The sequence below is a fragment of the Coregonus clupeaformis genome, chromosome 6 (genome assembly GCF_020615455.1).
Source record: "Coregonus clupeaformis isolate EN_2021a chromosome 6, ASM2061545v1, whole genome shotgun sequence".
Lineage (NCBI taxonomy): Eukaryota > Metazoa > Chordata > Actinopteri > Salmoniformes > Salmonidae > Coregonus > Coregonus clupeaformis.
This window is the reverse complement of record NC_059197.1, coordinates 10,941,043-11,083,678: the sequence shown is the minus strand read 5'-3', so window position 1 is coordinate 11,083,678 and position 142,636 is coordinate 10,941,043. Positions and strand designations below refer to the sequence as shown.

The 142,636-nt window shown below is 42.3% G+C and overlaps 1 protein-coding gene across 7 annotated transcripts; it reads right to left on the bottom strand.

Annotated features, from left to right (window-relative positions):
- Window positions 1-42,514: 42,514 nt before the first annotated feature.
- LOC121567306 (segment polarity protein dishevelled homolog DVL-3-like) lies at window positions 42,515-115,556 on the bottom strand. 7 transcript variants are annotated; one of them, XM_045218305.1, is made up of 15 exons: window positions 115,042-115,556; window positions 73,741-73,810; window positions 57,419-57,564; window positions 56,373-56,527; window positions 50,110-50,254; window positions 48,554-48,644; window positions 48,366-48,435; window positions 47,674-47,813; window positions 46,941-47,017; window positions 46,726-46,793; window positions 46,375-46,524; window positions 45,647-45,778; window positions 45,375-45,557; window positions 45,038-45,238; window positions 42,515-43,398 (listed from the first exon to the last, which is right to left on the bottom strand). In XM_045218305.1, the coding sequence occupies exons 1-15, from the start codon at window positions 115,200-115,202 to the stop codon at window positions 43,004-43,006; spliced, it is 2,184 nt and encodes a 727-aa protein (XP_045074240.1). In that variant the 5' UTR covers window positions 115,203-115,556; the 3' UTR covers window positions 42,515-43,003. The 7 variants fall into 7 exon arrangements, with proteins under 7 accessions (XP_045074240.1, XP_045074245.1, XP_045074259.1 ...); XM_045218310.1 differs by having other exon boundaries at window positions 45,390-45,557; XM_045218324.1 differs by having other exon boundaries at window positions 46,447-46,524.
- Window positions 115,557-142,636: the final 27,080 nt, after the last annotated feature.

Below are 142,636 nucleotides of genomic sequence, written 5' to 3'. Positions count from 1 at the left end.
CTGCAGCTGGTCATAATTCTGCCCACTATACTATGATGTTTGAATATTATATTATGAAGCCTACTGGTCATAGTTAAAGATGTAATATGCAGAAATCGCTCCGCCATTTCCTGGTTATTACAATTCTAATAGTTTGCCTAATTTCAGTTTGTGACAAAACAAGCAGTCATTGTGTAGAGAATCATTGTACCATCTAAACCACTGTGAAATATGTTTTCCGTAACCAAAAATATTGTATTTTTAGCTGTTTTTGAAAGTGGTGTACAAAACCGAAATGTAAGAATGGGAAGCATAGAAATAGTGCACATAGAACAGATCTACTGCTTCTTACTCTAAAACTCACATTTCTATATGAATTTGGTCAGGTCGCCCTAAAAGTTACATATTGCTGCTTTAAGACCTCAGCATAACCTGGTAATGACCACCTGACTACAGCTTATTTCCTACATTCTTAGAAAAAAGTGTTCCAAAAGGGTTCTTCGGCTGTCCCCATAGGAGAACCCTTTTTGGTTCCAGAGAGAACCCTTTTGGGTTCCATGTAGAACCCTCTGTGGAAAGGGTCCTACATAGAACCCAAAAGGGTTCTTCAAATGGTTCTCCTATGGGGACAACCGAATAACCCTTTTAGGTTCTATATAGCACCTTTTGTTCTAAAAACTATTGCGGAGGATAAAGTTGGAAATAGAAAACATTGTTCATTACATTTCTATTTCTTTACATAGTCACCACTTAAAGTTAATCTGCAACATAATCTTACATTTAAAATAGATTAAGCAATGGTTAAAACATATCTAAATCACAACTCTTCGCACATCTGCATACAGTAATTGTTTCATAATTCACCCACAGACATTACATGCATAGAAAGACTGGGACACAGTATATACATGTGGTCCTCTGTAGCTCAGCTGGTAGAGCACGGCGCTTGTAACGCCAAGGTAGTGGGTTCGATCCCCGGGACCACCCATACACAAAAAAAATTACGCACGCATGACTGTAAGTCGATTTGGATAAAAGCGTCTGCTAAATGGCATATTATATATAAAGGCCCCTTGTTTTATTTGATTAATGTGAGTGGTGTGCTTAGTGCCCTCTAAGCTCATCACTAAGCTAAGGATCCTGGGACTAAACACCTCCCTCTGCAACTGGATCCTGGACTTCCTGACGGGCCGCCCCCAGGTGGTAAGGGTAGGTAACAACACATCTGCCACACTGATCCTCAACACGGGGGCCCCTCAGGGGTGCGTGCTCAGTCCCCTCCTGTACTCTCTGTTCACCCATGACTGCATGGCCAGGCACGACTCCAACACCATCATTAAGTTTGCCGACGACACAACAGTGGTAGGCCTGATCACCGACAACGATGAGACAGCCTATAGGGAGGAGGTCAGAGATCTGGCCGTGTGGTGCCAGGACAACAACCTCTCCCTCAACGTGACCAAGACAAAGGAGATGATTGTGGACTACAGGAAAAAAAGAGGACTGAGCACGCCCCCATTCTCATCGACGGGGCTGTAGTGGAACAGGTTGAGAGCTTCAAGTTCCTTGGTGTCCACATCACCAACGAACTATCATGGTCCAAACACACCAAGACAGTCGTGAAGAGGGCACGACAAAGCCTATTCCCCCTCAGGAGACTAAAAGATTTGGCATGGGTCCTCAGATCCTCAAAAATTCTACAGCTGCACCATCGAGAGCATCCTGACTGGTTGCATCACCGCCTGGTATGGCAACTGCTTGGCCTCTGACCGCAAGGCACTACAGAGGGTAGTGCGTACGGCCCAGTACATCACTGGGGCAAAGCTTCCTGCCATCCAGGACCTCTATACCAGGCGGTGTCAGAGGAAGGCCCTCAAAATTGTCAAAGACTCCAGCCACCCTAGTCATAGACTGTTCTCTCTGCTACCGCACGGCCAAGCGGTACCGGAGTGCCAAGTCTAGGTCCAAAAGACTTCTCAACAGCTTCTACCCCCAAGCCATAAGACTCCTGAACAGCTAATCATGGCTACCCGGACTATTTGCACTGCCCCCCACCCCCATCCTTTTTACGCTGCTGCTACTCTGTTAAGTATTTATGCATAGTCACTTTAACTCTACCCACATGTACATATTACCTCAACTACCTCAACTAGCCGGTGCCCCCGCACATTGACTCTGCAACGGTACCCCCCTGTATATATAGCCTCCCTACTGTCACTTTATTTTACTTCTGCTCTTTTTTTCTCAACACTTTTTTTGTTGTTGTTTTATTCTTACTTTTTTTTGTTTAAAATAAATGCACTGTTGGTTAAGGGCTGTAAGTAAGCATTTCACTGTAATGTCTGCACCTGTTGTATTCGGCGCATGTGACCAATACAATTTGATTTGATTTGATTTGATCAAGGACCTCTGAGCACAGAAGGCGATCTGGAGCATAGTGGCACTCTTGAAGAGTGGTGTGATGGGCCAGATCTGCAGTGAAGAGAATCAGCACATTTCAATTTAAGATTTTAAAGGAATACTAGAAAAGGACATTCCTGAAGACACTTTGTGGACTCAGCTGGCTAAAAGTATTTCCATGGTACTAGTTGAAGAATTTTGTGGCAGTTATAACTTCAAAAAATTGCAACTTGCTCATATACAGTGGGGGAAAAAAGTATTTATTCAGCCACCAATTGTGCAAGTTCTCCCACTTAAAAAGATGAGAGAGGCCTGTAATTTTCATCATAGGTACACGTCAACTATGACAGACAAAATGAGAAAAGAAAATCCAGAAAATCACATTGTAGGATTTTTAATGAATTTATTTGCAAATTATGGTGGAAAATAAGTATATTTACAATATGTTTTTTGTTGTTGTTTTTTTTTCTTTGGGGTGGGTTAAGGGGGGGTAGAAGGATTACTTTATCCTATCCCAGGTATTCCTTAAAGAAAATGTTGATGTAAGTAAGTAAGTAAGTAGCCAAGGCTTGTGGTTTTCTTTCTGTTTAATACTCCGATCTTCAATGTGTATTGATTCCTACTAACCAGCTTTGTACTAGCTATGTTGATGTAAGTAAGTAATTAAGTAAGTTAGTAAGTAAGTAGCCAAGGCTTGTAGTTTTCTTTCTGTTTAATACTCCGATCTTCAATGTGTATTGATTCCTACTAACCAGCTTTGTACTAGCTATGTTGATGTAATTAAGTAAGTTAGTAAGTAAGTAGCCAAGGCTTGTAGTTTTCTTTCTGGTTTATACTCTGATCTCAATGTGTATTGATTCCTACTAACCAGCTTTGTACCAGCTATGTTGATGTAAGTAAGTAAGTAAGTAAGTAAGTAGCCAAGGCTTGTAGTTTTCTTTCTGTTTGATACTCTGATCTTCAAAGTGTATTGATTCCTACTAACCAGCTTTGTACTAGCTATGTTGATGTAAGTAAGTAGGTAGCCAAGGGTTGTAGTTTTCTTTCTGTTTGATACGCTGATCTGCAATGTGTATTGATTCCCACTAACCAGCTTTGTACTAGCTATGTTGATGTAAGTAAGTAAGTAAGTAGCCAAGACTTGTGCAAGCCGGAACAGCTCATAGGGCAGGAGCCTATCTCCTGTTTCTGTAGTGTGAAGCAGCTTGATGTAAAACTACACCCCCTGGACAGGACGCTAGTCATCTCCTTAATTCTGAGTGCCAAACAGAGAGGCATCAGGTCCCATTTTTACAGTCTTTTTTTATGACTCGGCCGGGGATTGAACTCACAACCTTCCAACCACAAGCTATGCTGATAATCATTAACTTTTTTTCTCTGCATCAGGTCTCACTGAGACTGGATTCCCCAAAAGACATGCTATTCAGCTGCCCATGATTGCCTGATCTTACACTCTTAGAAAAAAAGGTGGTATCTAGAACCTAAAAGGGTTCATCGGCTGTCCCATAGGAGAACCCTTTGAAGTACCATTTTTGGTTCCAGGTGGTCGGGTGGTTATAAGTTCTGTTCCTATCCAATAACAATGACAAAGGGTCCTATCTTGTCAGCCTTGTCAGCAGGTGGCCAAGGACAACACCCACGCCATAGGCCTCTCAGTTCTTCCAACTCACGAGTTCTTGCTCTGAGGACACACACACACACAAACACACACACACACACTCATCACTGTTAAACACACACACACACACACACTCATCACTGTTAAACACACACACACCACAAAAATCCTCTCTCTTAGGCTGAACATTTGAAGACAGAGAACCCGACTCAGAGCCAATGCAACAGTGACAGTAGCCTGGAGGTGACCTCGCCCAACTCATCAGGACCAATCAGAAGATCAGAACTACTAGATTGAACCTACTTCATTTATTGCATAAAATGTCTGCACACAATGTTTTGGGGCTCTCTTCAGATAATAATAATAATAATATGCCATTTAGCAGACGCTTTTATCCAAAGCGACTTACAGTCATGCTGTGCATACATTTTTGTGTATGGGTGGTCCCGGGGATCCCGAACCCACTACCTTGGCGTTACAAGCACCATGCTCTACCAGCTGAGCTACAGAAAGTGGATACTCATGGATGCGCATTGCAATTGTAAAAATGTCAACACAATTGGAGACACCACGTCATTTTTTGGAGACATGTTATTGACAGTAAACTATTGTAGATGCGACTGCTAACTAAATAAAACATTTTAGCTGGCTAGCTAATCATCTTAGCTAAATGTGGGGGCAAACAATTCAGTTATTTACCGTTAATTTGAGGGATTGGGGTGAAATAAATCGAGTTACATAGTGATACTTTTACGATATACTGTATTGACAATATCGCAATATTTTAGCGCTAGTTGGCTGTACCTGCACCAAAACACCATTATTGTTCCTTCATAGCTTGTTCTCAATCTTTTCACATTGGGAGCCAATTAGTTTTCAGCACTTTTATTTCCATGACTGATCAAAACTCGTTCTCATGGCTTTCTGATCCCTCTGCAACAGACATATGGTAGCGCAATAAAATCACAGTATCGAATCGCAATACGTATAGAATCATGAGACTCGCAATGCTGATGCATATATCTTATCGTGAGGTTCCTGGCAATTCCCAGCCCAAGTTCATTTGCCACAACAAATCTCTTCGCTAGCAAACGCTTAATATTTTGGTAAGTGATGCAAATGAGTGAACTATGTAGGGCCAGGATGTAAAATATATGTAGCTGCAGCAATTTCTCTTATCTGATATGGTAAGTAATGGGGCTTAATTTATAGCTCCCTAAGAGTTTGACGAACGGGTCCGTGAACGCGATTCCAGATATATTTACCTCTGAATAAACTGCCTTTATTACACCATATCCACATCCAGTAAACTTGTGATTATCAACACTAACCTCATCGTTGTGGCAGCGGACAGCTAGCCTGTATCCCTCGTCATCCAGTTGAGTGAGTGGCAATGTCTTTTTCGTTCAGTACCAATTTTTGGAAAATCCTCGGGTGTAGGACTTTCCGCCTTTAGTAGAAACCTGTTGAATTATTAAATTTGGTCTGGGAGGTCCTTTAATTGTATTTTTCGTGCTTTCCAGGTAGGACTATTTTGGGTTCCATGTAGAACCCTTTCCACAGAGGGTTCTACGTGGAACCCAAAAGTGTTCTACCTGGAACCAAAAAGGGTTCTACCGAGAACCAAAAAGAGTTCTCCTATCGGGACAGTCGAATAACCCTTTTTGAAACCTTGTTTCTAAGAGTGTAGTGTATATTAAGTAGATCCAATTGAAATAGCATCGCTTCTAATAATATGTTTGTAAATTCCTTGTGTCCTGATTCAACAGACACCTCCCTTGGTGAGTCATGTTAAGTTTCTCCCATTTCTCTCTTGCTCTTTCTCCCTGTCACTCACTCAAACTGACACACGTGTGCAGTTGCAGAGAAGAGGAAGATATTTGGGAATTACACCCATTTCTAACAGTGGGGAAAAAAAGTATTTAGTCAGCCACCAATTGTGCAAGTTCTCCCACATAAAAAGATGAGAGAGGCCTGTAATTTTCATCATAGGTACACGTCAACTATGACAGACAAATTGAGGAAAAAAAATCCAGAAAATCACATTGTAGGATTTTTAATGAATTTATTTGCAAATTATGGTGGAAAATAAGTATTTGGTCACCTACAAACAAGCAAGATTTCTGGCTCTCACAGACCTGTAACTTCTCCTTTAAGAGGCTCCTCTGTCCTCCACTCGTTACCTGTATTATTGGCACCTGTTTGAACTTGTTATCAGTATAAAAGACACCTGTCCACAACCTCAAACAGTCACACTCCAAACTCCACTATGGCCAAGACCAAAGAGCTGTCAAAGGACACCAGAAACAAAATTGTAGACCTGCACCAGGCTGGGAAGACTGAATCTGCAATAGGTAAGCAGCTTGGTTTGAAGAAATCAAGCATTTCAAGGTCCTGGAGTGGCTTAGCCAGTCTCCAGATCTCAACCCCATAGAAAATCTTTGGAGGGAGTTGAAAGTCCGTGTTGCCCAGCGACAGCCCCAAAACATCACTGCTCTAGAGGAGATCTGCATGGAGGAATGGGCCAAAATACCAGCAACAGTGTGTGAAGACTTACAGAAAACGTTTGACCTGTGTCATTGCCAACAAAGGGTATATAACAAAGTATTGAGAAACCCGTCCTCTCTTCTGCCGCATCCTTTTTGGCTTTCGCTTTTACGTTTTCCCAGCATGCCTTCACCCGATTTGGTTCCCTTTTCTCTTTAATCCGTGTCGATCCATTAAATCTGTCACGTAAAATGGCCCAGGTGTCTTCCTTCTTTTTGACAGTCGTGTTGTCTGTCTTTTTATCCTCCAGTACGTTACTAAATTCCTCCATCAGCTCCGACAATAGGTTTTTTTCATAAGCGGAGAAATGTGAACTTCTTTGACGTGCCATGATCAGGTGGCTAGCGGACAAATAATTAACGGCTAAATAACGTTAAGTAATGACAATAAATTATATTTTATGCTCGCTAGCTTGGTTTATAAACTAGCTAGCTACAGTAGCTAAAGTTAACTAACAAATTCGTTTTCTGTCTAGTACTGGTAAAAACGGATTTTATTTCAAATCAACCAACCCATGAGAACCTTTCATGATGGAGTTGCAGTAGTTCTAATGTTACATTGTTATTATTTTATCAAGGAACAGCAACTTTGTGGCCTCATTTGTCAAGTAGGCTAGCTACTTCGTATCAACTCACGAAATACCTCATATATTGGTGTAACATGTCACTAATCATAGTTTAAAAACATTAATCATAGATGTACTGACCAGATTTAAAATTAAGTGGTGCAACACATCTCTGCTTAACTATAAACCTAGATTTACAAAACCTAGATTAGCTCTAATCCTAGATTAATTTAAACCATTTTGGTGCAACCCACCCTAAAACCGTTAATCATAGATTTACTGATCCAGATTTAAAATTAAGTGGTGCAACACATCTCTGCTTAATTATAAACCTAGATTTACAAAACCTAGATTAACTGTAATCCTAGATTAATTTAAACCATGTTTGTGCAACCCACCCTTAATCTCTATCCAACAATTTCACCAAGCTTCTCAATACATAGAACCCCCATAATGCTCTGTGGCACAATCCCAATACAACACACTAAATTTGTTCTCTGATCCTAATTCTATGATTGGATGGACAACATGTCAGTTCATACTGCAAAAGCTTTGATTCGTTGGAGGACGTCTTCCAGAAGTGGTCATAATTACCATGTATGTGTGAAGTGCAGGCAATAAAAATGATTTGAAATTCAACATTGTATCTTGATTGTGTGTGTGTAGGAAAGGGAGGGGCTGGGATGGTAGAGAAGGCTAAAATATACAAGCAAAATTGAAATTAGGATAACACAAAAAAATAACCCAAGGATTAGATAAATTACCCAGGTGCTGGGTCAATCCCCCATTCCAATGTGCTGGGTTTATGTCACAACAATATAGTTTAATTTACCCAGCAATTGGGTCAAGCGTTCAACCCAAGGCGCTGGGTTAGAAGCACAACCCAAACCCACTGGGTTGAATTAACCCAATGCTGGGTTTTCCCAATATTGACCCAGCGCTGGCTTGACGAAATGACCCAAATTGGGTTATTTTTAACCCAGCATTTTTTAGAGTAACAATAACTCATTTTAGAAAAATATGAATTGCCATATTAGGCATAATTCAATTTCTACCTTTTTAAGATGCAAAAAATTGGCTAATGTAAATCATTCTGTAGTTGTCCCTTTAAACATCCTAAGGTCAACATCCCCATAGCGTTCACATTTCTCCAATGTAAATGTTGTAGCTACATAAAAAGATTAATAAACCATTTATTTGGGAAATATCCAGTCTTTGCTATTTTCTTCATTACCATGCTGATGTTTTCAAGTTGTATTGGATTTCTTTTTTGATAGTACCCGCAAAACACCAGTCTCAACGTCAACAGTGAAGAGGTGACTCCGGGATGCTGACCTTCTAGGCAGAGTTGCAAAGAAAAAAACATATCTCAGACTGCCCATCTTAATCTTATATTTTTATTGGCCAGTCTGAGATATGGCTTTTTCTTTGCAACTTGAGGGAGATTTTTTAGTGGACTATGAGATAAAACTGAGTTAATCACGAACATATAGTTAGAATTTTTTGTTGCTAGGCAGGAACTTAATTGGGTCATTTCACTGTGTGGGAAGTGGGAATCTGACCTAGGGTCGAATTGCTCGCTCTTATTTAAATTAATGGCTGTCCTACCTTATCAGAGACTGAAACCAGACTGTGGCCTTTTGCCCCTCTCCTCAAACAAATTGGAGGGAGAGCTGGGGTTGAACAGAGTTTAAACTAAACATGAGTGTTTTTGCATGATAAGGGATTGATTGATTGTATTACTATTGATTCTGAATTGAATGAAAGTTGAATTTAGCCTCCATCATAGACAAAGGAAGTGGGCGGAGCGATAAAGAGCGGGAAACTGAAGAAGGAGGGATTTTGAGCTAGAAGAGATGTGAATGGGACTATATAGCTGGGGGAGAGAGAGAGAGAAAATGGGGCTACTCTGCAGACCAGCACGGGCTTTGTTGAATTGAAATAAAGTCAAATCTTGATTCTTCAAAAACTCTGGAAGAACTTTGATTTTTAATAAAGTATAGTGACTAATTTCCACAACATAATTGGCGACCACAAAGGGACCTGTTAATAGAGATCTTTGAGTGCTTTGCCATCGGAAGAGGTTTTGACGAATCACACAGATACCGTGGCCACTGTTAAACAAAGGTAAGCAGCGTTCTTACTATTAGCATAGAACTGTGTGGTTCGATCAAGCTGAATCTGAGGGTGGGTTATGTAAAGGGGTCTCTCCAGCATTAAGGACTAAATTTAGTTTTTGTTGTAATGAGAAATAAGCATGCATGTAATGTTATTGTATATAAGTGTAAATAACTTAAATCCTACGGATACCGCTTTGGAGAGCTAAAATTAGCACCCCAGAGGGCTGAATGGGTAGGTGGCTAGCTCTACGGTTACCGCTCTAGTGTGTTTATCATTGTTAGAGGCTGCTCGGGGGTAGGTGGCTAGCCAAGAGTCCACTACGGTTACCGCTCTAGCGTGTTTATCATTGTTAGAGGCTGCTCGGGGGTAGGTGGCTAGCCAAGAGTCCACTACGGTTACCGCTCTAACGTGTTTATCATTGTTAGAGGCTGCTCAGGGGTAGGTGACGCATCAGCCTGTGGGGGTGATGCACTAATCAGACAGCGACTCGGGTAAAAAAGTAGGTCATCTGAGTAGGTGACACCATAAAATGGAAGTCGCGCCGGTCATCTCAGGTAGGTGGACGGTTGTGAACAGCCACCAGGGCTTCAAAGTATAGAGAAATCATTAGATTGAGTAGGTCTGCTCATCTCGTACGGGGGAATGGTTTGCTTGAGCGGCTGTGGTTCATTCACTTGTGATTAAGTTGTATGTTTCATCTGTCTCATTCAGGCTGCTCATAATAACTGTGATAGGGTTAACATTCCAAATTGGGGCCCGTTGGTAGAATAAAATATTATTGTAGGTTACACAAATAGTGATTAAGCGTGTTTGACAACAACATGGTATAAATGTGGAAAATGAGTCGCACTCTGAGGTTTGGATGATGAGATAAAGAGGTGTGTATGATAATGTTATATAGGTTTGGATAATAAGCTTTTTATATAATGATATCTTGGGGGGTGTACAACACTGCCTGTCATAGAATAGTGTAAGATCAGTGAATAGTGACCAGTCTATAGGATTCTGGGAGGATTCTATGACTGAGGGGAGGGGTCTAGGTAGTTAAATTTGTTGTTCCGCTGGGACTAGATTATGGTAAACTAACTTGTGGCAAAGAATCATTAGAAATACAAATGGTTTGGTTGATATGAATATATTAAAATATGATTAATGTTATGTGCGGGTAATTGATTACTAGAGATTGGATAAAAGTGGAATAATATATGTGCTGGCTTGCGCGCCCAAACACGTAGACGTACGTGGGGGGTGGGAGACAGTACATAGATCATGTGATAGAAATAAGATTAAGCATTATAATAACTATCTATCATTTCGGAGCAGAGGTGATGTAGTAAAGGAATTTTAGTATATTAGGGGGGAAAAACATAATCCATTTGATTAAATTCGTTAGATCTGTTTCCAAATCAATGAATTGACTCGTTGACTGCTAAGTAATTCCCTTTGAGCTTGTGAGATCTTTGTCCGGTAAAGCTATTTTCTGATAAGTGTGGTATGTGTCAGATACTAAAACTACAGACCAAGTAAATCCTCCTTTATTCCAATCTAGATTTTCTGATTATAGTTCAACTATGGTTATGGGTTGGGTAGATTGATAAAACAGTCAGTGTTGATTTTGTGATGTAAGACTGGGATTTAGTAGTTTGCGGGGTTCGAATTGAACGACTCACTTATTCAACAGGAATAGTGGGGGGAGTATAATAGTAATTTTTTGTTTTGCCAAATGAGTTGATAGTTTAAAAACTACTGAGAATAAAATTATAATGTGGACTATTGAATTGAATATGGATATGAATTAAATGTATGCTTGTCAACAATAGCAAGTATTTGTTTTATTAATTAGAGCCTAATCAGAAAGGACAGTTACATAAATGTAATAGTGGACTGGCAATTGCGATAGAGCTGTGGCCATGATTTGAATTGATAACAAAGGAAAGTAATTTAATAGGGAAGTTAGAATTTCAACTGTGAATTGTTTGGGTAGACTGAGAGGAAAGTAATGTATTTTAGTAATATGAATGCAAATATACTATTAGTCATTGGTGGTTTGGGAATAGACTTTACTAATGCCATGTTTTAGTTCGCGGGTAAAAGAGAGTCGTACTTGCTTGACTATCGAGCTGTAAGAGACAGTTGAAGCAGAAGTCCGAATAGTTGAATGGAAAACATTTATTTGACAAATTCTAATTGTTATTACTTTATTCTATAGTTTGCGTAACACCAGTGAGGTATGCAAATAGTTAATTAATTCTAGACCAATAATTTGTTTTCGTTACGTGGACCAGTGGAGTGTAGGTAGTTTTAACTATTATGCTGATGGGATAGCACCAACTTTATGGAGGTTCTAGATTTGTTAAACAACAAGTTTGTTTTTTAAACTAAATTAATGCAATAGGCTACAATTATAACATCATAAGAAAAAGGCACAATCTAATGCGAAACAGTTATTACATATGTCATTGATCCAGTAATGATACAAGGATAAGAAGAATATTAAAAGAAAGGTAGGGTTAAAATCTTATTTTTGGAAGGAAGAAGAGTATGAAGAATAATACCACTAACTGAGGGATATAAAAACGTTTAGCTGAGAAAGCTAACATAAATAATTTACCTTGCACCCTAATATAGACACTGAACGACACAGGGAGACCAAGAACACAGGAAGTAGAGATGGCAGGAACACCAGTAGCAATCATGAAGAAAATGTTCCCAGAGAATAGTAAAGAGATTGGTAAAATCTCTGATAAATGGGAAAAAAGGACCAGGAAAATAGCAACTAAATGGCCAAAGGAGGAACCGTTTGATGTAACAGTGTGTGAGGAAATGGATACCCTAATAAAGAACTATAAAACAGGAGAGAAAGGGGAGAAAATAAAGAAATAGAGAGAGAAAGAGAGAGACATTTTGAAAATGTTTTGGGAAGAAGGAAAGATAGTATATGAGAGGGACATTCAGGGAAGACTGAGACAGATGCAGCTGGAAGGACTGACAAGAGAAGACAGAGAGAAAACACAAGCCCCAGTGATCGCTCCGGCGTTGCCAGAAAGGGTGCCATGGCACCTGTGATCCAGGGAGGGAAAAAACCACCGCCTCAACAGCAGGGCTGAAGAGGTCCTGCCATACTAATAATAAATATGTGCACACAACAATCCCCTGGGCAGTGGTAAAACAAGAATAATGGTGACAACCACAGCATCAGACACACCAGAATGGTGGACCAAGAAGACCAGGTGTCTGCTGGAGGTAAAATCAATCAGGACATACAAGAAGGAGTTGTCCCACTAAAGCCGTGGTGGCCTAGGCAACCATAACAGGGTAATTGGCAAGGAAATGGGCCCAGCTTAGCTGAATGGCAGCAGTCTCAGACACAGGCGTCACAGGGCCCAGTGAACCCGTGGGGAGGACCAAATCATGAGTACTAGGGATGCCCAGAGAATCCTAAAGGGGAGGGTCAGCTAGTGGCAGTAACTATGCAGGCTGATGAAGAACCTACGTTGCAGGTTCAGGGGAAAAATAGAGGCACACCAATGATGATAGATACTGGAGCAACTTACTCATGTGTAAGTCCAAATTATGCCTCTTACCTCCCCATATCAGGCAAATATGCACAGACAGTAGAATTTTCATGACAAACGCAGTTAATACATATGACAGTTCAGGAAGGAGTATGTCCACAGAAGATGATGGACCAAACCATCATCACATTAGTAAACTGGTTTGGTGGAGGGGGGCAACAGGGCATGTGGTAAAGTGCAACCACCGAGGCAAGAGAGCGCATATTTGAGTTTATGAAGTCACAGAAAAGCCTAGGGGTTTAAATCTCATGAGACTTTATTTTGTTTTATGTGCACTGGATTGTGAAATTCACCGGGGAAGGGAGCAGTAACTGGTGATGTTCTTGAGGGTTTTCTGAGTGGGGGGATCAGGAGATGTGGACTGGTAAATTCAATAGAGCGGAAGAAATTTAAATGTAAATTGTTTGGACTGGTTAAGAGGTATCAAAATGGTGTAGTGTTTAAACAGTTTATGACTTTGCTGATGTTTGCCAATGGTGTGTTAGAGGAAGTTGACTCAGCTTGTGGAAGCATCTTGAAAGCATTACTATAGGGGCACCCTAAAACAGAGGAAGTCTGTTATGTGGCATCCTGGGATTGGTTCATGGGGAAACCACCCATATCATGTTACAGATTATAAATACTATGGTTGGGGAAAAGGACGAGGAGGGAAAAAACATATTAGAGATTGGGTTGGTTGTCCTCCGGATTTTCTGCAGAAATCTGTAAATTGGCGCTGAAATCTTCGATGTAATAAACTATTATAATCAAGGACAGTGTCAGCGGATTTCTTGTCATCACAGCATCTCAGCATCGTTATCTCGATACCACAGAATGGCGACGAGGACCTTTGGGACGTGTTGCGTCTCTCCAGCGTTCCATTCATGAGCTACGAAGTGACTCCCGCTCAAGACGCCGGCACATAAGGTGAGATTTCTTACAATTTTGGGCGCTGGTCGGTTCGGTTGCTTATGTGGGTGTATGCGCTGAGGAGATGTACCGTTTGAAAGACTTATGTGTGCACTTTGCTGTTATTTGCTGTGGGATAAGAGTCCGTTCTAAATTTCTAAATTTGTTTGCGCTGGAAACAACGCAAACAGGGGGGAGTGTCTATAGGAATTGATAATACTGGACACAGGGATATTTTGCTTGAATAAAATTAAAAAAGAATACAATGAAGGAATAAGGCCAGGAACTAAGGAAAAATGTATACTAATTAGAACGTCGTTGATCTATGGAAAGCCCTCAAACGAGGCGATCATTAGGATGGGCCGAAAATCCTGAAAACTCACTAGGTAGATTTTTGAGGTCAGTTCCGGGAACTGGGGGTTGTGGTAGATACATTTGGTTGCAAGTTACCCCTCGACTTGACGAGGTATATGTTCGAAGTAACTTCTCATTGAATATCTGCAAACTCGAGGTAGCATAAATTTAGGAACTATGAGAAATAAGGAACGACGGTAGCATGCTTTAGAGGACCGTAGGAACGTATGCATTCCTCTTGAATTGTGTGTGTGTGTGGGGGAGAAAAAATAATAATAAAATAAAGACGTCTCTGTTGTGTTTAAACTGTGTGTCGACTCATGTTAGGATAAGATTTATGTTAGAGATATATACATATATATGTTTTGGTTGAGAACAGGGGTTTTAGTTTTTTGTTAGGAAATATGTAAGTTAATGTTAAAATCTTATGAGTCTCCGTTGGTGAGAACGTTAATAATTGTTAACTATATATGAGCCCCCTGGAAGGACGTTAAGGTTAAAATCTTATGAGTCTCTATAAAAAGAGAACGTTTAATAACTGTTAGAAGATTATGAGCCTACAGGGAGGAGTTTCAAGAGTGTATAGAGTTGTTTTGTAATGGATAAGAAAATAACTATAAATCTGCAGATTAGGATAAGTGAAGTTAAGAAACTTCAAAGTAGGATTTGTGTTCTATGTTTTGTGTTGGTTTGTGAGTTCTGTTACGTGTTACTGTTTGTCTGTGTTGGGGAAATAACGGAGGGACAGCTGGTCTGTCTACTTTCTGTTGGTTAGCTTGGAGAGAGCTGCTTGGGAGCTCCTCTCACTCTGAAATCGCATTGGTGAATGAACTGCGCATGTGTGGGATTTTGTGAGTTTAGAGTTACGTAGAGCAAATATGCCACTCCCCTGCCTGCACTGAGCTGCTGTGACATGCAGACAGAGAAGGAGGGGGAGACTTACACACAAAGTATTCTGTTTGTTAAATCGGCTGTTGCTTAACGATGACACTATTTGATTGAGATCTATTGAATTGATAAATGAGAGATATGTTGACAGATTAAAAATAAATAAAATAAAATGTTATTGAGCTATTTATAATATTCCTGAGTTAAGCTGTTTGCTTATTTCTTAGCGCGAGTGTGAACATAAGTATGACTAAAAGGGTATTGCATGGTTGCAATAACCCAGTGAGTGCATAAAATACTAAATTCCTGTCTGTTCCTTTGTTCTCCTGTGATATGAGAGACGATAAGGAGGAGAAAGAGAGAGAGAGAAGGTGCTGACAAGTGCGTCACGCGACAGTGTGGGCTGCAACGGATCCAGTCAAATTAAGGCCAGTACTGTGCTGTTTACAAAACTTACCTTCCCATACAGGATATTTTGTGTGCCTAGCATATTTCATGTTGTGACAATTTGACAGGGACTTGGCAACAGACTGATCAATTGATGTAATTAAGAATTGCATATTGGAGTTTTTTGTGCATGAGTTGGTTTGATTAGAGTTGTGTTGGAAATCCAGCGCTGACATTATTCTGTAAAATTAAGGTAATTGGGTGCTTATTAAGCAATTGGTTTGTGGGTGCTGTAGTGTTGCTGGATTAGGTTGGTAAATTAATTGGTAAATTAATAAAAAATAAATAGATATTTTGATAAAATTAATTAATTAATTAATTGATTGATTAATTAATTAATTAATTAATTTGGGGAAGAAGAAAAAAAGGGAGGGAAACATAAGCTACATAGTCTAAAATAATAAAATAATTCACAATAAAGGAATATAAAAGAGTTGTTTCAATGGGGAAAAAGGACATCAAAACTATGAAAGTAATTACTCCTGTTGATGTAGTAGAAAATAGTAATCCTCTAGTTAATGGTATTGCAAGGTTATCTGGAAAATGGAATAAACATTGGCCTGACATTGAACAACCATGGCTAGTGGAAGGGACTCTTAACCCTGACGTCATCAACATAATGAAAGTGCTTGAATAATAGAGAGAGGAAAAGCAGAAAAGACCATAAAGATGAATCCAAAACTCAAAAAGTAAGAAGAAAACGAGATGTCTGGAAACTAAGGGTGGAGTGAGGTTCAGGAGGATGGAACTTGAAGATGAGGATGATGATGATCAGAGTGATTCAGAAGAGATCATGGGTGGATATGACCCTGTGATCAGATGGAGGTTGGCAAGAGAGGAAAGAAGGGGTGATGGAAGTTGGGAGATGAAAGATACAAGAGATTCGATCTCTGATGAAAGTGAAGATGGGGAAGATTTGGAGATTAAAGGTGCTTCATGTTCAAGAGGATTTTATTCTACAATGATTAGCACAGAATAAATAGAAAGAGATATAGATCATGTAGCCCATCAAGTGGATCTGTACAGGAAAAAGGAACACAACCAGAAAGAACAGGACCAAGAAACTCTCAGAAAACTCAATGAAATACAACTGGTGGAGAATAAGAAGGAGAAGAAACAAGCTTTGGTTATGGAGAATCAGTGTGCACCAAATTAACAATCACTGCCACAGCTTCAACTGAACCAGGTCAAATGCAATTGTACCAGCAACCAAAAGCGGTACCAGTTGTTTCATATCCATAGATAGCCAGTTTCTGGACAGACACAGAATTGGAGAGGAAGAGGACGAGAAGGCTTAGAAAGAGGAAGAGGAGGAAGATTTAAGCCATACTTCCAGCAATCTTCAGAAGTGTGTTATGATTGTGGACAGGTTGGTGACTTTGCTGTGAGTGTAATGGGCAAGGAGGAAACACCAGAGGGAATTTCAGAGGAAGATACAGGGGCAAGTCAAGATCATCTGGAGGACAGGTGAACCCTTATAGGGGCCTGGAGCAAGGATTCTAGGGGTGCCGAGAAGATCCGAAAGGGGGGTGTCAGCTGGTAGCATCAGGACCGGAAAAAGATTCAACAATTGAGGTGAAAATAAACAACCGACCATTGGAAGTGATGGTGGAAAGCGGAGCTGCTTTTATCTGTGTTGGGCCTGAAGATGTTACACATCTCACTATGTCCAATCAACTAATTAGGAAAGGGATTTGAGGGAGTGAAACAGCTGATTCCTCTTACGGAACCAATTGAGCTCTGCTATAAAAATCTGAAAATTACAATACCCATACTGGTATCAGAACATACACCTATTGCATTGTTGGGAAGAGATGCATTGTGTAAATTGAACTGTACAATAAAATGTACACCAGACGGCTGTCTGGTAGAAGTGCCAAAGGAAAAGGTTTACCAATTGTTGATGATGACAGAGATGGATTCTTCTACAGTGTTCTGGATTGGAAATCTCAGTGAAGATGTTTTGAAGCAGGCTAAGATATGGGAGAAATTTATTGTGGCAAATATGCCAGATGCGAGGCTTCCGGAATATCCATTTCATTGTACACTCAAGTATTTCAAGAATGCTGCCCAATCGAACTCAGAGGAATGGTTGAGTCATCAACCAAAGAAAGTTCAACTCAGCTCATGTTGCATAATTTTAGGACCACAAGGAGCAGCTATGAAGATAAACACAGACAATTATCTGGATAAAGAATTGGAGATTGAGAAGAGTGTGCCACATGTGACCTTGTTGGTTTCTGAAGGCTATGAGCAGAAGCAAATAGGAGAAATTATGACAGAAGCAGAGAAAGCTGTTTTCGTACCGATGAAAGAGAATTTGGCGATTTGGAGGAGTGAAAATCAGCGATTTCTCAAAATCATGATTTTGGCTCAAGGACAAGGAGAGCCACAAGCTGTATGGATGACACATGAATCTATTTGCAGTGTGAAGATGAATTCAGACCCTATGAAAGAGGAGATGTTGCAACAAGTTCCAGAATGTTTGTGGTCTCAACACAGTACCGATATTGGACTTGTGAAATCAGCCCAACCGGTGACAGTTGAACTTCGACCAGGAGCCAGACCACCTTGGAAGAATCAGTATCCATTGAAAGATGAAGCAATCCAAGGGATTGAACCACAAATTGAAGGACTTTCAAAAGCAGGTGTTTTGAAGACAATAAAAACAATCCTCAGAGTAGCAATCCTTTGTTGTCTTTGGAGAAACCATGAGGGGTTGATAGTAGCGCCTCTAGACCTATTAGGTCTGATGATTCAGGAAGCACATGGGTTAGCTCATGTTGCAAGGGGGGAGGTTAGGAGAAAGATCACAAAGGGGTATGGTTTTTGGGCACCATATTTGCTTGAACAGGTTGATTATGTCATAGGCAGGTGCACAATCTGTCTGAAAAATAATGTTCGCAGGGGTGTGACTGTTCTTCCTGATTACATTCCTACACCGAGAGGTCCTATGCGTGAGTTGCTTATCGACTTTGTTGATATGATAAAACCAGTTGATGGGAAAAGATACATGTTGGTGGTTGTAGATAGATTTTCACGATGGCCGGAGGCCTGTCCAACCAAGCGAAAAGATACTCAATCGGTTGCCAATTTCTTGTGTAAAGAAGTCATAAGCAGGTGGGGATTACCCGATCGAATATCCTCAGATAATGGGAAGGAATTTGTGGATAAATCAGTGAAATTGATGTTGCAAAAATTGGGAATTAAGCAACGTCTTGGAGCAGTTTATCACCCACAAAGTCAAGGGATTTGTGAAAAAATGAACAGTGTCTTGAAAAATCGCATTGTAAAAATTTGTCAGCATACGGGTCTAAACTGGATAGCGGCGCTTCCTTTAGCATTAATGGTGTGTCGCTCAAGTGAGTTGCGTGATCTACGTATGACATGAACTGGTAACAGGAAGAAGGATGCCTACGCCTTGTTTGCGAATAAGCGGAAAGGGTCCAAGCTTGGCTCTTTTGGAAGATGAAATGAGAGTGTACGTTACATATATGGCCAATTTTCATAAAAAGTTGTCCACATATGTTTCTGAAAAGAAAAGAAGAGGTGCAGGAGAAGCTTGATGAGAAAAAAAGGAGTACAGTGCAACCTGGGGACAAGGTGTTCGTGAAGGTATTTAGAAGGAAGTGGTATAACGAATGTCGTGAAGGACCATTTGAAGTTGTTCGTAGTACTGGAACAGCTGTCCAGGTTAAAGGGTCTCCAACGTGGTATCATTTGTCACATTGTGTTAAAGCGCCTGGAGAAGAGGTGCCACGCGCAGAGAGACAGGATGTTGAAGGCTCAAGAGAGCAGGATGGAGATATGGGAGAACAGACAGAATGAGAGATGCATGACAATATCCAGAGTGAAAACCCAGAAGGAGAGATTGTCCATGTTGTGGACAACGTTGATGATAATGTTTACACTTCTGATGATGCCAGAGATGAGTCTGCAATGGATGGAAAGGAAAGGAGATTTGGGGAAATTGATTTTCAATACGTCCCAGAAACAACAGGGAATATTTCAGTGGAATGTGAAGCAGCGGAGATCACCAAGGGCAACTCTGTTACAGGAGAAGCTGGTGATTCGGTTAGACAAAGTAGGCCCAGACCAGTTAGGAGGAAAGTCAGACCAAAACGTTACGAAAACTAGGGTTGAAGTAACTCTAGGACAGTCAGCTCAGCTTCCATGTAAGTGCACGAGAGAGAACAGTGGTGAAGGGAAATTTAGAGTTCAGGAGAAGTATATTACAGTAGCCACTCCAACAGTAAATAATACACAGAGGACATCTGTCACTTTCCCACTGGAAATAATTAAGAGTGTTAATACATCAGCTAAAGCAACTATTTTAACAGTAACTTTGAAAGAGATTAATGTTACGAAGGCAATAACAAATTTAGGAAATGTGACACAGACACCAATAACAACTTTTCTGAAACTAAAGGATGTAGTAAGAGTGACTCAGAAGTTTAGGATAAGGATGGAGAGTGCTGTGAATGGTAGTAAGGATAGTGTTGAAATAGGAGAGCAGATGGTAGTAGAGAATGATGTAGATTCATCTGAAATAGTGCAGAATACTATCCTGGAGGTACAGGATGAGTTCTTTGATTTTGATGGAAGACAAGAAGAAGATATATCTGATCAATACCGCTCGTTAGGGAAGAGAGAAACTAAATGGAAGGCATATGGATTTGATTCTTCTGTTTTGCAAATTAAAGATGGATGGGCAGGTAGGAATCTATGGTTCCAGCAGTTAACTCATTCTGTAAGATCAGTGAGGAATCTTGAGGGTCCATGTCTGTTGAGAATTACAGCACCAGGCACATGGGGTTCAATCTTAGAGTCGGTGGCTCAACCTCTATCAAGTACATGTCAATCTTATGCTTTGTCATGGCTGTTGTATCAGCAACAATCATTAACAGATATAATAATGTTGTTGTCTAAGCATTTGTTTAGGCCTAGGTTTAAGTGTTCTTGGTTAAATGAATTACCCTATGTGAATTTGTTAGATGGGAAGGAAAATCAGTTTCCTGAAGCATTTGAGGTGAAACCCGTGAGGGCTAAAAGCTGTTTTTGTTCAAATAAAACATATGATGGAAAGGGTATGTTTATGGGAATATCAGATTGTGATGATTATATGATGACTTTGGGTAACCATGAACGTAAGGTTAGCAATGAGAAATATAATGTAACTTTTTATGTTCCAGTTAGTAAGAAGAGCAGGACTTTGATGGTGAAAGATCAGCTTTTGCCTGGTAATGTGACTATTGGGAATTTTAGAGATATTTGGTGGGTTTGTGGAATATAAAGCATATATATTCTTACCCTATGGATGGACAGGATGTTGTTACATGTTGACGTTGAAGCTTCCATATGAGGTTTTTACCATTAAAAGAGGGGAAGCACCGGACACAGATAAATCTGATTCTAGGTTTGGAAATAGGGTGAAAAGAGACATGGCGAAATTTCACAGTCTGGAAGCCTACCATTGGAGGATAAGTCTAGGAGAGAAGTGGGGACTTGGACTTTTTCCATGGTATGGTGTAACATTTTTGGCAGATCACATTGATAATATTACCTATACTTTGCAGGGTTTTGCAAATGAAACGATAAGAGGGTTTAACCTTCTGTCAAATACTCAAAGAAGTCACAGACTGACGCTGTTGAAACATGACATGGCTCTTGACTATATTTTAGCAAAACAAGGTGGATTATGTTTGGCTATGAACTTGACGGGTGATGATTGTTATACTTTGATTCCCGATAGTTCCGATAATATCACTAGTGTTATAGATGCATTGAAGAATATAAGGGATGCGTTTGGTAGATCTGAAGGAGCTGGATGGTCAGCGAAGGCTTGGTTGCAAGATCAGTTAGGCCCAGTGGGAGCAGTGATAGTTCAGATTTTAGTGGCAGCTCTTATAGCGCTGTGTGTAATGTTTTGCTTTTGTACTTTGTTATTGACTTTTGCGAAGGCTATGATATTGAGATGGGTTGGAGTTGTGATGCCTGGAGACAACACTCAGATGCAGTTGTTAACTGTTACTGATCTAGATGGAGATGAACAAGTGGGACTGGATGGAGTATTGATGGATAGATATCCATTTTGAATATCCGATCATTTTTCACATGTTGTTACGTATTATTGTGATATTTAGTATTTTGTGATTAATCAAAGGGGGGAAATGGAATGTGATTCATTTTATATATCATTTTTATATTATTGTTGATATTGATGTTTTAATTTGCATGTGTTGTTTTGCAATATATACTGTTTGGTGTTTTCTTTTCTTCCAGAAGCATATGGGGGAATGTGTAGAGGGGATTCAAATACTCAAACATGGACAATATGAATGGACTGGAGGAAGTGGAACAAGGAAGGTGTGGAAATGTTCAGATTCCATCATCAACGTTTCATTGAAAGTCGACACTGCTGAGGAGATGCAGTGTAGTGGACTGCATGTGTAATACATAATGTGCATGTGTAATACATAATTTGTGTCATATTCTTTCTGTATTAATTTTTGAAAAATGATGGTTTCTGTTGTGGGGATCTCAGATGTTTTTGTTTATTTCGTGGATGCTTAGGGATATTGGGTCTAGGCAGGGACAGAGAGAATACACTGGAGGGTCCGATGGGTCGACCAGCCTGAATGTGGACATTTTTTATTGTATTTTGTTTTCTGAGGCTTTCATGTGTATTCAATTGTATCATAGTTTAAAATGCATTGATAAAGATTCATGAATTGATCTGGAGTACTTAGGTGGTCGCCTGGGGCAGAGGGGCCGTGAGAGAATTTTACTGTCTTGATTGATTGATGGATATTTGGAAAGAAAGCTGCCAGACAGGTTTTTCGCTCTCACACTCCATTAAGATTTGTTCATATTTCATAGAAATGTATGTGTTTACTCTCCATAAAATTTGGTTTATTGCTAAAGTTACTCAATAAGATAAATTGTTATTTGTCATAATCCTATTATTTTTGTTTTCGAGACTTAATTAGTCTCGAAGAGGGGAAATATGTAGTGTATAAACAGTTTATGACTTTGCTGATGTTTGCCAATGGTGTGTTAGAGGAAGTTGACTCAGCTTGTGGAAGCATCTGGAAAGCATTACTATAGGGGCACCCTAAAACAGAGGAAGTCTGGTATGTGGCGTCCTGGAATTTGTTTATGGGGAAACCACCCATATCATTTTACAGATTATAAATACTATGGTTGGGACAAAGGATGAGGAGGAAACAACATATTAGAGATTGGGTCAGTTGTTCTCCAGATGTCTGCAGGAGTCTGTAAATTGGCGCTGAAATCTTCGATGTAATAAACTATTATGATCAAGGACAGTGTCAGCGGATTTCTTGTCCTCACAGCATAATTAGCATCGTTATTTAGATACTACAATGGAAACTAACAAAATGTGTACTTTTTCTTCCAGGAAAAAGGGGGGAGTGATTTTCTCTTTTCTTTGAAATATTCTTGAGACTATAAATAAGGGCCATTTTTGTTTGTTGTTTTACTATGTGGTTTTCAACTAACCACAAACAACCCACTAAGTATGAAATGTTAGCTGTATAGGATTTTTTATTTTTTTTATTTTATTTTACTTTTCACGGGATAGAAGTGATATATCTTAAAGGGGCAAACACATATAATTTGAGGTTTTATGTACTGAGTGAGTTTTAAGTAAATACATGTGATTTCTTTTGAAAAGAGCTGTACTAAGGACTTACTGAACACTTGGGATACAAAAATTATGAAATGTTTTGACGGTTGTTAATGATTAGTCTACTATAGAATGAAACACTTCTTTGAACGGTTTGAATGACCTCTTGCCTTTGTCCTGACTTTCTAGTGTGATTTGATCACCCACACTGGAAAACCGAGTGACATAGGATGATGAGTTTAAGGTAATTTATTATACCGAGTTAAGGGTAATTTATAATACTGATAATTATGAAGAAGTTTATGATTTGGCAATAATCCTATATATCATTCCAAACAGGACAAGGATGAAAAGAGAGTGTTAGTCCTGAATGAGGGGTATTCCTTGAATAGTGTTATGGGATACAATTAAGTAAAGATATGCTCAAAGGTTGTCATTTTACTTTCATTTATTATTTTGGTTTAACAGGCAATGTTGTGTTACGGATACAGGTATCCTGTGTGTGTTTTTGTGTTTTTCCTCTCCTTCTGCCCTAATCACAGGTGTCCTTTATGTTCCTGATTGGTGGTTGTTGGGGTGTCCCACCTGTCCGACATCCATTTGGCTGCTGATTGCTGAGGTGGACCAATCAGTGGACATTCCTCTGTATTGCACCACCTGTTTCTGGTTTTTCACTTACACCTCCCATTGTTTTAAAAGCCAGTCAGTTGTGTTTGTTGGGAGAGACTATTTCCGTATGTGAGTATGGATACTGTGGTGTCCTGTGTATTCACTCATTTGCTGGTTACTCTGTTTGGTAACTTTGTTGTGTGTTTCTGGGAAAAGGGGGATTTAAGCAAGTTGCCCTTGGGCATACATTACCCGTAGGAAGAAGATTGTCTAAAAACACAAGTTAGACCTGAGCGGACCACACACTGTAATTTTTGTATGATTAGCAGTAGCTTAGCGGTTCTTGAGGCAGGCAAGATCAGTTTAGGTTTTTTTTACACTATTGTTTCATTTCTTGGGTCCTGCTCAGCCCTTTTCCCAAACCTTTACCGTGTGTTAAAAATAAACATCTTGTGTTTGACGGTATTTTATGGTTATCGGTGTATTTTTGTTCTCACTGTTTCTATGTCATGATACTAATTTGCATGAATTATGTTACGGGTCTCTGTTCCATCCACCCTAGACTTTTAAAGCCACGAGGTTCGTAACATAACGTGGGGGCTCGTCTGGGATAATTCTCATTGATACCCATGCTACTCATGCAAATTAGTTTAGTGTCTGGTTCAGTGTTGAGCTTAGCAGCTGTAACTAACTGGTTTTGTGTTCAGTCTTCGTCGGCTCGTGTTGCTAGTTTAAGATGGCTACTTTTGAGTTGGATGCATTTTTGGAAAACCCTACGTGGGAGGTTTTTCAGAATTGCCATAGAGTGGATCTACAGGCTTTGGCTGACCACTTTTCTGTACCCATACCAAGGGTTTTAGTGAAAGCAGAAGTTAGGAAAGCAGTGTTAGAGATATTATTGAACGAGCGAGTGCTTGAGTTACCGCCGCCTGAGCCTGCTGCTCCTGTAGGGGATGTGGCTGCTGCTCCTGTAAGCCCGTCGGTGTCTGAGGACGAGGCCAAGGCTCCAGCCACATTGCCCCATTTTGACCCACTCTCCCCACTGTCCGACAGTGATGCCAGGATGGATGTCCGCTCGACACGGCTCCAAATGGAGGCGGAAGAGCGGGCACAAATCAGGCAAGACAAGCTAGAGACACGTAAGATGGAACTAGAGACGCGTAGACTTGATCAAGAACTGGAGATGCGTAGACTTGATCAGGAACTGGATACGCGTAAGATGGAACTGGAGATGCGTAAAATGGAACTGGAGGCAGAAACAGCGAGGTTAGTCTCTGCTCATACTATGCCTGCTAGTGAGCCGTCCTCACCAGTTGTGTCGTCTGCTACTTTTGATATTAGTAGACAGATCACCTTGGTACCTGTGTTTAGGGAGTCAGAGGTTGATTCCTATTTCAGTGTTTTTGAGCGTATAGCAGTAGCATTGAAATGGCCCGAAGAGGTATGGTGCCTGTTACTTCAGTGTAAATTAACAGGTAAAGCCCAAGAGGTTCTGTCAGCGCTACCTCTTGAAGACAGCTTGAATTATGACGTGGTCAAAGCTACTGTTCTTCGTGCCTATGAGCTGGTTCCTGAGGCATATCGACAGAGATTTAGGTCTCATAAAAAGTATTCTACTATGTGAAGTTTGCTAGAGACAAAGGAAATCTGTTTGACAAATGGCACACTGCTAGTAAGGTAACTGATTTTAACTCTCTACGGGAGTTAATCTTGTTAGAAGAGTTAAAAAATTGCTTACCCGAACGCATTGTAGTTTATCTGAACAAACAGAAAGTATCCTCACTGTCGGAAGCATCTGTATTGGCAGACGAGTTTGTGTTGATGCATAAGTGCGTGTTTTCGGCTCGTACGGAGAGCAGGGCCGCAGAGTTGCTAACTTTTAGTCCTAGTCGACCAGCAGTACATCCAGCACGCCCAAAAGATGTGCGTCACTGTTTCCATTGTCATAAGGTGGGACATATGGTTAATGATTGCTTTCTGCTAAAACGCAAACAGGGGATGCCTCAGCACGCCAGGCCGCCAACGGGTGTTGGGCTAATTCGTACGGTTGTAAGGCCGGAATCAAAACAGATGCCTCATAGTGAATGTGGTTTGAAAGTCCCAGTCCCAGATCACAGTTATGAACCGTTCATTTTTGAGGGGTTTGTTTCCATATCAGATGACGAAGCGTCTCAGCGTCCAGTTAGAATCCTCAGAGATACTGGTGCGGCGCAGTCGTTCATACTATCTGATGTGTTGCCCTTGTCTGATAATACATATTGTGGTTCCAGTGTGTTAGTACAAGGAATTGAAATGGGATTTGTCCCAGTGCCATTGCACTTTGTGAACGTACACTCTGAGTTAGTCAGTGGATTGTTCCGAGTTGGAGTACGTCCTATGTTGCCACTAAAAGGTGTGACATTTATAATGGGCAACGATATTGCTGGAGGAAAGGTGATACCCGTATTGGAGGTAATGGATTAAAGGGACCAGTCTCTCTCCGAGGAGCTGGCACAGGGTTATCCAGATGTGTTCACCGCTTGTGCTGTCACACGTGGGTGACGTGATAGATTTGTCGAACACGATTCTATTCAGAGAGTGTGACCCAGAGGATAGCTTGGGTGCTACCTCTGGTAAGCTGGTGCAGTCTGACCAACAGCCCAGGGAAAGGAAGAAGTATGTGGAACTTGTTGCTGAGGCAATACAGTTACCAGTCACTCGTGAGCAGCTGATCGCTAACCAGAAGGTTGACATTAGCCTGGCTAAATGTTTTTCTAGTGTTGTCTCAGAGGAGGAGCTAAAGAAGAAAAACATGGCATACTTCATTGATGGTAATCTCCTCATGCGTAAATGGACATCCCATGTTGACGCTGGCGGAGATTGGAATGCTGTTTACCAAATAGTGGTTCCTACAGCCTTTCGACAAAATGTTTTATCCCTCGCTCATGATCACCAGTGGTCCGGACATGTGAGAGTCACCAAGACTTATGATTGGGTTTTGCGACATTTCTTTTGGCCTGGTTTAAAACAAGATGTGGCTCAGTTCTGTCGGACTTGCCACACCTGTCAAGTAACTGGGAAACCGAACCAGGTTATTCCCCCCGCGCCTCTTTGTCCCATACCGGCCATAGGTGAACCATTCGAACATGTGATGGTTGATTGTGTTGGACCATTACCAAAGACAAAATCTTTAAACTGCAGCACTAGCTATTTGAAAACCTGAGAAATGTGCGTCCATTACAATTCATCTGGTTTTATACTGAACAGAAATATAAACGCAACACGTAAAGTGTCGGTCCCAAAGTGTTGGTCATGAGCTGACATAAAAGATTCCAGAAATGTTCCATACGCACAAAAAGCTTGTTTCTCTCAAATGTTGTGCACAAATTTGTTTACATCCCCATTAGTGAGCATTTCTCCTTTGCCAAGATAATCCATCCACCTGACAGGTGTGGCATATCAAGAAGCTGATTAAACAGCATGATCATTACACAGGTGCACCTTGTGCTGGGGACAATAAGAGGCCACTTTAAAATGTGCAGTTTTGTCACATAACACAGATGTCTCAAGTTTTGAGGGAGCGTGGAATTGGCATGCTGACTGCAGGAATGTCCACCAGAACTGTTGCCAGATAATTTAATGTTAATTTCTCTACTATAAGTCGCCTCCAACGTCGTTTTCGTGAATTTCGCAGTATAATACATCCAACCGGCCTCTCAACCGCAGCCTGCTGGCCCATCCGAGCAACCGGTCAGTTGGCCAGTATGAAAAAATAAATAATGTATGCACTCACTAACTGTAAGTCGCTCTGGATAAGAGCGTCTGCTAAATGACTAAAATGTAAACATGGGAAACTGTTGAGCGTAAAAAACCCAGAAGCGTTACAGTTCTTGACTCTCTCAAACCGGTGCGCCTGGCACCTACTACCATACCCTGTTCAAAGGCACTTACATATTTTGTCCTGCCCATTCACCCTCTGAATGGCACATATATACACAATCCATGTCTGAATTGTCTCAAGGCTTAAAAATCCTTCTTTAGCCAGTCTCCCCTTCATCTACAATTATTAAAGTGGATTTAACAAATGACAATAAGTGACATCACCTGGATTCACCTGGTCAGTGTAGCCCTATTCACACAGGACTAGTATTACTTTACACAACGGGTGGGTCTAATCCTGAATGTTGATTAGTTAAAACCACATTCCAGCCAGTGTCTATTCCAAAAGTTACCACCGGCTAAATCTATGACTTTAAAATGCCTATTTACTCTGTTCCATCTGACTGCCTAATCCAGTCTCATCACCCAGGCCAAGCAATTTATAAACTTGATCTAGACATTATCTCACATTTCTTTTAGACTAACAGCAGAGATTTGTATAAACCTTACTGTCTGTCTCTCTGAATTTTGCAACATTGTTTCAATATTCAAATTCGATCTCCAGCTGTCCCATAGTAATGAACGTGACAGACAGGCAAGCAGCATTTCTCAGCCAGTCTAAATCATGAATCAGCTGGCATCATTTTTATGGATATATATACAAAGAAATGTCAACTGAAAAAAGGTAAAACTAAACGTGCAGCTAGTTTGCAGTCTTTCCAGCTTCAGTTTGAAGTGATTGTGATAGCTGTGTTGTTGGCTAGCTCCTCTGAACAACAGTGTCCTGACGAGTGAGCACATTTTCTATGCCAGGTGAAATCGCGCCTCATTAGCTCATTGTTATGGATGTATCCAAATAAATGTCACAAGAAAACAGCTTATGCAAATGCAAATGCGGCTACTTTGCTGTTATTCTGGCTGCACTTTTTGACGTAACTAAGTTAGCCATAGTTGGCTAGCTAGCAAGCAAGGGATAAGAACCTTACCAGCCATAATGGCAATAGAACATTTAGATACAGAACAAAAAGACTAAACGACTGGGTTGCGTCTCTGGCAACCGAACCGATAGAACGAACGACCAGCCGGCTTGGGTAGCAACCCTAAATTTGTGTCGGGACTATATCTTGTGGAAGGATTAAATAGTATGAATAAATTCATCAAAATAACGTTTTTAGTGAAAATATGTCAATTATTATTTCATTAATAATGGTCAATTTTAAATGAGAAAAAATAACAGGGCTACACTGATTACTCGAGCTTGGTTCCCAAGTTTCTTATTACGTGATAATGCCCGAGAAGCCGGTGTTTGGAGGATATATTGGCACGGGTGTTGTTAACGTGCCAATATATCCTACAAACACCTGCTTCGAGGGCATTATCACTTTTATTCAACAGGTTACCAACATACTCAAATAATGATTGACATATTTTCATTAAAAAGTTATTTGGATGAATTTGTTCATACTATTTCATCCTTCCTCAAGATATAGTCCCGACACAAATCTAGGGTTGCTACACAATCCGGCTGGTAGTTTTATCGGTTCGGTTGCCAGTCTTTTTGTTCTATATCTATGGACACGACCCAGTCGTTATGGCTGGTAATGTTCTTATCCCTTGCTTGCTAGCTAGCCAACTACGGCTAACTTACAGTCATGTCAAAATGTGCAGCCACAATAACAGCAAAGTAGCCGCATTTGCATTTGTTTAAGCTGTTTTCTTGTGACATGTATTTGGATACATCCATAACAATGAGCTAATGAGGCACGATTTTGCCTGGTATAGAAAATGTGCTCACTCATCAGGACACTGTTTTCAGAGGAGCTAGCCAACAACACAGCTAACACAATCACTTCAAACTGACGCTGGAAAGACTGCAAACTAGCTGCACTTCGTTTAGTTTTACCTTTTTTCAATTGACATTTCCTTGTATTTATCCATACAAATGATGCCAGCTGATTCATGATTTCCACTGGCTGAGAAACGCTGCTTGCCTGTCTGTCTCCTCCCGACCCCCGACACATTCATTACAATGGGACAGCTGGAGATCGAATTTGAATGTTGAAACAATGTTGCAAAATTCAGAGAGACAGACAGCAAGGTTTATACAAATCTCTGCTGTTGAAAACTAAATGTTAGTCTAAAGGAAATGTGAGATAATGTCTAGATGCTTCTTATAGTGGAGATCAAGTTTATAAATTGCTTGGCCAGGGTGATGTGATGAGACAGTGGATTGGGCAGTCAGATGGAACAGAGTGAATAGGCATTTTAACGTCATAGCTTTAGCCGGTGGTAACTTGTGGAATAGACACAGGTTGGAATGCTGTTTTAACCAATCAGCATTCAGGATTAGACCCACCTGTTGTATAAACCATACCAAACCATCTTTGGTATAGTGTCGCCATAATATTTGAATTGAGGACGTGTGATCATAATCCTTATGATATTTTAGCGATACGCAGTACGTCCTAAATGCCCCCCCAGCCTTCAGATGTGAGCTAAAACAGTGCACTTGCACTTGAGATGCATTTGAAGGCTATGGATGAGGAAGTTAACCTATCATTTCCAAATGTTTAGGTCAGTTGTATGCCGTTTTGCCATATATTAACAGCAAGGGTTACATTAAATAGGTGCAATATTTTTTACTGATACATTTGCCAATATTAAATTAATACGCACAAAACATATAAATAAAAGCATTCACTGTGAAAGTTGATACATGTAGGCCATTCATATATAGGCTATGCGCAGCACTTCGTTCAGTTGATCAAATCCGTTATTGTTTTCTTGCTCAAACTGTGAACAACACCTGTCAAACTCAGACATTTCTCTCAAAACACAGGGATGTCGATGTCGGACAGGACTAGTATTATCAGAGGACCTTGGAGTTCGCCAAAAAAACAGTCTAATCATGACGTCAGTGATCTTCAGGTCGGAGCTCTAGAAAGAGGCCCGAGTTCCCGACTTGGAATTCCGAGTTGGTTGACCGTTCAAAACCTATTTTCCCAGTCTGAGCTCTTTTTTTTACAGTTCACTGAAGTCTGAGATTTCCCAGTTCCGTGTTTCCAGTTGTTTTGAAAGCTGTAGAAGTCATGCTGGATATGTGTTCAACCTTTTCTGGCCCATGGTGTGTTGCGAGTGAATGTTTATCCTTTTAATCTAGGAAAAGAGACCCTTAAACCCAGACTTGGACCACACATCCACTGAATAGCAGGCTAGTGATTGCTTTGCAAAGCTTGCAGTTAGCCACTGATTCCTTCCAAACCACTCATTGTTTAATTTGCGATTTCCAACTTGTTGTGTAATGTTTATGTCCAATGGCCGATGAGCACAGATACATTTTATCTACAATTTCTCTTCATATGACAAGGATTGAAAAGGATGTGCCAGTAGATTGTCAACTTAATTAATGATGATGACAGCTTGCTAGCTAAGATTTTGAAAGTATGATGTTGACATGATCAGTCCAATCAAAGCTATGGTAGATATTTCGTAATTTTACATTTTATCTGTGGTCAATGACCTTGGGCACTTCTAATGTAAATCTTTGGCAGCACCCAAGGGGCTTGAATTTTTGAGCTCTCCCCGTAGATTTTGTGGCGACTAGTGTCCCCATGAGTGACAGAACACTGAGCCAATCACGGTGCAACTAGAGAACATAACCAACCATTATGCTCCGTATTTTCCGCGGGCTGCCCCACCACCACAGAAAGCACTGAGCTAGGCTGAAACACCTGCATTTTGGAGCTGCCTTACTCAAGAAAGCAAAAAAGAGACTATGTTTGTATGCAGCTTTATTAACTTTTACATTGTTTGCAAACTGATATGTGACGTATTAATGCCAAAATAACATGCAAAACAGGCAACAACAAAAAAAAGAATATATATACTGTATATACAGTGGGGAAAAAAAGTATTTAGTCAGCCACCAATTGTGCAAGTTCTCCCACTTAAAAAGATGAGAGAGGCCTGTAATTTTCATCATAGGTACACGTCAACTATGACAGACAAAATGAGAAAAAAAAATCCAGAAAATCACATTGTAGGATTTTTTATGAATTTATTTGCAAATTATGGTGGAAAATAAGTATTTGGTCAATAACAAAAGTTTCTCAATACTTTGTTATATACCCTTTGTTGGCAATGACACAGGTCAAACGTTTTCTGTAAGTCTTCACAAGGTTTTCACACACTGTTGCTGGTATTTTGGCCCATTCCTCCATGCAGATCTCCTCTAGAGCAGTGATGTTTTGGGGCTGTCGCTGGGCAACACAGACTTTCAACTCCCTCCAAAGATTTTCTATGGGGTTGAGATCTGGAGACTGGCTAGGCCACTCCAGGACCTTGAAATGCTTCTTACGAAGCCACTCCTTCGTTGCCCGGACGGTGTGTTTGGGATCATTGTCATGCTGAAAGATCCAGCCACGTTTCATCTTCAATGCCCTTGCTGATGGAAGGAGGTTTTCACTCAAAATCTCACGATACATGGCCCCATTCATTCTTTCCTTTACACGGATCAGTCGTCCTGGTCCCTTTGCAGAAAAACAGCCCCAAAGCATGATGTTTCCACCCCCATGCTTCACAGTAGGTATGGTGTTCTTTGGATGCAACTCAGCATTCTTTGTCCTCCAAACACGACGAGTTGAGTTTTTACCAAAAAGTTCTATTTTGGTTTCATCTGACCATATGACATTCTCCCAATCCTCTTCTGGATCATCCAAATGCACTCTAGCAAACTTCAGACGGGCCTGGACATGTACTGGCTTAAGCAGGATTTGAGTCCCTGGTGGCGTAGTGTGTTACTGATGGTAGGCTTTGTTACTTTGGTCCCAGCTCTCTGCAGGTCATTCACTAGGTCCCCCCGTGTGGTTCTGGGATTTTTGCTCACCGTTCTTGTGATAATTTTGACCCCACGGGGTGAGATCTTGCGTGGAGCCCCAGATCGAGGGAGATTATCAGTGGTCTTGTATGTCTTCCATTTCCTAATAATTGCTCCCACAGTTGATTTCTTCAAACCAAGCTGCTTACCTATTGCAGATTCAGTCTTCCCAGCCTGGTGCAGGTCTACAATTTTGTTTCTGGTGTCCTTTGACAGCTCTTTGGTCTTGGCCATAGTGGAGTTTGGAGTGTGACTGTTTGAGGTTGTGGACAGGTGTCTTTTATACTGATAACAAGTTCAAACAGGTGCCATTAATACAGGTAACGAGTGGAGGACAGAGGAGCCTCTTAAAGAAGAAGTTACAGGTCTGTAAGAGCCAGAAATCTTGCTTGTTTGTAGGTGACCAAATACTTATTTTCCACCATAATTTGCAAATAAATTCATAAAAAATCCTACAATGTGATTTTCTGGATCTTTTTTCTCAATTTGTCTGTCATAGTTGACGTGTACCCAGGGACGGCCTGTTCAATAGGGCGATATGGGCGACGCACTGCCAAACGGGAAAAGGAAGGGATTTTTTTTCTAATCAATTATATCACGGCAACAGTAGTTATCAGTGTTGTAATCTATACGTCTGATCTGCCACAGTGCCACACTGCCACTAAATGTCGAATCAGGCTAAAGTCGTGCTTCAAATGGCTCCACCCCCTTTTGGGGCGATTTCAGTCAGATTGAAAATCGCCCAGAACTTCTGTCATAGACTCCCATGTAAAATCTATTTTTTTCAAATTTCAGAGCCTTCAATACAATCTCAATGGGTGTCTGTGGGCTTGCACTTACGCTGCTCGTCATACGTTACGTAACCATGAACGTAACTGAGAAAAGAGTGGATTGTTTGAAAGAAGTTCCTTTTTGTCGGCGAACAAATGAAGATAAATTGGCAACGAAACAATTAGGACCTCCCAGACCAAATTTAATAATTCAACAGGTTTCTACTAAAGGCGGAAAGTCCTACACCCGAGGATTTTCCAAAAATTGGTACGAACGAAAAAGACATTGCCACTCACTCAACTGGATGACGAGGGATACAGGCTAGCTGTCCGCCGCCACAACGATGAGGTTAGTGTTGATAATCACAAGTTTACTGGATGTGGATATGGTGTAATAAAGGCAGTTTATTCAGAGGTAAATATATCTGGAATCGCGTTCACGGACCCGTTCGTCAAACTCTTAGGGAGCTATAAATTAAGCCCCATTACTTACCATATCAGATAAGAGAAATTGCTGCAGCTACATATATTTTACATCCTGGCCCTACATAGTTCACTATTTGCATCACTTACCAAAATATTACATGTGGTCATATATGCTTGGAAAGTGGAGATGCCATAGAACGTCAAAAAAGTAAACATTGCTGGAGACACATTGCCGTTTTGGAGAAGACATCGCGTTTGCTAGCGAAGAGATTTGTTGTGGCAAATGAACTTGGGCTGGGAATTGCCAGGAACCTCACGATAAGATATATGCATCAGCATTGCGAGTCTCATGATTCTATACGTATTGCGATTCGATACTGTGATTTTATTGCGCACCATATGTCTGTTGCAGAGGGATCAGAAAGCCATGAGAACGAGTTTTGATCAGTCATGGAAATAAAAGTGCTGAAAACAAATTGGCTCCCAATGTGAAAAGATTGAGAACAAGCTATGAAGGAACAATAATGGTGTTTTGGTGCAGGTACAGCCAACTAGCGCTAAAATATTGCGATATTGTCAATACAGTATATCGTAAAGTATCACTATGTAACTCGATTTCTTTCACCCCAATCCCTCAAATTAACGGTAAATAACTGAATTGTTTGCCCCACATTTAGCTAAGATGATTAGCTAGCCAGCTAAAATGTTTTAGTTAGTTAGCAGTCGCATCTACAATAGTTTACTGTCAATAACATGTCTCCAAAAATGACGTGGTGTCTCCAATTGTGTTGACATTTTACAATTGCAATGCGCATCCATGAGTATCCATTTTCTGTAGCTCAGCTGGTAGAGCATGGTGCTTGTAACGCCAAGGTAGTGGGTTCGATCCCCGGGACCACCCATACACAAAAATGTATGCGCGCATGACTGTAAGTCGCTTTGGATAAAAGCGTCTGCTAAATGGCATATTATTATTATTATTATTATTATTATTATTATTATCTGAAGAGAGCCCCGAAACATTGTGTGCAGACATTTTATGCAATAAATGAAGTAGGTTCAATCTAGTAGTTCTGATCTTCTGATTGGTCCTGATGAGTTGGGCGAGGTCCCCTGCAGGCTACTGTCACTGTTGCATTGGCTCTGAGTCGGGTTCTCTGTCTTCAAATGTTCAGCCTAAGAGAGGGGATTTTTGTGTGTGTGTGTGTGTGTGTGTGTGTAACACTCTCGTTGATCCTAGGGTCAAAAATGACCCGCCACTGTATTGAACCAACTTTATTTAATTGTTATATTTTTGGGATCATTTGTGAGAAGGAGGCAGTGATACTTTCTTTAAAGTCTCACTGCCTCCTTCTCACAAATGATCCCAAAAATATACAAATTAAATAAAGTTGGTTCAACACAGTGGCGGGTCATTTTGACCCTAGGACAACGGGAGGGTTAACAGTGATGATGTGTGTGTGTGTGTGTGTGTGTGTTTAACAGTGATGATGTGTGTGTGTGTGTGTTTGTGTGTGTGTGTGTCCTCAGAGCAAGAACTCGTGAGTTGGAAGAACTGAGAGGCCTATGGCGTGGGTGTTGTCCTTGGCCACCTGCTGACAAGGCTGACAAGATAGGACCCTTTTGTCCATTGTTATTGGATAGGAACAGAACTTATAACCAGCTCCTGACCTAAATAGATCTTAGCACAACATTTTACTCAACATATCATATTCCATATTCACTATAACAAATATATTTACTACGACATTAGCAAGAACCGCCACATCCTCAGCCGGCTAATCCAGTGTGTGAAGTTTTGCGGAGTGTTTGAGTTAGCTTTGCGAGGCAAAGATGAAACTGAGGGCTCCACCAACCCTGGTAAGCCAACACTTTTGAGATCAGTCAATAAATGCTTCTGGTATTGACTTATATGCTGCCCCTGTCTTCATGTTGTTGCTGGACATATCTTTTTTTAAATGTGTGTAGGTCACCTAAATCATCAGAAAAATTGCCCCTCCTGAGAATTTTTTCAGGAGCCGCCACTGCGTGTACCTATGATGAAAATTACAGGCCTCTCTCATCTTTTTAAGTGGGAGAACTTGCACAATTGGTGACTGACTAAATACTTTTTTCCCCCACTGTATACACTACCGTTCAAAAGTTTGGGGTAACTTAGAAATTTCATTTTTTTTCGAAAGAAAAGCAATTTTGTTGTCCATTAAAATAACATCACATTGAGTGTAGACATTTACATTACATTTAAGTCATTTAGCAGACGCTCTTATCCAGAGCGACTTACAAATTGGTGCATTCACCCTATAGCCAGTGGGTTAACCACTTTACAATATTATTATTATTTTTTTTGGGGGGGGCTAGACGGGTACTATTTAATGAAGCTGCCAGTTGAGGACCTGTGAGGCGTCTGTTTCTCAAACTAGACACTCTAATGTATTTGTCCTCTTGCTCAGTTGTGCACCGGGGCCTCCCACTCCTCTTTCTATTCTGGTTAGAGCCAGTTTGTGCTGTTCTGTGAAGGGAGTAGTACACAGCGTTGTACGAGATCTTCAGTTTCTTGGCAATTTCTCGCATGGAATAGCCTTCATTTCAAAGAACAAGAATAGACTGACGAGTTTCAGAAGAAAGTTATTTGTTTCTGGACATTTTGAGCCTGTAATCGAACCCACAATTGCTGATGCTCCAGATACTCAACTAGTCTCAAGAAGGCCAGTTTTATTGCTTCTTTAATCAGCACAACAGGTTTCAGCTGTGCTAACATAATTGCAAAATGGTTTTCTAATGATCAATTAGCCTTTTAAAATGATAAACATGGATTAGCAAACACAACGTGCCGTTGGAACACAGGACTGATGGTTGCTGATAATGGGCCTCTGTACGCGTATGTAGATATTCCATAAAAAATCTGCCATTTCCAGCTACAATAGCCATTTACAACATTAACAATGTCTACACTGTATTTCTGATCAATTTGATGTTATTTTAATGGACAAAAAAATTGCTTTTCTTTCGAAAACAAGGACATTTCTAAGTGACCCCAAACTTTTGAACGGTAGTGTATATTGTTAGCTAAACAGGTGGGGCTCTGCCCTGAATGACGGGTCGCCACTGAACAGGGTATAAAGTAAAAATTACTGACATGGCAGATTCGGACGGGACTACAATTATGGATGTGGTGACTTGTGGTCGCGCACATAATTACATTACCTGAGCTCCCCAGCAAAATGTATCCTGTCCGAATACGTCTATATGTTTTGTACACTCAGTGTATAGTCGTGGTCAAAAGTTTTGAGAATGACACAAATACTAATTTTCACAAAGTCTGCTGCCTCAGTTTCGATGATGGCAATTTGCATATACTCCAAAATGTCATGAAGAGTGATCAGATGAATTGCAATTAATTGCAAAGTCCTTCTTTGCCATGAAAATGAACTTAATCCCCCAAAAACATTTCCACTGCCTTTCAGCCCTGCCACAAAAGGACCAGCTGCCATCATGTCAGTGATTCTCTCGTTAACACAGGTGACAGTGTTGACGAGGACACGGCTGGTGATCACTCTGTCATGCTGATTGAGTTAGAATAACAGACTGGAAGCTTTAAAAGGAGGGTGGTGCTTGAAATCATTGTTCTTCCTCTGTTAACCATGGTTACCTGCAAGGAAACACGTGCCGTCATCATTGCTTTGCACAAAAAGGGCTTCACAGGCAAGGATATTGCTGCTAGTAAGATTGCACCTAAATCAACCATTTTTCAGATCATCAAGAACTTCAAGGAGAGAGATTCAATTGTTGTGAAGAAGGCGTCAGGGCGCCCAAGAAAGTCCAGCAAGTGCCAGGACCGTCTCCTAAAGTTGATTCAGCTGCGGGATCGGGGCACCTGCAGTGCAGAGCTTGCTCAGGAATGGCAGCAGGCAGGTGTGAGTGCATCTGCACGCACAGTGAGGCGAAGACTTTTGGAGGATGGCCTGGTGTCAAGAAGGGGAACAAAGAAGCCACTTCTCTCCAGGAAAAACTTCAGGGACAGAGTGATATTCTGCAAAAGGTACAGGGATTGGACTGCTGAGGACTGGGGTAAAGTCATTTTCTCGGATGAATCCCCTTTCCGATTGTTTGGGGCATCCGGAAAACACCTTGTCCGGAGAAGACAAGGTGAGCGCTACCATCAGTCCTGTGTCATGCCAACAGTAAAGCATCCTGAGACCATTCATGTGTGGGGTTGATTCTCAGCCAAGGGAGTGGGCTCACTCACAATTTTGCCTATGAACACAGCCATGAATAAAGAATGGTATCAACACATCCTCCGAGAGCAACTTCTCCCAACCATCCAAGAACAGTTTGGTGACGACCAATGCCTTTTCCAGCATGATGGAGCACCTTGCCATAAGGCAAAAGTGATAACTAAGTGGCTCGGGGAACCAAACATCGACATTTTGGGTCCATGGTCAGGAAACTCCCCAGACCTTAATCCCATTGAGAACTTGTCGATCCTCAAGAGGCGGGTGGACAAACAAAAACCCACAAATTCGGACAAACTCCAAGCATTGATTATGCAAGAATGGGCTGCTATCATTCAGGATGTGGCCCAGAAGTTAATTGACAGCATGCCCGGGCGGATTGCAGAGGTCTTGAAAAAGAAGGGTCAACACTGCAAATATTGACTCTTTGCATAAACTTAATGTAATTGTCAATAAAAGCCTTTGACACTTTTGGAATGCTTGTAATACTTGTGTCATTCTCAAAACATTTGACCACGACTGTAGGTTGTAATGTCATTGATCAACCTCTCAACCAAATATTACCCAATTATCCAAGTTTAAATTACGTAGTGTGCCCAGTGGGTACATGCTGACCACACCGCTCGCGTTGTAAAATATATTTACACATACATTCAATCATTTAATCTAAACTGCCCGTGTGCGTCAACGAGCGTCTGCATAGCCAGGTGCTAAAATAGAACGTATGCCTCGATCACACCGATAGTGTTTTGCGCAAATTGGTATGTAGCATCATCTGGATATGTATGCAACAGAAGTTAAACATTAATCTTATGCTACCATTTCTGCCAAGCCGTCTATGCATAACGTTTGACGCATGTGTTCGATAAATCTAACATATGCACCACACAGAATGCACTGCAACTGCCTCTGCAATGCAATGCTGCAAGGCAAACACAGCGTTCCATTGGAAATGAATGTACTTCTGGTGTATCAAAATGCAAAGACACTGTCGGTTTGATCTAGGCGTTATATTTTGACACGTGATCGAGGCGTTAGTTCTATTTTTTAAGTGTGACGCGCCGCAAGTCCCACCTCTCCCATCTCCTCATTAGTTTTTAGTTGCATATACCCACGTGGGTGATTGAAAGATGAACTGAGATCCACACTCCAGTCTAGTTGGTGGTGGTATGCACCTTAAAGGTGGTTGCCAACCGCCATATAAAGAAGAAGACTGAAGGAGGAGAGATTACGAGAAACAAAAACAAATATTATAGTATTTACTAGAAACTAACAAGGTTTCCCTTTTTATCTGTGGATTAATTGTCGGAGTAGAGAACACACGATTTTGTACAAAGACCTTGTTCATTTCAGGTAAAATAACAACCCAATGTTTATATCCAAGGACAAATGAGCTAGCAACAGCAAGCTAGCTAGCTAAATTGCCATACATGTTTAATGCTTTTCGACCTGTCCCCAAATTAATATAGTTGGTTCAGAGTTCGTTTTGATATTTCAACCTGCGTGTCCTGATCGCATCTGGTGTGGATGGACAAAATCAACATGCGCGCGATGGCGCACACGCACGCCTGGTCTAGTCAGCATGTAAGAATAGTATACTGGTCACCAATCATGCCTCTCCATATGGCAAATACCTGGATTATTACCAGCGCTTGTAGTGGAATGTAAAAGGTGCCAGTACTACTCACTATAATTGAACTGTACCAGGGTTCGTATTTTATAGCCAGAATTCTATAAGAGGTGCCGGGACTCAAGCAGTATATCATAAGCAGTAGAGCATGAAAAGTGCCAGTTCTCAGAAGCTTTAAACACTGGCACCCTATTCCCTACAGTGAGGGAAAAACGTATTTGATCCCCTGCTGATTTTGTACGTTTTCCCACTGACAAAGACATGATCAGTCTATCATTTTAATGGTAGGTTTATTTGAACAGTGAGAGACAGAATAACAACAACAAAATTCAGAAAAACGCATGTCAAAAATGTTATAAATTGATTTGCATTTTAATGAGGGAAATAAGTATTTGACCCCTCTGCAAAACATGACTTAGTACTTGGTGGCAAAACCCTTGTTGGCAATCACAGAGGTCAGACGTTTCTTGTAGTTGGCCACCAGGTTGGCACACATCTCAGCAGGGATTTTGTCCCACTCCTCTTTGCAGATCTTCTCCAAGTCATTAAGGTTTCGAGGCTGACGTTTGGCAACTCTAACCTTCAGCTCCCTCTATGGGATTAAGGTCTGGAGACTGGCTAGGCCACTCCAGGACCTTAATGTGCTTCTTCTTGAGCCACTCCTTTGTTGCCTTGGCCGTGTGTTTTGGGTCATTGTCCTGCTGGAATACCCATCCACAACCCATTTTCAATACCCTGGCTGAGGGAAGGAGGTTCTCACCCAAGATTTGACGGTACATGGCCCTGTCCATCGTCCCTTTGATGCGGTGAAGTTGTCCTGTCCCCTTAGCAGAAACCCCCCCCCCAAAGCATAATGTTTCCACCTCCATGTTTGACGGTGGGGATGGTGTTCTTGGGGTCATAGGCAGCATTCCTCCTCCTCCAAACACGGCGAGTTGAGTTGATGCCAAAGAGCTCGATTTCGGTCTCATCTGACCACAACACTTTCACCCAGTTCTCCTCTGAATCATTCAGATGTTCATTGGCAAACTTCAGACGGGCCTGTATATGTGCTTTCTTGAGCAGAGGGACCTTGCGGGCGCTGCAGGATTTCAGTCCTTCACGGAGTAGTGTGTTACCAATTGTTTTCTTGGTGACTATGGTCCCAGCTGCCTTGAGATCATTGACAAGATCCTCCCGTGTAGTTCTGGGCTGATTCCTCACCATTCTCATGATCATTGCAACTCCACGAGGTGAGACCTTGCATGGAGCCCCAGGCCGAGGGAGATTGACAGTTATTTTGTGTTTCTTCCATTTGCGAATAATCGCACCAACTGTTGTCACCTTCTCACCAAGCTGCTTGGCGATGGTCTTGTAGCCCATTCCAGCCTTGTGTAGGTCTACAATCTTGTCCCTGACATCCTTGGAGAGCTCTTTGGTCTTGGCCATGGTGGAGAGTTTGGAATCTGATTGATTGATTGCTTCTGTGGACAGGTGTCTTTTATACAGGTAACACACTGAGATTAGGAGCACTCCCTTTAAGAGTGTGTTCCTAATCTCAGCTTGTTACCTGTATAAAAGACACCTGGGAGCCAGAAATCTTTCTGATTGAGAGGGGGTCAAATACTTATTTCCCTCATTAAAATGCAAATCAATTTATAACATTTTTGACATTTGTTTTTCTGGATTTTGTTGTACAAAACGTACAAAATCAGCAGGGGATCAAATACTTTTTTCCCTCACTGTATATAGTGCACTACTTATGACCAGGGCCCATATGGCTCAGGTCAAAGTAGTGCACTATATAGGGAGCCATTTGGGACACAACCTGAATGTTAACCACAAAACATTGAAAACACCAGCAGTGTAGTAACATTACATAAAGAAATGACAAACCACACAACAAGTTCATGTTTAGGCAATAAAACTATGTTTATAAATAAAAAAAAAGTTTGTTTGTTTGTTTTTCACATAAGAAATTAAAGGTTTACAAGGTAGGAGACGTTAAGACAGTAAATTATATAGAATGTTGATGTTAATGATGAAAAAGACGATAACATATTGCAATGTACCGAGAAAGACATGGAGAAAGAGATGGAAAGAGATAGGGGCAACATAAGGCTTCTCAACTTTCCTTTACTAAAACGCTGGATGTCACAAAATGTCCCTGTGTCATGCAGGGTTGGGGTGATGGGGTCAATTCAGGAAGTAAATTGAAATTCCCATTCCCATTTATTCCTCAGAGGAGCTTTGATTTCAGTTTACTTTCTGAATTGAAATGGAATTGACTCCAACCCTGATGTCGTATAATATATTGGTGCAAGGTTCAGCTCGTATACTCTTCATCTTCCAGTATTAATTACACTGATTGGTTAGAGCGCTATCTGAGATTATGATCACAATTAACATGACTGCTACTGAGTGTACAGCAATAAGAAGTACCAATACCACCATTACATCTGTCAGATATGATAGACCTAACAAATTTATATCTATATGCATGGGCTTGTAGCCGACTAGTTCGCAACCTACAGTACATATTCGCTTTGATTGGAATTTGGACAGAAACGTGATCAGTTCTCAAATTAATGTTGAAATATGTCTATCTCTCTTTAATTCATTTTCATCTATGCTCTCTACCTTTCTCCATGTCTACATATAGCTTTTGAGGAGAAACTCCTTATGGAAAGATACATTAAGGACTGAGAGTTTTATTTTCTATGTTTTCTTTCGGACGTTAATTTGAGTGAGTGCAGAGAACACTCACAAAGAGTAAAACCAACATCCTTAACACATTCATGGGACCTGGGCCATGTTCATTAGGCACCAAACAGAAGAAATAGACAAACAGGGGGGGACTACCTGAACCTATTTCTCCAATAAGAAAGTCTCATTTTCGTTTCCTGTTGCTAAACATTTTAAAACCGTTGCATGCCCTAATGAACACGACCCTGTCCACAGTATAGAATAAGGAATTATAATAGTAATTTTAATAGTCTCTCTCTCTCTCTCTCTCTCTCTCTCTCTCTCTCTCTCTCTCTCTCTCTCTCTCTCTCTCTCTCTCTCTCTCTCTCTCTCTCTCTCTCTCTCTCTCTCTCTCTCTCTCTCTCTCTCTCTCTCTCTCTCTCTCTCTCTCTCTCTCTCTCTCTCTCTCTCTCTCTCTAATGGACAGTGTTGATTTGATTTTTAAAGAGGGGTTGCAATGGAGGGTCCACGGAGATTTGATCACAGTTGAATGGGACAGACCATGTAGAGGAAAAGGGAGAAAATGACAAAAACAAAACATTCAATTCCAACAACATATTCACTGACTCTTATACACACACACTCAAACTGATGTCGAAAAGAACATATTAACAAAATTGTCTAATGGGGATCAAGGAGAGAGAGCTGCATCCACTCTGATTTTCTTCACTGAAGAAAGTACAGGCGCCACAGGACTGGGGACAGACAGACAGAAGGAGAGCAGTTACAACCACGTTCCTCTCAGCACCACCTGTCTTTCTCTTAGCCTCTACCTCCTTCCTCTCCGTACCAGGACGTCCTGAACACCTGCAGCGAGGATCCGCCCTCTGGATCACCTAACGCACACATCACATGACATCGACAAAGAACTCGCTGGGGTTGCCCATGGCCATGCGGAAGGATTGCCGCGAGGCGGTAAGTTCGGGGGGCACGGAGGCTAGGTCTCGGCCCGGGGGCGACCCAGGGGGGGCCGTGGTGGGGAGGGAAGGCGGGGGCTGGGACGGCAGGCCGGGGGGTCCGTAGACCAGGCTACCGCTGTGGGAATGGGTGCTGTGGACACTGTGGGCCAAGCTGATCAGGCTGTGCATGCTGTGCTCGCTAGGGGGCACCACCACTGAGCGCTCACTGGGGGCATTCTCCCTCCTCAGTTCTGATTCGCTGCCGCTCCCTGTCGACTTGGACTCGCCGCCACCGCCTGCCCCCCCAGCAGCCTCTTCCTTCTTACTGCCGCTGCTACGACTCTCTGCAAAGGAGAGAGCGAACGAGAGAAAGAGAGCGAGATTGAGAGTTACAGGTTTATAGTCTACACAGGGTATTAAGGTGTGTTCAGTATGTATACAGTATGTGTACAGGTGTATTTAATGTACAGTGCATTCGGAAAGTATTCAGACCCCTTGACTTTTTCTACATTTTGTTACGTTACAGCCTTATTCTAAAAAAATAATTTTTATTTTTTTATTTTTATCAATGTACCCCATAATGACAAAGCGAAAACCGGTTTTTAGAAATGTTATAAAATTTATTACAAATAAAAAACAGATACCTTATTTACATAAGTATTCAGACCCTTTGCTATGAGACTCGAAATTGAGATCAGGTACATCCTGTTTCCATTGATCATCCTTGAGATGTTTCTACAACTTGATTGGAGTCCACCTGTGGTAAATTCAATTGATTGGACATGATTTGGAAAGGCACACACCTGAGAGCTCCGAGACAGGATTGTGTCGAGGCACAGATCTGGGGAAGGGTACCAAAAAATGTCTGCAGCATTGAAGGTCCCCAAGAAAACAGTGGCCTCCATCATTCTTAAATGGAAGAAGTTTGGAACCACCAAGACTCTTCCTACAGCTGGCCGCCCGGCCAAACTGAGCAATCAGGGGAGAACGGCCTTGGTCAGGGAGGTGACCAAGAACCCGATGGTCACTCTGACAGAGCTCCAGAGTTCCTCTGTGGAGATGGGAGAACCTTCCAGAAGGACAACCATCTCTGCAGCACTCCACCAATCAGGCCTTTATGGTAGAGTGGCCAGACGGAAGCCACTCCTCAGTAAAAGGCACATGACCGCTTGGAGTTTGCCAAAAGGCAGGAAACCTGGCACCATCCCTACGGTGAAGCATGGTGGTGGCAGCATCATGCTGTGGGGATGTTTTTCAGCAGCAGGGACTGGGAGACTACTCAGGATCGAGGGAAACATGAACGGAGCAAAGTACATAGAGATCCTTGATGAAAAGCTGCTCCAAAGCGCTCAGGACCTCAGACTGGAGCGAAGGTTCACCTTCCAACAGGACAACGACCCTAAGCACACAGCCAAGACAACGCAGCAGTGGCTTCGGGACAAGTCTCTGAATGTCCTTGAGTGGCCCAGCCAGAGCCCAGACTTGAACCTGATCGAACATCTCTGGAGAGACCTGAAAATAGCTGTGCAGCGACGCTCCCCATCCAACCTGACAGAGCTTGAGAGGATCTGCAGAGAAGAATGGGAGAAACTCCCCAAATACAGGTGTGCCAGGCTTGTAGCGTCATACCCAAGAAGACTGGAGGCTGTAATCGCTGCCATAGGTGCTTCAACAAAGTACTGAGTAAAGAGTGAATACTTATGTAAATGTGATATTTCAGTTTTTGTTTTTTAATACATTTGCAAACATTTCTAAAAACCTGTTTTTGCTTTGGCATTATGGGGTATTGTGTGTAGATTGATGAGGAAAAACAATAATTTAATCAATTTTAGAATAAGGCTGTAAGGTAACAAAATGTGGAAAAAGTCAAGGGGTCTGAATACTTCCGACTGCACTGTACCTCAGTCCAGTCATTCGGTTTGCCTTTCAGTTCTGTGTGTGTCTCTCTGTCAGTTTGCATGTTTGTGTACCGGAGCATCTCACCTTCGCTGTGCTGGCTGCCTGCACTCCCCCCCCTTCCAGGTTGGCTTTGGGGGGGCTCATGCAGAGGGTGTGGGATGGGGTACTGGTAAGGGAAGGCCAGGGGCCAGGGGGCAGCCCCAGGGTGGGGCAGGGGAGCAAGAGTGTCCTGGTCGGACGCCCCACTCGACCCATCGTGGTCTCCCAGAGAGAGGTTAGCCATATCTGTGAGAGAGTGGAGGAGAGGAGAGAAAATGGGAGAGGAGGAGAGGGGGAAGGAGTTACTCTTAACTTACATAAAGAAATGTTGTTTCCGAAGAAATAGTAAAGGAGAGGTGAAAAGTCAGGCACAGAAAGATACCTATCTTGCACTCACTGCCACAGAGGTCTCCGAAGATGTAGTAGCACTGCTCGGAGAAGGTGATCTTGTTGACGGTGTGCCGGATATAGCCGGCCTTCAGCAGGTTGCTGGCGTACTTCCTGGCCTCACGGCGGTCAGTGAAGCCCTCCACGTAATGATAGAGCCAGTCCACCACGTCCGAGCCTGGGACGGAGACAGACAGACAGAGAGGGTGAGAGAGAGACCGTAACAATAGAAAGCGAGACAGAAGAGAGTAAAGAGAGAAAGAATACCTATGAAGGCGGAGGGGATTGTGATCTTGAGCCACATCCTGTCTCGCACCTCCAGGCCAGACTCTGGATTGGCCATCGCTTTGGCGATTGTTGCCATTTCGCTGTGAATGGATAAATGAAAGTCATCGAACCCTGGGAGAGAAAGAAGGAAAGAGAGCTACAGTCAGATAGCTGCAGTAGTGAAGCAACCCTGCAGGCAGAACTGGGAAAAACTGGTTGAAATGGCATCATAACAACATTATTTGAACCAGTTTCTGGTTGTAATAATAATTTCAACCAGTTTTGACCACTGGGAAACACCAAGGGAGCCTTTCATTCATTCATCATCAGCAGCAGCAAGCGGGAAATGAGGTAAGCAGAAGTGGCAGTCGCGCAGCAACCCAGTAGGCAAAATGTATTGAAAAGATGTCAGGCTTTTCTGTGTCATCATGGTCAGTTTATTCTGACTAAAATAGGACACGTTTTTCTACACATATTTTTAGAGACCAGAAAAATACATCTTTGCCTGGTTGTAATCTTGATGTTGCCTTGACCAGAAAACAACCAAAATGATGTTTTTTTCCACCGGTTGTCTTGATGTCGTTGTGAAAATGACTTCATTACCTGGTGGTAATCTGGTTATCTGACATCACAACCAGATTTCGACCACAAACTTTTGTCATTAGGTTGTCCCATGCCAACTTTTGCCCGCTGGGGAGGGTGGAGAGGGAAAGGGAGGGGTGACTTACGCTCAGTCTCAGGGATGGAGCTTGTGATGGAGGAGCTGGTGGAGGTGATGGTGCTCATAGAAGGGCTCATACCGTACACTGGGTACGCCCCCGTCATTGCTGCAGTGTGGGACACCCAGGCAGCAGGGTCTATGGGACGGATCGGCTCACCTACACAGAGAAAGGGTTGTTTTGTCTCTGTGGAACATGGTAAAACACATTTACATCGATTTCTCCCCCATGAAAGCAAATTAAAGAATGTCAAATCTTAGAGGTGACATTTGATCCTCCCAAGAGGACAATATATCCATCTGAGTAAGTGTTTACCAAGTCATTAAGTCTAATTACATGATGCTGTGTGTGAGTACTCACTTCTCGGCAGTGTGAAGCATCCTCGAGGGTTAGGATCCCAGCACTTAGCCACAGTCAGAGTAATAGTGCTGTCAACAATTACACATAGCAGACACTCAGTTTACACACTGTTTATAACACACACACCAGCAGCAATGTGTGATCCTCAGCACATATCAGCGTGTAGGTTTCAGTGTGTGTGTGTGTGTGTGTGTGTGAGAGAGACTGCTATTTACCCTGGTTTATGCACAATCTCCCTCAGTATTCTTACTGCATCATCATTGCTCATGTTTTCAAAGTTGATGTCGTTCACCTGGAGAAGAGAGGGAATGAGAGACGGGGGGATGTAGAAAAGGGAGAGAAAGAAAGCAGGAAATCCTCCCAACCAATTAAAGACCCCAAAACCATCCCTTCTATTCTCACTTAAACACCAGTGGTGTAAAGTACTTAAAAATACTTAAGTCATTTTTGGGTATATCTGTACTTTACTATTTATATTTTTGAAACTTTTACTTCACTACATTCCTAAAGAAAATAATGTACCTTTTACTCCATACATTTTCCCTGACACCCAAAAGTACTCGTTAGATTTTGAATGCTTAGCAGGACAGGAAAATGGTCCAATTCACACACTTATCAAGAGAACATCCCTCGTCATCCCTACTGCCTCTTATCTGGCGGACTCACTTCATTTGTAAATTATGTCTGAGTGCTGGAGTGTGCCCAAGGCTATCCATCATTTAAAAAATAAGAAAGGAATTTGAAATTATTTATACTTTACTTTTGATACTTAATTATAATTTTAGTAATTACATTTACTTTTGATACTTAAGTATATTTAAAGCCAAATACTTCTAGACTTTTACTCAAGTAGTATTTTACTGGGTGAATTTCAATTTTACTTAAGTCATTTTCTATTAAGGTATCTTTACTTTTACACTGTTAAACACGAACACTCTTAACACACACCTGCAGCAGCATGTCTCCAGGCTCAATGCGTCCGTCGGCGGCCACCGCCCCTCCCTTCATGATAGAGCCGATGTAGATTCCTCCATCTCCTTTCTCATTACTCTGACCCACAATACTGATGCCCAGGAAGTTATACTTCTCTGCATGGAGGGAGGGAGGAGGAGGAGAGGAGGGAGAGTGTTGAACAAAAAAAGGATACCTTCCCTACAAATGTAAACCAATAGCCAGAGTGAAGGATAAATATGAATCCCTCTTTGAAAAGGGAGTCTTTGGCCTCGGGGCTCGTATTCACAAAGCGTCTCGGAGAAGGAGTTCTGATCTACTGGTTGAATCAACGTTGTTTCCACGTCATTTCAACCCCCAAAAACTATGCGATGACGTTGAATCAACATGGAAAACTAATTGGATTTGCAAAAAGTCATCAACGTAAGGGCATTTCATAATTTTTTTCACCCAACGTTTAACCTAAATCCAATGACATGGTGAAATGTTTTGTTGATTTCAGGTTGAATTCACGTTAGTTGACAACTCAACCAAATGTCAATCAGAATTAGACATTGAACTGACGTCTGTGCCCAGTGGGTAGTCTCTGAATCTTTAAGTCAATCCATAAGCCACCAATGATATATAAAATATCATATAGACGTAAACGTATATACATTACACAGATATAGATGAACTGTGCTACTCACCCATATTTAAAGTGACAGTGATGATGTTCAGTGACATGGTGGAATCTGTGACGCTACTGAAAGAGGACGACTGGACAGAAAGAGAGGGAGGAGTTAAAGACCGGCACAAGGACCACTGAACACTAAAACTGGCGTCTGTGTGGTCTGTGTGTGAGTGTTTCTTTCTGTTTGTGTTGTGTGCGTCTTACCCTCTCCATCTGTGGTGCTTTGGGTTTCCGCCGCCGCCGATGTCGTCTAACGAGCCTCGATGAAGTGCTCTGCTGCGTGGAGCCACTGAATCTGCAGGTGGTGACATCACAGCGGTGACAACTCACTCCGGTGTCATGACACACAATGCACACTCATCTGCCAGTGGTTAATTGGCCACATGTGACTCCATCCATTTGAGCCAATCTCAGACATGGCCATTGAGCTCAAAGAGAAAAGCAACAGTCTTTTGTGGGGGGTTTCTAGAGCATATGATTTGTGGGAGGTTTATTAAGAGTAGTGTATACATCAAGTGGATGTGCAAGGTGGTCAAGTCCTTTATGTAATGTTTTCATGTGAGAGGACACGTTTTTAGTGTCTTGGGTAAATGTACACTACATGACCAAAAGTATGTGGACACCTGCTTGTCGAACATCTCATTCCAAAATCATGGGCATTAATATGGAGTTGGTCCCCCCTTTGCTGCTATAACAGCCTCCATTCTTCTGGGAAGGCTTTCCACTAGATGTTGGAACATTGCTGCGGGGACTTGCTTCCATTCAGCCACAAGAGCATTAGTGAGGTCGGGCACTAATGTTGGGCGATTAGGCCTAGCTCGCAGTCGGCGTTCCAATTCATCCCAAAGGTGTTCGATGGGGTTGAGGTCAGGGCTCTGTGCAGGCCAGTCAAGTTCTTCCACACCGATCTCGACAAACCATTTATGTATGGACCTCGCTTTGTGCACAGGGGCATTGTCATGCTGAAACAGGAAAGGGCCTTCCCCAAACTGTTGCCACAAAGTTGGAAGCACAGAATCGTCTAGAATGTCATTGTATGCTGTAGCATTTAGATTTCCCTTCACTGGAACTAAGGGGCTTAGCCCGAACCATGAAAAACAGCCCCAGAACATTATTCCTCCTCCACCAAACTTTACTTTCGGGCAGGTAGTGTTCTCCTGGTATCCGTCAAACCCAGATTCGTCCGTCGGACTGCCAGATGGTGAAGCATGATTCATCACTATGACGGTGCCATGTTGAAAGTCACTGAGCTCTTCAGTAAGGCCATTCTACTGCCAATATTTGTCTATGGAGATTGCATGGCTGTGTGCTCGATTTTATACACCTGTCAGCAACGGGTGTGGCTGAAATAGCCGAATCCACTAATTTGAAGGGGTTTCCACATACTTTTGTATATATAGTGTATGTGAGTGGTTAGTGTGAGTGTAAATTAATGAGTAGTCAATTCAGTCCCTACCTCTTCCCCTTGGCCCTAACCCGTCAGGGCCTATTGCAACCAACATTGGCAGCAATGAACAACCTTGAGGTGATCTCTTCATGTTTAAGGGATGTTCCAATCAAAATACAACCTAACATGATTTTCCATTTATCGTGGCTGTAGTTGATTTCCCATGTTTTGGGATATTTAGTCCCCTTACTGAGATAATCTAAAGCCATATTTTGTTGATTCCTCAGTGTGTGTGTGTGTGTGTGTGTGTGTGTGTGTGTGTGTGTGTGTGTGTGTGTGTGTGTGTGTGTGTGTGTGTGTGTGTGGTGCTCACCGACTAGTAGCGTCGTCGTCTTCAGAGTCGAAGAAGCTTGTCGTCTCCAGCTCAGAACTCATCAGCGTGGACGAGCTCTCGTACCCCGCCATCTCGGGTTTCTGCGGCTCCCGCTCTGGAAGCATGTGACCATTCAACCTGCCACCTGAGAAGGGCGCCAGGCAAGCAGAAGAGAGGAGAGGTCAACCGGGTTCAGTAGGAACCAATTGGAAGAAAAGAGACAAATAGGAAGGGAGTCCCTGAACGCATATTTTCATTTTCAAAATGTTTTGCTATGATATGCCCTAATAAGAGTATGAATATTAATCAATGAATATACTGTAATCAATGATGTCATACAGTACATAATTACCTTTTCACACTATGTGCCAACCCAACCAAACTGTGCTGGTTCCGATATTTTATTTTCACACTGTGCTTTTCAGCACGGTTCAACTATGGTGGTTGCATAACCAGGCCACCTCAGTATAGCTTGGCTTGGCCCAACTAGGTTCAGAATATACAGTGCATTCGGAAAGTATTCAGACCTATTGACTTTTTCCACATTTTGTTACGTCACAGCCTTATTCTAAAATGGATTAAATAAATACAATTCCTCATCAATCTACACACAATACCCCATAATGACAAAGCGAAAACAGTTTTTTTTCCAAATGTATTAAAAATTAAAACAGAAATTCTTTATTTACATAATTATTCAGACGCTTTGCTCTGAGACTCGAAGTTGAGCTCAGGTACATCCTGTTTCCATTGATCATCCTTGAGATGTTTCAACAACTTGATTGTTGAGCAAAAACCAAGCCATGAGGTCGAAGGAATTGTCCATAGAGCTCCGAGACAGGATTGTGTCGAGCCACAGATCTGGGGAAGGGTACCAAAAAATGTCTGCAGCATTGAAGGTCCCCAAGAACACAGTGGCCTCCATCATTCTTAAAATGGAAGATGTTTGGAACCACCAAGACTCTTCCTACAGCTGGCCGCCCGGCCAAACTGAGCAATCGGGGGAGAAGGGCCTTGGTCAGGGAGGTGACCAAGAACCTGATGGTAACTCTGACACAACTCCAGAGTTCCTCTGTGGAGATGGGAGAACCTTCCAGAAGGACAACCATCTCTGCAGCACTCCACCAATCAGGCCTTTATGGTAGAGTGGCCAGACGGAAGCCACTCCTCAGTGAAAGGCACATGACAGCCCGCTTGGAGTTTGCCAAAAGGCACCTAAAGGACTCTCAGGTGTGATGAAACCAATATTGAACTCTTTGGCCTGAATGCCAAGCGTCACGTCTGGAGGAAACCCGGCACCATCCCTACAGTGAAGCATGGTGATGGCAGCATCATGCTGTGGGGATGATTTTCAGCGGCAGGGACTGGGAGACTAATCATGATCAAGGGAAAGATGAACGCAGCAAAGTACAGAGAGATCCTTGATGAAAACCTGCTCCAGAGCGCTCAGGACCTCAGACTGGGGCGAAGGTTCACCTTCCAACAGGACAACAACTCTAAGCACACAGCCAAGACAACGCAGGAGTGGCTTCGGGACAAGTCTCTGAATGTCCTTGAGTGGCCCAGCCAGAGCCCGGGTTTGAACCCGATCGTACATCTCTGGAGAGACCTGAAAATAGCTGTGCAGCGACGCTCCTCATCCAACCTGAGAGCTTGAGAGGATCTGCAGAGAAGAATGGGAGAAACTCCCTAAATACAGGTGTGCCAAGCTTGTAGCGTCATACCCAAGAAGACTCGAGGCTGTAATCGCTGCCAAAGGTGCTTCAACAAAGTACTGAGTAAAGGGTCTGCATACTTATGTAAATGTGATATTTCAGTGTTTTATTTTTAATACATTCGCAAACATTTATAAAAACCAGTTTTTGCTTTGTCATTATGGGGTATTGTGTGTAGATTGATGAGGAAAAAAAACTATTGAATCCATTTTAGAATAAGCCTGTAACGTAACAAAAGGTGGAAAAAGTCAAGAGGTCTGAATACTTTCCGAATGCACTGTATATTTTTTGATTCCTAACATCCTCTCTCTTCGCCTCCTTCTCAGTGTCAGAGAGAAGTGTACAGGAGGAGAAGACCCCGCCCCCCTCTGACATTTTGATAAGGAGGCGAGGAGAGAGGAGGTTCACCCATCGACTCTTTGTGGTCGGGTGCCCTAAAAATAGTGGACTGGACCACGACATCAAATGAACAGGATTGAGGGTATGAAATGTTCTCATACTAAGGCTATTTATATATTATTAACTTCATAATACAACACACATTAAGGTATGAATCAATTTAATTCGTAATGACATCTCTATGGGCCCACCTTGGGGGTTCAAAGGTAATACATGTATGCATTTTGGGGTACATTGAGACATGGTACCCTACATGTTAATGACACCAAATTTCACACAGAACAAGGCACCCACTGGGCAAGTTTTTTAGCCATATAGAGTCACCATAGATTTTGCCTATAATGAGTCCCAGCAGCCTATTTTCAATGGGGAGGAACTGTATTGATTTTGCATGACCATAACAAAGTAATTGGTGTAATAAGACCAGAAATGGCTTAACATGTATGTTACAACGAGGGTAACACAAAATGACGGCCCAGGTATGTCAGTTATATGTATTTAGCAAAATATTACCAGAATAGTGGTAAAAATATGCAAAAACAAGAGGTCTGAATTGCTGCATGTTGTAGCCGTTTCAAATATAATACATTAAAACACTTAGAAAATGTTTTAGAAGCATTCACTGATGTCTATTTATTAAAATGATACATGTTTCTATAAATTGTGTTAACATCAAGAAATGTGATGTGAAACCTGCCCCGTATATTGCACTCTATATGAAATCCGATAGGAATGCATAACATCCAGGTGCAGGTAACCCATTTTCGCAAAATGCCTTCATAATGAGTGTACCAAACTTCACATAAAGCTAGGAAATGTCTAAACAATGATGGTTTTCCAATATGGCCATCAACAGGGGCCATTGGTTTTAATTGGATTGGTCTGACATTGCCACAACTCTCAATAATAGGTGGAATATGCCTAATGATAATACAACAAATATTATAGTTATGCAGAAAACGCAACCAATTTTGCCAGGTTTGCAAAATACTGTATATAATCTTTGTAAAATATTAGCAACATTGTTCCTAAAAATATGCCAAAAACACTAGTCATATAACTGTTTATGGTCAGTATTTGGATCCCTTATTTCTATATTTTATTTCAAACAATTACAAATGTATCTATAATATTCCTAAAGGGATCTTTCACTGCTTTGTAGTGATTATAATGATATACAATATTATGCCATATTGTTAAATATAAATGTCTTGAATCCTGTCATATACACTGCATTACAAAATAACATTCTAACAAACCGCCTTATGATGAGGGCATCAACTTACATTGCTGGTAAAGTATTAAAGCCTTCGGTTTACAGCCTTTATAGATGGTGTCTAGTTACACTATTTATGAAAGAAATTGTATATTTAAGCAATAAGGCCCGAGGTGATGTGATATATGGCCAATATACCATGGCTAAGGGCTGTTCTTATACACAACGCAACGCAGAGTGCCTGGATACAGCCCTTAGCCGTGGTATATTGGCCATATACCACAAACCTCTGAGATGCCTTATTGCTATTATAAATTGATTACCATCGTAATTAGAGCAGTAAAAATAAATATTTTGTCATACCCGTGGTATACGGTCTGATATCCCACGGCTGTCAGACAATCAGCATTCAGGGCTCGAACCAACCAGTTTATAAATAGTGCAGGGGTAGGCAACCCTGGTCCTGGAGTGCCGCTGGCACTTCATGTTTTTGATATAACCGACCTGGAAGACCAGTTGTGTTGAATTTAGGCAATCACTGAACTGATCAATTACAAAGATTATGGATATACTGACAAGATACATGTCTCTCCTTACCCATTTTTGTCCCCCTCAGTTTTATCATTGGAATGTGAAACAAAACGAGGCAACGGTGTGCTTTAGGACCATGCGGACGCCTCGGAGCGGTCGGGTAGGCTGTTTGAAGTGTTTATCCGACTGGATTAAAAATAAGATCCCCCCCAAAGTTGCACCCCTGCATCTCATTATTGTAATCCTTTTTTAAATATTCGATGAGGGTTGCTGACATCAACCATCTGTATTCAATGGAGAGAGATGCTATGCTACTAACCTCATGCCATGAATATGCCTAGCCATCTGGAGACAACTCCGATATAACGTATTTTTTTCTCAAAGTTGCCGGGATGTCACATGTCCTACTTATATCAGTACACTAGTAACAACTTAAGTGTTACAAAACTTATATTAGATCAAATAAACCTCACATAGCAAATAAGACATTCATTTTGACCTCCACACAAAAACTCCTTGAAAAAAACGACACCTGCTGGAGGGAGACAGATTTTCTGCCGAGTTGGGTCTCTCTCTTCCTCTACCTCTTTGTCAATTAGCTCAGTTGGTCAGGTGTGGTGCCTAGTTGGAACAAAATCCTGCAGTACCTCCAGCACTCCAGGAACAGAGTTGCCTACCCTTGGTATAGGGCCTACTGAAATAAGTATTGGTTAGTGGCTGCTGAGGATTGTCGAGGGCATCAGCAATAGTTCAATTGCTAAAAGGCTGGATTTTTTCTCATCACCAATTGCATAGTTTCAATCAAATTTGTAAACCAGCCACTGAACTAATGGCTACAAAATGATTAGGTGACATAAAATATAAATTAAAAAAACTTGTACATTTAAAGTTAAGAGAGTCAGAGCTTATAATCACCAATGTTCCTTTTTAGAGATCATTGTGTTTACCTAAATCTTTGTGTTAAGTTGCTGGGACAAAAACAAAATGACAGAGCAGACCTTTCATCTTAGCATTTTCAGTACTGCTATACAACAGCCTTTGGATCTCATGGACTTGTATTATTTCCCAGTATTTTTGTGAACAATTATTTATTTGTTTTTCTTGCATGTCCTAGACAATTACAGTTCAATAAGGGGAAAAACACAAAACAAATGAAAAAGGACAAAACAAAACAGATTCAGTATTTCCAAATTCAAATCGGCCTATTCAAATGTCATTCTCAACGGCTACCAACCCAGAGCCACCTAGAAAAAGCAGGGCAATGCTATCTCCCATCCGCAAGACCAAACATTGTTGTTAAATTAGCTCTTGCAACTGGGAGATAGCATGTGACCAATTGACCAGAGTTTCGGGCTTGGCCCCACGCAGTCTGGCAATGGATCTTTCCAGCTGCGCAATGTCCAAGTACATAAGCAACCAAAATCTGCAAAGGGCAATACCCAGTTTAAACCAACTCCTTAGAATAGTTATTTTGCCTGCTGTTATTTCAGCCATAACAATCAGTCTCTCTTGATAAGATAACAAAATGCTAGGGCTGCAACCCAGCAGGAGGAGGGATGGGCAAACATGTACACTCCTGCCAAGATTAACATTTAAAATATGAACAACATGAACCCAAAAGGACTTCACCGGTACACAGCTCCAAAACATATGCATATATAATTGCCCGCCCGAACCATCGCTCTGCGGTAAAATTTGAAATTAATAAGTTGACGGGCGAGGCTCTTAGAAGAGGCAAAAATACTGCTGCATATTGTAGTCAAATCCCATTCAAACCCTGCTCTTTGTAGGTAATTCTCCCTGACCTCCATAACAGGTCGATTTTTTACATTACGAGTCACTAACCTATCATATAGTGAGGACACCATTCCGGTTTGGTGTCCTATGGTACCCCGTAGGTTTTTGAATTATACTTGGGTGGGACTTGACCTCCTCTATTATCTCCCAGTATGACCAATTTCCCTGAAACAAATATGTAGTTCTGCTGTTTGTAACATTGTTGTTTCACTGATGAGTCAGTCTAGTTAAATCATTAGATGTGATACCAGAAATTGACCAAATCTTATGGATTTTAAGATGGGATTCACCCAATAGAATGTTCTATTGTTGTTTGATACAGTCATTTTCAATGAGCATGTGAACATTCCAACTTCTTTTTTCAGCCAGAGAACATTCTATTGCATCGACTCCCATACAACAAGATATATAAAGTGTAATATAATATGTGTTAAAAACATAGAAAGTGGTTATTGTATATCAATTTGATCAGGGGCTTGTGGGGAACAATTTAATACCATCAAACCTTTCCCACCCCAAAGTGGACACATTTTTCTGCTTGGCCCATGGACTATAAGCGGGATAGACTGTGGCATGAAGGCAGATGGACAGACACCAAGTCTTACCATGGTCATGACTGTCTTTCTCTTTCCTCCGCTCCCTCTCTCTCTCCCTGCCCCGGTCTCTCTCCCGCTCCCTCTCTCTCTCTCTCTCTAGCGACACGACCAACTCCGTCTCTGTCTCGTTGTCCAGGTTATCCTGACTGCCAGCAGCGTTCGCACTGATGGACAGGTGAAAAGAAAAGTCAAAAGAGGAGGAAGAGAAGGAAGAGATGAAAGAGAAAGAAAACAAATTATGAATTGAAAGAGAAGGGATGATATTTATTTTCCCTTCTCCTACACACAACTGTCTGACAGACACACCAGCAAGTTCCAGACAAGTCTTTGTTGTGGACCCCTGCTGTTTAAGTGCTGCTATCAGAATGTCAGTATGTTTTAATGTCAGCCTCACCATGCCAGGAGCTAGCTACAAAGAGAAGGTGAGCGCCTGTGTGTGTGTGTGTGTGTGTGTGTGTGTGTCTGTGTGTGTGTCTGTGTGTGTGTGTCTGTCTGTCTGTCTGTATCTGCTGCATGTGTGTGAACACCATGTGTGTGTATTATCCATGAGGATGAGCATATGTGGGTGAGCATGTGAGCGCTGCAGTGGGTCAAATTGCAGTAACCAGTGCTGACCAGCAGAGGGAAAGGGGTGTTCTCGCTGTGTGTGTTGTGTGTGTTTGATTTCTTCGCTACACAAACATTATCGTCCTACTCGTCTAGAGTGGCCATCACTGCACTTCCGTGAGGTATACACCTCACCATTGCTAAGCCAAGGCCACTTCCACACCACACTGGAGATAACATTTAAAATGATCAATAGAAGCACTGAGAAACATTGATCCACATTGACTGGCATGTCTGAATAGATGGCTGGGAAGGTTGATTAGGTTTAAAGTCCATGGAGCCTGGTCACTAGCTATTAGTGTGTGTGTTTGTGTGTGTGTAGGGGTGTGTGTTTGTGTAGGGGTGTGTAGGTGTGTGTAGGTGTGTGTGTGTGTGTGGGGGGGGCTTGGGTAAGGGGTTAGTGGTTAGGGTTAGGGTCAGATGGATCAACTAGAGTCACACACACACACCACTTTGCAGATACTGACTGGAAAGAGGGGGGTCTTGAGTCTCCGATGCCGCCGGTCCTCTCCAAAGGGGGTGGCAGCTCTACCTGGCTGTCTGCACACATAGAGCCCCCATCGGAACCCCCGTGACAACCATCTGCTGACACCAACTGGGGAGAGAGAGGGAGGATGAGAGAGATAGTATTATCATTGCTTGTGCTTACTTTGACACTGTAAGTGCCATGTCCAAAAAGTATATTGAATTGAGAGAGAGAAAGTGAGTGAATGAGTGAGTGAGTGAGTGAGTGCACTAACAATGGAGAGAGAGGTGAAGGGGGGTTAGACAAACCTCAAATAACACCCTATTCCCTATTATATTGCACTACTTTTGCCCAGAGTCCTATGTTTGTCATTATACTACTAACTTGATTCTCTGTCTAGGGCTCTATTCAAAAGTAGTGCACTATATGAGGAAACGGGCATCATTTGAGACTGAGACACATTGAGACACATACAGACAGTCAGTAACAAAGTCAGTCATGATTTCGGGCATTAGTTTGTATGCGTGACAGTCTGTCGGAATTGTTAATGTGCTCATTGACTACGTGGACACAAGACAGACACACATACAGTTCATCATTGACAAACACACGCACTCCCTTGCTTATTTGGAATCAGTTAGGCCCAGGATATTTCAGGAGTGTTGTGGAGCATCCTGTGATTCCAGTTAGCTAATCTAATCAGCTGGGGAAGTAAGGAGAACTGTTTGGTCTGGTCTGGTCTGCCTCCTAAGCATCCACCAACATGGTGCAGGAATAAACATATATATTTTATTGATGGATATGCAACAAAAGCAGTCTTTTGTTTGTTTTTTACATCAACAAAGACAGAAATAATGAGAACAATCAGAAACTATGTATATAGTGTAATAGAAAAAAGTACAATAATAACAACAACAAAAATGTTTTAAAGTAAGAACAAAATATATAGAAACAGTTTCCACATACAGCGCCTTCAGAAAGTATTCACACCCTTTGACTTTTTCCAGATTTTGTTGTGTTACAACCTGAATTTAAAATTAATTAAATTGAGATTTTTTTAGCCATTGGCCTACACACAATACCCCATGTCAAAGTGGAATTATGTTTTTCAAAATTTGGGGAAAAACTGAGGATGGATCAACAACATTGTAGTTACTCCACAATACTATCCTAATTGACATAGTGAAAAGAAGGAAGCCTGTACATAAGAAAAATATTCCAAAACATGCATCCTGTTTGCAACAAGGCACTAAAGTAATACTGTAAAAAATTTCACAAAGAAATTACATTTTTGTCCTAAATATAAAGTGTTTGGGGCAAATCCAATGCAACACATTACTGAGTACCACTCTCCATATTTTCAAGCATAGTGGTGGCTGCATCATGTTATGGGTATACTTGTAATCGTTAAGGACTGGGGAGTTTTTCAGGATAAAAAAGAAACCGAATGGAGCTAAATCCTAGAGGAAAACCTGGTTCAGTCGGCTTTCCACCAGACACTGGGAGATGAATTCACCTTTCAGCAGGACAATAACCTAAAACACAAGGTCAAATCTACACTGGAGTTGCTTACCAAGAAGGCAGTGAATGTTCCGGAGTGGCCAAGTTACAGCTTTGACTTAAATCTGCTTAAAAATCTATGGCATGACATGAAAATAGTTATCTAGCAATGATCAACAACCAATTTGACAGAGCTTGAAGAATTTTGAAAATAATAATGGTCAAATATTGTACAATCCAGGTGTGCAAAGCTCTTACAGACGTACAAATTCATGACAATCACTGTATTAGGTTGCACATCAAAATATCTTGAATCATGCATTCCTGCTTGGACGTGTTTGATGAAACAACTTATTTCTTGAATACCTCAGTAGTCTATTTATTACACTTCTTAATAAAGCACTAATAATTACTTTCTAAGACGATTCCAAATCATGATTTGGGTCCGACCATATAATGGGCTGATGCTACCATCTGTGAAAGTGAGTGGCACCAGTGACACCAGGGGAAAATGTTAGTCTGGAGCCCTGTACTAGCAATTAACACTTAGCGTCAACAGGGTCTCAGGGCAATTCGTATTATTCTGTACGTAAATCTGTGGTATTGTATAAGATCCATTTGCGGCCAAGTGTCAGCCTCCTGGCAGAGGCAACCAGGTTTTTGCCAAAAATGTCCTGGTACTTGGTCAAGTTCATGATGCCGTTGACCAGTGGTCACCAACCTTTTCTGAGTCAAGATCACTTTCTAAGTCAAAATGCAAGCAGCGCTCTAACGCTCGGATTTTCTTTTTTACATGACCTAAAAAACAGAAGCCTATGCAACACTAACCAATTAAAAACAGTTCTGTAGTAATGAGGTTTGTGCACTTGGCTATAGGCCCAAGGCCTTTTAAAATATATATACACTATCGGTCAAAAGTTGTAGAACACCTACTCATTCAAGGGTTTTTCTTTATTTTTACTATTTTCTACATAGTAGAATAGTAGTGAAGACATCAAAACTATGAAATAACACATATGAAATCATGCAGTAACCAAAAAAGTGTTAAACAAATCAACATATTTTATATTTGAGATTCTTCAAATAGCCACCCTTTGCCTTGATGACAGCTTTGCACACTCTTGGCATTCTCTCAACCAGCTTCATGAGGTAGTCACCTGGAATGCATTTCAATTAACAGGTGTGCCTTCTTAAAAGTTAATTTGTGGCATTTCTTTCCTTCTTAATGTGTTTGAGCCAATCAGTTGTGTTGTGACAAGGTAGGGGTGGTATACAGAAGATAGCCCTATTTGGTAAAAGACCAAGTCCATATTATGGCAAGAACAGCTCAAATAAGCAAAGAGAAACGATAGTCCATCATTACTTTAAGACATGAAGGTCAGTCACTCCAGAAAATATCAAGAACTTTGAACGTTTCTTCAAGTGCAGTCGCAAAAACCATCAAGCGCTATGATGAAACTGGCTCTCATGAGGACCGCCACAGGAAAGGAAGACCCAGAGTTACCTCTGCTGCAGAGGATAAGTTCATTAGTTACCAGCCTCAGAAATTGCAGCCCAAATAAATGCTTCACAGAGTTCAAGTAATAGACACATCTCAACATCAACTGTTCAGGAAAAGCAGCGAACAAGTGCTCAGCATAAGTGGGAATTCAAAACTGTTGGAAAAGCATTCTAACTGAAGCTGGTTGAGAGAATGCCAGGTCATCTGATGGTCGAATTACTACAAAGAAACCACTACTAAAGGACACCAATAAGAAGAAGAGACTTGCTTGGGCCAAGAAACACGAGCAATGGACATTAGACCGGTGGAAATCTGTCCTTTGGTCTGATGAGTCCAAATGTGAGATTTGTGGTTCCAACCGTCGTGTCTTTGTGAGAGACGCCGAGTAGGTGAACGGATGATCTCTGCATGTGTGGTTCCCACCGTGAAGCATGGAGGAGGAGGTGTGATGGTGCTTTGCTAGTGACACTGTCTGTGATTTATTTTGAATTCAAGGCACACTTAACCAGCATGGCTACCATAGCATTCTGCAGATATACGCCATCCCATCTGGTTTGCGCTTAGTGGGACTATCATTTGTTTTTCAACAGGACAATGACCCAACACACCTCCAGGCTGTGTAAGGGCTATTTGACCAAGAAGGAGAGTGATGGAGTGCTGCATCAGATGACCTGGCCTCCACAATCACCCAACCTCAACCCAATTGAGATGGTTTGGGATGAGTTGGACTGCAGAGTGATGGAAAAGCAGTCAACAAGTGCCCAGCATAAGTGGGAACTTATTCAAGACTGTTGGAAAAGCATTCCTCATGAAGCTGGTTGAGAGAATGCCAAGAGAGTGCTAAGCTGTCATCAAGGCAAAGGGTGGCTATTTGAAGAATATAAAATATATTTTGATTTGTTTAACACTTTTTTGGTTAATACATGATTCCATATGTGTTATTTCGTAGTTTTGATGTCTTCACTACTATTCCACAATGTAGAAAATAGTAAAAATAAAGAAAAACCCTTGAATGAGTAGGTGTGTCCAAACTTTTGACTGGTACTGTATATACTTCAACATTTGAAGTAGTCTATATGATCACACTGGTAATAGATCAGTTGTTGTATTACTTGTGAGGCACAGCTGAGTCAGCATACATTTAAATAATTTGTATTTGTATTTTACTGCACTGATGGTGCCAAATTCATGTTGTTACTCCTATGAACAGAGAAAGTGAAATTCCTTGATATTAAAAAAGACCCAAGCCCATCTATACACTTTCCTACTCATTACTGCTGCAGTGCTGGAAGTAGAAATAACACACATTTCATGGATTATAAAAGTGTTGACAGTGCTGAGTAAGAACTTAAACATGAACTTACTCATAAAAACAGATGCTCTTTCCTATTTTCGTTGACAGTCTCTAGTCATGGCTTTAAACGTTTTGAAATCTCACAGTATCAACTTTGCTGTAGTTTTTTTTTTGCCTGCTGCGTTACAGCCGACACGGTCATCTGAGCCTCCGATTGGCCAGCGGTAGGCCTATAGTGCACTTGATTTGCTCTCCGGGCCCACCTGGAAAGCAGAGTTTCTACCTTCAGACACATTAAATGGTTCAAAATGGGAACACTTTCCCTACCTGGCACGCAGGGCAGCTGAATCAGGTGCACCTACCGCCAACAGCGCAAGACAATGTAAGAAAATAGGAACGCAAGGCTATTTCGCTGTTTTTTTTACAGAAATGTTTGTTGATCGACTGGTCGATCTCCAAGGCATTCCTAGTCGATCGCCTAACATTTCTGTAAAAAAACAACGATAAAGCCTTGCGTTTCTTTTTATTTCTTTTTTGTCTCGCGCTGTTGGCAGTAGATGCACCTGATTGGTCGGACCCAAATCATTATTTGGAATCAACCAGTTGGTGACCACTGCCGTTGACCTTATCAAGAGCCCCAGGACCAGTGGAAGCAAAATAGTAGCAGGTAATTGTTGCCAAAAACCTGGTTGCCTCTGCAAGGAGGCTGACACTTGGCCGCAAGTGGATCTTCCAGCAAGACAATAACCCCAAGCACACATCTAAATCCACAAAGAAATGGTTAATCAACATTTTGCAATGGCCATCTCAGTCTCTGGACTTCAACACCATTGAAAACCTGTGGTTGGAATTGAAGTCCATAATCGCAGATGAAGGATATCAAGGATCTGGAAATATTAAGGTCTAAAATCCCTCCCAATGTGTTCTCCAATCTAATTTTACATTTACATTTACGTCATTTAGCAGACGCTCTTATCCAGAGCGACTTACAAATTGGTGCATTCACCTTATAGCCAGTGGGATAACCACTTAACAATATGTTTTGTTTTTTTGTTTTTTAGGGGGGTAGAAGGATTACTTTATCCTTTTTTCAAGTGTCTCCGGAAGGTGGTGAGTGACTCCGCCGTCCTGGCGTCGTGAGGGAGCTTGTTCCACCATTGGGGTGCCAGAGCAGCGAACAGTTTTGACTGGGCTGAGCGGGAACTGTGCTTCCGCAGAGGTAGGGGGGCCAGCAGGCCAACAGCGAGTTGCAGTAATCCAGACGGGAGATGACAAGTGCCTGGATTAGGACCTGTGCCGCTTCCTGTGTAAGGCAGGGTCGTACTCTCCGAATGTTGTAGAGCATGAACCTACAGGATCGGGTCACCGCCTTGATGTTAGCGGAGAACGACAGGGTGTTGTCCAGGGTCACGCCAAGGTTCTTTGCACTCTGGGAGGAGGACACAACGGAGTTGTCAACCGTGATGGCGAGATCATGGAACGGGCAGTCCTTCCCCGGGAGGAAGAGCAGCTCCGTCTTGCCGAGGTACAGCTTGAGGTGGTGATCCGTCATAAAACATTTTAGAGTTGGCTGCGCGCGCAGTGATGTGGCTGCTGTGGATTTCTTGTCCCACTCCCCCGACTTTGACATTAGAGTATTTAGTGTAGTGACAAGAAATTACAATTAAATCCATTTTAATCCCACTTTGTAACACAAGAAAATGTGGAAAAAGTCAAGGGGTGTGAATACTTTCTGAAGGGAATGTAGTTGCCCAACTTTCTGATCAGATACACACCTCACATTTCACCATGCAATAAGCTTACATATCGGCATAAACAGTACTGTATCCCCTTAATCCCTTTACACTGAGTTAAGGTTGCCCATTCAAGCCCCAAGCTACAGCATCTCTGCCTCTCTAACAGGTCAGCTAAATCTCTAGGCAAATGATCCAGCATCGGCTGCCACACTTTAGTACAGATATATATCTTTTTTCCTTTCATCCTATTGCCAAGTCTTTCGATAGGCAAAACCTTAAAAATCTCCCGATACCACTGTGTAATCGTTTTCTTTATCTAGAGCAGTGTTTCCCAACCCTGGTCCTCGAGTACCCCCAACAGTACACATTTTTGGTGTAACCCTGGACAAGCACAGCTGATTCAACTTGTCAACTAATCATCAAGCCCTCAATGAGGTGAATGAGGTGGGTTTGTCCAGGGCTACAATGAAAATGTGTACTGTTAGGGGTACTCAAGAACCAGGGTTGGGAAACACTGCTCTAGATAAAGAAAACGATTACACAGTGGTCAGATCTAGAGTACATTTCAGACCAACACCAGTGTTCTAAAGTTTGGGAAATGCATATCTCACTGCTTCCTTAGCTTGCCTTATACAGAAAAGAGGATGGGAAAAGAAGAAGGGAAGGTAGGAGAGGAAGTAGAGCGAGGGCATCTGCCTTATGGCCAACAAGGAGAGCTGTTGAGGTCTAACCACACACCCAAAATACAGTGTTCAATCGTGAGTTCTAGCCAGCTCAGTGATGGTCATGACCAGAGCTCGATCAAAAATTCAGCCTGAGAGCGCTGAGTTCACCTCAGTGTCCAGGTTATGATTGGGGGAGGGGAAACTGATTCGAGATCTGTACCTAGGAGAAACTTCACCCCGGGGCAGGGGAGGCGGAGTGAAGAAAAGAGGGAAGGAGTCAGTAGACCAGATACACTACATGGCCTGCTTGTCGAACATCTCATTCCAACATCATGGGCATTAATATGGAGTTGGTCCCCCCTTTTCTGCTACAGTGGGGGGAAAAAGTATTTAGTCAGCCACCAATTGTGCAAGTTCTCCCACTTAAAAAGATGAGAGAGGCCTGTAATTTTCATCATAGGTACACGTCAACTATGACAGACAAATGGAGGAAAAAAATTCCTGAAAATCACATTGTATGATTTTTAATGAATTTATTTGCAAATTATGGTGGAAAATAAGTATTTGGTCACCTACAAACAAGCAAGATTTCTGGCTCTCACAGACCTGTAAATTCTTCTTTAAGAGGCTCCTCTGTCCTCCACTCGTTACCTGTATTAATGGCACCTGTTTGAACTTGTTATCAGTATAAAAGACACCTGTCCACAACCTCAAACAGTCACACTCCAAACTCCACTATGGCCAAGACCAAAGAGCTGTCAAAGGACACCAGAAACAAAATTGTAGACCTGCACCAGGCTGGGAAGACTGAATCTGCAATAGGTAAGCAGCTTGGTTTGAAGAAATCAACTGTGGGAGCAATTATTAGGAAATGGAAGACATACAAGACCACTGATAATCTCCCTCGATCTGGGGCTCCACACAAGATCTCACCCCGTGGGGTCAAAATGATCACAAGAACGGTGAGCAAAAATCCCATAACCACACGGGGGGACCTAGTGAATGACCTGCAGAGAGCTGGGACCAAAGTCTACCATCAGTAACACACTACGCTGCCAGGGACTCAAATCCTGCAGTGCCAGACGTGTCCCCCTGCTTAAGCCAGTACATGTCCAGGCCGGTCTGAAGTTTGCTAGAGTGCATTTGGATGATCCAGAAGAGGATTGGGAGAATGTCATATGGTCAGATGAAACCAAAATAGAACTTTTTGGTAAAAACTCAACTCGTCGTGTTTGGAGGACAAAGAATGCTGAGTTGCATCCAAAGAACACATTTACATTACATTACATTTACATTTTACATACAACACCATACCTACTGTGAAGCATGGGGGTGGAAACATCATGCTTTGGGGCTGTTTTTCTGCAAAGGGACCAGGACGACTGATCCGTGTAAAGGAAAGAATGAATGGGGCCATGTATCGTGAGATTTTGAGTGAAAACCTCCTTCCATCAGCAAGGGCATTGAAGATGAAACGTGGCTGGGTCTTTCAGCATGACAATGATCCCAAACACACCGTCCGGGCAACGAAGGAGTGGCTTCGTAAGAAGCATTTCAAGGTCCTGGAGTGGCCTAGCCAGTCTCCAGGGCCCGTATCTCTAAAGAATTTTTGTGCAAAAAGTGGCTCCTAGCGGCCAAATTCTAAGAAAATTCTCAGAGGCATGACGTTTTCTTAGAATTTCCCCTAAAAGTGACACGAAAATCCCAGTTAATATAAAAGCTATTCCTCAAGAGTCCTAGCGCTTAAAAGGGCTCCTAAGGCGAGATCTGCTAAGAGCAGGGAAGAGGACTTTTAGTGGCTTAGGAGTTACCCTAAGCAGCTGCACAAAATGGCCAACAGAGGAGGCAGGAGAGATGTCCTGCAAACACTGGATGACAGGGAATTATTGAGACGCTACAGATTGGATCGTGCAGGAATCATGTTTGTGGTGGATCTCCTTAGAGATGCAATTACTTCACCAACTCGACGCCACAACGCTATTACACCGGAGAAGAAAGTAATCACAACCCTGAGGTATTTGGCAACAGGGAAAATGCAACAATGCAGCAGTGATGACTTGGGTCTGTCCCAATCCTCCGTCAGCAGAGTCATCACCCAAACACTGACAGCTTTGTCACAACCTAATATTGTGACACAATTTGTTTCATTCCCGCTGGATGCCCGCACTTTACACACACATAAAAGGGCATTTATGGACATTGCAGGATTCCCTGGCGTTGTGGGTGTAATTGATGGAACACATGTGAGAATAATTGCGCCATCAGAGGACGAGGCTGTCTTTGTTAACAGGAAGAATTTCCACAGCATCAATGTGCAAATAGTGTTCAATGCGGCCTGGAAGATTTTGGACATTGTGGCTAAATGGCCAGGCTCCACACATGATGCGAGAATGCTCTCCGAGAGTGGCATCAGACAGCTTTTTGAGAGACGCTATGTGCCAGCTAATTGCCACTTGTTAGGGGACAGTGGCTACCCATGCAAACCATGGCTCCTTACACCTTACCTCCAGCCACGCCAAGGGCCCCAACTAAACTATAACAGGTAAGCCAAACAATACAAAAATCATGGAAATGAAATGCAAGCAATATGTTAGAGCATCCAAGTAGTGCAATATTTCCATCAAATAATTAAAGGTCTGTATTCTATTGTAGGGCCCACAAGACAACAAGAGCGGTGGTGGAGCGTGGCATAGGCCAGCTTAAGAGGCGCTTTCATGTTCTCCACGGAGAGGTGCGGCTGAGGCCTGAAAAAAGTCAGCAAACTCATCATAGCCTGTGCAATATTACACAATATTTGCAAGGTTAGACAGATTGCAGAACCTCTGGAGGATGGCGATGAGGATGAGGATGGAGACAACGATGAGGATGGTGGTGAAGAAGATATTCACATTCCACAGGGGAACCTAGCCCAGAGTGGACTGCCTTACAGGGCAAACTTCACAAATTTACATTTCAGGCAAGCTGTAGCCCCATGTCATTTGAGAACTTGTGATGGTATTAAGAACTACCACAGTTTTACTGCACATCACCTGCAACTGTTAAATGCAAGACACAGAACACAATCTCTAAATGGTTTATTTTTTAGGTGTTCAATTTTAAGGCGGTAGTACTCCTCCTGAAGGGAAAGGACTTTTTTTTGTTGTTCAAACACATCAATTGTGAGTTGCAATCTTCTCTCCTGCAGGGATGCTGACGGAGCAGGTGCTGCGGATGGGAATGGTGTTTGATCCGCCGGGCTATCCTGAGTAGCAGCTGCAGATGGTTCAGGCTGCAAACTTGATGGGCCCGGTTCTTGTGATGGCTCCATGCTACAGAAATACATAGGCCTAGTTTAATTATTGTTTTGATTAAATTAATTTAATACAATGAGCATGGATAACACATGAAATGGCTTCTGCAATGAATAAACACTGTTGATATGAATAACCCTGTGTCCTACCTTTGCTGCATTTCAAGGGCCTGCATCATTGACGTGTCAATGCCTGTTGGCAGCCCGGTGACACTGACCTCAGAGTGTCCCAGGACTTGAAAGACAGTGTCGGCCACCTGGGACAGCCGCTTTGCAGGTGGTCCACCCCCTAGAAAGAAACAGTCAATGAACACAGTACTTAGGCATGTAAATTAACTTTGCCAGCAGGAGCAAATTGCCAGATTATGTGGTAGGCCATAGTATTTTGCTCACCTGTGAGTGAGGATTCCCGCTTGTGTGCTGCAATCTCATCTTTTGCCTTGGACTGCAGCACATACCACCTTTTCTCACAATCGTCGCCTGTCCGCACCACCAGTGGAAAAGAGGCATTGATTGTTTGGGATATTGTGTCCCAGGCGCGCCTCTTGCCTTGGCTAGTGACAGTTGGGCCAAATTTTCCTCGTAACATACCTTTATGTTCGTTCACCAACTGGGCCAGCAACAAACCTTGCTCCTCAGTCCAGTTCGGCTTGCGATTCCTTTTTTCTCCATTTTCTGTGTTTGTAGGATATTTGTTAACAAGCCTTCATAAATAGACCAGCCAGCAATCACAGACATTGTTAAAAGCTGAGCTGTGTTACCCTCGTTAAGTTCACACTGAGTTGTAACGTTGCAATTTCTACTTCATTAAGGACAGCCCCTTGAGATAGGCCATCTTGTTTTCAATGGGGTCCATATGGAAGTGAAAGTACAAAATATGCCAGCTAGGATATTAATATGAGCAAATGAGACACAAATCATTATTTGAACAGGGTGTAATGAGCTTAAGTTTTCACATATTTTAGATTCTAATGTTAGGCTATAACCCCTACAGCTTACTATTCATTTTCCAGATATTTTCTTGAATGTGAAATATTATTTACAATTATAGTCTGCATAAGATTAGAGTGTATAATTATGTTTATTGATTTGAGGGTACATCCTTTGCTCATTATCACCAAAAGTTCATTTTCATCAAACTTGTAGGATCAACCAATCACGGCTTTTGAAATGATGACTCATACCTAGCAACGGGGTCAACCACACCTCCTCACTAAGATAGGATTTTTCATCCATTCCTGGCTCAGAGTTCACTGAAAATGTTCTGGAATCACTTCTAAGCTAAAACTCCTGGCAAGGAATTTTTAGGTTAAGTTAGGAGCTCTCTGAGAGTATTCTCAGAATCTTTAAGGATACGGGCCCAGATCTCAACCCCATAGAAAATCTTTGGAGGGAGTTGAAAGTCCGTGTTGCCCAGCGACAGCCCCAAAACATCACTGCTCTAGAGGAGATCTGCATGGAGGAATGGGCCAAAATACCAGCAACAGTGTGTGAAAACCTTGTGAAGACTTACAGAAAACGTTTGACCTGTGTCATTGCCAACAAAGGGTATATAACAAAGTATTGAGAAACTTTTGTTATTGACCAAATACTTATTTTCCACCATAATTTGCAAATAAATTCATAAAAAATCCTACAATGTGATTTTCTGGAGAAAAACATTCTCATTTTGTCTGTCATAGTTGACGTGTACCTATGATGAAAATGACAGGCCTCTCTCATCTTTTTAAGTGGGAGAACTTGCACAATTGGTGGCTGACTAAATACTTTTTTTCCCCACTGTATAACAGCATCCACTCTACTGGAAAGGCTTTCCACTAGATGTTGGAACATTACTGCGGGGACTTGCTTCCATTCAGCCACAAGAGCATTGGTGAGGTCGGGCACTGATGTTGGGGGATTAGGCCTGGCTCGCAGTCGGTGTTCCAACTCATCCCAAAGGTGTTCGATGGGGTTGAGGTCAGGGCTCTGTGCAGGCCAGGCAAGTTCTTCCACACCGATCTCAACAAACCATTTCTGCATGGACCTCGTTTTGTGCATTGGGGCATTGTCATGCTGAAACAGGAAAGGGCCTTCCCCACTGTTGCCACAAAGTTGGAAGCACAGAAACGTCTAGAATGTCAATGTATGCTGTAGCATTAAGATTTCCCTTCACTGGAACTAAGAGGCCTAGCCCGAACCATGAAAAACAGCCCCAGACCATTTGTCCTCCTACACCAAACTTTACAGTTGCCACTATGCATTGGGGCAGGTAGCGTTCTACTGGAATCCCGTTTCCACAGCTCCAGAGTCCAATGGCGGCGAGCTTTACACCACTCCAGTCGACACTTGGCATTGCGCATGGTGATCTTAGGCTTGTGTGGTGCCGACGTCGCTTCCAGAGGCAATTTGGAACTCGGTTGCAACCGAGGACAGACAATTATTTTACGTGCTACGCGCTTCAGCACTAGGCAGTCCCGTTCTGTGAGCTTGTGTGGCCTACCATTTCGTGGCTGAGCCATTGCTGCTCCTAAACGTTTCCCCTTCACAATAACAGCACTTACACTGACTGGGGTAGCTCTAGCAGGGCAGAAATTGTATGAACTGATTTGTTGGAAAGGTGGCATCCTATGACAGTGCCACGTTGAAAGTCACGGAGCTCTTCAGTAAGGCCATTCTACTGCCAATGTTTGTCTATGGAGATTGCATGGCTGTGTGCTCGATAGAATACACCTGTCAGCAAAGGGTGTGACTGAAATAGCCAAATCCACTCATTTGAAGGGGTGTCCACATACTTTTGTATATACAGTGCATTCGGAAAGTATTCAGACCTCTACACTTTATTCACATTTTGTTACGTTACAGCCTTATTCTAAAATGTATTAAATAGTTTTTTTCCTCATCAATCTACACACAATACCCCATAATGACAAAGCAAAAACAGCTTTTTTATTTTTGCCCCAAAAAAATATATATATACAGTGAGGGAAAAAAGTATTTGATCCCCTGCTGATTTTGTACGTTTGCCCACTGGCAAAGAAATGATCAGTCTATAATTTTAATGGTACGTTTATTTGAACAGTGAGAGACAGAATAACAACAAAAAAATCCAGAAAATTTTTATAAATTGATTTGCATTTTAATGAGGGAAATAAGTATTTGATCCCCTCTCAATCAGAAAGATTTCTGGCTCCCAGGTGTCTTTTATACAGGTAACGAGCTGAGATTAGGAGCACACTCTTAAAGGGAGTGCTCCTAATCTCAGTTTGTTACCTGTATAAAAGACACCTGTCCACAGAAGCAATCCATCAATCAGATTCCAAACTCTCCACCATGGCCAAGAACAAAGAGCTCTCCAAGGATGTCAGGGACAAGATTGTAGACCTACACAAGGCTGGAATGGGCTACAAGACCATCGCCAAGCAGCTTGGTGAGAAGGTGACAACAGTTGGTGCGATTATTCGCAAATGGAAGAAACACAAAAGAACTGTCAATCTCCCTCGGCCTGGGGCTCCATGCAAGATCTCACCTCGTGGAGTTGCAATGATCATGAGAATGGTGAGGAATCAGCTCAGAACTACACGGGAGGATCTTGTCAATGATCTCAAGGCAGCTGGGACCATAGTCACCAAGAAAACAATTGGTAACACACTACTCCGTGAAGGACTGAAATCCTGCAGCGCCCGCAAGGTCCCTCTGCTCAAGAAAGCACATATACAGGCCCGTCTGAAGTTTGCCAATGAACATCTGAATGATTCAGAGGAGAACTGGGTGAAAGTGTTCTGGTCAGATGAGACCAAAATCGAGCTCTTTGCCATCAACTCAACTCGCCGTGTTTGGAGGTGGAGGAATGCTGCCTATGACCACAAGAACACCATCCCCACCGTCAAACATGGAGGTGGAAACATTATGCTTTGGGGGTGTTTTTCTGCTAAGGGGACAGGACAACTTCCCCGCATCAAAGGGACGATGGACAGGGCCATGTACCGTCAAATCTTGGGTGAGAACCTCCTTCCCTCAGCCAGGGCATTGAAAATGGGTCGTGGATGGGTATTCCAGCATGACAATGACCCAAAACACACGGCCAAGGCAACAAAGGAGTGGCTCAAGAAGAAGCACATTAAGGTCCTGAAGTGGCCTAGCCAGTCTCCAGACCATAATCCCATAGAAAATCTCAGCCTCAAAACCATAATGACTTGGAGAAGATCTGCAAAGAGGAGTGGGACAAAATCCCTCCTGAGATGTGTGCAAACCTGGTGGCCAACTACAAGAAACGTCTGACCTCTGTGATTGCCAACAAGGGTTTTGCCACCAAGTACTAAGTCATGTTTTGCAGAGGGGTCAAATACTTATTTCCCTCATTAAAATGCAAATCAATTTATAACATTTTTGACATGCAGTTTTCTGGATTTTTTTGTTGTTATTCTGTCTCTCACTATTCAAATAAACCTACCATTAAAATTATAGACTGATCATGTCTTTGTCAGTGGGCAAACGTACAAAATCAGCAGGGGATCAAATACTTTTTTCCCTCACTGTATATACACGGAAATACTTTGTTGAAGCACCTTTTGCAGCGATTACAGCCTCAAGTCTTCTTGGGTATGAAGCTACAAGCTTGGCACACCTGTATTTGGGGAGTTTCTCCCATTCTTCTCTGCAGATCCTCTCAAGCTCTGTCAGGTTGGATGGGGAGCATTCAGAGACTTGTCCCGAAGCCACTCCTGCGTTGTCTTGGCTGTGTGCTTAGGGTTGTTGTCCTGTTGGAAGGTGAACCTTCGCCCCAGTCTGAGGTCCTGAGTGTAATGGAGCAGGTTTCCATCAAGGATCTCTCTGTACTTTGCTCAATCCATCTTTCCCTCGATCCTGACTAGTCTCCCTGCCACTGAAAAACATTGCCACAGCATGATGCTGCCACCACCATGCTTCACCGTAGGGATGGTATTGGCCAGGTGATGAGCGGTGCCTGGTTTCCTACAGATGTGACGCTTGGCATTCAGGCCAAAGATTTCAATCTTGGTTTCATCAGACCAGAGAATCTTGTTTCTCATGGTCTGAGAGTCCTTTAGGTGCCTTTTGGCAAACTCCAAGCGGGCTGTCATGTGCCTTTTACTGAGGAGTGGCTTTCGTCTGGCCACTCTACCATAAATGCCTGATTGGTGGAGTGCTGCAGAGATGGTTTATTATTATTTATTATATTATTATGGTTGCCCTTCTGGAAGGTTCTCCCATCTCCACAAAAGAACCTCCCTGACCAAGGCCCTTCTCCCCCGATTGCTCAGTTTGGCCGGATGGCCACCTCTAGCAAGAGTCTTGGTGGTTCCAAACTTCTTCCATTGAAGAATGATGGAGGCCACTGTGTTCTTGAGGACCTGCTGCAGACATTTTTAGGTACCCTTCCACATGTCTGTGCCTCGACACAATCCTGTCTCGGAGCTCTACGAACAATTGCTTCGACCTCATGTTTTGGTTTTTGCTCTGACTTGCACTGTCAACTTTGGGACCTTATTTAGACAAGTGTGTGCCATTGTTCAATCAATTGAATTCACCACAGGTGGACTCCAATCAAGTTGTGGAAACATCTCAAATGAAAACCGGTTTTTGCTTTGTCATTATGGGGTATTGTGTGTAGATTGCTAATGGAAAAAAACAATGTAATCTATTTTAGAATAAGGCTGTAACTTAACAAAATGTGGAAAAAGTCAAGGGGTCTGAATACTTTCCCAATGCACTGTAGCTGGTCTTGGCTGAGTCACTCCATTTCACCTATCAGACAGCGATGGACTTTGGTTTCTAGAGCACAACCGAGAGTATACAAATGAATGACAACAACCAACTAACTACACACACAGCTCCCAAATGCACGCACAAAAGCATCATCACACACAGTTGCCAACACACAGCAGGACAGACACACAGACACGGATACACAGCTCCCAAATGAGCGAACCATCTGAAGCCAAAACAGATCCCACCAAAACCCAATTACACAAGTCTGTTAGCTGTTGCCTAGCTAGTAAACAGTCACACACACGTGTCACACACACGTGTCACAGACACACACACGCAAACACACTCTGCTTCTCTCATTCCACAATTCCACACATCCTATCCAGTAGTGTGTGTTACAGCTCAATTATGATAATAGTCGTAAGTTATACCGTCATGTAACTTTTAATTACAGTAACACCCCGGTGTGATGCATTTCAAAAGTGTTGGGAGTGTTGAGAGAGAAAAACTGAAATGCGGTGGAATTGAGAGAGAGAGAAAAACTGAACTGCGGTGGAATTGAGAGAGGGCATTGGTGATGACGGTGATAAACATGAAGAACAGTTGCTCACCCATGACACGACCCGGCCGTTGAAACAGGGCAGTTTGGCATTGTCGTCTGAGATCTCCTCTTTCACCACCCTGAGGGGAGAAAGGAGGGAGTCAAAATCCACCAGGTTACACACATCACAACATTAAAGGCAACCTCAGCAACATGTGTATATATATAGTTTATTAGGTACACCACCTCGTTCACAAAAATGGTTCGCTCCTACAGACAGTGAGTCAGGTGGCCGTGGCTTGCTATATAAAGCAGGCAGACAGGCATCGAGGCATTCAGTTACTGTTCGATTGAATGTTAGAATGGCCACAACAGACAAATAACGGTGCAGTACAACAGTGGTGTGCAGAGCAGGGCTATTGCAGCAGACGACCACACCGGGTTCCACCCCTATCAGCTAAAAACAAGAAGAAACAGCTCCAGTCGGCACACGATCACCAACATTGGACAATTGAGGAATGGAAAAACATTGCCTGGTACATGACAGCGAGTTCAGTTTTCTTGAGTGGCCTACGCAGTCCCCAGACCTCAACCCAATAGAGCATCTTTGGGATGAAATGGAACAGGTTCTTCACAGCATGAATGTACCACCGTCCAATCTGCAGCAACTGCGTGATGCCATCACGTCAGCAAGGTCCAACATCCCTATGGAATGTTTCCGACACCTTGAAGAATGCCCCGAAGAATTCAGACTGTTCTGGAGGCAGAGGAGTCCGACCCGGTACTAAATGGGTTTACTTAATAAACTGGTCGGTGAGTGTATACAGTGGGCTCCGAAATGATTGACACCCTTGATAAAGATGAGCAAAAATGAATGTATAAATGTAACTATTCAAATACTGAGCTATATTGGGAAATTATATTATTTTATACTAATACAATTGCTCAGAGAAAGAGATTTTGTTTAACAAGTAATACAAATATTTTTCCTATCAAAAAGGACTCAACTAAAGCGGAAAGTTTGGAGACAGCGGCCAATGTGACAGAGGGGGACTCCATGACCTGCAAACAACACAAACTAATGTTCCATTTCTTGCTGGATCAAGACCTCTGCGTGCATTAATGACTATAATTTGCTGGTGTAAAACCATATATGAAATCATGATACATATTTTGAAAGCTGAGAAACAGCCCTTTCAAATGATATGACATCCCCATCAATACAATTGTAATCAGTCAAGAAATAACACCTATGAAAATGTGTACTTATACGAAAATCAATGCTTTTTTCCCAAACAATTGCAATTTACACAACTTTCTAATGAAGTTAGAGAAACACTTAGAGCAGGGGTGTCAAACGTACGGCCCGCGGGCCGGATCAGGCCCGCAAACGGGTTTAATCTGGCCCGCGAGATGATTTTGAAAGAAAAAAATAATTTTTATTTGTTTTAATTTTTTTATTCAATAAAATAAACTGCTGTTCCAATTGCGTCCACTGGATGGCGCAATAGCAATTGTGTTTAGCAAGCAAACTGTTTATACCGGGGCAGAGCAAGTAGGTCAAGCACGTGCAGCCAATGAGCTACTTTGTTTTGCCCGCGATATTTATTATGGCTTCTTCTTTTAACATTATGTGCTTTGGCACCCTCATTGCCCCAATATGTCTCTGTCAAAAAAGAGAAAAGTGGACACAGAGTGCAGAGTGTTCCAAGAAAAATGGTCATCCTATTTAATCACGGAATTGAATGGGAAAGCTGTATGTTTGGTGTGTTCAGAGCATGTTGCAGTGCTGAAAGAATATAACCTTCGTCGCCACTATGTGAGTCTTCATGCCGACAAATATGACAACTTTCAAGGACAGCGGAGATGAGAGAAGGTGAATGAACTGTTGGCGGGTCTGAAGAAACAGCAGTCTGTGTTTACTCACAGCCGAGACATTAGTGACGCTGCAGTGAAAGCTAGCTACCTCATTGCTAATGAAATCGCAGTGGCTTCAAAACCATTTAGTGAGGGTGAATTTGTTAAAACATGCATGATGAAGGCAGCGGAGATTGTGTGCCCTGAAAAGCGGCAGGCTTTTGCAAATATCAGCCTGACAAGAAACACAGTTGCAGACAGGATTTCCGATCTTTCAGTGGATTTGGACAGCCAGTTGAAGCAAAAAGTAAAGTCATTTATTGCGTTTTCGGTTGCAATTGATGAAAGCACGGACATTACAGATGGTACAAAAACTGGCAATTTTTTCATCCGCGGAGTTGATGACACATTGACCGTCACCGAGGAGTTCGTGGAGTTGGTGCCGATGACAGATACAACGACAGCAGCTGATATTTTTACCGCACTCGTCGGCGCGCTGGACAGGGTCGGAGTGGACTGGTCCCGCGCTGTCAGCCTGGCTACAGATGGTGCGCCCTCAATGATCGGGAAAAAAGCAGGCGTTGTGACAAAGTTCAGAGAGAAAGTGCAATCTGCAAATGGAGGACGTGATTTTTTGACTTTTCACTGTATTTTGCACCAGGAGGCTTTGTGTTCCAGAAGCCTGAATCACCGTCAGTTTGACAGCCTTCTCAGAGAGAAAGACCACATCTATGGCCTGCCATACCACACTGAGGTAAGATGGTTAAGCCGAGGTGCTGTGCTGAGGCATTTCTTTGATTTACGAGAAGAAATTGAACAGTTCATGGAAGAAAAGGGCAAACCAGTGTTAGAATTTCATTCCGCAGAATGGATGCCGGACCTTGCATTTATGGTGGATGTTACAGAGCACCTGAATAACTTGAACAAACAGCTGCAAGGGCGCAACAAAGTTGTCACGCGGTATTATGACAGCATACGTTCTTTCAAGTTGAAGCTGTCATTGTGGGAGACGCAACTTGCCGGTGGTGATGCAGCTCACTTCCCCTGTCTGAAAAATGTGTGTGCGACCCAACATGTGGCAGACATGAAGCGGTTCAAAGATAAAATAACGGGACTGTTACGGGAGTTTGAGCAACGCTTTCAGATTTATGTATATGTTTTTATGTTGATGTGCTATTGTTTTTAATTGTTTTTATTTTATTTGTATATTTAACCTATTCTTGACTCTGTGGTTTTTGCACTTGTTTTGGGAACAGGATTTCATTATTTGTATCTACATTTCTGCCTGAGAAATGATACCCTGATATAGTTCTGTGATCTGTGAAACAGTTCTGTTAATCACTGAGGCATTGTGTGTTTGTGTGTTCTTTTTCTTTAGAATTTTCAAATAAACTTGACGTGTTTTATGATTAATAGTGATGTTGTGCTTGTACTATTTTGGACACACTGTCCTCAGGCTCCAGCTTTATGTTGTATGTTGATCGTATTAAAACAAAGAAAACAATCTGAAGTTGTTGTTTTTAAGTTATATATACCATGATTTTTCCGGTCCGGCCCACTTGGGAATAGATTTTCCTCCATGTGGCCCCTGAGCTAAAACGAGTTTGACACCCCTGACTTAGAGCATATTGAGTCTTCCTTGTTTTGTAATGATTGAACATCTGAACTCAGAATAGAAATACCTTTTACTGTGAACAAGTTACAGCTGTTTTAGGGACCGATGGTCTTTTTCTATGGAATGTTCCTTGATCAGACACTTTCTTATCTGGATAGTATATTAAACACAAATCTGCACCAAAACGAATTACAAATAGCATTTAGTCTTACATTTGATAAATAAAGACAAACAAGTAATATAATATTAATAAAATATGAACTTTATTGAAAGAATAAGGTTAGGGGAATACATTGTCTCATTCAAACCTGTAAAGAAAAAAGGTGCAAGTTATCACCATCATAGCCATAACAATACAGTATATACAACATTAATCTCAGGGATATTGTCATCAAAATTGATCTGGCCAGGGAGCGACGCTGGTGGACAGGCATCAGTTGACATGGCATCAAGCATAATGTATTTCTATAACCTCCCTAAACCAGCCTGATCTTGCAAGCTCACATTCTGTTTCACAGCAAGTTAAGTGAAACCAGTGTGAGAACAGTGGTCAATCTATTTTCTTCAACATCAATATGGAGTATAATCTTTAATATTTGCATCATGGGTTTGAACATGCTGACCCATCTGCTCGTGGGATGCCTTTCTCAGGATCTCAGACTGTTTGACAGCCAGACCTCTCACACGACCAAGCACCTGTAGTAGAGTAATATTTATTCATCAGACAACACAGAGGAAATTCTTGCATAAAGTTGATGAGTAACTTCGGGGGCTGCCATATACTTCTCTGTCAGCTCAGTGTAGGCCAACGCCAGGTTCACCCTGCACAGGAGGAACAATAGTTGATCATCTTTCAACGCTAGGGCTGCGTTCCAAATGGCACCCTATTCCCTAGACGGGGAATCAGTGTCTAATATAACATATAACAATATAATAATAACCTTTACTTTGCCTGTGTCCACAATGAATCACGCTACCTGGAGTGCCTCAACCTAAAACAGTTTCGGTCCTCTACTATGCATAACCGCTTGCCCTCACATTCAGGTGCTACTCAAACAAACCACATCCTATTCTCCTTTCTATCTATCCTGTAACAAAGCCAACGATTTCTAGAGTAGTCCTTTAGTACATTTAACTTTCACTCTTTCTGTTTTGACTATCAGCCAGATGTTAGTGTGGTCTTCCATCAGATTGTGCCATATAGCCAACTTCTATGTATAGCCAACTTCTATGGTAACATGGCATGACAACTATCATACAATAGGATAAACAGATCTGGGACAAGGCTAGCCAAATGTTGATTCTCTGCCAGTCAATGTTCACCTTTCTGTCCTGTGTGTTGCGTGTGTGTTCTGTTACCCTGGCTTATCGTATTGTGCTCACTTGGGCTGTGAGGGTGTGTCCTGTGTGGGTGTGATCTTCCCTCAGCCCTTTCTTCAGCATCAACATGTTGTCCAGTCTCTGCCTGTCCTTGTCACCATGGGGACAGCTTCTACAGTGTCCTCCTCACGAAGGTCTGAGAGCTGACAGTCCACCACACTGTCCTACAGAAAGATAAATAATTTAAAAAATCATAGACCTGATATATATATATATATATATATACACACTACCAGTCAAAAGTTTGGACACACCTTCAAGGGTTTTTCTTTATTTTTAGTATTTTTTACATTGTAGAATAATGGTGAAGATATCAAAACTATGAAATAACACATATGGAATCATGTAGTAAACAAAACAGTGTTAAACAAATCAAAATATATTTTATACTTGAGATTCTTCAAATAGCCACCCTTTGCCTTGATGACAGCTTTGCACACTCTTGGCATTCTCGCAACCAGCTTCATGAGGTAGTCACCTGGAATGCATTTCAATTAACAGGTGTGCCTTCTTAAAAGTGAATTTGTGGAATTTCTTTCCTTCTTAATGCTTTTGAGCCAATCAGTTGTGTTGTGACAAGGTAGGAGTGGTATACAGAAGATATACCTATTTGGTAAAAGACCAAGTCCATATTATGGCAAGAACAGCTCAAATAAGCAAAGAGAAAAGATAGTCCATCATTACTTTAAGACATGAAGGTCAGTCAATACAGAAAATATCAAGAATTTTGAAAGTTTCTTCAAGTGCAGTTGCAAAAACCATCAAGCACTATGATGAAACTGGCTCTCATGAGGACCGCCACAGGAAAGGAAGACCCAGAGTTACTTCTGCTGCAGAGGATAAATTCATTAGTTACCAGCCTCAGAAATTGCAGCCCAAATAAATGTTTCACAGTAACAGACACATCTAAACATAAACTGTTCAGAGGAGACCGCATGAATCAGGCCTTCATGGTCGAATTGCTGCAAAGAAACCCCTACTAAAGGACACCAATAATAAGAAGAGACTTGCTTGGGCCAAGAAACACGAACAATGGACATTAGACCGGTGGAAATCTGTCCTTTGGTCTGATGAGTCCAAATTTGAGATTTTTGGTTCTAACAGCAGTGCCTTTGTGAGACGCAAAGTAGGTAAACGGATTATCTCTGCATGTGTGGTTCCCACCGTGAAGCATGGAGAAGAAGGTGTGATGGTGTGGGAGTGCTTTGCTGGTGACACTGTCTGTGATTGATTTAGAATTCAAGGCACACTTAACCAGCATGGCTACCACAGCATTCTGTAGCAATACGCCATCCCATCTGGTTTGGGCTTAGTGGGACTATCATTTGTTTTTCAACATGACAATGACTCAACACACCTCCAGGTTGTGTAAGGGCTATTTGACCAAGAAGGAGAGTGATGGAGTACTGCATCAGATGACCTGGCCTCCACAATCACCAGACCTCAACCCAATTGAGATGGTTTGGGATGAGTTGGACCGCAGAGTGAAGGAAAAGCAGCAAACAAGTGCTCAGCATATGTGGGAACTCCTTTAAGACTGTCGGAAAAGCATTCCAGGTGAAGCTGGTTGAGAGAATGCCAAGAGAGTGCAAAGCTGTCATCAAGGCAAAGGGTGGCTACTTTGAAGAATCTAAAATCAAAAATATATTTTGATTTGTTTAACATTTCTTTGGTTACTAAATGATTCCATAAGTGTTATTTCATCATTTTCATGTGTTCACTATTATTCTGCATTGTAGAAAATAGTACAAATAAAGAAAAACCCTTGAATGAGTAGGTGTGTCCAAACTTTTGACTGGTACTGTATATTTAGTCCCTATTTTGTTTTCCATTCCACAGATTTCATTTAGAAAATAGTTAACTTGTCAGTTGACGTTCGAGGTTAGCGCTGTTCTGCCACAGAGCAGCATCACAGAGTTCTATTGAGCAGTAACCACTTTTCATGCCCGTTATGACATTGCATTCACTCTAAACATGCTAAATTCTTAGAGTAACTTTGAACCATATATGGTAGAGACATGGGGCTTTGACTATTGTAATTTCTGACGCAATTCTCTATTGAACGGACATATTTGTATATACCTATTCATGAATCATTTAATGGGTGAACACCCTAAATTCCCTCCTCCCCTTCACTCGCCCCGGTTTTAGCTTGCAGCTATCACTATCTACCTGGCTAGGTTTAGGATATTTACTAGCCCATACCAGCGACAAACTTAGCTATGTTATCGACATATGGCAGTACACAAAGGAAATCTAGCTCACTTATTTTGCCAGCTAGAAAGAAATAGCCACAAATTCATTCAGAAACGGAGGGAGAGGATAGCTAGCTAGCTAACTAGAGCAATAGCTAACGCTACCTGCTGCTTCTTCAAGCAGCATTGCAACCAATATTATTCAGCGCTGCAAATAGACATTTTAACAAAATAATTTAGTCTTTCAAGTCACATTTGATAAAATATTAAGATCCAATTTAACAACTTTCTTACCTCAACTGATCCACCTGGTTTCCACTTTGAAGCTGTCAAAATAGCCCTCGAGATCCACCTTCTTTCCAGTCATCAAGCAAATGGAGGATTTGCTCCATGACATTTCATTGAATTAATGTGTAGCTCATGCTGTCATGTGTAAATGTCAGTTTTCAGAAATAAAATTGGTGATTTGATGGCAGTGTTATTAAGGCTTTAAAGCTGCATTATGTAACTTTTTGGGCGACCCGACCAAATTCACATAGAAATGTTAGTTATAGATCTGTCATTGAAAGCAAGTCTAAGAAGCGGTAGATCTGTTCTATATGCGCTATTTCTATGATTCCCGTTCCTAAGTTTAGTTATTGTATCTTTGACTTTCAGTTTTGTACACCAGCTTCAAACAGCAGAAAATACAATATTTTTGGTTACTGAAAATATATTTCACAGCGGTTTAGATGTTACATTGATTATCTACACTATACATTGCTTGTTTTATCACAAACAGAAATTAAGGCTAACTATTATAATTTTAGCAATTAGGAAATGGTGGAGCGTTTTCTGCATATTGCTCCTTTAAACCATCATAACGATTATTCCGAAATTAGAACGCTCTGGCTGGAAAGGGCTAAGCTAGAAAGGGAAATCAACCTCCTAAAAAAGAAAACAGAATCACTAGAAAATCATTCCCGTAAATTCAATGTGCGGGTCACAGGACTTGAAACTGGTGTAGAAGCGGGCAACCCAACATCCTTCATGAGCAATCTTTTCTGTTTAGGCAGGAGAAGTTGGGTCCCAAGTTGGGTGCCGCTGATAAACATTGCGCACCGCACGGATCCTCACCGCAAAGGATCTCGGTGTTTGATTGTACGAATCCACAGTTTTGAAGTCAGCATGTCCCACACTGTGGGCTACACTGGGAGCAGTGACATCCAAGCCAGAAATAGGTTCCGGTATTCATTTTGGGTGCTGGTACTGTTTATATTTATATTTAAATTCACCCTATTGCTTATACCTATCAATTTGTTTAAGATCTACACAAGTGCCTAGGTAGGAGGGTTTAGGGTTTCTTCTGGACTGGCCCTAACTATACTGGCCCAATAATCACTTGCCCTAGAGATATCCCTTATTAGAACAGTGGTAAGGGTGCTCGTCATTGGTGCTGGTGGCCTGGGATCTAGACCCGGTAGGAGTGTCACCCTACTCTCACATCCTTATACGTTAATGTCATTATTGCCGTTTTGAATTTCATTTATCTAGGGCTGACCCCATTTAGTCGACTGGTCGATTGTTTGGACAATAGGCCGTTGGTCGACCAAGATTTCTTTAGACGAGCAGTAGCAAAAAAATAGATAATATCATGGTGTACAAGACACCTGTCTGATTCACGCTGAGTGAATTGATCCATTATGGAGGCAGTGGGGATGGCACAGTCCATCAGTCTAAGACATGTGCTACTGAAATTGTATATGGTTATATTCCATAAGAACAATGGTGCAACACTTATAAAAATGATACTATTTTAGAACAAATGTGCTTTCTCCCTCGTTGGATAGCGGTCGCTGTCCACGGTTCTGAAACACATCAGTGCGTTGTTGAATTGGCGCCTTTTCCTAGACCATGTTGCTATGTGCATAATAGCAAAGTTAACCAGCATATTGGTGTTGAGAACAATGTGGCGGAGGTAGCAGCAGAATGAGGAGATGAGAAAACAGCCCTTGCCTTATTGTCTAAGAAAAGTGAGGAAAGTGGAAACCCCAACGTAATTAGGTCTACAATCAATAGCCTAACTGTTAAATGTGCCTGACGTTATAAATCATCAATATATTTACAGAAATAAGACAGATCCTGCTTCTGTTGCCTGTTTGAGTGTTTGTTTAATATCCTACTGATTCTGTGAGCACCAAGCCTCACGCAACGACATGTCAAGAAACATGTCACTATCTGTAAGTCGCTCTGGATAAGAGTGTCTGCTAAATGACTAAAATGTAAATGTAAAAGTAAACATTAGGCTGTTTTTAATCTTTGCTTTGCTGTAATAAAGGCTTTACACTATTATTATTTATTATTTATTTAGTGTTGTTTACCCTGTTCCAAATTGTCAGAAAAATAATATTTATAATAATAATAATAATATTGTTCCTTTTTCTGGATCTCCTTATTGTTATTATTACTATAATAATAATAATAATGTTCCTTTTTCTGGATCTCCTTATTGTTATTATTACTATAATAATAATAATAATAATAATAATAAGTGATGTCATTATCATTAGTAGTCTTAGTATAGCAGCCTTGTATAAGCACCATGGAGCTGTAGGCCTAAGAGCACATCCTGTTTAGTCTTAATACCGTAACTTACTTAGGCCTACATTTTAATACTTCTATAGGCTACTGTATCAATCAATCATTTATTTGTTCATGTCATCAAACAGCAAATCATGAGTCATTCATGATTTGAAATGCAATCAAGCGTTTTTGCAATCAAGCTTCAGTAACAAAAGAACACCATGGTTGCAATAACACTTCAAAAAGGTAGTTTGTAAATGTGTAAAATGTTTTTGTTTTAGGTCCACACTGGTAAGTTAACTTACAGTGAATTTGGAAAGTATTCAGACCCCTTCCCTTTTTCCACATTTTGTTACGTTACAGCCTTATTCTAAAATGGATTAAATTAATTGTTTTCCTCATCACTCTACATACAATACCCCATAATGACAAAGCAAAAACAGGTTTTTAGAAATTTTTGAAAATGTATTAAATATAAAAAAACAGAAATACCTTATTTACATAAGTATTCAGACCCTTTGCTATGAGACTCGAAATTGAGCTCAGGTGCATCCTGTGTCCATTGATCATCCTTGAGATGTTTCTACAACTTGATTGGAGTCCACCTGTGGTAAATTCAATTGATTGGACATGATTTGGAAAGGCACACACCAGTCTATATAAGGTCCCACAGTTGACAGTGCATGTCAGAGCAAAAACCAAGCCATGAGGTCGAAGGATTGTGTCGAGGCACAGATCTGGGGAAAGGTACCAAAACATTTCTGCAGCATTGAAGGTCACCAAGAACACAGTGGCCTCATTCTTAACCAGTAAACATTCCCCCGTTTCAAGTTTATTTGCCACGTCTTCTGCATCCATTTTGCTGTCACATGTGTTACGTGTTCAGAGTTTGTTATGACCAATTTATTGATGTGATTATGATGCTATAGGTCAGGCCCTATTGTGACGGGATTCGTTTTACTCTGGGAAGTCGGGTAATGTAATTATGTGCACGAGCACAAAACACCACATCTGTCATTTTAGTCCCATCCGAATCAGCCATGGCAGTCATTTTTACATGTCAGGACTCAGGAGAGTAACAATTCCAGCCAGAATAACCTACTCCAAGGTCCTCTGATAATCAACATCCCTGTGTTTTAAGAGAAATGTCTGAGTTTGACAGGTGTTGCTCGCGGTTTGCACAAGAAAACAATAACTGATTCGAATGAATGGCCTAAGCTATATATGAATGGCCTACATGTAGCCTATCAACTTTCACAGTGAATGCTTTTGTTTATATGTTTTGGGCGTATGAATTGAATATTGCCAAATGCATCAGTAAAAAATATTGATTATATTTAATGCAACCCTAGCAAAGCAGCATACAACTGACCTAAACGTTTGGAAATGATAAGTTCACTTTCTCATCCATAGCCTTCAAATGCATCTCAAGTGCAAGTGCACCGTTTTAGCTGACATCTGAAGGCTGGGGGGGCATTTAGGACGTACTGCGTATCGCTAAAATATCCTAATGATTATGATCACACTTCCTCAATTCAAATATTATGGCGACACTATACCAACAATGGTTTGGTATGGTTTAGAAACTTGGGAACCAAGCTCGAGTTATCAGTGTGGTCCTATCACCTGGACATGTTGAACTACTGTATTTTCACGCCTAGAATAAAAACCTCCAGGCTCGTCAATTTATTGAGAAAAAATTTAGAATTACAGGGGGCAGTTTGGAAAAAACTAATCCGTCCGAATCATCCTCTGGAATAACTGACATTCTGGCTTAATAATTACATAACCAAAGTTCTCTGGTAATACTAGTCCCATGCGAATAGGTCTTTGGTCACGTGCATGCGATGCATACATGTGTCACGTAAAGATAGCAAGGGTTGAGGGAATAGGGAATGTTTTTCCTAAACAAATGAGGGATTTTGCTAACATAATTTTTTTGTCAGAAATGGCTGTAATTATGTTGCAGCTTCTGCGCAATAAACACTGACGTTCTGTGGTGGTCGCTGCAGCAGACAGGAGAGAGAGACAACGGGTGCTAGTCACTCGCTGTCTTTTATTTTTTTTACACAGTGCAGTAAGTCTGAGTCGGGCCCAGCACCATCAAATCAGTTGCTGGTCGGACTCCCTCTAGTCATTTGTGTGTCTTAATTATTTAATCAAACCGTGTGCTTAAAGCATCAGATAAGCTCAGTGAATATAGTTGATTTCATTAAAACACATAGGATGTGTCAATATATAGGAAAATACATGGTTAAAAACCAACACAATCTGACACTCAATTCGTGCAAATTTCTTCAGCAGATTTCGTGCATTTTTTATTAATTTTTTGTGGCTTAATTCGTGTGAAAATACACACATTTTTGTGCGACTTCATTCATAGGAAAAAAAATGTTGGTAGTCAAACTTCGGAACAATCTTTTGAAAGTTATTGGAGCAATGCATTTTGGGCAATGGTGTCCTACACTGCCGTTTTTTGTGTCCCACATTTATTTATATAAAAATAAAAACGTGTTAACGACCCAATATTGTTAATCAACCAGGTTGTCACCAAAATACATATAATATAATATCAATGCTGTATTAATTAGTATTAGTAATTGTATATAATTAGCCAATGCTGTTTTCTATGCTTGTTTCCACTTAATACTTTGGGATACTGGTGCTATGTTGGATTTTATGAGGGTTGCAAAATTGGAGTAAAAATATGTATTTGTCCGTTTTTTTTGTGGTATCGATGAAGGTATTTGATTGGGGAATGGGGATAGATTTTCATGATAGGAAACTAATTCATCAATAAATGTGGGGAAACAGAAGACCTGCAAAAAAAATCTGTTTGTTTTAAATTCCCCTGGTGCAACTGCATAGTATTTGCAACTATAACGAGTCTGGACTATGATCAATTAAGCCATATCAATGCAGTTAAACAGGTTAATGTAAAATAATGAATTATGTAAGCTTACACTTATGGCATTTCCAAGGCTGTTTCATGATGATTATTACGGTCGTGTCAATCATGTTATATACTGAGTCTATTGTAACAAGGCATATGCCAGCATTGCAGGTCTACTGCCTCTGGCCAGAAGCCTACTTGGCTGTCATGGCAACGGCTGTTAGAGCTCACTTCCCAAAGTATGAACCCTGGTTAAAGTTCCTGTTTCAGCTTTCACTTTCTTCCGCTACATTGGTGGCAGCATCGGGATCACCTCCAGTTCATTTCTAGTTATGTGATCTAGTGGTGGGAAGCATTTTGTTTTTCAACATTATGTTGGGTGTAATTACATTGATATATCTAGCGAACAATGGAAAAGCAACAACGTCGGGTGTGACGGATAGAAGTAGTCCCTAAAGGTGTGATCAAGCCTTACATCAAAGTAGCCTGAAGCTGAATGGAAAGTGCTATGCCCTGACCAGTTATTCAGAAGAAATCCTCTGTGACTGTCTAATTTACATACAGTGCATTCGGAAAATATTCAGACCCCTTGACTTTTTCCACATTTTGTTATGTTACAGCCTTAATCTTAAATGGATTAAATACTTTTTTTCCTCATCAATCTACACATAATACCCCATAATGACAAAGCAAAAACAAGTTGACATTTTTGCAAATGTATATTAAAAAACACAGGGAAATATCACATTTACATAAGTATTCAGACCCTTTACTCAGTACTTTGTTGAAGCACCTTTGGCAGCAATTACAGCCTCGAGTCTTCATGGGTATGACGCTACAAGCTTGGCACACCTGTATTTGGGAAGTTTCTCCCATTCTTCTCTGAAGATCCTCTCAAGCTCTGTCAGGTTGGATGGGGAGGGTCGCTGCACAGCTGTTGTCAGGTCTCTCCAGTGATGTTCGATCGGGTTCAAGTCCGGGCTCTGGCTGGGCCACTCCTGTGTTGTCTTGGCTATGCGCTAAGGCTCGTTGTCCTGTTTGAAGGTGAACCTTCGACCCAGTCTGAGGTCCTGAGGGCTCTGGAGAAGGTTTTCATCAAGGATCTCTCTGTACTTTGCTCCGTTCATCTTTCCCTCGATCCTGACTAGTCTCCCAGTCCCTGCCGCTGAAAAAAATCCCCACAGCATGATGCTGCCACCACCATGCTTCACAGTAGGGATGGTATTGGCCAGGTGATGAGCGGTGCCTGGTTTCCTCCAGACGTGACGCTTGGCATTCAGGCCAAAGAGTTAAATCTTGGTTTCATCAGACCAGAGAATCTTGTTTCTCATGGTCTGAGTCCTTTAGGTGCCTTTTGCAAACTCCAAGTGGGCTGTCATGTGCCTTTTACTGAGGAGTAGCTTCCGTCTGGCCACTCTACCATACAGGTCTGATTGGTGGAGTGCTGCAGAGATGGTTGTCCTTCTGGAAGGTTCTCCCATCTCCATAGATTAACTCTGGAGCTCTGTCAGCGTGACCATCAGGTTCTTGGTCACCTCCCTGACCAAGGCCCTTCTCCCCCTATTGCTCAGTTTGGCCGGGTGGCCAGCTCTAGGAAGAGTCTTGGTGGTTCCAAACTTCTTCCATTTAAGAATGATGGCCACTGTGTTCTTGGGGACCTTCAATGCTGCATACATCTTTTGATAACCTTCCCCAGATCTGTGCCTTGACACAATCCTGTCTCGGAGCTCTACGGACAATTCCTTCGACTTCATGGCTTGGTTTTTTCTCTAACATGCACTGTCAACTGCGGGGCCTTATATAGACTGGTGTGTGCCTTTCCAAATCATGTCCAATCAATTGAATTTACCACAGGTGGACTCCAATCAAGTTGTAGAAACATCACAAGGCTGATCAATGGAAACAGGATGCACCTGAGCTGAATTTCGAGTCTAAAAGCAAAGGGTCTGAATACTTATGTAAATAAGGTATTTTTGTTTAATTTTTTTATAAATTTGCTAACATTTCTAAAAACCTGTTTTCGCATTGTCATTATGGGGTATTGTGTGTAGATTTATGAGAATTTTGTTTTATTTAATCAATTTTAGAATAAGGCTGTAACGTAACAAAATGTGGAAAAAGTGAAGGGGTCTGAATACTTTCCAAATACACTGTAAGTTAACTTACCAGTGTGGACCCAAAACAAAAACATTCTACACATGTACAAACTACCTGTTTAAAGTCTTATGACAACCATGGTGTTCTTTTGTTACTGAAGTTTATATATCAAATAACCTGACAATGATTCACATCATATGGGTAGACAAGAAATGTGTGTTATGCAGCAAAACACAACTATCCTTTTTTAAGGATGCAAACCAGTAATATGAATCACTGTTGATCCATCCTGTTCTGATCTAATGAGATGGATGTAGGCTTTTCTACGGCCTAGAATCGAGGCCTTTCCCAGTCATGAAGGATGAAGCTGTGCCCCTCTTGGTTCTCATTGGCGAAGACTGAACTCAAGTTAGGGGTTATATGTCAGACTCTCCTATACCACTTTGCTCAACATGTTACCCCATAGGTTGTAAATAAACCCTTTTTAAGGTGATATTACTTGTATCATTATTATAGCGCTGTGAAACCCATAGCCGAATGGCTTTAGACTGAGCATTTCTCACCATTTATTTACGGAATAAATTTATGTTTTATAACAGGTACTGTTACAGTAGTGTGTTAATGCTTTCTTCAGTGGAAATACAGAATATGTATAAAAATACCAAATGCTAAATCAGAGATTTACGACTATTTAACCATGTTAATCACTGCTGAAACATGCAAACTACAAACATTTAACCAGTTAAAGATAATGGATACATGAAAACTAAATACAAATATTTTATTTAAAATAATTCATACAAAAGTCAACAGTTGGTTTGTCACGCCCTGGCTCGGGGGACTCTTAAATGTTGAGCCAGGGTGTGGAGTTTCTGTTTCATTTTCTATGTTTTCGTTCTAGATCGTTTAGATCTATGTTGGCCAGGGTGGTTCCCAATCAGAGGCAGCTGTAGCTCGTTGTCTCTGATTGGGGCCCATACTTAGGCAGCCTGTTTTCACTAGTTTATTGTGGGATCTTGTTCCGTTTGGTTTGGTGTGTATAACCTAGGACTTCACGTATCGTTTGGTTTGTTGTTTTGTTTCGTGTGCAGTACGGTAAATAAAATGTACGCTTATCACGCTGCGCCTTGGTCCGAGTCTTCCTGTAATGATCGTGACATGGTTATAACGTGAGTACAAACAAAGCGATTGTGCATATATGTGTGTAAGTGTTTGTATGTGTGTGTATTATAATTTCCCATCATAAAAATGTATCCCCATTCCCCAATCAAATACCATCATCGATACCACAAAAAAACATCTGTATTTTCTCTCCAATCTGGCAACCCTCATAAAATTTGACATAGCCTTGTATAAAGTGCATTATGAAAGAAAAATGTGTAATGTAGGCTCCACGAAATATGAAATGCATTTTGAAGAAAATCGTGTACGTCTACTGTTGCCTACACGAAAAAAGGGCCTTTCTGACTACAAGTGCATCCCAAAGTATGAAGTGAAAACAAGCATAGAAAACAATATTGGCATTAATTATTTTTTTTAAACAACGTAAGGCTACTATTATATTATAATTATTTCGTGACAACCTGGTTGATTAACAATATTGGGTGGTTAAGTTTTTTTTATATACAGTTGAAGTCGGAAGTTACACTTAGGTTGGAGTCATTAAAACGTGTTTTTCAACCACTCCACAAATGTCTTGTTAACAAACTATAGTTTTGGCAAGTCAGTTAGGACATCTACTTTGTGCATGACACAAGTACTTTTTCCAACAATTGTTTACAGACAGATTATTTCACTTATAATTCACTGTATCACAATTCCAGTGGGTCAGAAGTTTACATACACTAAGTTGACTGTGCCTTTAAACAGCTTGGAAAATTCCAGAAAATGTTGTCATGGCTTTAGAAGCTTCTGATAGGCTAATTGACATAATTTCAGTCAATTGGAGGTGTACCTGTGGCTGTACTTCAAACTCAGTGCCTCTTTGCTTGACATCATGGGAAAGTCACAAGTCTGGTTCATCCTTGGGAGCAATTTCAAAATGCCTGAAGGTACCACGTTCATCTGTACAAACAATAGTACGCAAGTATAAACACCTTAGGACCACGCAGCCGTCATACCGCTCAGGAAGGAGACGTTCTGTCTCCTAGAGATGAACGTACTTTGGTGCAAAAAGTGCAAATCAATCCCAGAACAGCAGCAAACGACCTTGTGAAGATGCTGGAGGAAACAGGTACAAAAGTATCTATATCCACAGTAAAACGAGTCCTATATCGACATAACCTCAAAGGCCGCTCAGCAAGGAAGAAGCCACTGCTCCAAAACCGCCATAAAAAAGCCAGACTACGGTTTGCAACTGCACATGGGGACAAAGATCGTACTTTTTGGAGAAATGTCCTCTGGTCTGATGAAACAAAAATAGAACTGTTTGGCCATAATGAGGAAAAAGGGGGATGCTTGCATGACGAAGAACACCATCCCAACCGTGAAGCACAGGGGTGGCAGCATCATGCTGTGGGGGTGCTTTGCTGCAGGAGGGACTGGTGCACTTCACAAAATAGATGGCATTATGAGGAAGGAAAATTATATGGATATATTGAAGTAACATCTCAAGACATCAGTCAGGAAGTTAAAGCTTGGTTGCAAATGGGAAGAAAAAATAAACGGAGTTTAAATGTATTGTGTGTATGTAAACTTCCGACTTCAACTGTATAAATAAATGTGGGACACAAAAGAAAACAGTGTAGAACACCATTGCCCTTCATGCATTGATCTAATAACTTTCAAAAGATTGTTCGGAAGTTTGCCCCCATCCAACCTGACAGAGCTTGAGTGGATCTGCAGAATGGGAGAAACTCCCCAAATACAGGTGTGCCAAGCTTGTAGCGTCATACCCAAGAAGACTCAAGGCTGTAATCGCGGCCAAAGGTGCTTCAACAAAGTACTGAGTAAAGGGTCTGAGTACTCCCGAGTGGGCTCCCAAGTGGCACAGCAGTCTAAAGCCCTGAATCTCAGTGCTAGAGGTGTCACTACAGACTACAGATTCCTGGTTCGATATCACAACCATCAGAGTGGGCCACCAGCGAAAATGTAAACAATGGAGCAAGTGCATCAATTACATTCTTACAAATTACAAGTCATTCTTGAAAATCAATTAATACAGTATATACATTTTACATATTGTGCTTTTACATAACCCACTCCCTCCATCTAGGCCAGGGTCATGTTCATTAGGGCATACAACGGCAGATGTTTTAAAAAGATTAACAGAAAACAAAATTAAGCTGCTCTTACTGGACAATTCAACTCCCTGTTTCAGTCGTTTTCTTCCGTTCTGTGCATAATGAACATGACCCTGCTGATGAGACACAGGAATTCATCTCTTAAAGGACCAGTGCAGTTAAAACGTGTACAAAACATTAGGAACACCTTCCTAATATTGAGTTGCACCCCCTTTTGCCCTCAGAACAGCCTCAATTCGTTGGGGCATGGACTCTACAAGGTGTCTAAAGCGTTCCACTGGGATGCTGGCCCATGTTGACTCCAATGCTTCCCACAGTTGTGTCAAGTTGGCTGGATGTCCTTTGGGTGGTGGACCATTCTTGATGTACACAGGAAACTTAAGCGTGAAAAACCCAGCAGCGTTGCAGTTCTTGACACACTCAAACTGGTGCGCCTGGAACCTAGTACCATAGCACGTTCAAAGGCACTAAAATCTTTTGTCTTGCCCAGTCAGCCTCTGAATGGCACACATACATAATCCATGTCTCAATTGTTTCAAGGCTTAAAAATAATCTACACTGACTGAAGTGGATTTAACAAGTGACATCAATAAGGGATCATAGCTTTCACCTGGATTCACCTGGTCAGTCTGTCATGTTTTGTATACTCAGTGAATATTTCCACACTATGAGGTTGGAACAGTAATGTGAAATTGTGAAAATTATGATAATGCCCTTTTAGTGTAAGAGCTTTTTGAAAAGAGCGCCTGAAATTTCAGCCTGTTTGATGGGATGGAGTTTTGGCCTGCCTGGTGACATCACCAGACGGTAAATTAGTTAATAGACCAATTAGAAAGATATTTCCAAACCTCTCTGCCAATAACAGCTAGTTTTCATTTTCCCCCTCCCCACTCAGATCACTTCCAGACAGTCCTAGCAAAATTCTTGCATGAGAAATTGCTCTTTGCTAAGAAGCTATTTTTGTTTCTTTTTGAGCATTTTCATTGAAAAACATCAGGTACTTAATTGTTACCCAGAAATGATTTGATATTGAGATAAAAACGTCTGCATTGGACCTTTAATACCAACAATTGTGTATAATAACAAAATAACAAAGACATGTAGTAAAGGGAAATTCAGTTGACGTGGTTGTGTGGGGCAAATAAATACATGAAATGACAACAGCCAGATGGCAACAATACACTACCAGGCTCTACAATACCACACATTTGTCTCAGTGTGTCTCTCTCAAACACTAACACACAGCTACAAAAAGTTGCTCACGCCCCTAGCCCCTCCCCAGCTGCTCCCTGAAAAGGTGCTGACCCCAAGTGAACCCTGTTGCCATAGAAACCACCAAGAGGAACGGGAAAGACAGACAGACAGCTGTTAGGAGCGTTGTTAGAGGTAAAGAGCATAAAAGATATGGAAAATAAAAAAATAAGAATAGAAAGAAATATGGCTGGTTTAATACATCATTTAAAATGTATTCCACACTTCACTGAAATCCTTTACACAAACTTTACCCATGAGTACAAACACGAGTAGACAATCATGAGCAGGCACAGGCACAGGAACACACACAGGTCTGCTAGGTGCTGATGGACATCCGCAGACAGAGGTTGAGCCACGGACTCTCTCACTTCCTCTGTTGGATACATGAAGTGATGTGTGTTTGTCTGTCTGTCCGTCTGTGTGTGCGCGTGCATTTAAGAAAGGGAGAAGCAAACAGTGAGTAGATATTTACCTTATTTATTTACCTGACCTAGTTTTGTCCTGCTCCTGAGCCACATTTGGATGTGTGTAAAAATACTTTACAGATCTGTTAACTTAATTTGATGACTCTTGTGTTGCATCGAATTTTCCTGCGTAGCAGGAAATGCTAACTTGTACTGTATTCAAGGTTTAAAAAGGATTCTGTAGTTTGTAATTTCCACTTAAAAATGTCAGACTTGATTTGCCCTAACGAAAAATACGAAAAATATATTAACCCCTACACAAATGTACATGAATTATTATCCACATAATACTTAAAATCAAATTCACATTTCCTGTTGCTGCAGGATTAATTTCCTGCTGTGAGAAACTGTTCAAATTAAGATAGCACATCTGTATTTTCTTTTCACCATAAGTAAGAGTAAGATAAATCACACAAAGACATACCAGTAATCTGACAGGAACTCTACTGTATCACACACACCAAGACACACCAGTAATCTGACAGGAACTCTACCGTATCACACACACCAAGACACACCAGTAATCTGACAGGAACTCTACTGTATCACACACACACACACACCAAGACACACCAGTAATCTGACAGGAACTCTACTGTATCACACACACACACACAAAGACACACCAGTAATCTGACAGGAACTCTACTGTATCACACACACACACACAAAGACACACCAGTAATCTGACAGGAACTCTACTGTATCACACACACACACACCAAGACACACCAGTAATCTGACAGGAACTCTACTGTATCACACACACACACACACCAAGACATACCAGTAATCTGACAGGAACTCTACTGTATCACACACACACACACCAAGACACACCAGTAATCTGACAGGAACTCTACTGTATCACACACACACACAAAGACATACCAGTAATCTGACAGGAACTCTACTGTATCACACACACACAAAGACACACCAGTAATCTGACAGGAACTCTACTGTATCACACACACACAAAGACACACCAGTAATCTGACAGGAACTCTACTGTATAAAACACACACAAAGACACACTAGTAATCTGACAGGAACTCTACTGTATCACACACACACAAAGACACACCAGTAATCTGACAGGAACTCTACTGTATCAAACACACACACCAAGACACACCAGTAATCTGACAGGAACTCTACTGTATCAAACACACACACAAAGACACACCAGTAATCTGACAGGAACTCTACTGTATCAAACACACACACACAAAGACACACCAGTAATCTGACAGGAACTCTACTGTATCAAACACACACACAAAGACACACCAGTAATCTGACAGGAACTCTACTGTATCACACACACCAAGACACACCAGTAATCTGACAGGAACTCTACTGTATCACACACACACACACCAAGACACACCAGTAATCTGACAGGAACTCTACTGTATCACACACACCAAGACACACCAGTAATCTGACAGGAACTCTACTGTATCAAACACACACACCAAGACACACCAGTAATCTGACAGGAACTCTACTGTATCAAACACACACACAAAGACACACCAGTAATCTGACAGGAACTCTACTGTATCAAACACACACACACAAAGACACACCAGTAATCTGACAGGAACTCTACTGTATCAAACACACACACAAAGACACACCAGTAATCTGACAGGAACTCTACTGTATCACACACACCAAGACACACCAGTAATCTGACAGGAACTCTACTGTATCACACACACACACACCAAGACACACCAGTAATCTGACAGGAACTCTACTGTATCACACACACCAAGACACACCAGTAATCTGACAGGAACTCTACTGTATCAAACACACACAAAGACACACCAGTAATCTGACAGGAACTCTACTCTCTAAGCCATCTCTCTCTCGCAAAACCATGATTCAAACACAACATTTGCATAGTAGAAAATGGTGCAACTAAGTGAGGCCACACAATGATAATAATATAATAATAATATGCCATTTAGCAGACGCTTTTATCCAAAGCGACTTACAGTCATGCGTGCATAAATGTTTGTGTATGGGTGGTCCCGGGGATCGAACCCACTACCTTGGCGTTACAAGCGCCGTGCTCTACCAGCTGAGCTACAGAGGACCAATGACATGAAACGTTGTGTTTTAATTAACTCCAAAGTGCCTCAGCAGGGTTTTCGATATGCACATGGATGCACACACAGACTGCTACCTAAGTCATGCAGGGCAGGCAAATGAAATGAAATGCTTAAGAACTGATTATCCTCCCATTCACATATTTTCACTCACTACTCTGAGACCCCCGGGCCTGGGCAAGCTGTGATCTCATTCTCCCCCTCTCTCGTTTGTCTAGATTATCCTCTCTTTCCCTCTATCTCATGCTACCTTCTTTGACACTCACTCGCTCCCTTTCTCCTATTTCCAGAATAAGAACAGCAAACTGTGCGTGTGCGTGTGTGTGTGTGCGTGTAAATCGGTGTGTATGTTAATATGTGTGTCCATGGGATTACAAATTAACAGCAGCAGCAGTGAGGGATTGTAACTCTCCATAGTGTGGTGGTGATCGACTCGGCCTCTGAACCCACTGCCAAGCCGGGAGGTTTAGGGCCTCCATGTAGTTGTAAAAGAGGTCAGGAGCACCAGCAGCACAGGATTTACCATTGTTCTAGCACTGAGTGAGCACTACTCCAGGAGCAGCCCAGGATTTACCATTGTTCTAGCACTGAGTGAGCACTAATCCAGCAGCAGCACAGGATTTACCATTGTTCTAGCACTGAGTGAGCACTACTCCAGGAGCAGCACAGGATTTACCATTGTTCTAGCACTGAGTGAGCACTAATCCAGCAGCAGCACAATATTTACCATTGTTCTAGCACTGAGTGAGCACTAATCCAGCAGCAGCACAGGATTTACCATTGTTCTAGCACTGAGTGAGCACTACTCCAGGAGCAGCACAGGATTTACCATTGTTCTAGCACTGAGTGAGCACTAATCCAGCAGCAGCACAGGATTTACCATTGTTCTAGCACTGAGTGAGCACTAATCCAGCAGCAGCACAATATTTACCATTGTTCTAGCACTGAGTGAGCACTAATCCAGCAGCAGCACAGGATTTACCATTGTTCTAGCACTGAGTGAGCACTAATCCAGCAGCAGCACAATATTTACCATTGTTCTATCACTGAGTGAGCACTAATCCAGCAGCAGCACAGGATTTACCATTGTTCTAGCACTGAGTGAGCACTAATCCAGCAGCAGCACAATATTTACCATTGTTCTAGCACTGAGTGAGCACTAATCCAACAGCAGCACAATATTTACCATTGTTCTAGCACTGAGTGAGCACTAATCCAACAGCAGCACAATATTTACCATTGTTCTAGCACTAAGTGAGCACTAATCCAGCAGCAGCACAGGATTTACCATTGTTCTAGCACTTAGTGCGCAATAATCCAGCGGCAGCACAATATTTACCATTGTTATAGCACTGAGTGAGCACTAATCCAACAGCAGCACAGGATTTACCATTGTCCTAGCACTGAGTGAGCACTAATCCAGCAGCAGCACAATATTTGCCATTGTTCTAGCACTGAGTGAGCACTAATCCAGCAGCAGCACAATATTTACCATTGTTCTATCACTGAGTGAGCACTAATCCAGCAGCAGCACAGGATTTACCATTGTTCTAGCACTTAGTGCGCAATAATCCAGCGGCAGCACAATATTTACCATTGTTCTAGCACTGAGTGAGCACTAATCCAGCAGCAGCACAGGATTTACCATTGTCCTAGCACTGAGTGAGCACTAATCCAGCAGCAGCACAATATTTGCCATTGTTCTAGCACTGAGTGAGCACTAATCCAGCAGCAGCACAGGATTTACCATTGTTCTATCACTGAGTGAGCACTAATCCAGCAGCAGCACAGGATTTACCATTGTTCTAGCACTGAGTGAGCACTAATCCAACAGCAGCACAGGATTGACCATTGTTCTATCACTGAGTGAGCACTAATCCAGCAGCAGCACAGGATTTACCATTGTTCTATCACTGAGTGAGCACTAATCCATCAGCAGCACAGGATTTACCATTGTTCTATCACTGAGTGAGCACTAATCCAGCAGCAGCACAGGATTTACCATTGTTCTATCACTGAGTGAGCACTAATCCAGCAGCAGCACAGGCCATAGCTATCAAAACACAGATTATATTACATAAACTCTCCATGATCGTAAATACATTTTTACCTTGACTCTGCTGGGTCATTCTGTGAATGGATGTCAATGGATGACACATTGACAACCCATGGGTGATCAATATGAAAACTAACATACTACTTAGAATTAAGTAATGTATTGGGCATGCATTCTAAGTAGTATGCTAGTATGGATAACCTCAACCTTTCTCATCGCACGTCTGTCTCACACAAATTGTCCAGACATCTTCTGTTCTGTCCACACTTTTCCTCTCATCCCAACTACCCTGTGGTCCTCTGTAGCTCAACTGGTAGAGCACGGCGCTTGTAACGCCAAGGTAGTGGGTTCGATCCCCGGGACCACCCATACACAAAAATGTATGCACGCATGACTGTAAGTCGCTTTGGATAAAAGTGTCTGCTAAATGGCATATTATTATTATTATTACCCTTCTTTCAATCCCTTTGCCCCTCTTCGTTTGTCCCTGAAACCCTCCATCTCTACCTCCCTCATCATCTATCCATGTCCTCTATGCCCTCTCTTCCCTGATTCCTCACCAAGTGACATGACCAGAAAAAAAGTATTGATCCATAGTTGGGTTCTATAGTCTATATAAATGGAGCCAAGAGTTTTTCCTGGTCAGGTCACACGGACCTGTCACAACACCAAACGACAACAAATAGAACTCAGGCAACACATCTGCATAGATACACGCTCCCAGTCACACATACCGAATCAAGCAGTTTTACGAAGGAAAAAGTTGTCAGACTTATTATTTTAGGCCACCAGCTAATAGCTATCACCCATGTGTACCATCATGGCCTGTGCTGTGAGTTGGTTATAACAAAATAATAATAATAATAATAATAATAATAATACAGTTTTTCTCGATTGCTAAGACACATTTCTTGAAACCTTCACCCATTTTCTCAAAACTTTAAACACAAAACCAAATCTTCAAACTACATTCACAAAACCCCTGACTCTTCTGGCAAAATCAAACAATTGCCTCAAAACCATTTAATCTGTGCTCTAAATCAAACAATGCTTTCAGATCATACACACAGCCAGTCAATATATAAACACTACAGAGCGTTCATTAGACACTACATAAAAAATGGAGAACACAGCGTCCAGGGCATGTAGTTACAGATTCTTTTTTAAATTGTATATAGTAAACGCATTTTGCAATTAAAACAAAAAGTATAGTAATCACAACTTAGTACAGTGAATATATTGTATACTGTAAGTACTGCAAGTAATACAGTATTGAATGTCTGTATTTTCAGCACTTACATAAAAATACAGTAGTCCAACTGCAAAAGCCAAAGAAAACTCTAAATGAAAGCACATTACAGTACACTCAAAAATGTTGTGCAACTGCGAAATCAAAGTCAATGAGAGATTCATTCTGCCTCAGCATCACGTCTTTGTGCTGGTTCCGGCCAGAGGACTTCGTCCACATCACAGGCAACGTTGTCCCTTGCCAGGCAACGGGGGAAAAACCCTCTGGTGTGCCGGATCCAGCCTAGACAACACTCCACACCTATGTCACCACAGGCCAATTCCATTGCCTGTAAGAGATTTTTCCTGGTATATGGGTTTTTCGGTCATAGACCTTCCACCGCCACGCAGAGAAAAACTATTCTATTGGGTTGAAGAAAGGGCTGTATGGTGGAAGGCAAACATTTATGAATCGCTGGTTGATGTTGAACCACTCGCGTATCCGGACACCACGGTGAAAGCTGACATTGTCCCAAACCACGACATAGACAGGATGCACGGCCTGCTGATGATCCTGCTGCTCACGCTCAAACAAAACATCCCGAAGACCACCCAGAAATGTAAGAAGATGTTCAGTGTTATATGGCCCCAGGGTAGCATGACGGTGGAGAACCCCATGATTACTTATGGCTGCACAAAGGGTGACATTGCCACCACGCTGGCCAGGGACTTCCACAATGGCACGTTGGCCAATTATGTTCCTGCCTTTCCTTCTCCTCTTCGCCAGATTGAACCCTGCTTCATCTACAAAAATGTATTCATAGGGCCTTTCCATGGAATCCAATTCAAACACTCTCTATATATAAAAATAGATAAATAAGTAGTTTAGTAAGTGATACAGAAAGACATACTTCTGCAATAGTGCATTTGTATGCACTCCTGATTTACATACACTACAATATAGTGCAGTTTACAGTACCAGTAGGCTAGTAGCATAGCATTGTACTGTAAGCATCAGCGCTGAAAGTGTCTGAGTGTACACTTACTTGCACATACTGAAATCATAGATCTTTGACCCTTTCTGAGTTGTGCTCAAATGGTAATATGTACACTTACTTCATGCATACCCTGTTGCGCTGGAGGACATGGTCAATGGTAGAAAGGCTGGCACTGTTGATTCCTTCAAAGTTTACATTGTGTTCAACAACTCTGCTGTATTTCACGCAGTCGGATGGCATTGTTTTGAAGGACCATATCAAAAATGAGAGCCTCTTGCTGTTGGGAGAACATAGCAGGCCTTCCACCCTCATGTGGTAGTCTTGCAATTCTACAAAAAGGGAAAATGCCCTTACAAACGTATACATACAGTAAAAATAGTAATGGACATTACTTCTACATGTAAAATATTGTATGGTAAGAATTGTATTGACAAAGTGATGTAATGAATCAAATGTATACAGTAAACTTTCAATTACCAAAATAAAAAGAAACAATGACCTGTTCTCTTCTCTGAATGTCCTGATTATGGTGGCCACAGAGAATCTGCTCAAATTGGGTTGTACTCTTTGTCCTGCTTCCCTCATTGTCATTCCATGAACAACAACATGGTCTATCACAGTTGCTCAAATTTCTTCTGAAATTACTGTTCTTGGTCTTGCTCTTCCTCGTCCTCGTACTCTTCCTCCTCGTCCACCACCTCTTACACGTACTCTTCCTCTGCCTCTCAGATTGTTTCCATCCATTGTTGGTATCAACATTCAATGCACCTGTGCACTCTGAACTGGCTTATAATGGGCTCCCGAGTGGCGCAGCGGTCTAAGGCACTGCATCTCAGTGCTTGAGGCGTCACTACAGACCCCCTGGTTCGATTCCAGGCTGTATCACAACCGGCCGTGATTGGGAGTCCCATAGGGCGGCGCATAATTGGCCCAGCGTCGTCCGGGTTTGGCCGGTGTAGGCCGTCATTGTAAATAAGAATTTGTTCTTAACTGACTTGCCTAGTTAAATAAAGGTTAAATTAAAAAATATATATATATATATTCTGTACAACTGGTTTGATCACATCATTAGAAACAAGTGTCAACAGTTTGGAGTGGTTGTGTGTAAACAATGACAACTGTGTTGTAGTTGTGTTCCACTTTTGCCGCCTGTGTTTACCATTTTGTAACACAAGTGCATCACAGTGCGAAATGTGTTTTAGTGAGTGAGAATGTGTTTAGAGTTTTGCAAAAAGAGCGATTGATTCGACAAATGGGTTTAGACCACTGAGCATTTGGTTCAGAGAATGGGGTTTAGTGTTTTAGCAATTCAGAAAAACTAATAATAATAATATATACCATTTAGTAGCTGTTTCCCAAAGTGACCTACAGTAGCGCATGCATACATTTTGGTATTGGGTGGCCCCGGCAGGAATCGAACATACGATCCTGGCGTTGCAAGCGCCATGCTCTACCAACTGAGCCACACAGGACAGCGTGATATGGGTTGTTTGACTGGTTAATCTATCCAGCCCTGCAGGTGCAGACTGCTCCATTGATGTGGCAAAGCAGTGAAGCTCTAATAAACGAGGCCCTGCATCTTCATAGACCTCCCTGATTAGATTTACTACAGACAAATAAGAGGGATTCTGCTCTGGACACACACGGATGGAGAGAGGGAGGAGGGAAGAGCTAGGAAAAAGAGGGAGGATGAAAGAGAGAGACATGAGGGATGGGAAAGAGAGCAGGGGGGAAGGGATGGAGGTGAAAGGAAGGGAGGGTAATAATCTCAGAGGTTCAGAGTCGGCATCCTGTTTTCTTCCCAGGAATAAACAACACAAATAGGACCGAGAGACCGATTAAATATCCACAGAGACCAGACACACACAGACAAAGAGAGCTAACATATTCCCCAGTACATGCGCACACATCTAATATGCAAATAGTCTCAAGTAGACCAAGAAGAAAGAGGGGAAGACAGGAAAATAAAACAGGAAGAAGGGAGGAAAGTAGGTCAGCTTCCTGAGAGAGAGAGAGAGAGAGAGAGAGAGAGAGAGAGAGAGAGCAGAGACGAGACAGAGACAGAGACAGAGACAGAGACAGAGACGAGACAGAGACAGAGAGAGAGAGAGAGAGAGAGAGAGAGAGAGAGAGAGAGAGACAGAGAGAGAGAGAGAGAGAGAGAGAGAGAGAGAGAGAGAGAGAGAGAGAGAGAGAGAGAGAGAGAGAGAGAGAGAGAGAGAGAGAGAGAGAGAGAGAGAGAGAGAGAGAGAAAAGAGCTTTCCAATTCCACCTCAGATCAGTTAGTGCCAGACTGACCACTCTGCTCCGCTACACACACACACACACACACACACACACACACACACACACACACACACACACACACACACACACACACACACACACACACACACACACACACCACACACACACACACACACACACACACACACACACACACACACACACACACACACACACACACACACACCACACACACACACCACACACACACACACACACACACCACACACACACACACACACACACACACACCACACACACACACACACACACACACAAACAAACAGTATCCACTACTATAGAAACAGACGTACCCGGTTGGGGGTCTGGAGCGGTAGGGTGAGGATCTGGTGGTCCACACCAGGCTTCTGTTTACATAACATCCTCCAATGCATCCTTCAGTCCTCCTCCCTTCCTTAAAGTAACCACTGATCTAACACGATTGGATAGGTGAGAGCAAGGATATCCTTTCATAGCTTCCACCAATCCGTCCAGTCAGTGATCAGTGATTACTTCAAGGAAAGGAGGAATAGCACAAGAATTCTGCCTATCAGCACAGGTCTGCAGCAGAAGCAGCATCTGCCTATTGTCATATGTATTAAATAGAGTTCACACGTTCACACCACCTTTTCTCATGTGAGGAGAATAACATGTTGTTTTCACCTCACAAGTGAATTGTAGTTTCACATGTGAAATCGCAAGTTCACATGTGAAAAACATTGACATGTGAAAATCAAATTTGCAGTTTTACATGTGAGAAACATTCATATGTGAAAATCTAACTTTCACATGTGAAATTGCAAGTTCACATGTGGGGGTGAAATACTGTTATTCTCCTCACATGTAAAAAGGGTGTGTGAACATGTTCCAGTAGCAATGTTTCCACATGCTGTAAAAAGGTTACTTTTTACCTGAGTATAATAATTCAAGTGCATTAAAAATATGTATTTCTTATTTCTGAGCCATCCACTTCATTACTAGTGTCTTCCTCCATGGTGTTACATTGATATACATGTACAGTGCATTCGGAAAGTATTCAGACCACTTGACTTTTTCCACATTTTGTTACGTTACAGCATTATTCTAAAATTGATTAAATAGTTTTTTTCCCCTCATAAATCTACACACAATACCCCATAATGACAAAGCAAAATTATAAATAAAATAAAACTGAAATATAACATTTACATACAGTACCAGTCAAAAGTTTGGACACACCTACTCATTCAAGGGTTTTTCTTTATTTTTACTATTTTCTACATTGTAGAATATTAGGGAAGACATCAAAACTATGAAATAACACATATGGAATCATTGAAGAATATTTTATATTCTAAATAGATCACTAACAGTGTCACCAGCAAGCCACCTCCACACCATCAAACCTCCTCCTCCATGCTTCACAGTTGGAACCACCCATGTGGAGATAATCCGTTCACCTACTCTGCGTCTCACAAAGATATGGCGGTTGGAACCAAAAATCTAACATTTGGACTCATCAGACCAAAGGACAGATTTCCACCGGTCTAATGTCCATTGCTCGTGTTTCTTGGCCCAAGCATGTCTCTTCTTATTATTCGTGTCCTTTAGTAGTGGTTTCTTTGCAGCAATTTGACCATGAAGGCCTGATTCACGCAGTCTCCTCTGAACAGTTGATGTTGAGATGTGTCTGTTCCTTGAAGTCTGTGAAGCATTTATTTGGGCTACAATCTGAGGTGCAGATAACTCTAATGAACTTATCCTCTGCAGCAGAGGTAACTCTGGGTCTTTCCTTTCTTGTGGCAGTCCTCATGAGAGCCAGTTTCATCATAGCGCTTGATGGTTTTTGCGACTGCACTTTCACAAAGTTCTTCAAATTTTCCGGATTTACTGACCTTCAGGTCTTACAGTAATGATGGACTGTAGTTTCTCTTTGCTTATTTGAGCTGTTCTTGCCATAATATGGACTTGGTCTTTTACCAAATAGGGCTATGTTCTGTATACCACCCCTACCTTGTCACAACACAACTGATTGGCTCAAACGCATTAAGAAGGAAAGAAATTCCACAAATTAACTTTTAACAAGGCACACCTGTTAATTGAAATGCATTCCAGGTGACTACCTCATGAAGCTGGTTGAGAGAATGCCAAGAGTGTGCAAAGCTGTCATCAAGGCAAAGGGTGGCTATTTGAAGAATCTCAAATATAACATATATTTTGATTTGTTTAACACTTTTTTGGTTACTACATGATTCCATGTGTTATTTCATAGTTTTGATGTCTTCACTATTCTTCTACAATGTAGTAAAAATTAAGAAAAACACTTGAATGAGTAGGGGTGTCCAAACGTTTGACTGGTAGTGTAAGTATTCAGACCCTTTAAAACTCAGTGTCACGATCGCTTAAGGAGGGAGACCAAGGCGCAGCGTTGCGGGTGAACATATTTATATTTATTGTCTAGATCACACGATCAAAACAAAGAACGAAACGTGAAGTCCTTCGATACACAACCAAAAGGAACAAGAAACCACAAAACACAAAGTGCAAGACAAACAGTTAAATATGGCTCCCAATCAGAGACACCCAGCTGACACTCGTTGCCTCTGATTGGGAGTCACTCAGACCAACATAGAAAATTAAACATAGACTTACACACCCTGGCTCAACATAACATAGTCCCCAGAGCCAGGGCGTGACAGTACCCCCAAAGGCGCGGACTCCGGCCGCGCAAACAACCACAACAGGGGAGGGACCGGGTGGGCACTCCGCCTCGGCGGCGGATCCGGCTCCGGACATGACCCAGGCACGGGTTGTGCTGGACTGACGACGCACACCCCCTGGCTTGCTGCGTGGAGGAGGAACAGGCCGGACCGGGCTGACGAGCGCACCCTGACTTGGTGCAGGGAGCAGGAATGAGCCGGACCGGGCTGACGACGCGCACCACTGACCCGGTGCGGGGAGCTTGGACGGGCGGACCGGGCTGTCGACGCCGCACCACAGACTTGGTGCGGAGAGCAGGAACGGGCCGGACAGGGCTGACGAAAACGCACCATAGACTTGGTGCGGAGAGCAGGCACGGGCCGTGCCGGACTGACGACGCACACCACTGGCTTGGTGCGGGAAGCTTGGATGGGCCGGACTGGGCTGGCGACGCGCACCACAGACTTGGTGCGGAGAGCAGGAACGGGCCGGGCTGGGCTGTCGACGCACACCGTAGGTTTGGTGCGGGGAGCAGGAATAGACCGGGCTGGGCTGGCGACGCACACCGTAGGCTTTGTGCGTGGAGCAGGGACAGGCCGGGCTGGGCTGTCGACGCACACCACTGACTTGGTGGGAATGGCAGGAACAGGCCGGGCTGGGCTGACGACGCGCACCACTGACTTGGTGGGAATGGCAGGAACAGGCCGGGCCGGGCTGACGACGCGCACCACTGACTTGGTGGGAATGGCAGGAACAGGCCGGGCTGGGCTGACGACGCGCACCACTGACTTGGTGGGAATGGCAGGAACAGGCCGGGCTGGGCTGACGACGCGCACCACTGACTTGGTGGGAATGGCAGGAACAGGCCGGACCGTACTGGGGGGACACACCACTGGCCCCACGCAGGGATCAGGAACGGGCCGGACCGGACTGGTAACACACCCCAGTACCTCTCGCCGTGCCTCCACACTTTCCCTCTCCTCTGTGCCCAGTGGCCCCCCTAACCTGGCGGCCTTCTCTGCCAACGCTTTGCACCGCTCTAACCCGTACACCTGCTGCCCCGACGTCGTGAGCCCCCCCCTAAAAATTTCCTGGGGGTCTCTCCTCCCTCTTGCCAGACTCGCAATCATCTCCTCCCACGTCCATCCTCTCTCCTCGTCACGCTGCTTGATCCAGTCGAGGTTGCCACGGAGATCTGCCAGCGATGGCTCCTGAACACGCTGCTTGGTCTGGTTAAGGTGGTTTCTTCTGTCACGATCGCTTAAGGAGGGAGACCAAGGCGCAGCGTTGCGGGTGAACATATTTATATTTATTGTCTAGATCACACGATCAAAACAAAGAACGAAACGTGAAGTCCTTCGATACACAACCAAAAGGAACAAGAAACCACAAAACACAAAGTGCAAGACAAACAGTTAAATATGGCTCCCAATCAGAGACACCCAGCTGACACTCGTTGCCTCTGATTGGGAGTCACTCAGACCAACATAGAAAATTAAACATAGACTTACACACCCTGGCTCAACATAACATAGTCCCCAGAGCCAGGGCGTGACACTCAGTACTTTGTTGAAGCACCTTTGTCAGCGATTACAGCCTCGAGTCTCCTTGGGTATGACGCTACAAGCTTGGCACACCTTTATTTGGGGAAATCCTCCCATTCTTTTCTGCAGATCCTCTCAAACTCTGTCAGGTTGGATGGGGAGTGTTGCTGCACAGCTATTTTCAGGTCTCTCCAGAGATGTTTGATTGGGTTCAAGTCCGGGCTCTGGCTGGGCCCCTCAAGGACATTCAGAGACACTCCTGTGTTGTCTTTGCTGTGTGCATAGGGTCGTTGTCCTGTTGGAAGGTGAATCTTAGCCCCAGTCTGAGGTCCTGAGCGCTATGGAGCAGGTTGTCATCAAGGATCTCTCTGTACTTTGCTCCGTTCATCTTTCCCTCGATCCTGACTAGTCTCCCAGTCCCTGCCACTGAAAAACATCCCAAGAGCATGATGCTGCCACCACCATGCTTCACAGTAGGGATGGTGCCAGGTTTCCTCCAGACGTGACGCTTGGCATTCAGGCCAAAGAGTTCAATCTTGTTTCTCATGGTCTGAGTACTTTAGGTGCCTTTTGGCAAACTCCAAGCAGGCTGTCATGTGCCTTTTACTGAGGAGTGGCTTCCGTCTGGCCACTCTACCATACAGGCCTGATTGGTGGAGTGCTGCAGAGATGGTTGTCCTTCTGGAAGGTTCTCCTATCTCCACAGAGGAACTCTGGAGCTCTGTCAGAGTGACCATCGGGTTCTTGGTCACCTCCCTGACCAAGGCCCTTCTCCCCCTATTGCTCAGTTTGGCAGGGAGGCCAGCTCTAGGAAGAGTCTTGGTGGTTCCAAACTTCTTCCATTTAAGAATGATGGAGGCCACTGTGATCTTGGGGACCTTCAATGCTGCAGACATTTTTTGGTACCCTTCCCCAGATCTGTGCCTTGACCAAATCCTGTCTCAGAGCTCTATGGACAATTCCTTCAACCTCATGGCTTGGTTTTTATCTCTGACATGCACTGTGAACTGTGGGACCTTATATAGAAAAGTGTGTGCCTTTCCAAATCATGTCCAATCATTTGAATTTAGCACAGGCGGACTCTAATGAAGTTGTAGAAACATCTCAAGGATGATCAATGGAAACAGGATGCACCTGAGCTCAATTTCGAGTCTCATAGCAAAGGGTCTGAATACTTATGTAAATAAGGTATTTTTATTTTTTTCTAATAACCTGTTTTCTCTTCATCATTATGGGGTATTGTGTGTAGATTGATAAGGAAAAAAATGTATTTAATCAATTTTAGAATAAGGCTGTAACGTAACAAAATGTGGAAAAGGTCAAGGGGTCTGAATACTTTCCAAATGCACTGTATACTTAGCGCTACCACTAGGGAGAGGCATTTGGAGTGTTACTGCTGCAGGCGCATGCATGCCTCTCTTTGTATGTTGGCTCGTGACCGTTAGAAGAAGTCCAGTGAAAAGCTCTGTGTATCCTTATTTTTTATCCTGTTTTCCGGTTTGTATGCATGGTTATGTTTTCATAATCTAGAAATAAGTACTTTACACCACTGTAAACGTGTAAAGTATAAATACTTTAAAGTACTAGTTTTTTGGGGTATCTGTACTTTACTTTACTATTTATAACTTTGATTACTTTTACTTCACTACATTCCTAAAGAAAATAATGTACTTTTTACTCTATACATTTTCCCTGACACCTAAAAGTACTCTTTACATTTTGAATGCTTAGCAGGACAGGAAAATTATGTTTCAGTGTTAGAGTGTGCCCCTGGCATTAAAAAACAAAACAAGAAAATGGTGCTGTCTGGTTTGCTTAATATAAGGAATTTTTAATTATTTATACTTTTACTTTTGATACTTAAGTATATTTTTTAAATTACATTTACTTTTGATACTTAAGCATATTTAAAATCAAATACTTTTAGACTTTTACTCAAGTAGAATTTTACTGGTTGACTTTCACTTTTACTTGAGTCATTTTCTATTAAGCTATCTTAACTTTTACTCAAATTTGAAGATTGGTTACTTTTTCCACCACTGCACGTTTAACTAAACTGTGTTGAGTTTTCTAGTAATTTTGAGGTACAGTGGGGGAAAAAAGTATTTAGTCAGCCACCAATTGTGCAAGTTCTCCCACTTAAAAAGATGAGAGAGGCCTGTAATTTTCATCATAGGTACACGTCAACTATGACAGACAAAATGAGAAAAAAAAATTCCAGAAAATCACATTGTAGGATTTTTTATGAATTTATTTGCAAATGATGGTGGAAAATAAGTATTTGGTCAATAACAAAAGTTTCTCAATACTTTGTTATATACCCTTTGTTGGCAATGACACAGGTCAAACGTTTTCTGTAAGTCTTCACAAGGTTTTCACACACTGTTGCTGGTATTTTGGCCCATTCCTCCATGCAGATCTCCTCTAGAGCAGTGATGTTTTGGGGCTGTCGCTGGGCAACACAGACTTTCAACTCCCTCCAAAGATTTTCTATGGGGTTGAGATCTGGAGACTGGCTAGGCCACTCCAGGACCTTGAAATGCTTCTTACGAAGCCACTCCTTCGTTGCCCGAACGGTGTGTTTGGGATCATTGTCATGCTGAAAGACCCAGCCACGTTTCATCTTCAATGCCCTTGCTGATGGAAGGAGGTTTTCACTCAAAATCTCACGATACATGGCCCCATTCATTCTTTCCTTTACACGGATCAGTCGTCCTGGTCCCTTTGCAGAAAAACAGCCCCAAAGCATGATGTTTCCACCCCCATGCTTCACAGTAGGTATGGTGTTCTTTGGATGCAACTCAGCATTCTTTGTCCTCCAAACACGAAGAGTTGAGTTTTTACCAAAAAGTTATATTTTGGTTTCATCTGACCATATGACATTCTCCCAATCCTCTTCTGGATCATCCAAATGCACTCTAGCAAACTTCAGACGGGCCTGGACATGTACTGGCTTAAGGAGGGGGACACGTCTGGCACTGCAGGATTTGAGTCCCTGGCTGCGTAGTGTGTTACTGATGGTAGGCTTTGTTACTTTGGTCCCAGCTCTCTGCAGGTCATTCACTAGGTCCCCCCGTGTGGTTCTGGGATTTTTGCTCACCGTTCTTGTGATCATTTTGACCCCACGGGGTGAAATCTTGCATGGAGCCCCAGATCGAGGGAGATTATCAGTGGTCTTGTATGTCTTCCATTTCCTAATAATTGCTCCCACAGTTGATTTCTTCAAACCAAGCTGCTTACCTATTGCAGATTCAGTCTTCCCAGCCTGGTGCAGGTCTACAATTTTGTTTCTGGTGTCCTTTGACAGCTCTTTGGTCTTGGCCAAAGTGGAGTTTGGAGTGTGACTGTTTGAGGTTGTGGACAGGTGTCTTTTATACTGATAACAAGTTCAAACAGGTGCCATTAATACAGGTAACGAGTGGAGGACAGAGGAGCCTCTTAAAGAAGAAGTTACAGGTCTGTGAGAGCCAGAAATATTGCTTGTTTGTAGGTGACCAAATACTTATTTTCCACCATAATTTGCAAATAAATTCATTAAAAATCCTACAATGTGATTTTCTGGATTTTTTTTTCTCAATTTGTCTGTCATAGTTGACGTGTACCTATGATAAAAATTACAGGCCTCTCTCATATTTTCAAGTGGGAGAACTTGCACAATTGGTGGCTGACTAAATACTTTTTTTCCCCACTGTATTTTGTTGTGTCGAGATTTGGAAGGTTTACCGACAAATGTGTTGTTTCCATCAGGCCTGTTGTGAAATGTTTTATCCGACATGTACTTTACTCGCATAAAACGGTTGGATGGAAAGCTGGTTAGTAATGTCCTTTATTTGCAGTATAATTTGTCACTGTTAGAATTAGGCCACGGCAGTTTGTAAAAAAAGAGCAATAGGCTTATGACGTCGCGCTCCTATCGCATAGCAATACTGAGGCCTATACATACTGTGAAATATTTTACATAAGCTACCGGTCTATTTACTGTGTTGGCAGAATAAAAAAAATACAATATTTACTAATTTATGCTGTATTTGGAAGGACTGTGACAGTTTCTGAAAGAGAAAACAATGGACCTGTCAGCAGAACATTGTGGACCTGTCAGCAGAACATCGTGGACCTGTCAGCAGAACATTGTGGACCTGTCAGCAGAACATTGTGGACCTGTCAGTAAAACATTGTGGACCTGTCAGTAAAACATTGTGGACCTGTCAGCAGAACATTGTGGACCTGTCAGCAGAACATTTGAATTCAACACATTTTTGCATTGACTTTCTCCCCAACCGAAATATGCTGGACTGCCCGCAAATTGTAAAACATTGTCTAGGCTACTCAAAAAAATTGAAATTACAGTAGGCTACATACAATAGTAGCATTCATACTTCAAAGGAAAATATCAACTGTCTTGATGTTCACCTGTTAAATATGTCTGTAGGCTATAAAACTGCGCTGCCTATCACATACAGCAAAACGTGGACGTCTATTTTAATATATCCTTTAAAAAAACACCATCACAAAGAAATCCATTAATAATTTGTTTTAGGCAGGTCCTAAGAAACATTATAAGACTAATAAAATGTAATTTCAAAAGAACAGAATGGCCTATTTAGAGTTTAATTATAGTACTGATCTGTGCAGCCTGTAGGCTACATGGCTGTGCCATGCACATGAAATCAATAGTTATTTTGTTCATTAAACAGACAAGACACACTTAGGCTACCCTGATCACAGTCAACACGCATAGATTCTACAGTAAGCTAAGAATATAAAAAGCGATCTTTTGAAACAAAGCCCAAGGCAAGCCCATGCTTTTTTAAATCCATGTTTCATCTCTTTCCTACCCTCACTCTGCTTTGTTAGGGAGCAGGCATAGGGTCTAACATTAAGAGCACCTTCATCATGACACCGATAGAAAATAATAGCAATCTATATTTTCAAAAGCATGCGAGTCTCTTGTTCATACTTCACAACATCACAGGCTTTTGGAGTTGCCTATATGCGATCGAGCAAAATAATAGGCCTACACTTGATTTAGGCTACATTATAGCATGCTAGTTTCTGATCAGTGATAGATGAACACTTGATTTAGGCTACATTATTGCATGCTAAATGTTCCTGATCAGTAATAGATTAACACTTGATTTAGGCTACATTATAGCATGCTAAATGTTTCTGATCAGTGATTGATGAACACTTGATTTAGGCTACATTATTGCATGCTAAATGTTCCTGATCAGTGATAGATGAACACTTGATTTAGGCTACATTATAGCATGCTAAATGTTCATGATCAGTGATAGATGAACACTTGATTTAGGCTACATTATAGCATGCTAAATGTTCCTGATCAGTGATAGATGAGCAAACAAATAGATGAGCTAAACCACCTCCACTTATTTGCCCAGCCAGAGAATTAAGCAAATATACCCTACAGACTGAAATTCAGTGAAACAAAATCACATTGATTGATTAAGACAAGTCACAGGCTTTTGGTCGAGTAGGCCTGGGTTACTAAGAGACTGTGAGTGAAGAGCAAAATAATCCACGTTAAACTACACAACATGCTAACAAAATGTGCTAATAAATTAGCCATCTAGACAAGATGATCATGAGCAGCTTCACCTCCACTTAGCTAACATTTCTATAGCCTAATCAATATCCAAACGGAGATTCAGTGAAAATAAAAATCTGACATTGATTGATTTATCAAGAGTCCCCACGCTTGTCTCAAAGCAGTAATAGTTAACCACACGCGGGTAGGCTAGGCTAATGCTTCAAATGTATTCTAACAATTAGATGACTTTAGGCGTTTCAGTAAGCAACAATTTGATGCCTTCCAATGCAATAGCCAAATGTATTCCAATATTTTCTTCATTCAGTGATATTTATTCCCACAATAATTCTTTATGGATCCATCCAGCTGTGGTTAAGAAAACAGTGCATGTGGTGGGCTAAGCGAAGAGGGTGAAGTTTAGAACTGCCACTAGATAACACTGCCACAAAGTCAAAACAGCTTTCCCATTTTGACAACAGATGCTGCTCCAGCGGAAGAAATCAATAGGCGAATATCACAGTCAATCACAACACTGGCGGGTAAGTAATACTGTGAAACACTATCATTCCACTATTACTGCAGATATATTATGGACATTTTCTGAAATTACAATGCATAAATTCCAAAATAATCCTATCTGTAGCACCTTTAAGAGCGTAGTGTGTGCCAATGCTGCCTTAGCATTACGGCTAATGGCAGAACTTCACCGCAATCGTGACTAGGTCAGTTTGCGGAAATAAAAGTTTAGGCTTTGATACCAGCAACGCCTTTGAGATATAAAGTAAAGGTGGAAAAAAGTTGGCGGGATGCTAAAGTTGGCGGGAAAACGTATTGGTTTGAAAGGTGTATTACTGTATACCATTTAAGTCAATATTGTATTCACATCTGTGTGAAGCCTTATTTCATTACATTTACATTGCATACTGTAGTATTCAGACTCTTTACTCAGTACTTTGTTGAAGCACCTTTGGCAGTGATTATAGCCTCGAGTCTTCTTGGGTATGACGCTACAAGCTTGGCACACCTATATTTGGGGAGTTTCTCCCATTCTTCTCTGCAGATTTTTCTCAAGCTCTATCAGATTGGATGGGGAGCGTCGTTGCACAGCTATTTTCAGGTCTCTCCAGAGACCGGACTCTGGCTGGGCCACTCGAGTCCGGCCTCTGGCTGGGCCACTCACATTCAGAGACTTGTCCCAAAGCCACTCCTGTGTTGTCTTGGCTGTGTGCTTACGGTCTTGTCCTGTTGGAAAGTGAACCTTCGCCCCAGTCTGAGGTCCTGAGCGCTCTGGAGCAGGTTTTCATCAAGGATCTCTCTGTACTTTGCTCCGTTCATCTTTCCCTTGATCCTGACTAGTCTCCCAGTCCCTGCCGCTGAAAAACATCCCCACAGCATGATGCTGCCACCACCATGCTTCACCGTAGGTATGGTGCAAGGTTTCTTCCAGACGTGACGCTTGGCATTCAGGCCAAAGAGTTCAATCTTGTTTCTCATGGTCTGAGTACTTTAGGTGCCTTTTGGCAAACTCCAAGCGGGCTGTCATGTGCCTTTTACTGAGGACTGGCTTCCGTCTGGCCACTCTACCATACAGGCCTGATTGGTGGAGTGCTGCAGAGATGGTTGTCCTTCTGGAAGGTTCTCCTATCTCCACAGAGGAACTCTGGAGCTCTGTCAGAGTGACCATCGGGTTCTTGGTCACCTCCCTGACCAAGGCCCTTCTCCCCCTATTGCTCAGTTTGGCAGGGAGGCCAGCTCTAGGAAGAGTCTTGGTGGTTCCAAACTTCTTCCATTTAAGAATGATGGAGGCCACTGTGTTCTTGGGGACCTTCAATGCTGCAGACATTTTTTGGTACCCTTCCCCAGATCCGTGCCTCAACACAATCCGGTCTCAGAGCTCTACGGACAATTCCTTCGACCTCATGGCTTGGTTTATGCTCTGACATGCACTGTCAACTGTGGGACATTATATAGACAGGTGTGTGCCTTTCCAAATCATGTCCAATCAATTGAATTTACCACAGGTGGAATCCAATCAAGCTGTAGAAACAGCTCAATGATAATCAATGGAAACAGGATGCACCTGAGCTCAATTTCGAGTCTCATAGCAAAGGGTCTGAGTACTTATGTAAATATGGTATTTCTAATTTAAATTGTTAATACACTTCCAAAAAGTAAAAAAATCTGTTTTCGCTTCGTCATTATGGGGTATTGTGTGTAGATTGATGAGGATTTTTATTTATTTAATCAATTTTAGAATAAGGCTGTAACGTAACAAAATGTGGAAAAAGTCAAGAGGTCTGAATACTTTCCGAATGCACTGTACACTGCTGGGCAGAAGAAGGATGAAACCATACCACTTGCTGGCCACACTTTGTCTAGCCTGTGTGTGTGTGTGTCTTGGTGTCAACCATGACTAGGGTAATCCCAATCCCTATCCACAATGTTTCCAAGTCCAACATTCTAGAAGCTACAAAGTAGCCATCAGCACAGATCACAAAATGTATTTTATCTCTCTCCAACACATTCAAGCTCTCTCTCACACACACTATAATGACGGTTGAATTTGTTAGGGCAAGGAGATTAAACCTCATTTTCTGTTGATCACAAAAGAGCCTGGCACGTCAACCTTCTCCATGGTCCCCTTCTAGCCTCCATTTTCAAGAAAAACTAAGGCCGCGGGAATGGACAATATCATGTTCATCCTCTGCCAAGCATTTTATTTGACTACTGTTAAATCAGTCTCTACAGAACACGGAACAGTAAAATCTGCCAACTCAGACACAGACAATACCCTCAGTAAATCAGAGTACGGGGAGAACTAGGATTTCCACTAGATATCACAGCCACAAAGTGAAAATTCGTAAAGCCTTGGAAACCATCAACACCTCCTATGTGGCATAAACAGAAAAGCACCCGTTTGGAACAACTCGGTCCCTCCTGAAAATATCTGACTTCCAACCGCACAACTGCCCCCCACCCCTTCTCCTCAGTGCTGCCAATAACCTGAGTCCTCCATTTCCAAAATGGACGCTCTTGATATATCAAATAAACTACAATCTATCCCATTTGATCAGATCGGATAACATATTTGTAGCCTTTTCAAAACACTGGTGGGAAAGCTATTTACTGTATTTGAGCAATGCGTAAAGGTGCCCTGAAAGTCCTAGGCTATCAAGTGACATTGACAGGAAAGGCAGGGCTCAGAGAATCAGTCCGGGAATATAAAATCCCAGTGTCTACGCAACTGTATCAATAACAGGAAAGATAAATACACCACTTCTACGCCCCATATTTATATGGAAGAGCAGCAAAATAAGTTACTTTGCCCATTTTGCACAATGGTCTTACCCGAAATCATCGTCCATAGATTTGAAGAAAAATGTATAGTTGGGTTTATTGAGGACATTTTTGAAGTCGGCAAGAGTAACCCTGTCCGCAGCGATGGGCAACTTGACCAGGTACGGAGTTTCCTGGTCGTCCAAATGATAGATAATTTTGGTCTCCCCCATGGCGAACCGCTGGGGAGGGTAAGTCCGGTTACATCCAGCCCCGGGTCCGCTCTCTGGCTCCCTGGCGCTGGGTATTCCACAGTGTCTCCTCTTGCCTGTATCCCGGCTGTTGTCAACTCTTCGCTCCGCTGCGCTTGAGGCGGACCCTGCACGACGCCAACTGCGGACTGATGTGTCCTAATAAAATACGTTTTAAGACAAATCTACAGTTAGAATTTGGTATTATTTTTGTTCGTTGCAGTCTCTCATCCCAAAAGAAGGGAATTGGGTTAATTTGCGCCTGTTATGAGCCTCGGATTGCCTCTATATCGGTGGACACCGTTTTCCCTGCTCGTTGTAACAGCTGTCCGCCGATGTGGGAGAATAGCCCTCCTATCGACATTCCAATGAAACTCCCTCTAGAGGACTGGGAAGGAAATGAACAAGAAATTTGAGAAATACAATTTGATTTGAACTCTTGAAGATTTAGGAAAATACGGATAGATTTGTATCATGTAGGCTATAAGGAAAAACGTATTAGCCTACAAGTAATGGCATTTGTCGGTCTGTTGTTAGATCATGTGCAATGTGTTTGGTGTCAAGGTTAGGTTGGCATCCCTCTCATCAGATAGACCAGGGCCCTTTCCGATAGCGATGGCACTTGTTCCAACAGCTGAAGATGTAACATGCGTTTCCCAAAACACCACGCAGAGAGAACGTTTGTTAAGTGCGTCTTTGGAGCATGTGTCGATGCAGAAAAGGATTGAAAGAAAGCCAGCGCTGCTCTCGGATAAGTTTTCTATATTAAATTATTTCTACATTAAAATATTATTATTTCACAATACTCACAACGGATCAGTTACTAGAGAGCAGTAGCGATGCGTGGGTAAAATCACTGGGGAAGCCAAGCCCCCCAAAAAGCCATATTACAACAACCTATGTGTTGTCATAATTGCGTTGTTTGCTCTATAACCCGTTAGTTCATATGCCTTGTGACCATGATATATACACTACATGACCAAAAGTATGTGCACACCTACTCGTCGAACATCTCATTCCAAAATCATGGGCATTAATATGGAGTTGGTCCCCCCTTTGCTGCTACAACAGCCTCCACTCTTCTGGGAAGGCTTTCCACTACATGTTGGAACATTGCTGTGGGGACTTGCTTCCATTCAGATACAAGAGTATTAGTGATGTCAGGCACTGATGTTGGGCGATTACACCTGGCTAGCAGTCGGTGTTCCAATTAATCCCAAAGGTGTTTGATGGGGTTGAGGTCAGGGCTCTGTGCAGGCCAGTCAAGTTCTTCCACACCGATCTCAACAAACCATGTCTGTATGGACCTCACTTTATACACGGAGGCATTGTCATGCTGAAACAGGAAAGGGCCTTCCCCAAACTGTTGCCACAAAGTTGGAAGCACAGAATCGTCTAGAATGTCATTGTATTCTGTAGCGTTACGATTTCCATTCACTGGAACTAAGGGTCCTAGCCCGAATTATGAAAAACAGCCCCAGACCATTATTCCTCCTCCAACAAACTTAACAGTTGGCACTTTGCATTGGGGCAGGTAGCGTTCTCCTGGCATCCGCCAAACCCAGAATCGTCCGTCGGACTGCCAGATGGTGAAGCGTGATTCATCACTCCAGAGAACGCGTTTCCACTGCTCCAGAGTCCAATGGCTGCAAGCTTTACACCACTCCAGCCGACTCTTGGCATTGCGCAAGGTGATCTTAGGCTTGTGTGCAGCTGCTCGGCCATGGAAACCCATTTCATGAAGCTCCCAACTAACAGTTCTTGTGCTGACGTTGCTTCCAGAGGCAGTTTGGAACTCGGTAGTGAGTGTTGCAACCGATGCCAGACGACCACACGCTACGTACTTCAGCACTCGGCGGTCCCGTTCTGTGAGCTTGTGTGGCCTACCACTTCACGGCTGAGCCGTTGTTGCTCCTAGACGTTTCCACTTTACAATAACAGCACTTACAGTTGACCGGGGAAGCTCTAGTAGGGCAGAAATTTGACGAACTGACTTGTTTTAAGGGTGTCATCCTATGATGGTACCATGTTGAAAGTCATTGAACTCTTCAGTAAGGCCATTCTACTGCCAATGTTTGTCTATGGAGATTGCATGGCTGTGTGCTCGATTTTATAAACCTGTCAGCAACGGGTGTGGCTGACATAGCCAAATCCACTAATCTGAAGGGGTGTCTTCCCCTCTCCCGAGACCGTTGGGGAGTTGCAGCGATGAGACAAGCTCATAATCACGAAATTGGGGAGAAAAATACTTCAGTACGACATGTTTTTATGACTTCTTATTCTGGTCGCAAACTGGTTGAAAATGATGTTTTTTAATGTATTTTTACTGACCAGAATATGACTTCTTTTTCTGACCGCCATACGACCAGCTGGTCATAATTCTGACCACTGTATTATGTAGCCTACTGGTCATAGTTAAGACCTCATCATAACCTGGTAATGACCACAGCTTATTACCTACACTTAGAAAAAAGGGTTCCAAAAGGGTTCTTTAGCTGTCCCCATAAAATAACCCTTTTTGGTTCCACGTAGAACCCTTTTGGTTTCCATGTAGAACCCTCTGTGGAAAGGGTCCTACATAGAACCCAAAAGGGTTCTACCTGAAACACAAAGGGTTCTTCAAAGGGTTCTCCTATGGGGACAGCCAAATAACCCTTTCATGTTCTAGAAAGCACCTTCTTTTTTTCTTTTCTTTTTTTTTCACCTTTATTTAACCAGGTAAGCCAGTTGAGAACAAGTTCTCATTTACAACTGCGACCTGGCCAAGATAAAGCAAAGCAGTGCGATAAGAACAACAACAACACAGAGTTACATATGAAATAAACAAAAACGTACAGTCAATAACACAATAGAAAATCTATATACAGTGTGTGCAAATGTAGTAAGTTATGGAGGTAAGGCAATAAATAGGCCATAGTGCAAAATAATTACAATTACGTATTAACACTGGAGTGATAGATGTGCAGAAGATGATGTGCAAATAGAGATACTGGGGTGCAAATGAGCAAAATAAATAACAATGTAAATAACAATATGGGGATGAGTTAGTTGGGTGGGCTAATTACAGATGGGCTGTGTATAGGTGCAGTGATAAGCTGCTCTGACAACTGATACTTAAAGATAGTGAGGGAAATAAGTGTCTCCAGCTTCAGAGATTTTTGCAGTTCGTTCCAGTCATTTGCAGCAGAGAACTGGAAGGAATGGCGACCAAAGGAGTTGTTGGCTTTGTGGATGACCAGTGAGATATACAGTGGGGAGAACAAGTATTTGATACACTGCCGATTTTACAGGTTTTCCTACTTACAAAGCATGTAGAGGTCTGTAATTTTTATCATAGGTACACTTCAACTGTGAGAGACGGAATCTAAAACAAAAACCCAGAAAATCACATTGTATGATTTTTAAGTAATTAATTTGCATTTTATTGCATGACATAAGTATTTGATACATCAGAAAAGCAGAACTTAATATTTGGTACAGAAACCGTTGTTTGCAATTACAAAGATCATACGTTTCCTGTAGGTCTTGACCAGGTTTGCACACACTGCAGCAGGGATTTTGGCCCACTCCTCCAGATCCTTCAGGTTTCGGGGCTGTCGCTGGGCAATACGTACTTTCAGCTCCCTCCAAAGATTTTCTATTGGGTTCAGGTCTGGAGACTGGCTAGGCCACTCCAGGACCTTGAGATGCTTCTTACGGAGCCACTCCTTAGTTGCCCTGGCTGTGTGTTTCGGGTCGTTGACATGCTGGAAGACCAGCCACGACCCATCTTCAATGCTCTTACTGAGAGAAGGAGGTTGTTGGCCAAGATCTCGCGATACATGGCCCCATCCATCCTCCCCTCAATACGGTGCAGTCGTCCTGTCCCCTTTGCAGAAAAGCATCCCCAAAGAATGATGTTTCCACCTCCATGCTTCACGGTTGGGATGGTGTTCTTGGGGTTGTACTCATCCTTCTTCTTCCTCCAAACACGGCGAGGGGAGTTTAGACCAAAAAGCTCTATTTTTGTCTCATCAGACCACATTACCTTCTCCCATTCCTCCTCTTGGTCATCCAGATGGTCATTGGCAAACTTCAGACGGGCCTGGACATGCGCTGGCTTGAGCAGGGGGACCTTGCGTGCGCTGCAGGATTTTAATCCTTGACGGCGTAGTGTGTTACTAATGGTTTTCTTTGAGACTGTGGTCCCAGCTCTCTTTGGGTCATTGACCAGGTCCTGCCGTGTAGTTCTGGGCTGATCCCTCACCTTCCTCATGATCATTGATGCCCCACGAGGTGAGATCTTGCATGGAGCCCCAGACCGAGGGTGATTGACCGTCATCTTGATCTTCTTCCATTTTATAATAATTGCGCCAACAGTTGTTGCCTTCTCACCAAGCTGCTTGCCTATTGTCCTGTAGCCCATCCCAGCTTTGTACAGGTCTACAATTTTATCCCTGATGTCCTTACACAGCTCTCTGGTCTTGGCCATTGTGGAGAGGTTGGAGTCTGTTTGATTGAGTGTGTGGACAGGTGTCTTTTATACAGGTAACAAGTTCAAACAGGTGCAGTTAATACAGGTAATGAGTGGAGAACAGGAGGGCTTCTTCAAGAGCCGGAATTCTTACTGGTTGGTAGGTGATCAAATACTTATGTCATGCAATAAAATGCAAATTAATTACTTAAAAATCATACAATGTGATTTTCTGGATTTTTGTTTTAGATTCCGTCTCTCACAGTTGAAGTGTACCTATGATAAAAATTACAGACCTCTACATGCTTTGTAAGTAGGAAAACCTGCAAAATCGGCAGTGTATCAAATAGTTGTTCTCCCCACTGTACCTGCTGGAACGCATACTACGGGTGGGTGTTGCTATGGTGACCAATGAGCTAAGATAAGGCGTGGATTTGCCTAGAAGGGATTTATAGATGACCTGGAGCCAGTGGGTTTGGCGACTAATTGGTAGTGAGGGCCAGCCAACAAGAGCATACAGGTCACAATGGTGGGTAGTGTATGGGCTTTGGTGACAAAACGGATGGCACTGTGATAGACTACATTCAATTTGCTGAGTAGAGTGTTGGAAGCTATTTTGTAAATGACATCGCCAAAGTCAAGGATCGGTAGGATAGTTAGTTTTACGAGGGCATGTTTAGCAGCATGAGTGAAGGAGACTTTGTTGCGAAATAGGAAGCCGATTCTAGATTTAACTTTGGATTGGAGATGCTTAATGTGAGTCTGGAAGGAGAGTTTACGGTCTAACCAGACACCTAGGTACATATTCTAAGTCAGACCCGCCGAGAGTAGTGATTCTAGCCGGGCAGGCGGGTGCAAGCAGCGTTCGATTGAAGAACATGCATTTAGTTTTACTAGTGTTTAAGAGCGGTTGGAGGCCACGGAAGTAGTGTTGTATGGCATTGAAGCTCGTTTGGAGGTTTGTTAACACAGTGTCCAATGAAGGGCCAGATGTATACAAAATGGTGTCGTCTGCGTAGAGGTGGATCTGAGAGTCACCAGCAGCAAGAGCGACATCATTGATATACACAGAGAATAGAGTCGGCCCGAGAATTGAACCCTGTGGCACCCCCATAGAGACTGCCAGAGGTCCAGACAACAGGCCCTCCGATTTGACACATTGAACTCTATCTGAGAAGTAGTTGGTGAACAGGCAAGGCAGTCATTTGAGAAACCAAGGCTATTTAGTCTGCCAATAAGAATGCGGTGATTGACAGAGTCAAAAGCCTTGGCCAGGTCGATGAAGATGGCTGCACAGTAGTCTTTTATCGATCGCGGTTATTATATCGTTTAGGACCTTGAGCGTGGCTGAGGTGCACCCATGACCAGCTCGGAAACCAGATTGCATAGCGGAGAATGTACGGTGGGATTCGAAATGGTCGGTGATCTGTTTGTTAACTTGGCTTTCAAATAATTTCGAAGGGCAGGATGGATATAGGTCTGTAACAGTTTGGATCTAGAGTGTCACCCCCTTTGAAGAGGGAGATGACCGCGGCAGCTTTCCAATCTCTGGGGATCTCAGATGATACGAAAGAGAGGTTGAACAGGCTAGTAATAGGGGTTGCGACAATTTCGGCGGCTAATTTTAGAAAGAAAGGGTCTTGATTTTCGAGCCCAGCTGATTTGTAGAGGTCCAGATTTTGCAGCTTTTTCAGGACATCAGCTATCTGAATTTGGGTGAAGGAGAAGCGGGGGGGGGGGACATGGGCAAGTTGCAGCGGAGGGTGCAGAGCTGGTGGCCGGGGTAGGGGTAGCCAGGTGGAAAGCATGGCCAGCCGTAGCAAAATGAAATTCTCGATTATCGTAGTGGATAGATTTATCGGTGGTGACAGTGTTTCCTAGCCTCAGTGTAGTGGGTAGCTGGGAGGAGGTGCTCTTATTACGGACGCAGGCAATGAGGCAGTGATCACTGAGATCTTGGTTGAAGAAAGCGGAGGTGTATTTAGAAGGTAAATTAGTCAGGATGATATCTATGAGGGTGCCCATGTTTACAGATTTAGGGTTGTACCTGGTAGGTTCCTTGATCATTTGTGTGAGATTGAGGACATCTAGTTTAGATTGTTGGACGGCCAGGGTGTTAAGCATATCCCAGTTTAGGTCACCAAGCAGTACGGACTCTGAGGATAGATGGGGGGAAAGCAATTCACATATGGTGTCCAGGGCAAAACTGGGGGCTGAGGGGGGTCTGTAGCAAGTGGCAGCAGTGAGAGACTTATTTCTGGAAAGGTGGATTTTTAGAAGTAGAAGCTCAAACTGTTTGGGCACAGACCTGGATAGCCTGCAGAGCTCTATCATACTATCTCTACAGTAGATTGCAACTCCGCCCTCTATGGCAGTTCTATCTAGACGAAAATGTTGTAATTCGGGATGGACATTTCTGAGTTTTTGGTGGCCTTCCTAAGCCAGGATTCAGACACTGCTAGAACATCAGGGTTGGCAGAGTGTGCTAACGCAGTGAATAACACAAACTTGGGGAGGAGGCTTCTGATGTTAACATGCAAGAAACCAAGGCTTTTACGGTTACAGAAGTCAACAAATGATAGCGCCTGGGGAGTAGGAGTGATACTGGGGGCTACAGGGCCTGGGTTAACCTCTACATCACCAGAGGAACAGAGGAGGAATAGAATAAGGATACGGCTAAAGGCTTTAAGAACTGGTCTTCTAGTGCGTTGGGTACAGAGAATAAAAGGGGCAGATTTCCGGGCGTTGTAGAATAGATTCAGGGCATTATGTACAGACAAGGATATGGAAGGATATGAGTACAGTGGAGGTACACCTAAGCATTGGGTAAAGATGAAAGAGATATCATCACTGGAGGCACCGATTGAGCCGGTCTCCGCGTGTGTGGGGGGTGAGACAAAGGAGCTCTCTGAGGCTGGTTGAGCGGGACTGGGGGCTCTACAGTGAAATAGTACAATAATAACTAACCCAAACAGCAATAGGCTAGGCATATTGACATGGGAGAGAGGCATAACACAATCACAGGTGTTATTCGAGAGGGCTAAGACAGGCTAAACAGATAAACAAGATAGGGTACCGCGTAAAGGAACAGTCCAGCAGGCATCAGCTGTGTAGCTGAGTGATCATAAGGTCCAGTGAACAGCAATAGGTAAGTCCGGGAGCAGTTCGTAGGCTGCTACAGCACAGGCGAGCAGGAGGCACGACTGTTGATTGCGCGTGCTAGCGGGCCGGGGCTAGCAGATGGATCTTCATGGTTGTCGCTACGGGAAGCCTGTTGAAACCACATCAGACGATTACGTCGGCAGACCAGTCGTGATGGATCGGCGGGGCTCTGTGTCGACACTAGGAGGTCCCATCCGGTTGACAGAGAGGTAGATAGCCGGGAGATGGGCCTGGCTCGAGGCTAGCTCAAGGCTAACTGGTGCGTCGGGACAGTGGTGATTAGCCAACAACAGCCATTCGGTTGCAGCTAGCTAGTTGCGATGATCCGGTGTTAAGGTCCAGTGATTCAGTGATTCCGGCAGAAAATCCGATATGCTCTGGGTCGATAGCACGCTGTGCAGACTGGCCGATAATTGTCCAGTCTAGAGCTGGCTGGTAGGTAGTGCAGGCCACGGACAGTGGTGAAGACCGCCATCTTGGATTCATTTATCGCAACCCCTATTACTAGCCTGTTCAACCTCTCTTTCGTATCGTCTGAGATCCCCAGAGATGGGAAAGCTGCCGCGGTCATCCCCCTCTTCAAAGGGGGATGCTGTAAAAAGTATTGCAGAGGATAAAGTTGGATATTGAAAACATTGTTAATTACATTTCTATTTGTTTCCATAGTCACCAATTAAAGTTAATCTGCAACATATTCTTATATTTAAAATAGATCAAAAAATGGCAAAAACAAATCTACATCACAATATTTCGCACATCTGCATACAGTAATTGTTTCATAATTCACCCACAGAAATTACATGCATAGAGATACTGGTAGTATATAAAGGCCCATTGTTTTATTGATTAATGATTAATAAGAGTGGTGTGATTGGGTGCCTATCAAGGTCCTCTGAGCCCAGAAGGCGATCTGGAGCGTAGTGGCACTCTTGAAGAGTGGTGTGATGGGCCAGATCTGCAGTGAAGAGAATCAGCACATTTCAATTTAAGATTTTAAAAGAATACTAGAAAAGGACATTCCTGAATACACTTTGTGGATTCAGCTGGCTAAAAGTATTTCCATGGTACTAGTTGAAGAATTTTGTGGAAGTTATAGCTTAGAGATGTCTTTAAAATAGAGCAACTTGCTCATACACATCCTTTGCGTCCTTCAACAGGGCTCAGGGGCATATTTCGGGACTATCCAGAGGCTTTCCGCAACACTTAAACTTCCTGAGTTTTCTGGCTTTTCATGACACTTACTGAAAGCATAAAAAATATTAAACAATTATTAAAGACTGGCATAATGTGTCCATGCAGGACACACACAGTAAAATATATTTAACAGTCAGAATCTACTAAAAGTGGTAGCAAAGTCATGTTTGCTCCTCTGTCCCTTCATATTGAACTGGGACACTAATTAATTGTGTTCAATCTGAAACATTTTAAGAAAGAGGATATCAAAACTAGAAAATGTTTAACTCCCCTCTAAAATGGTAAAGTTTTGCTTAATCCTAATACATGTTGTAATATTCAAAAAACTTTTAATAAACACACCGCTCCATAATCCTGAGGACATTGTCCCGGACAGAGGTTCCCCAATTGAAGGCAGCTTGGCAGTCTTAAAAAAGTGACATGATATAATAACATCTGCTAAATATGTGTATGCATTTGATTTGAATTAAAGTATGTGTAAAGAAGCAATAAAGAGACAAAATATTATCTTGTTCAAAAGTTATGCCTGTCATATAATTCCTGCAACAAACATAGTTAGAAATGGATGTAATTGGCAAATCTCTTCCTCTTCTCTGCAACTGCACACGTGAGTGAGTTTGAGTGAGTGACAGGTAGAAAGAGCAAGAGAGAAATGGGAGAAACTTTACATGACTCACCAAGGGTCTGTTGAATCAGGACACAAGGGTTTTGCACCTGAAAAAAAAAGGAGAGTTAAAAATTGGATTTAATTTGCTTTACAATCTTATATTATTAGAAGCGGTGCTATTTCAATTGGATCTTACACTACTCTCTTAGAAAACAGGGTTCCAAAACAGGGTTTTTTTGGTTGTGGAAAGGGTTCTACATGGAACCCAAAATAGTTATACCTGGAACCAAAAAGGGTTCTTCAAAGGATTTTCCTATGGGGACAGCCGATTAACCTTTTTAAGTTCTAGATACCACCTTTTTTTCTAAGAATGTAAGATCAGACAATCATGGGCAGCTGAATAGCATGTCTTTTGGGGAATCCAGTCTCAGTGCGACCTGATGCAGAGAAAAAACTTTAATGATCATCAGCATAGCTAGTACAACCCAACCGTAGCTCTTACAAAGCTGGTTAGTAGTGATGGGTTCTGACTTATAAACTTGAAAGATCTTTAATCATGTCAATAAGGCAGAGAGGGGAATGTAGGACATTTACATTGTGTCAGAACATGTTATTGTTAGACACCAGGGATCCTATGGAAAGGAGGAGGGCCACAGTCTGGTACAAGTCAACAGGACAGCCGTGACTTGGGGAGGACTGAGGAATGTGGGCCAAGGTCAGGTCAGATGAAGTGAGAAAGAACAGGAATCACTAAAGTTCTGTCTAGCAACAGAGAAGTATGTGCTGTCCAGAGGTGTAAGGAGGAGACTCAGCATAGGAGGAAGGCATAAATATATGTGCTTCTGTAAATATGTATTTTTATTTTCAGCTGTCTGGCCCTTTGGGTGAATAAACTTGGTTTGAGCTTTCCATAGTAGTCCGTGAAGTTTTACTCTGTTTTGTCAGAACCTAACAGTAGGAATCTATACAAATTGAAGATCAGAGTATCAAACATCAACATTTTGTACACAACTTACTGTCAATTACTATGGATTTAGGGAGGGGTGGTTCTGCTCTCTCCTTTCCCTGGGATGTGGCAGAATAGGTCACTGGTAACTGAGTGGGTGGCCAAGCACTGCTGTAGAGGCCATTTACATGTCTCAGGAACTGTGAAGACAGAGACGAATCATGATTAACCATTACCTAAGGTCTTCACTAAGTTAGACTTAGCCTAGCAAGTACATTGACTATGTTGCCCCACAGCAACCTGGCAGTCAGGCAGACAGGCAGAGAAAGATACAGAGGCTTGCGAAAGTATTGACCCCCCTTGGCATTTTCCAATTTTGTTGCCTTACAACAGGGTTCTTCAATTCCGGTCCTGGAGGGCCGAAACACCTCTGTTTTTCATCCTCTCTTTCTAATCAGGGGCTAATTCAGACCTGGGACACCAGGTGAGTGCAATTAACTACCAGGTAGAAATAAAAAACAGAAGTGTTTCGGCCCTCCAGGACCAGAATTGAAGAACCCTGCCTTACAACCTGGAATTAAAAATGGATTTTTGTATCATTTGATTTACACAACATGCCTAGCACTTTTACAGCTGCAAGTCTCTTGGGGTATGTCTCTATAAGCTTGGCACATCTAGCCACTGGGATTTTTGCCCATTCTTCAAGGCAAAACTGCTCCAGCTCCTTCAAGTTGGATGGGTTCTGCTGGTGTACAGCAATCTTTAAGTCATACCACAGATTCTCAATTGGATTGAGGTCTGGGCTTTGACTAGGCCATTCCAAGACATTTAAATGTTTCCCCTTAAACCACTCAACCTCCGTCCCAGTCTCAAATCTCTGGAAGACTGAAACAGGTTTCCCTCAAGAATTTCCCTTGTATTTAGCGCCATCCATCATTCCTTCAATTTTGACAATTTTCCCAGTTCCTGCCAATTAAAAACATCCCCACAGCATGATGCTGCCACCACCATGCTTCACTGTGGGGATGGTGTTCTCGGGGTGATGAGAGGTGTTGGGTTTGCGCCAGACATAGCATTTTCCTTGATGGCCAAAAAGCTCAATTTTAGTCTCATCTGACCAGAGTACCTTCTTCCATATGTTTGAGGAGTCTCCCACATGCCTTTTGGTGAACACCAAATGTGTTTGCTTATTATTTTATCTGGCCACTCTTCCGTAAAGCCCAGCTCTGTGGAGTGTACGGCTTAAAGTGGTCGTATGGACAGATACTCCAATCTCCGCTGTGGAGCTTTGCAGCTCCTTCAGGGTTATCTTTGGTCTCATTGTTGCCTCTCTGATTAATGGCCTCCTTGCCTGGTCCGTGAGTTTTGGTGGGCGGCCCTCTCTTGGCAGGTTTGTTGTGGTGCCATATTCTTTCAATTTTTTAATAATGGATTTAATGGGTCTCCTTGGGATGTTCAAAGTTTCGGATATTTTTTTTATAACCCAACCCTGATCTGTACCTCACCACAACTTTGTCCCTGACCTTTGGAGAGCTCCTTGGTCTTCATGGTGCCGCTTGCTTGGTGGTGCCCCTTGCTTAGTGGTGTTGCAGACTCTGGGGCCTTTCAGAACAGGTGTATATATACTGAGGTCATGTGACAAATCATGTGACACTTAGATTGCACACAGGTGGACTTTATTTAACTAATTATGTGACTTCTGAAGGTAATTGGTTGCACCAGATCTTATTTAGGGGCTTCATAGCAAAGGGGGTGAATACATATGCACGCACCGCTTTTCCATTATTCATTTTTTTAAATTTCTTGAAACAAATTTTTTTTTTCATTTCACTTCACCAATTTGGACTATTTTTTGTATGTCCATAACATGAAATCCAAATAAAAATCTATTTAAATTACAGGTTGTAATGCAACAAAATAGGAAAAATGCCAAGGGGGATGAATACTTTTGCAAGGCACTGTAGGCTATTTCCATTTCTTAGTCAGCAGGCTGGAGAACATCTGTACTCCTTCCCTTTGTTCCCTCCTCCATCCAAACTAGAAGAATCCTGCAAAAACAGAGAATCAACAATTGACAAAGGCAGTTGAGAGGTGTAACGTTAGAACGTGTGTTGAGGGGGAGCAGGGATAGGCTAAATGTATTGTCAAATACAAAATACACAAAAGTACAAGAATTAGCCTAGCTTACAGTCTTACACACACAATTAATGTTTTGTGTATTCATGTACCATCTCTCTCTCTCACACACACACACACACATACACACACAGTTGACATGATGACAATCTTTTCAATAAGTTATTGTGACCATAATCACCATCTCTCTCCCCCCTCTCTCACACACAGACACATTATTATTTTTTAATCATGTTGTTTTTATTTTTTATTTTTTAGGGGGTAGATCTGCCATCAATGTAATTGTCTGCATCACTTCCAATCCCCCATATATATTTTTGCAAATATATATACAGTGGGGAAAAAAAGTATTTAGTCAGCCACCAATTGTGCAAGTTCTCCCACTTAAAAAGATGAGAGAGGCCTGTAATTTTCATCATAGGTACACGTCAACTATGACAGACAAAATGAGAAAAAAAATTCCAGAAAATCACATTGTAGGATTTTAAATGAATTTATTGGCATATGATGGTGGAAAATAAGTATTTGGTCAATAACAAAAGTTTCTCAATACTTTGTTATATACCCTTTGTTGGCAATGACACAGGTCAAACGTTTTCTGTAAGTCTTCACAAGGTTTTCACACACTGTTGCTGGTATTTTGGCCCATTCCTCCATGCAGATCTCCTCTAGAGCAGTGATGTTTTGGGGCTGTCGCTGGGCAACACAGACTTTCAACTCCCTCCAAAGATTTTCTATGGGGTTGAGATCTGGAGACTGGCTAGGCCACTCCAGGACCTTGAAATGCTTCTTACGAAGCCACTCCTTCGTTGCCCGGGCGGTGTGTTTGGGATCATTGTCATGCTGAAAGACCCAGCCACGTTTCATCTTCAATGCCCTTGCTGATGGAAGGAGGGTTTCACTCAAAATCTCACGATACATGGCCCCATTCATTCTTTCCTTTACACGGATCAGTCGTCCTGGTCCCTTTGCAGAAAAAACAGCCCCAAAGCATGATGTTTCCAACCCCATGCTTCACAGTAGGTATGGTGTTCTTTGGATGCAACTCAGCATTCTTTGTCCTCCAAACATGACGAGTTGAGTTTTTACCAAAAAGTTATATTTTGGTTTCATCTGACCATATGACATTCTCCCAATCCTCTTCTGGATCATCCAAATGCACTTCAGACGGGCCTGGACATGTACTGGCTTAAGCAGGGGGACACGTCTCGCACTGCAGGATTTGAGTCCCTGGCGGCGTAGTGTGTTACTGATGGTTGGCTTTGTTACTTTGGTCCCAGCTCTCAGCAGGTCATTCACTAGGTCCCCCCGTGTGGTTCTGGGATTTTTGCTCACCGTTCTTGTGATCATTTTGACCCCACGGGGTGAGATCTTGCGTGGAGCCCCAGATCGAGGGAGATTATCAGTGGTCTTGTATGTCTTCCATTTCCTAATAATTGCTTTCACAGTTGATTTCTTCAAACCAAGCTGCTTACCTATTGCAGATTCAGTCTTCCCAGCCTGGTGCAGGTCTACAATTTTGTTTTTGGTGTCCTTTGACAGCTCTTTGGTCTTGGCCATTGTGAAGTTTGGAGTGTGACCGTTTGAGGTTGTGGACAGGTGTCTTTTATACTGATAACAAGTTCAAACAGGTGCCATTAATACAGGTAACGAGTGGAGGACAGAGGAGCATCTTAAAGAAGAAGTTACAGGTCTGTGAGAGCCAGAAATCTTGCTTGTTTGTAGGTGACCAAATACTTATTTTCCACCATAATTTGCAAATAAATTCATTAAAAATCCTACAATGGGATTTTCTGGATTTTTTTTTCTCAATTTGTCTGTCATAGTTGACGTGTACCTATGATGAAAATTACAGGCCTCTCTCATCTTTTTAAGTGGGAGAACTTGCACAATTGGTGGCTGACTAAATACTTTTTTTCCCCACTGTATACAGTTGAAGTCGGATGTTTACGTACACCTTAGCCAAATACATTTAAACTCAGTTTTTCACAATTCCTGACATTTAATCCTTGTAAATATTCGCTGTTTTAGGTCAGTTAGGATCACCACTTTATTTTAAGAATGTGAAATGTCAGAATAATAGTAGAGATAATTATTTATTTCAGCTTTTATTTATTTCATCACATTCCCAGTGGGTCAGACGTTTACATACACTCCATTAGTATTTGGTAGCATTGCCTTTAAATTATTTAACTTGGGTCAAACGTTTCGGGTAGCCTTCCACAAGCTTCCCACAATAAGTTGGGTGAATTTTGGCCCATTCCTCCTAACAGAGCTGGTGTAAATGAGTCAGGTTTGTAGGCCTCATTGCTTGCACACGCTTTTTCAGTTCTGCCGACAAATGTTCTATAGGATTGAGGTCAGGGCTTTGTAATGGCCACTCCAATACCTTGACTTTGTTGTCCTTAAGCCATTTTGCCACAACTTTGGAAGTATGCTTGTGGTCATTGTCCATTTGGAAGACCCATCTGCGACCAAGCTTTAACTTCCTGACTGATGTCTTGAGATGTTGCTTCAATATATCCACATGAAAAAATGTATGCACTCACTAACTGTAAGTCGCTCTGGATAAGAGTGTCTGCTAAATGACTAAAATCTAAATCTAAATCTAATTTTCCTTCCTCATGATGCCACCTATTTTGTGAAGTGCACCAGTCCCTCCTGCAGCAAAGCACCCCCACAGCATGATGCTGCCACCCCCGTGCTTCACGGTTGGGATGGTGTTCTTCGGCTTGCAAGGCACCCCCTTTTTCCTCCAAACATAACGATGGTCATTATGGCAAAACAGTTCTATTTTTGTTTCATCAGACCAGAGGACATTTCTCCAAAAAGTACGATATTTGTCCCCATGTGCAGTTGCAAACCGTAGTTTGGCTTTTTTATGGCGGTTTTGGAGCAGTGGCTTCTTCCTTGCTGAGCGGCCTTTCAGGTTATGTCGATATAGGACTCGTTTTACTGTGGACATAGATACTTTTGTACCTGTACGTTCATCTCTAGGAGACAGAACGCGTCTCCTTCCTGAGCGGTATGACGGCTGCGTGGTCCCATGGTGTTTATACTTGCGTACTATTGTTTGTACAGATGAACGTGGTACCTTCAGGCGTTTGGAAATTGCTCCCAAGGATGATCCAGACTTGTGGAGGTCTACAATTTATTTTCATTAGGTCTTGGCTGATTTCTTTTGATTTTCCCATGATGTCAAGCAAAGAGGCACTGAGTTTGAAGGTAGGCCTTGAAATACATCCACAGGTACACCTCCAATTGACTCAAATGATGTCAATTAGCCTATCAGAAGCTTCTAAAGCCATTACATCATTTTCTGGAATTTTCCAAGCTGTTTAAAGCCACAGTCAACTTAGTGCATGTCAACTTCTTACCCACTGGAATTGTGAGACAGTGAATTATAAGTGAAATAATCTGTCTGTAAACAATTACTTGTGTCATGCACAAAGTAGATGTCCTAACCGACTTGCCAAAACTATAGTCTGTTAACAAGAAATTTGTGGAGTGGTTGAAAAATGAGTTTGAATGACTCCAACCTAAGTGTATGTAAACTTCCGACTTCAACTGTATGTTGTGTTTAAGTGAAGTGTTGAATGTTCTGTGATGTGTTAGATGTGTGCCATTATTCCCAAACAAATGCCGCTATGGAACAATTAAGTATTAATTCATCCATCGTTGTCGGGCTATTGGATCCTAATGCACTCCCTACCCATTCCCCTTGGCTAGCTATCAGAGGGTTATGACTTCAAATTCTGAAACAATAACATGCAAATCCTGGATCCTATCCTCTGCTGTTGTGATCATAATGTTGATTCTTATGTTATTTTAACTTTTTCCAGTAGCTATTTGTGTTTTGCCTCTAGTTTCATATTGCCTGGGAAAACCCAGGTTCAAAACACCCCCCTCTGGTTGTGACAGAATACAGATAATTAATGGTATATAAGGGTTCCTTTTTCAATCATCTGCAAGATAAAACGCTGAGTTGGTGGAGCAATATTTTTGTGTCTACTCTTTCAATAAACTATTAGGTGCAATTACTCTGATTTGAAAATGTGATGCAGTATTATTTACTATTGTGTTGTCTTCCTATTGTTTCCTCTAGAATTGGTTAGGGAATAAAATAAGAAAACCAGAGTCAAGCTGTCCCTAAAAAAAAAACTAGCTCTACAAACGGAATGTGTCAGCTGACAACCTGTTTATGAGGGACCACCTTAAAGCAAAAGGTTTGTGAAGGTTTGGCTTTAATTACCTGTTTGCAATTACAAGAGCAAGGCGGGCATTCAATTATTGTGGACTGTATGCATTTCTTAATCGGTGTGTGTAGGGTAATTATTATTATTTTTAGATGAATGATCAGAGGGGTTTCTCTTCAGAACTTTATGGGTCTAACAACAAATTCAAAGTCTACTGACTCCATCTGACACATATTTTTACTTTGTTTCAACAAGTAAATGTTTTGTTGTAGTAATGCCTTGATAGAATAGATAGATAAAACAATGTCACTGACATTGTCATGTTTTCTGTTGTATGTCAGGAGTTATGGCAGGGACACAGGGCAAATGGCAGGCATTACCACCTGCCACAAAAGCCCATTACAGTGAGGGGTCAGACAAGCTACTGTTGAAGGGGACCTGAAGGCCTTAAAAGTAAAATATTATTTAAGACGGCTGAAATCAATGGTGGGAATACAGTGGGGAAAAAAAGTATTTAGTCAGCCAACAATTGTGCAAGTTCTCCCACTTAAAAAGATGAGAGAGGCCTGTAATTTTCATCATAGGTACACGTCAACTATGACAGACAAATTGAGAAAACATTTTCCAGAAAATCACATTGTAGGATTTTTTATGAATTTATTTACAAATTATGGTGGAAAATAAGTATTTGGTCACCTACAAACAAGCAAGATTTCTGGCTCTCACAGACCTGTAACTTTTTCTTTAAGAGGCTCTGTCCTCCACTCGTTACCTGTATTAATGGCACCTGTTTGGACTTGTTATCAGTATAAAAGACACCTGTCCACAACCTCAAACAGTCACACTCCAAACTCCACTATGGCCAAGACCAAAGAGCTGTCAAAGGACACCAGAAACAAAATTGTAGACCTGCACCAGGCTGGGAAGACTGAATCTGCAATAGGTAAGCAGCTTGGTTTGAAGAAATCAACTGTGGGAGCAATTATTAGGAAATGGAAGACATACAAGACCACTGATAATCTCCCTCGATCTGGGGCTCCACGCAAGATCTCACCCTGTGGGGTCAAAATGATCACAAGAACGGTGAGCAAAAATCCCAGAACCACACAGGGGGACCTAGTGAATGACCTGCAGAGAGCTGGGACCAAAGTAACAAAACCTACCATCAGTAACACACTACGCCGCCAGGGACTCAAATCCTGCAGTGCGAGACGTGTCCCCCTGCTTAAGCCAGTACATGTCCAGGCCCGTCTGAAGTTTGCTAGAGTGCATTTGGATGATCCAGAAGAGGATTGGGAGAATGTCATATGGTCAGATGAAACCAAAATAGAACTTTTTGGTAAAAACTCAACTTGTCGTGTTTGGAGGACAAAGAATGCTGAGTTGCATCCAAAGAACACCATACCTACTGTGAAGCATGGGGGTGGAAACATCATGCTTTGGGGCTGTTTTTCTGCAAAGGGACCAGGACGACTGATCCGTGTAAAGGAAAGAATGAATGGGGCCATGTATCGTGAGATTTTGAGTGAAAACCTCCTTCCATAAGCAAGGGCATTGAAGATGAAACATGGCTGGGTCTTTCAGCATGACAATGATCCCAAACACACCGCCCGGGCAACGAAGGAGTGGCTTCGTAAGAAGCATTTCAAGGTCCTGGAGTGGCCTAGCCAGTCTCCAGATCTCAACCCCATAGAAAATCTTTGGAGGGAGTTGAAAGTCTGTGTTGCCCAGCGACAGCCCCAAAACATCACTGCTCTAGAGGAGATCTGCATGGAGGAATGGGCCAAAATACCAGCAACAGTGTGTGAAAACCTTGTGAAGACTTACAGAAAACGTTTGACCTGTGTCATTGCCAACAAAGGGTATATAACAAAGTATTGAGAAACTTTTGTTATTGACCAAATACTTATTTTCCACCATAATTTGCAAATAAATTCATAAAAAATCCTACAATGTGATTTTCTGGATTTTTATCTCTCATTTTGTCTGTCATAGTTGACGTGTACCTATGATGAAAATTATAGGCCTCTCACATCTTTTTAAGTGGGAGAACTTGCACAATTGGTGGCTGACTAAATACTTTTTTTCCCCACTGTATATACTGTAGGGTCACAATAGGAAATCATGAAATGTTGAAACTTTTACTTAAAAAAAGGAATGGATTTGGATTTGATAGTTGGAGTTAGATTTGAGATACAGATGTAAGATCCAGAGAACAGTCATTTTTCTTACGAAAGGATTTGAGTCTTTTTGCCAACTCTTTTCCTATAAGCATTTTTAGGCATTGTCTTTTTTTACATATAATTTCATTTATTATTTATCTTGTCTATTTCTACATCATTTTTTGTTAGGTTATGGAGCTGGAAGGTATGGGGGTCGACACAGCATTCCTTGTCCACAACCCAGAGGACCCCACACCAGTCAGCACAGCCTCATCTGGGAGGGGAAAGGAATTTGTTGAAGGCCAGGATCTGATCGCCAAGTTTTCTGTACACTTTTCTGGTACACGTATTTTAAAAATAACTTTGGTAACACTTAACCTCAAGCATACAGATGTAGGATATTAATTTGATCACCCTGTTGCAGGAAAACTTTTCTGCAATGCAGGACATTTTTAACTTGTAGTGTATTTGAGGTTTGAAAAGGCTTCTGAAGTTTGTAATTTCCACTTAGACATTTCAGACTTGATTTTCCCTTGCGATAAATGTATCAACCCCCGACAAAATGTCAATTTATTATAATCCACATATCACATGTCCTGTTATTTTCCTGCTGTAGCAAACTGACTCATATTAAGATCCTACATCTGTACATCTATAATGCCTTTAAACTAGGGGTGTAACGATTCGTTTTAACAACGATTCGATTTGTATCACGATTCGTGGTTGTCGATACGATTCAAGGACGATATTGGTTCATTTAGAACGATACGATCCGAAACGATTCAGTGACTTGAAATCGATTCAGTAACCTTTTAGCCAAAAATTCAACCAGTGTGACTGAAATAAATACCTGGATACTGGACAGTGCAGGTGAAGTTTCCTAGATTCCTGTTTCTTGTAAGGACCGCAATGGTGGCTTGATAATTTCTCGCTCATCGGCTTCTCCTCTGTCGTCCGCCATGCTATGTTTTGTTGTCTTGGCGCCTTTGCGCTGCTGCTGGCGCGATGACGTCACGGATAGGCAGACTGAATCGAGTAATGTTTAAAGCCTTTATCATTAAAAGTGCTAAGAAAAAACATCCATATAAACAGGGGTGCACATACCTTTTTCAGTGAGTTACTCAGGTGAGTACCAGCAGATGGTGTCTGGTGCTCACCCCATATGTAGCGTGGTCTCAATAAGTACAGTCTTCCTCACTGTCCTCTTCAGTGTCGCCCCCCACTGTCCTCTGCTTCAGCTTTCTGCATGGTAGATGAAGATGCTGCAGATACACCTCCCTGTCCTTGGTTGAGCCTCCGATTAGCTGTCTCCATCCACAGGTCAACAGCAAGCTTTGGGTCAAATGTCTATGTGGTCTGCTTTGACAGGTGAATGTGCATCAGGGCTGAGAGATGAGCATGTGACAGACAAGATCTGTACTTGGTTTTTATTATGTTGAGATGTGAGAATCCCCTCTCACAAGCTGCACTGCTTAAAGGCAGTGTAAGAGACAGCTTAACCACCTTGTTGATGTTGGAATAAGCATCTGGGTTACTTGTACTTACTATTTGGACCAAGTCATACACAGAAGAGGCTCCCAGGCGTTTTCCTGCCTGCTTTAAGCGCATCCATTCTGTCACAGTGGTATCTTTGTCAAGTTGCAAGGTGGCCTCATATTTCTTGAGAATGCTGCAAACTGTTGTGTTTCCAAAACTGTGGTGGTCTTGCATTTCCTGAGGCCATGTTGAAGGATCAAATACTAATAAATGATCACATGACTTGAGGGAGTCATATCTGATTTCAAACTCTTCAATTAACTCCCTGAGTAAGTGTGTCTTGTCTCTGTCAGCATCAGCATTGGAAACAGTGTGTGCCCTGTGGCTTTCACCATCAAGCAGAAGTGTGAACTGTCCAATGGCCACCATGAGTTCATCCTTACATTCTCCAATGGTCAGCTTTTCCTTCTGAAACCTAATGGATGTGGTCTTCAAAATGTTGCAAATGTCAAGCATGTTTGACAGAAAGCACTGAAAACGCTCTGTGCAGATATGCTGCAAGTCACTTATCACTCGTAACCAGTTGCATTTTAATGGCTGGCAATAGTCTTGATATTTTTAACAGTGTTTCATGCCTCCATGCAGACCATCTGGTATTATGAAACTTACCCAGTTCCACAAAGGAGATCCCATTTTCTTCACATAGCTTTATTCAGTGCAGCAGTTTTTTTTGCTCCACCTTTTTGTAAATAAAACTGCAGCAGCTTGACCACAGAGCGATGAAATGTCTCACAGTAAGGAACGTTGCGATCAGCTGATTTCGCGCAATTCTCCAGTGTGTGTGCGGTGCACAGAATGTGCACAAGGGAGTCTCCAACCGCAGCATGTTGCCGGAGTTTTGGCACAACGCCGTTGTAGATACCTACGTTGACAGCAGCCCCGTCTGTGCACACAGCGACCAACTTTGTTGTCCAGTCATCCAAGCCTGTGTCCTGGAAAAGTCTCACAAGTCCGTCTGTTATGGCCTGTGCGGTTCGGTCAGCACCCAATTCAATCAGTCCAATAAAGTCCGAAGTAAACTCTCCGTTGCTGGACACAGACACAATGTAAACTATTTCCTGCTCAGTTTTTGTGATGTCCTCAGATCCATCAAAAAGCAGCCCCCAAAATTCAGCAGACTGCAACTTGGCTCGTAACTCCCCGCTGATGGTGTGAGCGATGCTCTGCATGATCCGTGTGCCCCCCTTCACGTGAATGATATGCACCTCCGACATTTACTCCTAGCCGCTTCAGTAAAGGAACATCCTCAGAATAGGAAGACATGGGACGTGCGTGTTTAGCTTTATGGAAAGAGAAAAATATTAAACAGAGCTTGCCGCTGTTCTTCATTCAGCTTGTCTCGCCATCTGGCAAGTGGGCGACTGGACATTTATTCTCGGCTAGCTTTTAGCAATGGCTTGCGCCACATTCGTGTGCTCCTTGCTCTTTTCATGTTTGTCAAATAAAGGATGGTTGAAATTCTTTGAGCCTTTATAAAATGCACCTGTTTTGTCTGCTAGATGTGGATTTGAGTGGCAAATCTTGCACCACATTTCAGTGCGCTCATCGTTAGCTTCAAGCCACTGCACATCTTGGAGCCACTTTTCCGAAAAAAGTATTTTCTTCGGCTCTGGCTCCAGTTGGCGTTTCTTTGTAGGTGGCGAAACGCCAAAGAAGCTGCTTAATGTCTGTTGCTTTTTGGACATCCCCTGACAGTAGTTGACAAGCAACATGTCATGTGTAAGGTTAGATGAGAAGATCGGTCAAGTACGCAAAGGCGCGTAGTAACACAAGTGGCATTACGCATTCCTGATTTTTGTCGCGCTTGCGTATCTGCGTACCAGTTATGTGCACCCCTGCATATAAAGTCTGACGTGCTTAAATCCAATGGGTTATTTCCTAGTATCGATACAATCGATTTATTACATTTTAAAACGATGTTAGATCGATATATGTTGTCCAAAAGGCCAACTCGCCGAGCACAGATCGATGTAGTTGGATCATATGAATATAAATCGATACATCGATGTAGTAGATGGATCATTACACCCCTACTTTAAACACACTCATACAGCACTGTGCCTCTTTTATTGTTACATCTGGGCAAACCTGTAGCTTCACAGTCAAAGGGGTTTGATAAGGCTAGGGTGCAAGGAGTACAAGCCTTATTCAACCAGAAGTATAGTATGTACCATTTTATTTGAAATAACTATTGAAATGTACTGTATATCTGTGATTCAACAATTAAATAACGGTCATGCTCCGTTTTAAGCAATCTTAAAAAATTTAACCTCTAAAATTCACAGGCAGAGTTCTCGATACAAGGGCTGACATAAACATATGTGGTACATTTTTAAAAACATTTTAGTCATTTAGCAGACGCTCTTATCCAGAGCGACTTACAGTTAGTGAGTGCATACATTTTTCATACTGGTCCCCTGTGGGAATCAAACCCACAACCCTGGCGTTGCAAGCGCCATGCTCTACCAACTGAGCTACATGAGGCTGTGCCTCGTTGGTGTTCAAGTAAGCAGATTTCTGGATCACTTGTAGAAGCTTGGAATAATGTGTACACTTGATATTCCTTCACTAAAGCCTTATTTCTGTTTCTGTTTAGATGGAGCAGGTGGACAGGGCAGAGTTCCATATATGGCTGTGGCTGCCAAGAAGGTGGTCATTGAAGTAGAGGGCATGCCAGGTGGGATAGAGTTGAAAAGCCGTCCCACTATGGCATGGACCAACTATCTACCATTTTGGAGGCAGGCCGTGGCATCAAGTAAGATGAAAAGCTCTCTACAATGTTTCAATAAATAATTGTATTGTCTTGGTCATTGAGATTAACAACATTGACATGTACAGGCAGTGATTTGACCCATTACTTTAGACTATCAGGACATTCCCTTTGAACAGATACCCATTGTGGCCACTGCTCTCACTAAAGGTCAACGGTGGGCTTTACTATATATGGCCATCCACCGCTTGTTAATGTTTTTTTCTGGGTCAATGTCTGCTGATTATGAAAAGATGGAGCACATTTTTGATTTTAGAATATCTGTTTGCAGTTGGGGGTGGTGCTGGGCCTAGAGCTGGAGATGGAGATGGGAGTGGAGCTGGAGATGGGAGTGGAGCTGGAGCTGGAGATGAGAGTGGGAGTGGAGCTGGAGCTGGAGATGAGAGTGGGAGTGGAGCTGGAGATGGGAGTGGAGCTGGAGCTGGAGATGAGAGTGGGAGTGGAGCTGGAGATGGGAGTGGAGCTGGAGCTGGAGATGAGAGTGGGAGTGGAGCTGGAGATGGGAGTGGAGCTGGAGATGGAGATGGAGTGGAGCTGGAGCTGGAGATGGGAGTGGAGCTGGGAGTGGAGCTGGGAGTGGAGCTGGAGATGGGAGTGGAGCTGGAGATGGGAGTGGAGCTGGGAGTGGAGCTGGGAGTGGAGCTGGAGATGGGAGTGGAGCTGGAGATGGGAGTGGGAGTGGAGCTGGAGATGGGAGTGGAGATGGGAGTGGAGCTGGAGATGGAGATGGGAGTGGAGCTGGAGATGGGAGTGGAGCTGGAGCTGGGTCTTTAACTGGAGGTGGGGCTGAGGCAGGAGGTTGGGCTGAGGCTGGAGGTGGAGGTGTGGCTGAGGCTAGAGCTGGAGGTTGTGCTGGGGCTGGACCTGTGCCTAGGTTGGTAATAATATATGCATGTATGCAACATATGCAACCTTAAGAAGGTTTTGTGAATCTCGGCCATGCTCTCTCCATGACATACAGTAGACTGACCAGGTGAATCCAGGTGAAAGCTATGATCCTTTATTGATGTAACTTGTTAAATCCACTTAAATCAGTGTAGATGAAGGGGAGGAGACCGGTTAAAGAAGGATTTCTAAGCCTTGAGACAATTGAGACTTGGATTGTGTATGTGTGCCATTTATAGGGTGAATGGGCAAGACAAATTATTGAAGTGCCTTTCAACGGGTTATGGTAGTAGGTGCCAGGCACACCATTTTGTGTAAAGAACGGCAACGCTGCTGGGTTTTTCACACTCAACAGTTCCACGTGTATCAAGAATGGTCCACCACCCAAAGGAGATCCAGCCAACTTGACAACTGTGGGAAGCATTGGAGTCAACATGGGTCAGCATCCCTGTGGAACGCTTTCGACACATTGTAGAGTCCATGCCCCGACGAATTGAGGCTGTTCTGAGGGCAAAAGGGGGGGGGATGCAACTCAATGTTAGGAAGGTGTTCCTAATGTTTGGAATACTCAGTGTATAGTTTGTCCCTATAGAACTCACACGCACACACAGACAGACATTCATTCCTCAACCACTTTCGTCTTCTGAATCACTGTCCTCCGAATCACTGTCCTCCTCTACATCTGTGCTGACCGAGCCATCACCAGCCAACATTGAAAATGCTTGCTAGAGCTTTAATATGTTCTGCATTTTATTTCGGAGCAGCACAGAGGCACCCAGGTGAAAGTGTGTTGGCTCGGCCTCACACTGCCCAAGAGAAGCAAGGGCCTCTTCAAAAAGCCCCAGCTATCACTGGTAATACAAAAGACCATTCTGTAGGTCTGCCTGTATAAGTTGCCTCTCCTCCGCTGCCCTAAGGCACATGTTATGCAGCATCACTGCACGCTGCTTTGCCCAGAGCAGACTGTCCTCCAAGCTGTTGGACACCTGGGATCAGACTGGATGGTCTTGCTGGAGAACCTCCACATACTCCAGTCTTGGCAGGAATTATGGTGACTTGTTCCTTCTAGTCAGGTCTCTAAACCAGCCTGCCTCTAGTCAGGTCTCTAAACCAGCGTTCCTCTAGTCAGGTCTCTAAACCAGCCTGCCTCTAGTCAAGTCTCTGTAAACCAGCGTGGCTCTAGTCAGGTCTCTGTAAAACAGCATGGCTCTAGTCAGGTCTCTGTAATCCAGCATGGCTCTAGTCAGGTCTCTGTAAACCAGCCTGCCTCTAGTCAGGTCTCTGTAAACCAGCGTGGCTCTAGTCAGGTCTCTATAAACCAGCGTACCTCTAGTCAGGTCTCTGTAAACCATCAGGCCTCTAGTCAGGTCTCTGTAAACCAGCCTGCCTCTAGTCAGGTCTCTGTAAACCAGCGTGGCTCTAGTCAGGTCTCTGTAAACCAGCGTGGCTCTAGTCAGGTCTCTGTAAACCAGCCTGCCTCTAGTCAGGACTCTGTAAACCAGCGTGGCTCTAGCCAGGTCTCTGTAAACCAGCGTGGCTCTAGTCAGGTCTCTGTAAACCAGCGTGGCTCTAGTCAGGTCTCTGTAAACCAGCATGGCTCAAGTCAGGTCTCTGTAAACCAGCCTGCCTCTAGTCAGGTCTCTGTAAACCAGCCTGCCTCTAGTCAGGTCTCTGTAAACCAGCCTGTCTCTAGTCAGGTCTCTGTAAACCAGCGTGGCTCTAGTCAGGTCTCTGTAAAAAAATGTGCCTCTAGTCAGGTCTCTGTAAACCAGCATGGCTCTAGTCAGGTCTCTGTAAACCAGCCTGTCTCTAGTCAGGTCTCTGTAAACCAGCGGGCCTCTAGTCAGGTCTCTGTAAACCAGCCTGCCTCTAGTCAGGTCTCTGTAAACCAGCATGGCTCTAGTCAGGTCTCTGTAAACCAGCCTGGCTCTAGTCAGGTCTCTGTAAACCAGCGTGCCTCTAGTCAGGTCTCTGTAAACCAGCCTGCCTCTAGTCAGGTCTCTGTAAACCAGCATGGCTCTAGTCAGGTCTCTGTAAACCAGCATGGCTCTAGTCAGGTCTCTGTAAACCAGCGTGGCTCTAGTCAGGTCTCTGTAAACCAGCGTGCCTCTAGTCAGGTCTCTGTAAACCAGCGTGGCTCTAGTCAGGTCTCTGTAAACCAGCTTGGCTCTAGTCAGGTCTCTGTAAACCATCGTGCCTCTAGTCAGGTCTCTGTAAACCAGCGTGGCTCTAGTCAGGTCTCTGTAAACCAGCATGGCTCTAGTTAGTTATCTGTAAACCAGCGTGGCTCTAGTCAGGTCTCTGTAAACCAGCATGGCTCTAGTCAGGTCTCTGTAAACCAGCCTGCCTCTAGTCAGGTCTCTGTAAACTAGTGTGGCTCTAGTCAGGTCTCTGTAAACCAACGCGGCTCTTTTTCTTCTAAAAGATGGCCTCTGTAAAGAAAAACAAGACAATGACAACTAAGTTTTATTTATTCTAAATGAAGATATAATATGAATGACATTTCATGATCTGATACATAGGACACATAATTATCTACTGTATCATAATGCATGACTAGTGGAGTTACTTTGCTTTCACTAAATTATTTCTTATAGGGAATCTAATTACGGGTAGGAAGTTGTGCTTCGCATGGACATTAAGTAGTCTGAAATGCCTCCAGACAGGTGATGACACATCTATGGGCTTCAACAAGCATGGGACAGGATTATTGTTGGAATTGTTATAATGTACCATCTAATACTTGCCTAGTCCAACCTTTTTTGGTCATTGTAGGCCCAATCACATCTTGCTCTGCCCATTGTGCCTCCAAAGTACCCCCTCATATGCATTTTAAATGTAGGCATATCATATGAAATTAGTCTTTCTAAGTACCCACTTTCGATATTGGTTCCTGGTTATATGAATGGTGTAAGCATTGGCTAGAGAGAGTTTAAATCCATGTGAGAAAGTGTACTTTATTGCACACTTCGGGAAAAAATATGGATATTTAAGACAAGTGACAGGACACGCAGCCATGCACCGAAAACAGGAAATGACACCATGCCATGGTTCCCGGGAAATTTAAACCGAAAAGACTGCTAATGCAAAATTGCAAATCCTTTTAAATGGATTATATATTCAAATCGAATTGCACTCAAGACATGTTCTTCCCTACTATCGGTCATATTAGCGGGCTATCCCGGGGTAAAAACACTTTTTAAAATCCATTTCATTCGCTTTTTAAATCACAGTTTAAAAAAATAATACAATTAAGTACTTTGACGAAGGGAAAGGACGTCAGAAGATATTCTAGTTTTAGTTACAGCACAATACAAATGGTCATTATCGCCACCAAAGTATACGGGGTGTAATAACAGCCGCAGTTTA

Coding starts and splice junctions, on each gene's coding strand:
- LOC121567306 (XM_045218305.1), bottom strand. CDS start 115,202: ATGGGGGAGACCAAAATTATCTATCATTTGGACGACCAGGAAACTCCG. Junction 50,255..56,372: donor GAAAGACAGTCATGACCATG/GTAAGACTTGGT, acceptor CGCCCTTCTCAG/GTGGCAGGTTGAATGGTCAC. Junction 47,018..47,673: donor CTGGAGACATGCTGCTGCAG/GTGTGTGTTAAG, acceptor TCTCTTCTCCAG/GTGAACGACATCAACTTTGA.